The 144179-nt window shown below is 34.1% G+C and overlaps 1 protein-coding gene across 3 annotated transcripts; it reads right to left on the reverse strand.

The window, feature by feature from the left end:
* Positions 1-1916: 1916 nt before the first annotated feature.
* On the reverse strand, positions 1917-113961 carry DPY19L3 (dpy-19 like C-mannosyltransferase 3). 3 transcript variants are annotated; one of them, XM_051979754.1, is made up of 19 exons: positions 113507-113961; positions 99097-99238; positions 97205-97338; positions 82498-82588; positions 76485-76606; positions 72637-72782; positions 70104-70227; positions 69479-69613; positions 57207-57338; positions 53807-53908; positions 52947-53020; positions 52628-52786; positions 48816-48938; positions 48335-48446; positions 47844-47900; positions 44762-44844; positions 27411-27543; positions 24389-24547; positions 1917-2123 (listed from the first exon to the last, which is right to left on the reverse strand). In XM_051979754.1, the coding sequence occupies exons 2-19, from the start codon at positions 99197-99199 to the stop codon at positions 2112-2114; spliced, it is 2001 nt and encodes a 666-aa protein (XP_051835714.1). In that variant the 5' UTR covers positions 99200-99238; positions 113507-113961; the 3' UTR covers positions 1917-2111. The 3 variants fall into 3 exon arrangements, with proteins under 3 accessions (XP_051835714.1, XP_051835713.1, XP_051835711.1); XM_051979753.1 differs by lacking the exon at positions 1917-2123 and adding an exon at positions 20056-23317 and having other exon boundaries at positions 113529-113955; XM_051979751.1 differs by lacking the exon at positions 1917-2123 and adding an exon at positions 20056-23317 and having other exon boundaries at positions 113507-113955.
* Positions 113962-144179: the final 30218 nt, after the last annotated feature.

Consider the following 144179-nt stretch of genomic DNA (forward strand, 5'->3'; position numbering starts at 1 on the left):
GTGAAGACTTGTAGTTATACTATTTAATTAAATAGAAAATCAATTTTGTTTTGGTATCAATCATAGGATCATAGCCACGGGATCAATTATAAAACTGAAGCTGGAAGAGACCTCAGAGGCTTTTAGATACAATCACTTCACTTCATAACTGAGAAAACTGAGGTTCGGGGAACTTTAGTGATTTGCTCAAGATAATGTGGGTGAGGATATCAAGAGGTAGGATGTGAAATGAAGTCATCCATCTTGAGAGCTAAGGGGTTGTCCTAGGCACAGAGCCCTCAAGAAGTTCTCCTAGGATCATACACAGCCAGTGGATGTCAGAAGCAGGAAGTAAATTTGAGTTTTCTTCATTCCAAACCCCGCATTCTATACACTATATCATACTGCCTTGTTCAAACGTATATTAATGATGATGATGGTGATGATCCATGGTGCCAGAAGTAGAGAACTGAATTCAGTCAGGAAGACCGAGGTCCAAGTTATGCTTTCCATATACTGCCTGCATAATTGTGAGAAAGTCATTGACCCTCTCCATGTGACCCTGGTCATTTCCTAGGACTACAAGTTAAAAAACAGTTGCTGATGTGTCTTGGTAGAGGGAATTTCCTCATTATGAGCAATAAAGTCAAGGGTGTAGACAAAAAATAATTATCTAATTGAAATGAGCTGTTTGGAGTTGAGGGTTTTAATTTTGAGGGTTTTTTTTTAATGTAAAAAGACCAAATTGAAATGTGTTATTATGGGTTAAGAGAAAAATGGGACAGGGATCTATGTCTTCTCTGGCCTTTGCCAGCATTCCAACACTGACTTGGTTTGCGGTGATTTCTGACCATGGTTTAGACTGAATGCTAGCAAAAGCCACTTGACTTTGTGGAAAGAGAGCCAGCCTTGGAAGCCAGGAATCAAGTGTTGCTTCTGACACTTACGGTAGAATGGTCCTACTCAAGTCAATTAAACTCTCATTGTCCCAGGTGAATCTTGAAGATTCTGCCTTGAAGGGCAGATAGTGGTCTGCAATGAGAAAGGCAGTTCCTTATAGAAAGAAAATTACAGGTTTCAGATTTTTTAATAATAAAAAAAGATTGTATGTGGGTCTCTTAAATTTTTCATTTCTTAGTCTCCTCTGCTTCTCCATGTCATGTGTTGTCCTATTTCATTAATATGTCTTATCTAGGACTCAGATGGTTACTTTTTACAAGAACATGGCTATGCCTTTGAGACATTTCCTAACTTCTGTGTTGAAATATTCAATTGGATACAGAAATCTATCTGTATAAAAGGATGTGGGATCCATATAAAGGAAGTATAAAGGGATGGAGATAAGAGAAGGTAGATAGGAGTGCAGAGTTGGACTAAGAGAGAAGATTAAACAAGGGAAAATAACATGGAGGGAAATGCACAGTTAATTATCATAACTCTAATTATGAATAAGATGAACTCACCATAAAATAGAAACAGATCGACAGAAGAATGGATTTAAAACCAGAATCCTATAATATGTTGTTTATAAGAAACATATTTGAAGCACAGACATACAGAGAAAAGGAAAAGGGCTGGAGAAGAAGATATGCTTCATTTGAAGCAAAAAAAGAAGCAGGGATAATAATCATGATATCAGATAAAACAAAAGCAAAAATAGATTGAATGAAAAGAAATAAGGAAGGAAACTATATCTTACTGAAAAAACACCATAGACAAAATTATATCAATAAATAAACATACATGTACTAAATGATATAGCACCTATTTTTTTTTTTTTTACAATGGGTCACATCCATTTGCCAAATTTCATTGGGTCTTTTTTTTTTAAATAACTTTTTATTGATAGAACCCATGCCAGGGGAATTTTTTACAGCATTATCCCTTGCATTCACTTCTGTTCCGATTTTTCCCTCCCTCCCTCCCTCCACCCCCTCCCCTAGATGGCAATCAGTCCTTTATATGTTGAATAGGTTACAGTATGTCCAATTAAAGCTCTCTTTATCGAAGAGATCCACTTCCATCAGAATACCTCCTCAAACAGTGTCGTTGTTGAGGTATATAATGATCTCCTGGTTCTGCTCGTTTCACTTAGCATCAGTTCATGTAAGTCTCGCCAGTCCTCTCTGTATTCATCCTAGCACCTAATTTTTAAAAGAAAATAGTTGAGTGAGTTATAGGAGGAAGTAAAAAATAAAACTGTACTAATGGGGAATCTCAAATTTTCCCTCTCAGAATTAGATATATCCAACCAAAATATAAACAAGAAAGAAGTTACAGAAGTAAATTAAATTCTGGAAAAGTTAGATAAGATAGAGCTCTGGAGAAAATTGAATGGGAATAGAAAAGAATGTATCTTTTTCTCAGCAATACATGACACCTACACAAAAATGACCTTATATTAGGACATAAAAACCTAAAATTCAAATACAGAAAAGCAAAATTAGTAAATGAATCCTTTCCAGATTATAATGCAATAAAACTATATTCAATAATGGGCAAATATAGGTAAAAAAATTAATCAGAAGCTAAATATCTTAGCCTAAGAAATAAGTGGATCAAAGAACAAATCATAGAAACAATAATTTCATTAAGAAATTGACAAGAATGAGACAACATACCCAAATCTAAGGGGTTCAGCTGAAATGATATTTAATGGGAAAATTCAAGTTTCTAATTGCTTACATAAATAAAATAAAGAGATGATCAATGAATTGGACATGTTACTAAAAAAAAAAACCTAGAAAAAAGAACAAGTTAAAAAAAAAATCAAACAACAATTTAATGCCAAATTGAAAATCCTGAAAGTTAAAGACAAAATTAATAAAACTGAAAGTAAGAAAACCTTTGAATTAATAAATAAAATTAGAAACTATGAAAAAAATTAAATAGATAAATCATTAGTTAATTTGATTTTTTTAAAGGAAAGAAGAAAACCAAACAACTAGTATCAAAAATGAAAAGGATGAATTTACCACTAATGACAAGGAAATTAAAACAATTATTAAGAACTATTTTGCCCAATTATATGCCAATAAATTTGACAACCCTAATAAGATGGATTACTATCTGCAAAAATATAAATTACTCAGATAGCTGAGGAAGAAATAGAATACTTCAGCAATCCAATCTTAGGAAAATAAATTGAATAAGGCTTCAATGAACTCCTTAAGAAAAAAATCCTGGGGCCAGGATTCACAAGCAAATACTACCAAGCATTTAAAAGGCAATTAATCCTAATACTATATAAACTATCTGGAAAAATAGGCAAAAAAAAGTTCCACCAAATTCCTTTTATGACAGAAATATATTATTGATAATTAAATCAGGAAGAGACAAAATAAAGAAAATTATAGACCAATTTCTTTAATGAATATTGATGTAAAAATTTTAAATAAAATATTAGCAAGGAGATTACAGCAAGATGTTACAAAGATCTTATTCTAAGACCAGGTGGGATTTTCAATATTAGGAAAACTATCAACATAATTGACCATATCAATAACAAAACCAATAAGGAATCATATGATTATCTCAACAAATGCAGAAAAAGCCTTTGACAAAAATTCAATACTTATTAAAAACACTAGCGAGCATAAGAATAAATGGAGTTTACATTTAAAATGATAAGCGATATTTATCTAAACCATCAGTAAGCACTATCTGTAATAGGGATAAGCTAGAAGCTTTCCCATTACCATCAGGAATGAAGCAAGGATGTCCATTATCACTTCTATTATTTACACATCGTTACGAAAATGTTAACTATAGCAATAAGAGAAGAAAAAGAAATTGAAAGAATTAGAATAGGGAATGAAAAAACAAAAGTATCATTCTTTGGACATGACATGATGTTATGCTTAGAAAATCCTAGAGAATTTGCTAAAAAACTAGTGGAAATGATTAACAACTTTAGCAAAGTTAATCCACATAAATTATCAATATTTCTGTATATTATCAACAAAGTTCAATAGCAAAAGACAGAATCAAAAATATATTTAAAATAATTGTAGACAAAATGTTTGGGAGTATACCTGCCAAGACAAACCCAGGAACTATATGAACACAATTACACAACACTTTTCACACCAGTAAAGAGAGGTGTAGATAGACCATTGGAAAAATATTAATTGCTTGTGTGTAGGTTAAGTCAATATAATAAAATGACAGTTCTACCTAAATTAATCCATTTATTCAGTGCTATACCAACCAAACAAACAAAAGGTTTGAAAAATCATAAAAATATTCATTTGGAAGAAAAAAGATCTAAGACATCAAAGAAATTAGTGAAAACAATGTGAAATAAGGTAGCCTATTAGTACCAGATCTCATATTATAAAGTGGAAATCATCAAAATAATTTGGTACTGGCTAAGAAATAGTGTTGGATCAACTGAATAAATTGGGGGAATTCCTAGTACACATTTCATTATAGTGAATAAGCAGGGTAATTTAGCAATAATCAATCCAAAGACCAAGCTTTTAGAACAAAAATTCATGATTTCACAGAAAATGCTGGGAAAACTAGAAAAAAGTAGGTATAGAACAACATCTTATACCATATACCAAGATAAGGTCTAAATGGCTATGTGATTTATATATAAAGGATGATACCATAAGGAAATTAGAAGAGCATGGAATAATTTATCTGTCAACTCTATGGATAAAGGAAGGCTTTAGGACCAAACAAAATATAGAGAGGATTACAAAATCTAAAACATATAATTTTGATTATATAAAATCAAAAAGTGTTTGCACAAACAATACCAATGCAATCAAAATTAAAAGGAAAATAGAAAACTGGGGAGAAATCTTTGCAACAAATATTTCTGATAAAGACCTCACTTCTCAAATATAGAGAGAACAGACTCAGATTTATCAAAATACAAGTCATTTCCTAGTTGATAAACTGAACATTTTCAAAGTTCTCTTTCTCTCTCTCTTTCATACACATACACACATATATGAAGAAGTGCTCTAAATTACTTTTCATTAGAGAAATGAAAAATAAAACAACTCTTAAGGATCAATGTTTACCTAGCAAATTGGCTAATATTGCAAAAAAGGAAAATGATAAATGTTGACTGGAATGTGAGAAAACTGGGATGCTAATACACTGTTGGTGAAGTTGTGAATTGATCCAATCTTTGTGAAGGGCAATTGGAACTATGTCCAAAGGGTTTAAAAAAGCATGCATGCCCTTTGATCTAGCAATACTGCAGCTAGGTCTGTATCTATATGCCAAAGAGTTTTTTTTAAAGGGATAGACCTATTTATACAAAAATATTTATATCAGCCCCTTTTTTTTGGTGGCCAAGAATCGAAAGTTGAGGGAACACCCATTAATGGCTGAACAAATTGTGATGTATGATTGTAATTGAATATTATTGTGCTATATGAAATGACAAGTAGGATGATTTCAGAAAAAAACTAGAAAGACTTATGTGAACTGATGCAAAGTGAAGTGAGCAAAACTCAGAGAACACTGTACACAATAAGAGCAATATTGTATGATGAAAAATTGTGAATGACCTAGCTATTCTTAGCAATACAATGATCTAAGACATTCACTTCCAAAGGGTTCATGATGAGGCATGCTATCTGTCTCCAGAGAAAGAACTGAGGTTGTCTGAAAACAAACTGAAGTATGCTATTTTTTACTTTCTTTCTTTCTTTATTCTTTTTAAAATTTAAGTCTTTTTAAATAAAGTGACTAACATGGAAATATTTTATACGATTGCACATGTATAACCTATATTAGATTGCTTACTATCTCAGGGAGGGGGGAAGGGAGAGAGGTTGAAAGGCATAGAATTTGGAACTCAAAACTTAAAAAAAGTTAAAAAATTATTTTAACATATAATTGGGGAAAAATAAAATATTATTTTTTTAAAAAAAGAAACAATATATTTTTTCTCTCTAACAACCATATGGCACTCTCATGTAAGTGTTTTATATTACTTTCCTCTGTAGAGAATTCCTTCCTCTGCTAGGGTCTTAAACTCTTTTTAATCTCTTCTTCCTCAATCAGGTATTGAGAATGTGTCATTAGTGACAAGTTTCCAGTTATTTTCTCTATTTAAATTATCAGGGGTTTTAGAATAATCTAAATGATTTCCAGGAAACAGACAGCATCCAGGTGATTTCATCATTTCAATTAAAAACTAGTTTATATTTTCCTAAAAAATTATTTAATCATAGCGTCAAGTCAAGTCAACAAGCATTTATTTATTTAGTCCTTACTAGGTGCCAGGCAATGGATGAAGCCCTGGATATTCAAAGAAAGGCAAAAGCTAAATCCTTTCCCTCAAAGAGTTGATGCTCTAATGGGGGAGAGGGGTGATAAGCAAAGAGCCATGTTCATACAAGAGGTCTACAATGTAAATGGAAGATAATATCAAAGAGAAAGCACTGAGGGAGAAAGGTCTCTTAGAATGTGGGTTTGAGCGGGTTTGAATGTAGTTGAAAAAAGGAAGAGAGAAAAGGGAAAAAGGAAGGAAAAGAAGGGCAAGAAAGGGGAGAACATTCTAACCCTGGAAGATATGCAATAAAAAGGCACCAAGTGGGCAAATACAGGATCCTGTGTCAGAAACAGTGAGGGAACCATCCTAGCTAAATGCATGGAGGGGAATAAAGTGTAAGAAGATTGGACAAATAGGAAAGAGACAAGCTGTGAAGAGCTTGAAATACCAAACTATATATTTTATGTTTTATTCTGGAGGTCAAAGGGAACCACTAAAGTTTATTGAATAATGAACATATTTTGAATAATAACATGTTGAATAATAACATATATTGAATAATAAATAATAAACATTTTTGTCCTTTGTTAAGAGTTGTGAGAAATGACTTTAACAGACTTCTGGGGGTTCTAGAGTATTTTATTACATCCCAATGTTTGAGAAATTTAACATACTTTCTGCTTTTTTTACTTTCTGTTTAACCCACAGCTCCATTCCCATAGCAATATACAAAAATAATTTAATGGTATCTTGGCAAACAAGGATGAAGTAGTTATTTTAAAGCAATTGGTCAGCACACACACACACACACACACACATTCACACACATGCACACATTGATTACATAATATGAGAAATGAGCCTTTAATTCTCCAGGATTCAAATTTCATGTAGTGGAACACTCTGCCAGCCTGTAAGTGATCTCATAAAGGACATCAGGAAACAAGTAGGGTTACCTAAGGCACTCCAGTGTCCTTTGCCCTACTCCTTTTTCCAAATGAGTCAGAAATAGTTGTGGGGTTCACAGAAAGTATTGAAAGGGGGAAATTAATTGGATTCTCCCAATCATATTCCTATGCCCAGTGGCAATTGCCCTCTGAAGAATTGATATGATTACGTGACTGCCACCCTTAGGGAAGAAAGAAACAGGTCACCAGTCTATTAAAGGTTATCTTTTGTAGATAGTAGAGTTTTCTGGTGACTGGAGATGAAAAGGGGCACTCCATAGATCTATATATCTAGTTGGATCTCTACCAATTTAAGATGTGGTCAGAGATCTCAAATTATCTTGGGGAGAGGAGAGAAAGCAGCATCTCCCCAAATGGATACTGGTTGGAGATTCTGGGATTTCAGGAGTGTTGCAGAAGCAGCTGTTACTTTCTATCAACCACGTGGGTGGCACAGATGCCAGTGATCTGAGATCACCTAGTACAGGTTGGGGAAGAAGATACCAGAACCTTTGTTAGCCTTAGGTATTAACACCTTGGGGTGTACCATATGTTGATCGTTGTAGGATGTGAAGGAGGTGCAGAAGTGGCAATAAAAAAGCAGCTCACCCCAACCATACCCCAGCATCAAAGCTGGCTTATAAGCTTTTCCTTTTTATTAAAAAAAATCTGTGACAGGCAGAGATTGGTTGAATGAGATGCTGAGAATGGGATCAGAAAGACTCATCCTTCTTATCTCTGATTAGGAATCATAATATCTATTCTGTATGAGAACTAGGGTTCTCCAGAAAAAGGAAAAAAAAACCTTCACTTGAGCTAAGCTGGACATTATAACAATTTTGGAAACAGACAGATTTTCCTAATAGTTTAGTAATGTAAGGGAAAATGTTGTAATTGCAATGAATTATATAGGTAAACAGAAAAAGATTCTAAGGAGTTTTCTCTTTAAATTAGCTTTTCCATTGCCCAGGAGAATAATCTTGATATATGCTCTTTTCATGATAGAACAATAGAGTTTTGCTTTAGGAAGTTATAGCTCTCCTTTAACCTAGCAAGCAATGCCAATTCATTAACTAGGATTGCATTTGCAATTTTAAAAGTCCTAAACAACAGATTTATCCACCTATATATTATGATAAGGGACACAGAACTACAAAACTCCAATATCGTGAAATGCATTTTAGTTGTTAGTTTTGTTGGCCTTACCACAATTGTCATGAAAACCCTGTATGATAACTTTGGACCCGAGACCTAGGATAAAAAAAGAAAAGTAAGACATAGGAAAATGAAGGAAGGTACCTCTCACCACTAGGGTGGCTAGGTGGCCTAGTGGATAATGTGCTGAACCTGGAGCCAAGAAGGCTTTTCCAAAGACTAAATCTAGTCTCAGACACCTACTAGTTCTTTCACCCTCAGCAAGTCATTAACCCTATTTGTCTCAGTTTTCTTATCTATAAAATGATCTAGAGAAGAAAATTTTAGTATCTTTGCCAAGAAAACGCCCAAAAGAGTTAGATTGACAGGAATGATTGAATAAGAAAACTCCCTTGACTATGAATGGGGGAGAACTCTCAACCAAAGAATAAAAGTAATCAAAAGATAAAAACCAGTTTGATTACGTAGAATTTTAAAATTTTTGAATAAAAAGAAAAGATAATTGTTAATTGGGAAAAATCTTTGCATCAAATGTCTTTGAGAAGGGTCTGATATTCAAAAATATGTGTCCAAAGTCAGATTTGAACATGTGAAGACGAGTTTTCTTGACTTCAGGCATGGTATACAACTTCACATGGGCCTTCTCAATGTGGGAGATGGGGTGGGAAGGAAGGGGGAGAACTTGGAACTCAAAATTTAAAAAACAAATGTAAAATTATATAAAAACATTTTACATGTAATTGATGAAAACAAAATATTAAAACAGAAAAAAGGACAAATTTAAGCACCGGTCTGCCAGAGTTGTTGGTGATGACAACAATTTTATGTAGAATGTACATTATCTGATCCAATTGCTTGTTATTTACTTTTCTGTTCTTCTTTAATGGAATATTTTTTAAAGATTCATGTTTCATGTATGGTCTGCCATTGAGATTATCAATAGGAGGTCAAGCTGAGGTTCTGCACAATTGAGGACTCAAATAGCACACAGATCTTGAGAAGCAACAAGGAGTTTTGGAGTTAATGAGATCATAATCTACAAGCTGGCAAGGGTCATTTTAGTGCATGGGTACTAAGTAGTAAAGCTAGGATTTTAACCCAGGCTGAAACTTCAAGGTCATCCAGGCTGCTATTCACAAGGATGTTGATCATGTTTCTTACCTATCCCTTCTCCTTCCCAGGAAGGGAAATGGAAACATTTTAGGCTGCTTTCTATTTTTTTGGTGATTGCTCCTTACTACTTCTAAAAAAAATATTCTGAGATAAATTAGATTTGAGCAGTCCCCTTTCTTCTGTGTTCCATTATTCTATGCTCTCTATATCATATATCAAGTCATAACCTCACTTATCATCACTTCTCATCCCTTTTTCCCTAGATCCTTTAATTAGGGAGCTCTCCTGGAAGTACTTGCTACTTAACTTACAACCTATTAGAAGGCAAAGGAAACTTCTGAGGAAAAGAAATTCAGGGGATATATTACAGCTAGGCAATGCAATATGTGATATTTAGAATCTAAAAAATGAAATTAAGCTGAATTCAGATATGTTGCTGCTTACATTTGGTCATTGATCCCCTTTCTATAGGTTGTAAAAGTGGGAATCACTTAAATGAATGAAGCTAATCAAGTAGAGTTTTTAATTCAAAGTTAATCACTATTTCCTCCCTCCCTCCTTCCCCTCAGTCCTTGTGGTCCAGAAGCAGCAGGCAGGTGCTTCCAAAATTAAGCTACTTCTTCAGTGAACAAGGACTGCATAAAACAAAGCTGACAAAGAAATGATAGTCATGGGGATTTTTTTGAAATCATTATCACTACTTTGTGTTGATGACAGCAAATTCATTGCAATCCTTAACTTTTTCAGAAAGATGCAACATCTTAAAAATGTTTTATAAGTGCCTTTTGGTTTTAATTTAGTAACTGTAGAGGGCTGCAGGTAGTGGGGGAACTCTGGGTAAGGTTTAAGACCCTTCAGCCCAGAGGGAACCTGCTGACAATGTCTGGTTAGGCTCCCCATCTCCCTTAAGGGGTTTCGACCTTCCTGAGAGTTAGGGGGTGGTGATAGCCTGTGTTCTACTTGAAGCAAGGCATACTTACAGTAAGAGGAATTTACTTATCAATAGCAGGATGCTATAGTTAGCACTTGCACAGTGTGCTATGGTGCTGTGGTGATGTAATGGTTCTATAGTTGGCACATGCTCAGTGTGCTGTGGTGATGTAATGGTTCTATAGTTGGCACATGCTCAGTGTGCCCTGGTGATGTAATGGTTCTATAGTTGGCACATGCTCAGTGTGCCGTGGTGATGTAATGGTTCTATAGTTGGCACATGCTCAGTGTGCTGTAGTGATGTAATCGTACTGAGGTATTTAGGGGCTGAGAGGACTGGAAATATACAGACTCCATCTTTGACCAGCCTCATGGGTCTCCTGCCTTCTTCACTCCTCCACTAAGACCAAGGACTCGGGCTGGTCCTGAGATCCTCCAGAGAGCTAGTCCAGATGGTATATATTTGGCACTTCAGTGTGGGGGCTCTAGAAAGCACATTACAAGTAATTCCTGAAGAAGTTGTTCTCCAGACCCCTCCTCTATAATAAAGAGAAACCGTTAAGGAAAACTAACTAATAAAATGACCGACTGGATTGGCAGTCCATGGCACATGTTGCCTACAGTGTTCTCCCTGTCTACCAAGAAAAAGGAACTGATTTATTATGTTTTCTGGAAGTAGAGTTGGGTCATTGCAATTAATCTGAATTCACCATTCTGGTGGTGAATGGCTCAATAGATAGTGTTGGACTTGGAATCAAGAAGACCTGAATACAAATTCTGCCTCATTCACTTACTGGCTGTATTATCCTGAGAAAGTCACTTAATCTCTCTTAGTCTCAGCCATAAAATGGGGATAAAATAATAGCACCTACTGTTACTATTATTTTAATGTTGTTTTCTTTGACATTATGGTAGTCATTGTTTTTTTTTTAATTTCTTTTTTTTTTCTCAGAGACAGTGTGACACAGTGGTTTGAAGGGTAACCTGGGAATCCTATTTCTGGTACCATTGCATAACCAATGATGGGCTAAATCCCTAGTGCTTCAAAGCTTTTAAAGACTATCAATTAGTCTTAGTGCTTATTATTGTTAATAGTCTTAGTGCAACTGGCCAGTATGAGGAGTACTACATGCCAACAAAATCACAGATGCTTTAAGTATTAATAATAAAAGGACAGATTCTATTACTTCTACTTAAACTGAACAGCTCCTAAGAGTTGAAAAACAAAAAAAAGTGACTTTCACTTTATTCCAAATAATCAGACTGGCCTGGGAAAATGGTCCTCCTTCAAGGAAAAAGAATAAAACCATAAAATAGTCTTAGTCCCAGCCCCACTGGGTATAAAAATTATAGGGAATAAATCCACTCCAAAAGAATATCTGGCAAGACCATGTATATGAAGACAGGGATTTAGAATGATTGGCATTCAAACATGCAGGAAACAAAGGGCCTGAAATAAACTCATAGTGAGTTATTGTGCACTGCTTTGAGTACTGCAGTCAAATTTAGACTTCTTCCTGGAGAGTCTGGATAGACATTTTTTTAGGAAATAAAATAGTCTAGGGTGTTTGCAAATTATCTGCAGCCCAATACGGGTCAGAACAACACATGATGGCATGAGCAATATAAGGAAGCCATATTCCTTTGCTAAGATATAGTCTTTTTAGACACCTGAACAGGTGTCTAATTCCTGTATTAACATGGGCTCAAGTCCTAGGTTCTCTTATTTGCTAAGGTCAAAAATGAAGGTACAGATGGAATCTTGATGTGGAGAAGCAGTTCTCAAATTTTTTGGTGTCAGGATATCTTTATACTCAACTACTATTGAGGATCCAAAAATGTTTTTGTTTATGTGACTTATTTTTATTGATTTTTTTCCTACATTAATCAATAAACATTTTTTAAGTGCCTGCTATGTGCCAAGCATTGTGCTAAGTACTGGGGATACAAAAAGAGGTAAAAGTCCCTGCCTTCAACGAGTTTACAATATAATGGTGGAATAATATGAAAACAAATAAATATAAAACAAGCGATGTATAGGATAAATAACAAATAATTAATGGAGGAAAGGCATAGAATTAACAGGGATTGGGGAAGGCTTCCTGTAGAAGATGGGATTTGAAATTAAAATATGATGATGATGACAACGAAAATAATATTGGCCTTCTGGACCCAGTGAAAGAAGGCTATCAGGGATCCCTCTACCATATTTTGAGAGTTGCTAATGTGGAGATTCCTTAGTCGAGGATAATTTGAGGGCATGTCACCTCTTCATCTTTGTTGGCAAAATTATTGATCATCCAGTGTCATATACTTTCCTAGAGTGAAATGATGTGATGTGAAGCAAAGGGAAAACAAATTACAGAATCACTTCTATAGTTTATCATAATCACCAAAGAATACTATGACACTAAAAAAATCTTTCATGTTCATCGTCCACACAAATACATATGCTGTTAGATAATAAAAGAATCCTTTCTACTAAATGAAGAAAAGCTGTCCATAAAACTGTATAAAACCATAGGATGTTAGGGCTCCTAATCACAATCTTCTCTATTTATATTACACTATTTATCCTCAATGATCCCAGAATACTTTCCTATTCATAAATAGTGGCTGTGATATGAGGTCAGGTGTTGTGAAAAATCATTAAGAGTAATGAATGCTAACTGAACATAACTTATGTAAATAATCTTAATAGCAATAATAAGGCAGAGATAATTGTTTGCAGGTGTCATTTCCTTGGGAAAAAAAACACATCCACCTTTTTTTCTGATAGAAAATGCTAATAATGTCATTTAATTTATGTGCCTTAATTAGCACACTGCTGTTCTAATTACTGTGCTAGCCCAGAAATCATGATTCTTTACTCTTTTCCCTGTCTCAGGCAGACACACATGTACTCAGCTGTCTCTCATTTCTTTCTGAATACATAGGTGCATCTCAGCAGGGTTCAGTATTAGCCCAGGATGATAAGACCTGGTACTATTTCTTGAAATTCTACAATCACACATGGTTTCTTTCCTCCCTAGTGACAGAGTGAACTCTGTAAAAATTGTGTAAAATCGCAAAAACCCAGACTCCAAATGGTCTCACATCCTCTCAGCATGTGATAAGCAGTACCATTCAAGGGCAAATCAAACTCCTATTGATCTTTTAAGAAGTCACATTCTCAGGAAAAACTTCACATTCAATTGAGAAATCCTGGACTGATTATCAAACCTCCCCCCAGATTTATCCATAAAATAGGTCTTCTGGAAACCATTCTTTGCAGATTTTCTCCATTGAGAAAACAGGCTAGCTAAGGGAAAGCCTCTTACTGAAAAATAAAACCTCCTATTTTTGTCACAGATTTTGGGGTTAGCGAATTCTTTCTCTTCTGAACCTGCATCTCTCTGAGCAGAAGGAATCACATTCATTCACACACCTCATCATCACTAGTACAAATCCATATTAGATGAGGCCAGGGGAAATGGCTTTCATCTAATCTATGGTGCTTCTACTAATCCTGATTTACATAATTGGTAAAAAAAACTATTATCTAATAATAGCTAATATTTCTATAGTGTGTACTATGTACCAGCTACTGTGCTAAGGGTTTTATAATTATTATTTTATTTGATCCACTATCCTGGTGAATGGGGTGGGGGGGAGATTAGATATTATCCCTATTTAACAGATGAGGAAATTGAGGCTGAGGGAGATTAATTGACTCCCCTAGAGTCATGAGGTTAATATTTAAAAATATCTATCAAATTATTGCTGACTCTGGGTCCAATGCTTTTGTCTATCAATGCTTTGTCACCCACCTGCCCCAAATATATGTTACAAAATCCTACACATGAAAGTTCCTGAACTTTGTAACTTACAGGATGTGAAACTAAAAAAGAACTTTAGTCTCACATTCAATGCATGAATATCTCTTCTTTATGAATCTGCTTCTTCTTGACTGGTGGCTATATTCTCTGCTTAAATTTTCCTGAGATGTTAAACTTACCTGTTCAAAAGGCGACCTATTCTATAATTAGTCCAAATGTCACCACTGACTCAAATGTATATAGTATGCTAAGGATTAAAAGGCATTTCCCTCATGATTCCCATGAGGTAGATGATAAAAATAATTAACAATGTGTATGGCTTTAAGCTTCATGCAATGCTTTACATAGAGGAACTCATTTGATCCCTAAAATAATGTTGTAAAATAGGTACTGATATTCTGTCATCTCCATTTAGAGAAGCAAAGACTCAAAAGATCAAATGTTCAGCATTATGTAACTATGTCTAAGATAGGATTTGAATTCAGGTCTCCCTGAGTCCAAATCCAGTATTCTATCTACTACACAGCTGCCCAAGAAGCACAAAGCTATTTTATACACAAGGAAACTGAGGCTCATAAAGGGTAAATGATAGTCCATGGACACAAAACTAACAAGTTGAACCCAGGTTTTCTGATTTCAAATTCAGTGCTCTTCTCACTATATCATGATGTCTTTCTCCTAGAAAATTTTCCTGCATGTTGAGCCAAAATCTGTCTCACTGTAGTTAAATCACCTTAAATATCACTTGTCTAGGAAATATGTTTTTTGGTTCAAATCAAACTTCTAATTGCTCTTCACTATAAGGGAAAAGAACCAAGCTTTATATCTAAGATTTGATTCCTCTTTCATCAAATACCAGTTCCACAATGAACAAAAATAGAAATAACAAAGAAATTTTTTATCCAAATCAATAGCAAAATAGAAATCAAAGAAAACACACAGGAGAATATATACCAGACAGTGCAGAGTGAAGTTCTTCACAGCACCTACTTTTGTGTCTGGCACATGGTGGGAGCCACTTAATGTTTGTTTTTTCTCCATTCTCCTTGGGAGTAAGGTAACCCAGATAAATCAAGAGAGAATTCCAGATCTCAAGGGAAAGTTTCCTGAAGTCTTTAGTATAACAGCAAAGGATAGCAAAGAGATAAGGGCATGATAGAGAGCACCAGCTTCCTTTCTATAGGCTTCTTCCTAGACTCCTATTCTTCCCCTTAGTAATCTGAAGTGGGGTTTGGTGTTGTCCGTTCCTCAGAGCAGGAAACTGGAAGGACCTGAAGCATCTGCAGAACCCACAGGGACTTGAAGAGATTTGAAGGACCATACATATCCATAGTATACAGCAATCAATCAAAAGCAATAAATATGGCTAGTTAACAACATAAAACTAGCTGCAACAATAATAAAAAGTACAACCTAATTATAAGCAGTACTGCAAATATAAAATAATTAACAGACACTGCTGTGAACATAACAAATTAGCAAAACAAAAGACACTCAAACATACAGCGATTCACATGTACAGCAATAAACATATGCTATACAAGGCCTTTTCACAAGATAATATCTATTAATGTCACTTGGATACAGGCACAAGTGTTTCTTCAGACTTACCTGCAACATCATAATTTAATCTAGGGGTCTTGTTTAATAGTCCTAGTTCTTTTGTCACTGATTGGTGTCTCAGCTCCTATGCCAGAGTAATTGAAATGTGCTGACCATCAAGATCACTATACACTGTGTCTACATTTGGGCTAGCCTCAATGCCAGGATAGTTAACATGTTCTTGCTCTGTACATTGAGTTTATGCCCTAGGTATCTCTGCAGCAGTTTAAGGTAGGAAAGCAATTGCTTCTGAGTTTAATCCTCCTGTATTATGATAATAGTTTCCTTCACTGGGTGCATCACTTTCAATGCCCATATTTGAGACTGGAAGTTTTTGCTCCACTGCTGGACCGTCTCTTTGACCCAGCTTATTCCTAAGTAAATGTCTGTCATGGGCCAGAACTCTGAATTTGAAACAAGGATTCTTACAAGGTATTAACTAAGTGGAATTGATGAGACAATGGCTATCTAGTTTAGCATGTTGCTTGATAGTTCTCTAAATTCAGTGTGATTGATTTAATCTTACAACAAATAATGGTTTCCTAGTGATACAACGATTGGTTTATACTCAGTGTGGAGCATATAAGCCAAGCTCTGGAAGCCAAGGAGAGAGATTCATTTCCACCTTCAGTCAGGTTCCTGGTGGCTCTCCTGGGGGACTGAGAGAGCTCAGATCCAGAGCTAGGTAAGACAAGCGGACTAGAGGCTGAAGCACAAGCCCTTGGGCTCAGATTCTTTCATCCCAATCCATCAGATTCTTTTCAGCCCACCACCTTGGTGGCAGGTTCTCCTCCTTAGTTTCTCCACTGAAACCAAGACTACAGAAGATCTCTAAGAAAGCTAGCCCAGACCCCAGGAAAACAGAAAGAATTTGAAGGAGACAATAAAGGATTTGGACTTTAGCACTTGGCTACTCTTGTGATTACTGAACTGAAAACAAGGCTGCCCCCAAGACCACCAGAAAACCCAATTAAGAACATTACATTTTGGTGTCCGAACGTTGGACAAGTGACCCCAGAAAACTGAACTAAGAACTTTACAAATGTCTGACAGTTCTCTCCCACTGCTCATTAGAAAATCTTGCAAACTCTTCTATGGGCAATAGGTGATTGCAGTGAATAGCCCTGACCCGGCCTACTTCATTCTCGGGGGCTATTTTGTAAATAGACACGTTTTTAAGTCTCTCAATAACTTTGTATTAATTAGCTTTCCAGCAATCAGTTAATCTGTGAGTCCCTCACAGAGTTTCACAATAGAACTTAGTCTCCATGCTGTACTCTGCCATCATAACTTGTACACACACACACACACACACACACACACACACACAGTATATATGGAAACTAGTCTCAGAGGAAAGGCACTAGAAGCTAGGGACACAGGAGTGGGGAGTAGATTTAAGCTGGGACTTGAAGAAAGCCAGGAAAACTTGAAAAGAGGTAAAGGAGAGGGAAGAGCATTGCAGGCATTAGGGACTGCCAGTGCTGAGGCATTCAATCTTTAGGATAATTAGATGGTGCAGTATTTGGAATGAAGGCTCTGTATTCAGGAAGCCTGAGCTAAAATACAACCTCAAACTAGTCACATGATCCTAGGCAAATACGGAATGTTTTCCTCAGTTTCCCCAATTGTAATGTAACTGTAGATTGCTGGGAGAATCAAATGAGATAAAATTTGAATTAGAACAGTGTCTGGCATGCAGTAGGAGTCATATAAATCTTTTTCTCCTCCAATCCCAATCAGATGAGGAACAGCAAGTAGATTGGGGGAATTAGATGCTATGGAGAGGTCATAGTATAAGAGAACTGGAAAGATGTCATGGAGTCAGGGTGTGTCTGGCTTGGGAGGCGGACAGAGCATCCTATATTTGATCCTGGAGGTCATATGGAACCGTGAGAGCTCACTGAATTGTGAGGTGACAGTCACACCCACATTTTAGGAAGAGCATTTTGGTGGCTGAGTAGATGAAGCGAGGAAACGTTAGGAGAGAGGTGAGGAGGGCCCCCCTGGGGCAAACAGTAAGAAGGGCACATATGTGAGAAGTGAAGGTAAAAACAAGATTTGACAACAGATGGATTGTGTGGCGAGTGTGAATAAGGAATAGCGTGCGACTACAATTGTGACTGAATGGATGGTGATACCCTCAATAGTGATAAGAAAACTGGGAATGAAAAGTAGAGTCTTCAGATTCTTCCTCCATAAGCAATTAAGGATGGAGTAGAATAATCTATTTTAAAATGTAACTCTAATGGAAAGGGAGGTTAGCACGCAGTGTTGTCAGAAGCAAGCAAGAACTCAATGAATTCTAAAAGGTGGAAGGAGTAAGGAAAAAAACAATATAAGAAGGAAAGTTTGTTAATTATTGACTAGATGTTCCAGAGAGCATAGGGGGAACAGGTTAGCAGTGGAACATTAGTAGCCTAGGAATAAAAGCAAATGAATAGGTAGTTGGTAATAGGGAATGGGAATTGAATGCTGGCAACTGAGATTTCAGGATCACTGGGATGGGAAAACTCTGAGATACCACTACACACTTGTCAGATTGGCTAAGAGGACAGGAAAAAATAATGATTAATGTTGGAGGGGATGCGGGAAAACTGGGACACTGATGCATTGTTGGTGGAGTTGTGAACGAATCCAACCATTCTGGAGAGCAATCTGGAATTATGCCCCAAAAGTTATCCAACTGTGCATACCCTTTGATCCAGCAGTGCTACTACTGGGCTTATATCCCAAAGAGATACTAAAGAAGGGAAAGGGACCTGTATGTGTCAAAATGTTTATAGCAGCCCTGTTTGTAGTGGCTAGAAGCTGGAAAATGAATGGATGCCCAAATTGGAGAATGGCTGGGTAAATTGTGGTATATGAATGTTATGGAATATTATTGTTCTGTAAGGAATGACCAACAGGATGAATACAGAGAGGCTTGGAGAGACCTACATGGACTGATGCTAAGTGAGATGAGCAGAACCAGGAGATCATTATACACTTCGACAACGATATTGTATGAGGATGTATTCTGATGGAAGTGGATTTCTTTGACAAAAAGACCTAAATGAGTTTCAATTGATAAATGATGGGCAGAAGCAGCTACACCCAAAGAAAGAACACTGGGAAATGATTGTAAACTATTTGCATTTTTGTTTTTCTTCCCAGGTTATTTTTACCTTCTGAATCCAATTCTCCCTGTGCAACAAGAGAACTGTTCGGTTCTGCAAACATATATTGTATCTAGGATATACTGCAACATATTTAACATATATAGGACTGCTTGCCATTTAGGGGAGGGGGTAAAGGGAGGGAGGGGAAAAATCGGAACAGAAGCGAGTGCAAGGGATAATGTTGTAAAAAAATTACCCTGGCATGGATTCTGTCAATATAAAATTATTATTAAATAAAATAAAATAAAGAGAAAAAAAAGAAGTGGGAAGACACTAAACCATTAAAGAAAAAGCCAGGCAAATTATTAGTGATTGGAGAGGTCCTCTGAAGGATGTAGGTGATTTAGATCAACAGTCAAACTCAAATAGAAACATGAGCCACTAAACTGAAAATAAGGTTCCCTGTAAACATAATATTATAATTATTCGATAGAATTTTTGTTAATTATTTCCCAGTTATATTTTCAATCTGGTTTGAGTTGAAATCCACACACAACACAGGCTATGTATTTAACACTTTTGATTTAGACTTTTCAAAATCTTCCATGAGGTCTAACCTCATAGAAAGCTGTGATTTGGATTGATAAAGAGCAAGTGTGCAGAGAGATTGGAGACAAATGGCCAAGATCCAGGTAATCTCTTTTCTTCCACATGGTTCTAAGTCTGTAATTATTTGCTTGCTCTCTTTGGATATGTTAGTTAAATGTTCAACCCAAATGAGATAGTCAACACTGAACAAAATACTCCTTATGTAGTCTGACAAGGACAGAAGGACCTAATTCTGGACAACATACTTCAGTTAAGATAGGCTAAGATCACAGAAGCTTAAGTTGGCACAGAATTTATTATGCCACCATTAAGTTGCAAAAACTGGATTTCCCCTGAAAGAACTGAACTCCTTGAAGGCAAGTACAGTCATTTTTATCTGGATAATGTCACTAAAACAAACAACTACAAATTGAAGATTCAACCCTAGCTAGCAGGGATATTAATAGCATGAATAAAACCAAAAATATAAGTTAAAAAATTGATAAAGTGATCACTTCTCTCTAGCACAGGCTTATAGGTAGATTCCTTAGGCTTTGACCTTGAGAGAAATAAAAACCACATTTCATGTGTGATTTAAAAGACCTTTAATTTTAATATACAATCTTCACATGGTTCAGTATAACAAATTATAAAACAGTTTTCTATAAGATCTCACCCATAGGATGTTAAATCAGAAAGCCAATTATCACAGGAAAGTTAACAGGCTCCCCTCACAACAAAAAGTCTCCCTCTATGACCTGATAAATACTAATAATCCAGGTCTAATGGCTGTACTGAAAAAAGAATATCATAGAACGCATTTGTCAGAACTGATGATTTGGGAGTATCAAAACTTTATTCCATTAACTGTAAGGTTGAGACTAACCCCAAAATGGAATCTTTCCAAAATTAAGGTAAATTTTTTACCATAAATTACCTGAAATTTTTGTGTCTGATACTAGTTAGAATTTTGTTTTCTTTAGAAAAAGGAATAAAATAAAAATAAAACCCAAATTTCATGGGAAAATAATTGTGTCTTTTAAATTGTTTAGAACAATATTATGAATTAGCTCATATTTCTGATCATCTCTAGTTTTATATGACTACCATTCTAGTCCTGATAAAAAGACCTTAAATATACTCCAGTCCTTTAAAGAAAAGGACAATAAAAAACTATGATGAGCATTAGTTAATTAAGTTCTTTTGGCTACTAACTTTGGAGAGCCATCTTTTGGTGCACCAAGACCCACTGATCTGAAGATATTACTAGATTTTGAGACACTCTCCAAGTACTAATTGCTTCTTATATGATGTCTAGTAAGGTAAAAGTTAGAAAGACCAGAGACTCAGGGAACTGTAGCAGCTGGCTCCAGGGTGGTGTCCACGCTATTGATACAAATCTCAAGTCATGAGTTTCCTTGTTCTTTCCACTAGTCCAAGTTCCCTTCCTGAACATGCTACAGAGAGATTATAAAAGGGGCTCAACTCGAGCTCTGAAAATGTCCAAGTGATATCTGGGAGATCTATCTTTTAGGAAATTAAAAAATTCTACTGTACACGGTTCACAGTGTCTTGGAAAGAATAAGAATGTGTGGGCTCTGTCTGGCACATTTTTTTTTTCTTCTGGCACTTTATATTTTCCATGAAAATATTTCATCAACATGGAATGATTTGGCAACACTGTTACTGTTATATAAACTTAATAAAAAAGCATCTTGTGCCACTTATGTGACAATGAATAGCAGCAAAATGTCCATATAATTTTTCAGATGGTAAATCAACAAGCAAATTCTTAAAAGGAATAGATGAATACTTGTGGGATGTTCCAGGTTTTGTTCAAATATATGAAAAGAGGGCTGATGATTTAAAAATTGAACCCCACAATCTAACACAGTACCTTACATGTGCTTGATTTTCAATTATTGTAAGGCACTCAATGAAGAACTTACTGACCCATGCTGTCAGCTACAACAGGCATGCATCATTACTGGCTTAATTAAAGTTTTAATGCTGATTAAAATGTTTTATTATTGTATTATGTTAAACTGCAGTGGACTCCAACCTCATTAAGGGATATAGGAAAGAAGATTCAGGAGCTTTGAATGCACAATTTAATAGCCCAGCTACTGTCAAGTTTTGATTTAAATAAGTTTTGATAAAAGCTCACTATCCTTTTGTGTTCAACATGAAAGTGCAGAAAGATTCTAAATGCTGCTTAATGAATATTTACTGAATATAAAATTATTTGAACATGTGACATATCCATCTCAATCCCTTTGGTAATGTACCTTAGAACAACTACAAGGGGAAGGCATTTAAATCATTTGGCATTGGTGCATAGAGGACTGGTGAAAGTTAATCTCATCAGCCATCTTGATTTAATTAAATGTACAATATGTTTTTAGCAGCATCTTTTTAAATACTTTCATTAGAAATTAATTCTAACAGCAATCATTAGAAATTTCTTGAGCAGATATACATACTGCCAAAGGATGCTTACAAGTATTTCCGTACTGGGGTAGACTTAGAGGCACTTAATTACCTTTCAAAAAGGAAAAAAAAATAAAAGATAGAAGGTACCTCATTAAAGTTGGAGCTGACATAAGTCACACTTGGTATGAAAATGCAGTTTACTTAAAAATACCATAATAGTGACATAGTTAAGACAACATTTAAAAAGCAGATAGATACTAAGCTGTAAAAATACAAAAGCTAAAACCAGAACACAGGTTACTAAAGTTAGGAAACCTGGCAATTTTAAAACAAGTATAAAATGAAATAAAATAATATCAATGAAAGGAAAAAGATTAAAATAGTATAAATGTGCCTTAAAACAAAAACACCAAATAGTAATAAAACAAATACTAGTTGAATATCCTATTATGAAACAAAATAAGTCTTCCTACACACTTTCTGCCATTCCTAAGAACCCAAGATGCTTAACTGTAATACTCTTCTGTGCCTATTACTTTAAAAATTGTTTCAAATAAAAGATATCATGTTTTATTGAAGTGCTTACTGAAACACATATCAATGAAAAAGTATCAAATAAATACACAGAGCCATTGTAATTTTTGAATGTGAAGAGCATGGAAACTTGAAATGTCTGTAAAGTTTACCCCAAAATAGGATAACAGTAAACTTTGTTTTTAACTGCCACACCATCATTAGTGTATATATATATAATACTTCAATAGCATGAAATGATTAACTTGAAAGGATATTATTCACTAATTCTGTTACAAAGTCACTTGATTCAGTTCAATAAAATTCAAAATAAGTTTAAAAATATTTCCAATCCTAAGCAGATTCAGTATTCCCACCTGATTGGAAACAGCACAAACAACAAAGTTTCAGTCACTGTTAGAAACACGATGAACACCAGTGGATAAAGTTAAAAGAAAAAGAAAAAGACAGTTTATGTAAAATACCTTCAAAAATATCAACACACATGTAAACTTCTAGAGTACTTATTAACCTCACAGCATTAGACTACAGGTGAAATTCATTTACCAGGTACTCGTTTGTTGCTACAGAATGGGGCTACTCAAAATGGTGTGAAAAAGCTGCATGAGTCTCGTGAAGTCTCAAACCTGACTCATGAATAGGAATTTCATCATATTAGGCATTATTAGAATGAAATTTCACCTGGATCAGAATAAAGAATTACCAAAAGTTGTATTATTTGTGCCTAGACAGCTTGTAAACATGGAATGTTTTATTCTGAAACACTCTGGTAAAGTGTGCAGAGTATGAAGGCAAGTTTCTTTTGATTTCTTCACAGAAGCGAGGGTGCTTGGCAGGCTTTAAATCAGGATCATTCTCTCCTGGGCCATCCATTATCTAAGACCAAGATGAAAAATCATGTAAACTTAGAAAATATGCATATTCACGAGTGGCTATCAGGATATGTATGAGGAACAACTCAATTGAAAATGTTCTAATTCTAATTTTAGAGCTGGAAGATCATTAGAGATCATCCACCTCTCCCTCATTTTACATGTGGGAAAATTAAGGCTTAGACCTGTTAAAGGGACTTGCTAAGGTCACACTATCTGTAATAGAGGCAGGAATGTAACATAAGCCCAGATCACCTGATTCTTTTTCCAGTTCTTTCACTTGTACCATATTGTTTTTTCAAGAAAATAAGATTCCTCTCTTTAGCCCAATAAATATGTAAAGATGGCCATGATACATGATATGACTTATCAGAAAGAAAAAGCTACATTAAAAAAAGTAAATACTGATACAGCAATACAATCTGTTAAGTCCAGAGGTCTTTGGGTCATGGTTTACCAAGAACATCAATAAAGATTATTTCAGGTCATCTTAGCTCTGAGAAAAAGTATGAGTCTCAACTCCATTTCTTCCTTCATGACTCATTCATGCCATTCAACAAATATTTATGTAGTGCTTACCATATGCATGTCATGTGACTGTCTTTTACATCTAACCCCTATGATCTACTATCCCTCAGAAACAATAAATAATATGAGAAAGAAAGAAAGCTGGATAATTTTTCTTGTCTCTTATAGGACTCAAATCCTAAAAGGTAAGGAATGCCCTTCTTCTGATTATTTTTTCCAGGCCTAGCAGAGCACCAGCCACCCTTTCCTTGGAATTGGCCAGGAAGAGTCACTTTGCTGTTTCATAACTATAGACCAGAAAGTCATTTTTACCAAAATGTGGTATTAGTCACAAGAACTGAAAATACCTTAATAGGGCACTTCCATTGCCAGTCCTAGGAAAACAAATCAGTATGCATGTCCTAGTAATCAGTGGAACCTTACTAACTTACTTACATACATATGTAAAAATTAGTAACTAACCTGAAATCCTAAAAAGCCCATTGATTATTGTGACCTCTTATCCTCTCAAAGAATACTCTATGAAAAGAATGACTACTGTGCTTACATGTCCATTAGCTATGTCAAGTAAGTCTCGGAGACGGCAGCCTCTGCTATGCCTTCTTTCATAGCAAATGCTGTCTTCCAAGATGATGTAGTCTGTGCCAAAGGACTTCAGGAGGGAATAAACTTCCTCAGGAGATCTCTTTGCATATATCTGATAAACCTATCAAAATGAAAAGAAAATGGTGTAAGAATATAGTTATCAAATCAGTAGAAAAAAGTCATTTTTTTTAAGAATAATGCTAAAGAAAAGGAGGGAATTCTTAGTGATATACCTGTAACATATAACTATTCAAAAATGTAGTAAAAAGTTTCAATTAAATGCAATTCAATATTTATTAAATGCCTACTAAGTGTCCAGCAATATGATAGATGAATGAAACACAAAAACAAATTAGTTCCTGCCTTCAAAGAGCTTACTGTTAAGAGAAAACAACACTTATAAGTAAATATAAAACAAATGCAAAGTAATTTCAGAGGCCAGGAAGCACTGAGAATTGGAAGAATCAAGGAAGGTTCCCTATAGAAAGTATTCACTCCTATTCCCAAGGAAGAGATGATCTCTCTCTCTCTCTCTGTCTCTCTCATGTAAGGCCCATTCTTCTATCTTTACTTTTGATTTAATCTCTTCTTTCACATAAGCAGTTTAATAAATCAATAATTCTTTCTCTTGTTCATTTTCAAACTTTTCTATTTATTGATTTTCCCTGTCAACTAAAACACATGCAGATATACTCCATACTTCTAAAACCTTTCCTTGACCTTCATATCCTCACAATCTATTACATCTTCAATATAGCCCTTTCACTGCAAAGTTCTTAGAGGAAAAAAGTCTTGATATGTTCCCTCTATTTACTATACAATCTATACTAACTATACTATACTAACTTCTCAATCTTTTGTAGTCTATTTTTCCAACTTTACCTCCCTGGCTGATATTGTTTTCTCTTAATGGCCTTTTCTCAGCCCTTACTCTCTTTGCCCTCTCTAGGCAGCCTGTCATGCTGCTACACAGCTCTGCCTCTTGGATACTTTCCTCTCTTCATCAGTGACACTGCTTTCTCTCAGTTCTTCCCTATCTGTCGTGGATAACTGCTGACTCATTCTCAATTTCCTTTGATGGATTATTACTCCTCTCCTGTGCTCTTGGCACAGGTGTTCCTTGGAGCTCAGTCTTAGGCTCTTCTGCTGCTTTCTACATACTGTCTCTCAGAGATCTCATCAGTTCCTATGACTTTATGGATTATCTACAAGACAAATCTATACAGCTCAGGTTTGAATTTCTCTCCTGAATTCTAGTTGCAGAGTCCCATCTGCATGCTAGATATTTTCTTCCAAATGTTCCATGACATTTCAAACACAGCATATCTTTTTTCTCCTAAATTACCTCTCCTCTATACTTCCCAAATTCTCTTTGGGTATCACTATATATTCAGCTTTGTAAATCAAAAGTAGGGAACTCCTTCCTCTTTCTCACACTCTTTTGTAATCAATTGCAAAGCCATTTCAAATCTACCTCTCCACCTCTCATGGCTATCCCTTTCTCTCTACTCATAGAACCATCACCTGTAATATTCTCTCTAAAATGTAATATTCTCTGTTGAGGTTTTCTTGGGGTCTCTAGAAGCAGCCTCCATTTCAGTTCAGTAATCACTACATGAGTAGCCAGAGGTTAAATTCCAAATCCTTTATTGTCTCTTTCAAAGTCTTGTCTCCTTTCCTGGGGCCCGGTTAGCTTTCTTAGAGGCTTATCTCTCTCCTTGGTTCCGAGAGCTTGAGCTCTTGCCACCAGTCCTTTGTCTTTTCTGCCTCTTCCAGCTTCTTGAGGTCCTCTTGAATGTGTCTTGATTTCTGTGGGGGAGGCAGGAGGACCTCCACCACGGTCTCTGTCTTCCAGTTCTGATTCTGGCTGAGTTTGTCCGAGCTTATATGGTTTCTTATCAAAGGTGTGTAAATCTTGTAGAACTATAGTAAGTACTAAGTTCATGTACTGAACTAGAGAACTGTTAAGCACCATGCTAAATAACCATTGTCTCTATCAATTCCACTGACTTAGCACCTTGTTTCAAGTTCTGGCCCATAACAAACACCTTAATTCAAACTCTCATCACCTTATATGGACCAGAAAAGCATTCTAGTTGGTCTTCGCCTTTTCTAATCCAGTTTGTGCACAGCTGCTAAAATAATCTTAATGCACAGTCTTGACCATATCACATACCCAGCTCTCAAACACCTTTAGTGGCTTCTAACTGACTACAAAATACAAATTCTTAAGTCTACTAAGTCTACTAGTAGTAGTATAAGTCTACTAACTTATCTTAATACCAAACTTTCAGCAAGCACCAACAGTGAGAAGAGCCATTTATCCAAACATATGCTAATAGAGTCATTGTCTCACATTGACTAGGTAATTAGCCTTAAGTGCTTGTTTGTTTGATTCAAACATACCTTTTTAGAGTTTCAACCTTCTACATACTCTTATTTAAAACTATTCCCAGTCATCAATTCTTTGTTCCAGTGAAATTGATTTAACTTGCTCTATAACCTATAGTCCTGCTTTTACCTATATACACTGGCACAAATCACACTACTCAAATCTTGAATTATCTATTGCCTCATTTTTACTTCTTAGAATCCTCATCTTCTTTTGAAGAAGCTGCCTTCTCAGTCAAGTTTTCTTTGATTTCTCTTCTCTCCCCTTTTCAATATTCCTTGTTTCATACTTAGCTACATTTGTATAAATGCTGTATCCTTCCAATAGAATATAAGCTCTTTGGGGGCAGACTACTTTGTTTATGTCTTTTTATCCCTAACACAGTACATTACATATACAATATGACTAATCAGTGTTTACTGAAATAAAATTAATACAAGAATTTTAAAGGATGAATCCTCTGGATTAGTTTTTCTCCTCATTTTTAGCTCCTCTAAACTCCACATTATAGACATCCTGAATGAGATTCCATTTAACACCAAACATAAGAAAAAACAGAACAACCCTGGCAGGCCAGTTAGAGGACACTAACCTCTTTTGTTCTTTCTCTCAGTCCTTTATCTTCATAGTGTGGGTGATTGGTTAAGGTCCTTCCTGTGCACAGTTTGACTCCAGCTAACAACTGCATGCTTCCAGCAAATACAGCTTTCCTGGGAGTGTTTGATCTAAAAATGGTTTCCAAATTTGGGGGAAATTTTAAGTGTTAATTTAAGGAAAGACAATTTTAAAAATTCTTTCACCATTCTTCTGAATTCATTCAATAATGTTAACACATTTAAAATTAGGTAAGCCAAGACACAGTCTCACTATAGTGATTTCTGGTTGGAAGTTTACCAGAACAAACTACCAGGAAGTATCAAACTTAGGAATGTGTTCTGAGCTGCAAAAGACCTTAGAGATTTCCTAGTCCCATCCTTTCATTTTACAGATGAACACATTGATCCCAAAGACTAAATAGACAAACCATACAAGTAACAGCAGAGGTGGGATCCAAACCAGGGCTTCTGATCCCAAATCCAGAGGCCAGGCATTCCATGTTTTAACAAGTTATGAAGCATAACAAATTGTTTTTATAACATAGGCCCTGGTCTGGCACCAGACCAACCAAAGGGAATTCAAGAGAGATTCACTATTCCTTTGAATTGGGCTTCAGTGAAAAGATCCCTAGGGTAACACAGAATGCGATCTGTTGCTGAGAACAAATCTGTGTCCTGGAATGATGTCCAACATCAAGAGCAGATTCCCAGGGCTTTCACTGGTCTGAGGGCAAAATGATCATCAACATTTTGCTTGAAGTGCCTTTAATGACAGAATCTATAAAAACCACAGGAAGGAATAACCAACCCATCAGCAGAGATTGTATTATCATGATCAACGCCCCCCCCCAAAGAAATCCTCTTTGTCTTCTTTTCTATCTATTCCTAAGACATTTATTAGATACCGATTATCTCGAGATATTTGTTATGCTATGTGTTAGAAATAGTTTTTTTTTTTTTTAAAAGGCATAGTTCTCACTCTCAAAGAGCTAACATTCTAATGAGGAGCAGAAAAAGGAAATGTCTACATCTAACCTAAATTATTTTTATGGAAAACCTCACAAAAACTAAAACAGATAAACCACATATAAAATATATCATGTCCTCTTGGTTTAATTGAGGAATGACTAACCAAGTTGTAGTATATGGTTATGATGAAATACTAATGTACTATAAGAAATGATGACCTCATTGATTTTATAAAACCATGGGCAGATCTGCAAGAAATAATGATAAGCAAAACCAAGAGAACATGGTATATAGTAATAGCAAAATTGTTTTAAGATCACTTTTGAATAACTAAGCAATTCTTACTAGTATAAATACTGAAGTTAATAAAAAAGAACACATGAAGGAAGATCCAATTTGCAACCACAGAAAGAACTGTCAATAGGAGTAAATATAGAATGATTTTACACATATATAAATATTTGTGTTTAATGGTAGCTATCTATAGGAGCAGGGTGGGGGAGGGAAGAAAAAAAGAGGAAAAAAAGAAAGTTACATAACTTCATTATATATTTTAAAAATAGCACATTGTACATAACAGATTTGCAGTTTCATGTACAATCATATTTTTTAGCCTAGTTTGTTATAGTAATGCTTGTTTTGTTCGTAAATTAAAAATAAAATTTTAAAAATATCTATACACATGGTAAAGAATATACTAGGGCAAAGGAGAAATGAAGACAGAGAACTTTAAAGAAATTTGAGAAGAAAACATTTTCATTTGGAAGGAGGGCTCAGTATATGTTTCATAGAGGAAGCAATCAAGCCTTGTCTGTCTCTGTCTCTGTCTCTCTCTGTCTCTCTCTGTCTCTCTCTCAAAGGCACTCTCAATGATGGAAAAGGAAAATTAAAAAAAAAAAGGAAAGAAAGGACATACGCAAAAGCTACACTTTTCTTTTTATGGGGGACATGTCTTTCCAATGCTGCCTGGGTAAAAATGTAACTATGTGCTTCTTGGAAGATGTAAGATACATTGAAAACCTTTTTCTTTTCCTTTTTGAAGCCAGAGCAAAAATAATGTTAGAATCAAATCTACAACAATGGCTTCTCTGTCAAAGTATTTAACATTTGTAAAATGGGGAAAATAATGACACCAAGCTCACCAGATTGCTTTGAGGTAGGTGGTATAGTGAATAACAGCACAGAGCCTGGACCCAGGAAAACCTGAATTCAAATTGGACCTCAGATCCTCCCTAGCTGAGTGACTCTGGGGAAATGGCTGAACCTCACTACCTCTCAATTTGTTCATCTGTAAAATGGTAAATGCTGAAGGCTATGGGAGAATAGGGGCGTAGTGGCAGCAATCAGCTTCAGAAGATAAACAATAAATATGTCTCTCTACCTGAAAAAGACTTAAAGTTTGCTTGTCCAAGTGGGTATCCAAAAGATTATATAGCTTGGGAACTACTGTGAAGTAGTGCAATTTTTAAAATATATATTCTTGCTGTTTCTTGAAGAAATTGAACACAAATAAATGAAGTTCAAGTTAATGAACAAATTGTTCTCATATAATAGTTACATTTGAACAAATTTGAGTTTTGAAAACAAGCATTACAACAGAATTAATTATACAAAGAATTCACTTAATAAATATGTTATTGAGCAGAATTCATAAGAGGAAGTTCTGATCTTAAGTTTTAGGAGATTTAGTACCCAAATACACTAATTTCTAACATAAACAGGAGATTCAGTACCCAAATACTCTAATTTCTAAGATAAATTATATCACAGTCATCTCTCACAAAGACTTTCTTATTAAAAAGGTAGGGAAATATATGCAGAAAAGACAACATGGTTGATTTAGAGTCTCAAAAGACAGAGCATACTCCTTTACTAAAAAGATAAGGAAATTAAGGCCCAAAGAAGTTAACAACTTGGCCAAGTTTACAGGGAAGTCTCTTACCATTAAACCACACTGACTCCATATTCCAGCTTCCTTGTCAATGATGACTATATTGAACAGGAAGAACACCATCATGCAGCACAAGAAGGAGAGAACTATTTCCAAATAACATTACTTTGGCAAACTTCTTAAAGGTCACTTTTTTTTTTAAATGAAAGAAAAGGGAAAAAGATATTCTTCACATCTTTGGCTAGGGAGAGAATTCTTAGCCAAATAAAAGGACAAAAGTAATCATGAAAGACAAAAGAGACAATTTCAAGCATGAAAAATTCAGAGAAACATAAAAAGATTTATATGAACTGTTATGGAATAAAATAAGCAGAATAAAGAATATCAATATACATAATGATAATTTTTTTTAAAAAAGAAAACACACCAAAATGTAGCCAGCTTCCAAATAACTACAATAACTAGTCTTGTTTCCAGAGAATAGTTAGTGAAACATATCTCAGTCTTCATAGCAGTCAGTCAACAAGCACTTATTAAGCATTTACCATGTCCAAGTGTGGAGGTAACCTGTGAATTTGGAGTAAACATCTTCTCTCCAGAAAAAAAGTAACTTTAGAAGTCAAAGAAACAAAGCTACAAAGTGGTGTATAGAGACAGATTCTCAGTATGTATTTTATTCAATAACAGTATGAGTCTTAGTGATTTCTATCTTGAAGGAAGCCTCCACTATCTTAAGAGATATTCTGCCCTATCAGAATATTCTGATGAGATTAACTATAGAGAAAACCTCTTTCTAATGGTTAACAACTTTTCCTCAAAATCACCTGATATTCTATCCCTATGACTCAATATCCCAAATAAGAAAAGTGACTGAATAGTTACATATGTTCCTTTTGTCATGTGTAACATCAACCCTCAAGCTATATATATCTCCCTTGTTCATGGAGTTTCTATCTACCTTGCAATTGCCCAATGATGCTTAAACTTTTTAATCTCCTAATTTTGCCTTTTTGCCTTTTTTTTTTTATTAACTGCCAGTCAAAGGACTAACCTTTAGAAGAACTGCTCTATGATGGGATCCTCATCTGAGACAGGGCAGAAAGCCAAGGCAGTGAAAAAAGGCAGGAACTTGCCTGAATTCTCCCCACTACCCTTCTGAATATCTTTAAATGACATTAAGTAATTCCTGGAGCAGCACAATCTACAAAAAGATGGGATGAAATAATTTTCTAGCTAAAGACAACTTAGAAAGTCAGCAGGAAAGTGGGGGAGAGTGGAGCATTGTTCAGCCCAGGCCATGCTAGCATAGAACCACTCCCAGCAAACCTTGGGGAGAAAATGAATTAGCAGTGGCAGCAGTTGCTTCTGGAGTTCTCAGCTCACATACAGTAAGGGAGTTGAACAACTGGTCAGAAGGAGATTACAGGAGGCTTTTTGTTAGCACTGACGCAGATCTGTGTGGCTTTGCCCATACTTGGATCCAGGCTTGAGTCCTAGATGGCAGTCTCAGCATGATGAGGAGAGCTTGTGAACACAGTGGAGCAGTTTCATGAAAACAAAGAGTGCTTGTGGTCACTCATAAACCATAGCATAGTCCAGGAGAATAGTAAACGCTTCTCCTTAGATTGTACCATTTTGGAACAATTGAAAACTTCAGGTCTCTAGAAGTATCTCTGAAAGTAGCTGCATAAAAACCTTGAAGCTTGGGACAGTTCAGATTACATCCTGGAAAGAGAGTCCTATCTTAACAAAGAATTAAAAATAAGTAATGGGTTGGGAAAATGAGCAAACAAAAGGAAAAAAACTGACTACTGAAAGTTACTATAGTGTCAAGGAAGATCAAAACACAAAAGAAGATAATAATGTCAAAGTTCTTATATCCAAAACCTTCAAGAAAAATAGGAATTGGAAGGGCTCAAAAAAGATTTTGAAAACCAAGTAAGAGAGATTAAGGAAAAATTGGGAAGAGAAATAAGATTAATGCAAGAAAATCGGTGAACATGAGTCAATAGCTTGGTAAAGGAGACACACAAAAAATTGAAGCAAATAATGCCTTAAAAACCAGACTAGGCCAAATGATAAAAAGAAATACAAAAAGCTGATGAGGAGAAGAATGCCTTAAAAAGTAGAAGGGGCCAAATAGAAAAAGAGGCATAAAAGCTCACTGAAGAAAATAATTCCTTAAAAATTAAAGTTGAACAGATGGAAGTTAATGACTTTATGAAAGAATCAAAAAACAACCAAACAAAGCCAAATGAATGAAAAAAAAAAGACAATGTAGACTATCTTATTGGAAAATAACTGGCCTGGAAAACAGACCCAGAAGAAATAATTTTAAAATTACTGGACTACCTGAAAGTCATGATTAAAAAAAAAGAGCCTAGACATCATCTTTCAAGAAATTATCAAAAACAACTGCACCAATATTCTAGAACCAGAGGGTCAAAAAGAAATTGGGATAATCCCCTGATTACTTCTTGAGAGAGAGCCCCAAAATGAAAACTCCCTGGAATATTATAGCCAAATTCCAGAGCTCCCAGCCAGAAAGAAACAATTCAAGTATCATGAAGAATATATCATAAAGAAGTCATGAAGATTTAGCAGATTATACATAAAAGATATAGCTTGGAATATGATATTCTGGAAGGCAAAAGTATTAGAATTACAACCAAGAATCACCTACCCAGCAAAACTTAGTGTAATCCTTCAGGGGAAAATGGGTGGGTATTCAATGAAGTAGAGAACTTTCAAGCATTCTTGATGAAGAACTGAATAGAAATTTTGACTTTCTAACACAAAACTGAAGAGAAGCATAAAAAGGTAAACAGGAAAGAGAAATCACAAAGGACTTAAATAAGGTTAAACTGTTTACATTCCTCCATGTGAAGATGATACTTGTAACTCATAAAAATGTTTTCACTATTAGGGAAATTAGAGACAGAGGTCATAGGTCTGGGTTGAATATGAAAGAATGCTACCTAAAAATAAAATTAAGGGATAAAAGAGGAATATCCTAGAAGAAAGGGAAAGGAAATGATGGAATGGAATAAATTATCTTAAATAAAAGAGGCAAAAAAAAACCCTTTTACACTAGAGAGGAAGAAGAGAGAGATGAGAGGAAGTGAGTGAACTATCAGAATTAGCTCTTAACAGAATTAGCTCAAAGAGGGAATAACATACATACTCAATTGGAAATAGAAATCTATCTTACCCTACAGAAAAGGAAGGGAAGGGGATAAATAAAGGGGTAGAATAGAGTGATGATAGAAGGGAGAGCATACTGGTGGAGGGGACAGTCAGAAGCAAAACTATTGAGGAAAAAGAAGGTGAAAGGAGAGGGAGAATAGAATAAGTATGGAGAAATAGGATGGAAGAGAAAAGCAACAATAGCTGGGAAAAAATTTTGAAGCAAATTTCTCTGTTAAAAGTCTCATTTATCAAAATATAGAGAATTGAATCAAATTTATAAAAATAAAATCCATTTCCCAAATGATCAAAAAGTTTTCAGATGAAGTAATCAAAGGTATCTATAGTCATATGAAAAACTGTTTTAATTCACTTTTAAATGTAGAAATGTAAATTAGAGCAATTCTGAGATATTATTTCATACTTATTAGATTGGTTAATAGGACAGAAAAGGAAAATTACAAATGCTGGAGGGAGTGTGAGAAAACTGAGATAATCAATGCGCTGTTGCTGAAGTTGTGAACTGATTCATTCATTCTTTAGAACAATTTGGAACCATGTGCAAAAGGCTAAAAAATCATGTGTACCCTTTGCTGTAGCAATATTTTTGCTAGATCTCTCTCCCAAATGAGATAAAAAAGCAAAAATGAAAAGGACCTATATGTACAAAAATATTTATAGCAGCTTTTTTCTGGTGGCAAAGAATTGGAAACTGAGGGGATGCTCCTCAGTTGAGGAATGGCTGAATACACTGTGGTATGTGTTTATGATGGAATACTGTTGAATGATAAAAAATGATTTAAAAAATCCAGTTTTAGGTAATTTATTAGCTGTGTGATCCTGGCAAAGTCATTTAACCTCTGTTCATCTAAGCAGCCTCATCCATAAAATGGAGAAAATAATAGCACCTACTTATAAATGTTTAATGACTGATTGATCAACCTCCTACCTATAAATGTTTAATGACGACTGATCAACATCCCCGAGTCGTTATGAAGTTATGAGAAAAAAATTTGTAAACCCTTTTGCAATCCTTAAAGTGTTATCTAAATGCTAGCTATCATCTCAAGGAACTCACATTCTAACAGAAAGACCATCTATAAATAACTGCATACATACAATAGATATCTGGCATAAGTCAGGAGTTTCCACATATGGTTTCCACAGACAGACTTCAGGTCCTCCAAGAACGTGGATGGGGAAAAAGATCATCTTTTTTTCTAATAACCTTTAACTAAAATTTAGCATTTCTCTGAATTATTTAAAAACAATTCTATAAGCATTATTGGATTTAGAAAAGGAAATATAAATATGTGGGGGAAAAAAGAGTAGGAACCCCTGATATAAATGGAAGATGATATCAGACTAAAGGGACTAAAGTAAGGGGGAGTATAAAAAGAGGGACTTGGAAGAGCTGTACCTCCTGCAGAAGGTAAACAAGTAAAGTAAAGGTAAGAGATAACTGGTGTGAATTCTGTTGAGTGTCAATAATTTCACTAGCAGCAACAAACTTTTTTTTCTCTAGAAGCGATAGATCTGAGGAGCTCTACAAAAATATCAAACTACTTGACCACATAACAAAACTGCCCTGAAACCTTTGCTCTTCATTTAAAATAGAATTTGTATCAACCACCTTAATTAAATAAGCTCCCACCATCACTATAAATAAGCAGGCAGCCATGCTTAGTCAAGCATAGTACTCTAGATGTGAATGAAGCTATTATGATCCCTGCCCTCATGCAATCCTGTCAAAAGGATTTTTAACTATAGCCATCTACCTTCCTCGGCTCTTCTGCACTGGAAAATGGGGGAATAGAGATTATTACAAGTAATAACAATCCTCCACAGAGACAAAAAGAGCCAAAGCTCATAGCAGACTAGAAAAATGAATTCACAAAATAATGCTGTTTTTGGTTTCCCTTATTGTGCTAACTGGGAAGAGGGGAGATTAGGAGCAAGGTACACCCAGTAATGAGCATGAGCAGGTGCACTTGGCCTGGCTCTGTATATGTGAGAAGGAGCTTGCTTCTGGAAACGCACAGTAATGTAGAATGCAAAGGCCTGGCTCTCTACCTCAAAGAATGCACCAGTATTATCCATTTCCCAGTAGAAGAAAAGCTTTTTGGTCAAATTGCTGAACCAGAGCTGGGAATGCCTACAAAAGGCCATAATGGAGAAATTCACTCTTTTCTTCCTGCTGGTCAAGAGAAGTAAGGAACACAATGGAGTTATGAACAAATAGTGGAAGGGTGTCCTTCTTTTACCCTCCACCAGGCCAAGCAGTGAACATATGGCTTCCGATACAAGCCAGTGTCTAAAATAGGACCATTTCCTGTTTGTGCCTCTATTTTCTTGGTAAGGGATCTTGTGAAACTTCAAAACATCAGAGAAACAGAGGTTCATTCATAGTCTGTCCTAGCATTTACTAGTAGCCAGCCTTCATCACGATCTGAAGTGACTTGCTTGGTTCAGCCTAGCAGCAGAACAGAATCTTGCAATATGGGATTGATTTGTCAAGAGGCTTTTTTTTTTTTTAAAACCACATTCAGAAGTGAACTTGGGAGAGTAAATGCTTTGTAAGAACTGATTTAAGCTTAAGCCTCCTCTCCCTAGAGATTGAGGTGGCATAGAGTAGAGTGTGACTCCCATTCAGGGAAGGGGGTATTTTTGTACTTCTCTTCTTTTTATAGCTTCTTGATAAATATTCCTTTGTAAAAGTGAATTATGTTAAGTGGTTACAAATTATTTCGAGGAGAAGCAAATGGTAAATATTGAAATTGAAGTGCTAATTACTTGGTCAAATAATATTAGCAATACTAGTAAAAGATACAAACCATTTAATTGCAAATGTTATCTTAAAAGGAACTGAAATAACAGAAATCTTAAAAATTAATAATTGGCTGCTGATTGGGTCTCAAGTTGACAGCATTAAATTAAAACCCCACTGCTCCTCAAAGCTCTGAGAGATGGAGACACCCAACTTATGGCTGCAAGTGAGAACTGAGAGATAAATTCAAAACTGTACTACATGTGGAGCCTCATCCAATATAAAACCCCCCGAGTCCTTTCCAGTTGTGGGGACCCACTTGGGAGATTCTTTTCTCAGGCCTTTAATTTTTGGATTCCCTAATTTTGAGAATATACTAGAGAAAAATTATCATTTTTTCTTTGTTAGCCTATAATTGTACAACCAATTCATTCTAGTGTATTTCCTTTAAAAGTCAGACCAGTTCCTTCTAAGATGATTTTTTTGTAGCTAAATGTTTAAGAACTGATACTTGCTATAGCTGTATCTGCAAGACATGAGCATTTTGCTGACAATTATTTTCAGTTTTTCTTAAGCTTTTAAAGTCTTGGCCTGCTTGTCTAACTATGAACTCTATAAGGTCTGTTGGTCTAGAAATCCAGAGAAATCAATCCAGAATAATTTCTTTGGAAAGCCTCACATTTACTTGTTCAAGATTTCTCGATGCAGTTATTCCCAAACTGAGCCTGCTTGTTTTTTCTTTTGGGAGAATGTGGAATTCCATTTGGATTGTCTTTGCAGTGATGAGATCAGTTGGAGAATTTGGTGTGCCTTGTGTAAAAAGAGGACACTTAGAGGTTTTGTCTGAATCTCCAGCTGAGGTTTTCCTAGGAATCTTAGAATCCCTGTAGAGAAGTTCTGAAGGTTAAGGAAGGGGAGGAGAGGAGGTTTGCCCTTCCCTCACATCAGGTGACTTGTGAGTGCATGACTTTCTAAACAATGTCTGGAAGGTGACCATATTCTGTTTGCATCTTCTTTCTAACTATACAGGGTCTTATGAGACTTCAAGCAGTTGGAAAACAAAGATCCAGTGATGGAAATCTATCAGAGAGCAGCCCAGCCTAGTGGTCAAATCTATTTGACCAAAGTTATCATTGGATCAACCCAGTAGCCAGATAACTCTTTTTGCTTTGAGGGAATAAGTTATCCTGTGGCGATGCCATATTTGGAAATGAACTTGTTGGAGCCAGTGCTTTGTAGCTAACATGCTTCAAGTTTGAGACTCCTTTCCTCCCCAAGGTAGTAGACAAGCAAGTGAGTCCATAGTTTAAGGGAATGTCTTTGTACTTTTGTTCTTGCTATATCTTCTTAGTAAATATTCCTCTGTAAAAGTTAATTGATACTAATTGCTTATCAGTGATATCATGAGAGATGAAAACAAATGATCAAATAGCACTAATCCATGGATCAATGTGATATAGAAAAGATACTAAATATAATGAACAATCAATAGATACTGGAAATACATGAGGCTCAAACTGATAATAACAGAGGAAATCTCACTACTCTTCAAGGATATCCTCAGAACTCTGAGAGGAGATGTATCCATCTGCCCTCTGGAGAATTGACTTACTAATGTAAAAGATGAGATAAGGCCACCCAGAGTCTATATATGGGCTTCATTTACCTAAGAAGGCTTATTTTGAGATGGATGAATGAATTTTAAGGTACATATATTTCAAGATTCACTATTGAATTACATGTTTAAATTTCAAGTTAAATATTCTAAATCAGAAAGCCTGACTCAGCAAAATTCATTTATTTAAATTCTGTACTTTTATATAAACCAAATTTATATAACCTTTATATAAACAAATAATTGGCATAAAAACTAATGCAAGCAAAAATCAATAAATATTTGTTGAATGTTCCCTGTGTATTACACTGATTTGAAAGGGATATAAAGAAATGTAAGGCATTTTCTGTATCTTCAATTTACAATCTAAAAGGAGATGAGAAAACCAAATAAAGCTAAATAACTAAAAGCCAGAAAACATTGAGTGATGTATAATTCAGATTCAAGAAGTTCAGGAGGGGGAAAGTCATTATTAGATTGATTTTAGAATTTAGAAGTGGAAGAGGTCTTTGAGCAAAGATCATAATTTGGAGTCTGTGAACTTAGATGGGGGGAAAACTCCAAGACCAACCTGTAACTGAAAGTTAGCATTTCCTTAAATTATAAGGAGAGGCAACAGAGCATATTTCTGAAAATGGTTCCATATATTTCACTAGACTGCCAAAAGGATACAAAAGTTAAGAAACTGTTTTAGAGATTACTTAATCCAATGGAGATGAAACAAAAACCTAGCAAGGGTCTTATAGCCATTGTTCTGTGTTGATGAGAGATAGTTTATTAAGATTGCAGATTAGGAAGAGGAAACTATTTCATCTAGTGCACTCCCCTCATTTTAAAGATGAACAAACTAGAGTCCAGAGAGATAATTTGGCCAAGATCAAACCTATAGTTAATGTAGAACCAGTCTTACCAGGTTAATACTTCACATCCTTAATAATAGAATATCTAACTTTATGATGTCCTCCCTTTTCTATCATTTTCTACCTAAGGCAGATGCTTATTCTTAAACAAGAAGCATAGTTTATATTTATTTTAGGGTCTCCAAAGCAAATGTGAGATTTGAAATCAGAACTTCTGACCTCAAATCTAAAGCTCTTTTCACATGCCACACTGCTTCTTTTGTCCTGCTATGAACATTAGCCATAACTGGAAAGGCTGCATCACAGATAACTTGTTTCTAGTGCATCAATGCTACACATTGGACTTTGTAACCTCAGCTATATATAAATGTAAATTATTATGCTATATTCACTTTTATTAAGTATCCTGACAACAAAAATCTGGTAAAAATCTAAGAACTGTAACTTCCTCAAGGTTAATTATTAATAATACTGTTGCTTTATAAACCACTAAGCTCTGACAACTGCAGAAGTTGTGGTCTACCTTTGTCTTTCTCAGTTTATGAAACAATTATATTTGAAACCGAAGAATTCTGATCCTTCCCCTTTCCTCCCACCTGCTCTATTGCCATGATCTGTTGATTTCACCTTTGTATTCTGTCTCCTATGCATCCTCTTCTCTCTTCTGACACAGTCACCATACTAGTACAGGCCTTCATCTCCTCCTGCCTGGCCTGTTACAATAGTTGGTAGGTTGGTCTGACTACCACAATTCTCTCATCACTCCAGCCCATTCTCCCTTCAGGTGTCAGTGATCTTCGTAAGGCACAAATTTGAACATGTCACTACATCCCTCACCCCCACCCCCAACTTCAGATTCAGATGCTAGCACATACTAGGCCCTTAATAAATGTTTATTGACTGAGTTTCTTTAAGTATTTTAGTTTATCCTTAATGAAAAAAAAACCCATAGCCACTGGATTTTCTGTTATAAAATTATCAAACAAAGAAACAAATGCTTCTTAGAACTTAACTTTAAATTAGTATATGACAGGTAGAGTTCCTCTTTCATGAATATTTCCACCTGATAATGTCTCTTAACGGTTGTGGTCTGTATCTAAAACAGCTAATGTGTTTCAAACCACTGAATGACACTTCTCTATTATAGAAAAACGAAGCAATTTTTACAAATGTCTGAACAAATGATGTATAAAATGAAAGGATAATTTGTTTTTATAGCTTTCTGCCAAGCTCCATAGCAGGCTGCCCAACCTGCAAACAATTTATTCTGTAAGAAATGTCACTAAATAATGACAAGGACTCACAGGTCAAACTGATTTACATTATATAATTTAAATGTCATTCCAAACAGACCTGATGGCATTTTGAACAAATAATCTCATTTATTTTTGAAGCTCTAAGCCTCAACAAGTTAATTACTGTTGAACTAATGGGTAAACTGAGCATTATAATGTAACATATGAATATTTGCTTTATCTACATTTCAAGAATTTATAGAATTATGCAAATACTACAGAATGATTCATTAAAAATAGAGGTTTAAAGGCATTTAAGGTCTAAACTTAACCTGCTTCATATTTAAAACATGTAGTAATTCACTCTGCTCTGGTTAAACTGCTTAAGAAAACTTGGTGAATTTGTTTTTTAAATCCAAGGAAAAATTGTTGCATCTGTAAGTTTCATTTAAGGAAACAAAGTACTACTAAAGAAATTCTACCACAACCACAATGATAAAAGATCCAACTCTCTAAGCCCATTTTTCTTCATTGTACCATATCAGAAGAAATCCATAAAGCAAGAAAAGAAATGATGTGCTATTGAGAAGAGGTATAAAGTAGTGGATTGGATGGCAGATGTCTTTAATAAAAGGAAATTTACTTTTATATATACATAAAAGGAAAACTCTTTAAAAAACAAACAAACAATAATGCCTTGTACTTTAGTTGAAATTGATAGCCATAAGGAAATCACAGGTTTCAGTTGGTTTAGTGTTGGCATAGAAAAGATCTTATGAATGAATAAATGAAAAAGCATTTAAGACTGTACTATGCCAAGTGCTAGGCTAAAAAACTGCAGTTACAAACATAAAAGCAAAAAGTAATCTTTCCTTTTAAGGACTTTTACAATCTTCTCTTTCTTGGTGACCACTGGCTTTAATGATCACCTCTATGCTGATTCCTAGATCCCAATTCCTAATTTACATTTCAAACTGGATGTCCTAGAGACATCTCATGGACTCATCTATGTCCAAAACAAAACTTAGCTTTCTCTAAGTTAGCCCCCCTTCCTAAGATTACTCCTTCACTTCAATTTATGCTCCAGTTACCGAAGTTATTTTCCTTAAATTCAGATATGGCTATGTCACTTCCCAATTCAAATTCCAGAACTTCTGTTATCTTGAAGACTAAATATATACTTTACTGTTTAGTTTTTAATACTCTTCACAATCTAGCTTCAATGGATATTACTGACCTTCCTAATTTACCTAGTTAAATTTGGCCTTCTCTCTGCTCCTTACCCAGTGGTCACTTCTAGGTCTTTGCACTGGCTGTTTCCCATAGCTTGGATGCTCTTCCCTCTCCCTTTGCCTCACAGATGGACCTCAGGCACTACTGTCCACAGGAAACTTACGCTCCCCTTAACTGAGAGTATCCTTCCATTCAAATGAACTACTATTTAATCATATAAACTTTTCAGAAGGTCTCAAATATTCAATTTACTTGATAAAGTTCCTTTTATAGAAATGGACAGTCAATTACAAAGTATTAGCTTCTAAAAAATTCACTATTGATTCTTAGTCTATAGGAACTCTGCTTCTCCCTGCTTCATCCCCCCCAACTGTGACACAAATTTCTGACCTAAGAAAGAGATAAGCTTCCTTTTCACCACCTTAACAATGAGCTTTATGAGAAGAAGAATGCTCACGACTAAATAGTTTGTAAAAGTCAGTTTGTTTTTGATCCTAATAGGTATGAAACTCTTTCCATCAGCAAGGAAAAATGGTTAAGAAGAGAAAATTTAAGAAGTGGACTGCCTGAAAAAAATAATCCAAAAAACCAGTCAAGAAATCATAATGAAAACTGCCCCACTCACTGAGAGTGGATGGCTCTTCCCAAACTCTTCCTTCTACTGCTTTCCCCTCCCCCTACTTAAGGAGGGCATATAGGCTAACATCTCATTTTTTCCCAGGCTATACTATGAATTTTGTGTACCATGTCTCCCTCCTACTTTTAATCTTTTTTTTTTTTTTTAAATGAGCTGCTGGCCCCATTAGATTAGCTCCTTGAGGGCAAGGAGAAGATTTCTATTTGTGTATGTATTCCCACTTAAAAAGAGCTTAATTTATGCCTTTCAATATTTTTGAGTAAAAGACTATAAAGAACTGTGAAACACAAACATATATGTATGTAGAAATCTAGAAAGGCTAACTTCTATTAAGACCAGGAAAAGTATTCAAAAGGTTTTGAGGGAGCTAAATAAGAGAGATTCTGGGGGAGGAAAGGGAGGATTTACTGTTCTCAAAACTTTTAAGAGAGGAAAGAGAGTCAGTCAACAAGCATTTATTAAGTGCCTACTAAGTACCACTAATAAGATGATATTTACTTAGTTGTGTATGTTTTGATCTCTTTTAAAAGCTTTAAGATTGGGGGGAGTGCTATAAAAATTCTTTCATTTTTATCTCTATACCTCCCAGTTCCCAGTACAATGCCTTACTGATTAATGAAACAAAATTTAAATAATACTCTTAGAAAGTTACAACAACTCAATTCAATAAAAATTTATTAAAAATCTCTTGTGTACAAGGGATAGATACTGAGGTAGATATAAATATGTGGTCCTCAATCTCAAAGTTTACAGTCAATCAATCAACTTTGTAGTATAAGGATGTATAACATACACAAAAATATAATGCAAAACAATAAAAACTGTAAAAGAGATAAAAGGACTATGAAGGTTCATTTCTGACAGAAGACGGATCAAAAAAATTTAAATACAAAATTTTCTCTAGAACTTCTTATAGTTGATGCCACAGAAATCATGTTGCTAAGGAAAGAAACAAAGCATACACACTGGTAGTACTGTGGGCCATTTTTTCAGTTTTGAAAGCAAACAAAATCTTGCTACGGGCAAATATATAAAAAAAAAGAAAAGTAAAACTACTCCAATTTGATCTGGATGCTGGACTAGTGTTAATTTACTGATTTAAGCAAACACTCTTATGTTTAAATAGACCCTGTTTTGGTTACATTCATCATCACTTAAGCTTATTTTACAAACATGCCTGGCAGCTATTTTTCTTCAAATTGTAATTTAGACTTGGGAAATTTTAAAAGAAAATTGTCAAGGAGATTGTATTACAATGAGGGTTGGTGCATATGAAATCATATTTGTATTTTGCCAGAGTCATCCAACAAAATCCAAAAAGACTAAGGGCACCATTTAATGATAGTAACTTTAACAGAAGAGGAACTAAGTCAGAAAGACTAACACTAATGAAGTATAAATCTGAGGAAGAAACAGATTAGATTGTGTCTCTTTATGACCAGATCATTCTTGCCATTTTTCAAAGACAGATTATATTTTGAAAATCTTTGAATCTTTTCCAGTAGGGAAAGCATGAAAACAAAGGCTGCTGTATGCAAGTACTTGTAGGCTGAGATTGCCTGAGACAATCTGGGGTCCTGCCAGGATAAATTTTTAATGACTAAATAATTAATTCCTGAAAATGGGAGTTTTTAATGCAAATCCTGACAGCCTTTAAGTCTTCAGACCTACCAGGTGGTGGCGGTTATATAGCATTAATCTTTAGCAGCATAATTTTAGGAACAGAAAATACCCATCCCACCTTCAGATGCATGTGTCATAAATTTCCAGTTGCCTATAGTTAATGCAAAAGTAATTAGCTTTTCTTTATATGAATAATGCTCTTTCCCCATACACAATAAATACTGCAAGAAAAATTTACTCTGTAATTGTCTGCCATGATTTAAAATGAAATAAATAAATAAATAAAGACAAAGAACAGTTTAGCATTCTCAGCACTAGGAACATGTGAAAAATTATTCTCATTGCATCCAGTCAAATCCAGTCCAACATTGGGACCAAAGCCACATGTATATTTTATATATAAATCTATATAAAACTCCATCTATTGCACTCAAGAGACCTAAGCTATCAAACATTTACCATCTCTTAATACACAAGTGGTGCTAAATGGTACTGGTTAGTAAACATTAGTCATGAGAAAGTGTCAATATGGCTACTAAAATCCTAAGTGATGGAGACAACATGGCCAATGCTTTCAGAATATGTCACATAAGATTTGTAACATCTATTTACTTGTGAATAATTACACTGCTGCTTTTAGGTTATAAAGTAGGGAAATGTAGTATTACGGGGCATAAGAATGCTGCTCTGGATAGAAAGTTTATTTTTGCTGGTGGGATGTATGTTTTATCAACATAGCTTTGAAACACATGAACTTCATTTAGATGTGGGATAAACTGGAAGGAAAAATAATAATGATATAGTAAAACACTCCGAATGAGGTCCTTTATTCTTCCTCCTCACAAGTTTAAGATTGAATGATACGACCAAATCAACTAAAATCTGGTTCAAAATATTTGACTACTTAATTCTCTGTACAAAATAAAAATTATATCATTCACAAACCAAAGACAGTTCATGTGTTTATACTGTTATAAAATTAAAATGAAGTAAGAATTGAAGAAAATAATGGACAAGATACATCTGACAGAAATTTTTAAAATACAAGGAGGCTCTATGATGCAGCAGGTCTAATAAAAAATGGGAAGAGAACTGGATTAGCATCAACCATATAGTCTTACTTCTGTCACCTGTATGTCATTTATACTCTTTATTTTTCTAGAAATGAACATTTTCCAATGTAGGGTTATTCTTAGAGGGAATAATGAAAGATTTAATTTTTAATCTAAACAAAATCAAAACTGCATAGCATTTAGTCACAAGTGAAAGCAAATAAATTTAGATCCATAAAAAGCATTGTATGGAAATGAAAAACTTAAAAAACCTCTTACTTAATCCAGTTCATTAGCTCCACTGTGTCTGGGTCATAGAATTCTCTCAGTTCTGATAGCTCCGCCATCATTCCTGGCCAGAACTAAAATGAAAAATAAAACTTATTTCCCATGACCATCATCAATATTAAGTACACAAAATTATGTTTTTCAGGAAACTAAATTATTATTAGCAAAGTCAATATGTATGTGTGTATGTAATACATGTGTACACACAAATATACATATAATACATGCCCACATACTTGTATATAGTTGTTACTGAAGTCAAACTTTAAGGACTTTGAGCAGCAGATTAAGAGAAAATTTCTAGGATGTTTTGTTTTGGGGGGAGGGTAGGGGAATGGGAGAGAATGCCTAATTAAGTATTTAAAAAATCAAAGTTCTTACTATTTGTATAATTGTTTTACATATTATGCATTATATAGAATAATTTAAGTAGTATTAATATACTTTGATACCTTACAAAACAATGACTATTATTATATTACAACTGGCATTGATTATACAAGATTTTAAAAATAATTAGGGGGAAAAAAGTAGCACAAAATACTGCTAGGCAATAAGATTTAACTAGAAATATTAGATTTCAATTGTTCAATCAATTCTAGATTATTCAATATAGCAAATTAACTGACTATTCATACTCTTTGCCTTGTATACCACAAAATCATTGCTTGACTCATTATTATAGCCCATTCATTGCTCACCAAGTAAGGGAAAAAGAGAAACCAAAGGGGATGAAATTCATGTCAGCTGTGAGCATTTCTGGTTATTGGTGTCTTGAGAAAACAAGTTAAAATTTCTGCCTACAACGAAACCTTTGTATTATTTATGGTTTTCAATGATTTATAGCCCCAATCTTTAGGGCAATTTTTCTTTCTTAGTAGACCAGTTCACTGTCTTTCATTTTATTTTTCAACATTGTTCAGTTTTTGTTTTTACACGAGTCATTTCCTGATATGTCTTCCTGCAAAACTTCCATTGTAACAGAGAAAAACAGTCAAGCAAAACTAACTGACACAGAGTTTACTTTAGCAAGTGTATTTCATATCCATAATCTCCCACCTTTCTGAGAGGAGACAGAATGTCAATTAAGAACCTGTTGAGTGTTGCAGCCCAAAGTATGTGAGATCTCCAGTTGCCTGCCTTCCCCTGACCCACAACCAATATCTATCTTCCATGGGCACTAAATAAACTTGTTTTCATCAGCATAAAAATGTAAATAAAAAATGAGTTTATGATCCATTGCTTTTTAAAAAAGGTAATGCTCACTTCTTCAGCTAAGTTAGATTGCACATCAGAGACAGGATTCTCCTTTGATTCAAGCCTTGCTGCTACAACTACAAGCAGCACATGTTCAGTGTGATTTGTTTAATAGCTTTAAATAAAGTTTGGACTTGTCAGTTAAAAAAAATACCATAGAATGAGCCATGATTGGGTTTATCATCCTTGCACAGGGTCATGCTATTCTCTCATTCTAACTTTGTTATATGTGCTTCAGGAAGCAATGGCCATACTGCATTTTTCAACAGTTTATAAGCCCCTTGCTACCATCCATTGAGATCCAATATTAGCTAGGTAATATTAGTTATCATATTGGTTTGAATATAGGCTATTCTTTTAATACAGGATTTTTAAAAAAAGACATAACATCAAGGCATCATAGCAAATTAAAAGGAATCTAGGAAAGTGCAGACATCTGGGTGATAAACAAAGAAGGTACTGGAGGCTTTTTGAAGTGAAGAAGGCAGGTCACTGTCTTTTCTTTCCCTTTCAGTTTCAAACCTGAAAACCCCACCTACTCCTGGACCCACCCCACCTGTCCTCCCTACCTCCCTCCGTTTTCTGCTCTGTTACACTTCTACTTTTGTCCTTGCCTTTGTAGCTATGAGTAGTATCTATCTACAAATGGCAAGGGCAGCCTAGATAAGTAGTGGGCCAGTGTACAAAGCTGGGGAAGGAGATTTTCAATAACCCTTGCCTCCCCTCCATCCCACTCCTGATTCCTAAGAATCTTCTATATCCCAGGGATACAGTAGATGGAAAGAGAGCGGAAGGACTTCCCAGTGAAATCCCTGAGCAGCATGCAAGCGGGAGGGATCTTTTATCTTGTAGTGCTAGCAGGAGGGATGGCTGTCAGGGAAGCTGTTCTTAATGCAAAAGCCAGGAAATTTAAAACTATGTCTGTGATAGTAATTGCAAGATTATGGGCCATATTCAAGTTTCATACAAGCCAGAGTTGGGGGAAAATGTGTAGCCTATATTAAGCCTAATGCAGTATAATTAGTTTGGTCATTTCAAGTTTTGTTGAGGAAAGGGTACCTGATCCTGACTTCCTCTCTTTTAAGGGACATTACAGAAAAAATTAATCAAGTCATAGAACACTTCATCTAGATGAAATCACTTTAAAGGTTCAAAACTAGTGAAAAAAGAATCAGTTTGAAAAGATGTGAAGCAAAAACAATCTAAAATAAACTAAGTCAAAGGCAAATATTACCTTATTTAGTACTTTTAAAATTTCTTGCAAAATTGTTAGTTGCTGGAGGGGACATACAATTTGTGCAGTTTAAAATCTGGATCAGATCGTTCAATAATTTGAATCTCACTATTATATTAGTGGATTGGTGAACTTGCTGATTATACTGAAGACTTAGGAATCAAATCATTAGAGTTTAAGGATTTTTATGATTTCTATTTGTGAGATGGATGATAAAAATCTGTTATTTAAGTAGGATTTTTGAAAAAATAATTTTTTTGCTAAATTCAAATCAATAAAAAGAGTATGATTATATTCTAAGACTCTGCTTTAGGCAAATTCAACAATATTGAAAACTCAACTATAAATATCCAATTCCAAGTAATTCCTACTGCTCTATACTGAGATATTAAAATTTGTTTTGGAAGTGAAAGACAAGTTTTCATATTTTTTTTCCTATTACAGCCAAGAGTTAAAAACACTTTTTTGGACTACTGAGTCTGACTTTATGAAAAATAAACCAAAAATAGGGACTAAGTCAAAATCACAAATTATAGGCTCTAATTAAATGAGCTAACATCAGCACACGAAAACTTGACTTACCTTATAGCAAAGATAGATGAGTATTAAAACTGGCATCGAATATTTCATCATTTTCATCTACATGAAAAAGGCATTAATTAATTTACCAGTATTTTTTAGCATTTTTCTTTCAGGTGCTAACTTGTAGATATTTATTTTCTATAAAATGGAAAAACAACTTAATAGAATCCATTATTGACAATCAGGAGAACTAATGACATCTAAGGGTCCAATTCAAAGCACCTATTAGTGAAGGTATTTGTAACTTCTATCATATTGCCACCTAGTGAATTTATAAGGAAGAACAAATTAAAGCTCTGCTTGTAGACATATTACCATCTAAGTCTTTATTAAAAGTTTTCCTCAATATAAAACTTGAAACTTCCTGCTTTTTTATTTTCATATTTAAGTAGCTTGATGTTTGACAGTCTTTTAAAGAGTGTTTTTTTAAAATGGGGTATAAAGGAAATAGGTAAGATATGTAAACAATGAAATAAAAGCATAACACTGACCCTTTTTGGTGTGTAGAGATGGACCAATTTTAAAAGTAATTCCCAAATGTCACTACTGCATAAGCCGAATGATGCAAACACACACATATGTGATGTCCAAAGATATTTCATTCTGTAAGGTTAAAATACACACACTTTATCAGGTATAAGTTGAATTTAAATAATTTCTGTAAATTAGGTACTTTTATAAAATATGAACCTGACAGCTTTCTTATGCTCTCAAATAAGTGTCAAAAGTAAACTGTAAAAACAATGAGATATTTTTCTGGCATAAGTTTTGCAAGTTACTATAAAAATCATAAATGAATTCTCTTTCAAGATAAACTTGTCACAGGACTATCTATCTCTTTTATTGAGAGGGGGAAATCAATGGGGAAAATCATGAGTTTTGTTATCACTATTGGAATGAGGATCAGTTTCTACACATGTAGCTAAAATTACATCGAAAAGTGGAAAAAATGGAAAAAATAAAGGCAAATACCTCATGGTACTAAAAGCCAGACATCCAAACAAAATAGAGTGCATCAAGTTATAAGCTGTTCCAGGCTTCAATATAATTGTGCATCTTCCCTTATTGTGCAAGTATTGCACATTAGTAGAATCACTAAAAAAAATACAGAGCTACAATCAGAAATAGAACTGATTTTAGTTTAGTAAAATATTTTTCGTAAGACTTATTCATATATATTTAGAAATATGCTAAATTTCTTGGAATCAAATTCACCAGGCAGAACTAATAAACTTAAGAATTTCTGTTTAATTTGATAAAATGATATATTAACAGCCAGTATATTTGCCATATACACAGTTCATTTCCATTTTAGATCTTAATTTTAAATTGTATATAACTATTTTACAAATGTATACAATCTCTAAGAAGTTCTGATTCAAGATAAGAGAGCAAAAATAACATTTAAAAAAATCTTTAAATCTGGAGAGCAGCTTATATCCTTTAAAGAATAGAGAAATATTTTTAAAAAATGACAATATAAGATATCAGTTTTAGATGAAAATAGATATATCTTTAAGTCACAAGTTTCTCTAATGCAGTAGAAATTTTTTTGTGAATATATCATCCCCATACAGCTAATTATGCCAATACAGATATTAAAATGACATTTTCCCCCTCTATGAACCTTTTCAGCTCTTTCTAGTTAGAAAATTAAAAATGTCTTTCAAGGTAATTTTCACTTTTCTGAAGTGATTTTCTTTTCCTTGAAATATTGTAAATAAAATTTTGATTTCAAAGTTGATACAAGAAGATTATTTTTGATAGGTGAAAAGTATTGCCTTTCTTTTTTTTTTTTTGAAGATAGCATTGGTACAGTGAAAATAATTTTTTGGCTTGGAAATAAAGAGGAATTAGGTTCAAATTTCAGGCTTTCTTATGGGCAAGATGCTTCACACTTTTGAGCCTGTTTACTCATTTATAAAATGAAGGGGTTTTGAACTAGATGGCCTCAAAGGACCCTTCCAGTCCCAAATCTACAATCCTGTAATCCTATTCCCTTAAGTATTCACATACTGTAAAAGTCTTCAGATCATAATTTTTATAGTTCCATAAGAATAAGGCATGCTTGAGGAATGACTAAACAAACTGTGGTACATGAATGCTACTGAATAAGATGGTGATATAAAAAATTATGTGAATGAAGATACATGAAAAGGCTTTATGAACTGATGCAGAGGAAAAGTGAGCAAAACTATGAAAACATATATGCATGTTGTCTACAATAATGTAAATGGAAAGAATTATACAACAAAAAGTCAAAAGTAAAAGTAATAAAATTATAAAGTTCAAGCAAGATTAGAATAATGAGAGATCCAATCTTCCCTTCATGGACATGGGAGGCCCACAAGTGCTATTGAAGATTTTTCAGTGTATTTATCAATTATGCTGGTGTTTTTTGTTCTCTGGGAGAAGGAGGAATACTTAGAGTAATTATGGTGATGTGAAAAGCAGAAAATATAAAAATAAAAAAACCCCAATAAAGCATGATATGCTTTCTATTTGTTTCTAGGATTACAGTTTGTAAAACTGATAAAGTAAAATTTATAGGTAAAAAAAGTTAACATCAAAAGTTAATATAATTTGTAAGCTCTTTACTAGAAATAGTTTAAAATAACTTAGTTAACATATACTAGAATGGTGTAATTAAAAAAAATTCTTTTTTTCATTTTAGTATAGCACTTTTCATTTCACAGAGTTCCTAGGTAGTAGAGATTTTTAAAATGATATTGATGCTCACAGAGTTAATTAGTTTCCAAATTGGGAAGACTTCCCACAGTCTAGAGGACATGATTGGTACTTTTATTTAATAGCTCTGAGCCTGCTCGCTATATTACCTTAAGTAGCTAAAAAAAAAAATTTTTTTTCAACTTGTTATTTAATGGCTACAAAAGGCTCCAACCTCTATTTCCAGCCTACTTTTCCCTTTCATATACTTTCTATTCAACTAAAATGACCCATGAGTACAAAGTCCCCCAAATTCAGCATTTCTGGTGTGAGTGCTTGAACTCCTTTCTGGTTTCTACCTCTTTGAATTCTTAACTTCCTTCAAGCTCAGATAAACATATGACCACCTACTGTAATTTTTTCTTTACATATTTAGTTACTAATGTTTTCTTTTTTATTGAATTATCCTGTATAAAGGTAAAATTCTACAGGTTTTATTTCATAGAGAGTAAGCTCTTTGAGAGCAGGGATGGTGATGATTTTTTCTTTATATTCCCTGTGCCTTGCATAAAGTAGAAGCTTAATAAATGTTTGCTGAATTTCAGAATTCAGTTAAGTAGTGATTAGTATATTGATAGCATCTGAGGTACACTAAATAATATTGAACCACAAATCATGTAACAATTTTGTCTACTTTCAAGAATCTAAATCAAACCTTACATTAAGTACAAAAAAGAACACTACTGAGAGATAATAAAATTGTTTATGGTTATAGAAATACTTTGTCAGTTCAATCTTATTTCATTCTTAAAAATCACAAATTGCTACTCAAAATAACTAGTCTTTGGTTATTTTAATATCTTTTACTCAACACAACACTCTGGTGACTGAATCATAGTTCACTAGTACTTAATTGACACAGTAACTACATATAAAAAAAATTTCCTTTGGAACATAATTATGTGTTCACCAACTATAATAGTTTTGTTTGCTAACAATTAATTCTTTTTCATCGCATGAAAGACTATAAAAGCAAAACAAATTTTATTAAAATTTCCATCCTATTTCCATTGCATTCTATTAAAGTTGATAGCACTTCTTAAGTACCAGAAATTATGCTAGGTATTGAAGATGCAAGAAAAAAATGCAAGATAGATCTTATTATCAATACAATCAAAAATACTATCAATGATACTATCAATATTACTATCAATTAAATCTAAAAGGGAAGAAGAGCATACAAAACATACATAATGAGGGTTAGTGTAAGTGCAAAGGACAGATCCAGATGAAATGTTTAGAAATCTTTTTCCTATTGATAGATTGGTGAACATGCTAAGAAAATTTGACAACGCTTAATTGCTTACTAAATATTAAAAATTGTTATTTTTTTCAGGTTCAAGAATCTTAAAATGAGGTACTGAAAAAAAGAAAAAAACATTCTTCATTTTCTATGAATAACTTACAATTGATTTTTTTTCTTTCTTAATCATTATTAAAGCTTTTTATTTTCAAAACATATACATGGATAATTTTCAACATTTACCCTTGGAAAATCTTGTGTTCCAAATTTTTTTCTCCTTCCTTTCCCACCTTCCTTCTCCCCCAGATTGCAAGCGATCCAATATATGTTAAACATGTGCAATTCTTATATTAAATTAAACATCTGCAATTCCACCATTATCATGATACACAATAAAAGTCAAATCAAAAAGGGAAAAAAGGAGACAGAAAATAAAATGAAGCAAACAATAACAACAAAAAGAATGAAAATACTATGTTGTGATTCACATTCCCACAGTCTTCTGTCTGGATGCAGATGACTCTCCATCATAAGACTACTGAAACTGGTCTTGCAATTGATTTTTTAAGGCCAAAGTAAAAAAAGCAATGAATCCTGATAACATACAAAATAAAAAATCCCAAATCAACATTATTTTATAGGTAAGACAGAAGACCGTACCTTCCCCTAGGTAAGAGGGAAGTTTGTATATGTCCACATATATAAACTACATCTGATTTTTTTGTTGTTTTCATGTCAGCTAAGTTTAAAAAAATAAATAGATGTATATATACACCATAGGAAATAAATGCAATATTTCTAAACTAGATGGTACCTGAGGTTCCGAAGAGCAACGACAATAGCCACTATCACCATAATGGAGAGAACAAACATGTACACATAAAAAAGTAAAGTATGTGACAGTCTTTCAAGCGTATTAAAGGGTAGGAGACCAAAAGCTTCTTCACATAGATACAGATTGGCATCAAAATCCCTAAAGAAATGGAAAGTAGACTATTAAATTCAATGCAACATAAATAATTTAAACATGTTTCTTCAAGCCATCCAATAATAGCAGACATTTACTGTGACTTAACTTTAAACTTTACTGATTTAATATATTTTTTTAAAAAGAAATATAATTTTTATCCTACCTTGTTGCTCCAAATCCAAATTTTGCCTTCAGAAATTTAAATATGTGTTCATCTGATTTTAGATTAAGAAATTGCTATTGAAAAAAACAAAAGTTGCTATTACTGTCTTGATATTTACCTACAGGGAGCATGAATTATTATTCATTAATGTTTTAATATTAGTATTATTAATATTCATTAATGCTTTTTAAAATATTAGTTATAATACAAAAAATAAGCTTAGGCATCTGAATACTGATGAGTTTTCACATACAAGAATGTCCAAAGGACAATAATGTGATCTAAAATTGAAATCTTTCAATAAGCATTATCAATATCATACATATTCTTGGCCTACAACTTGCTTATAGCTATAACTGTAAAGTCATACAGATTAAGATAATTCAAGTCATGCCATCTAAGTTCTAAGGAGTTGAGTATTTCTACATCATTACAGAATGGTTATGAACAAACTGTACCTGGAATTTGGAATAATTTCATCTGTAAGAGAGGGGACTCTGTTTTTATAAATGAAAAAAGATAACTACAAGTCAGAGTTTTAAATTTGATTGTGATTAATTACTTTTGGGGAATCTTCAATTTGTGCCTAGAAAGGGCAATCATTCAGAAGTGACAATATGAGATAAAAAAGGGGGACTCAAATAGAGCAGGATAGAAGTTAGTGATCAACTATAAAGAAAAATAATGTGTCACTTTGGAAATTCTAGAAATGGAACCATAAAATTACAGGTTTAAGTTTAAAGTATATCAACAATATCTAATATATCATTTAACAAAATACTTTATAGCACTTATGAGGTTTTTTTTTAAAGAATCTTTTTTCAAGTGCTTATTAAAGTAAAAGTGATGTACCAACCTACCTTAATAAGGCTATTGAGAAAAATGGTCAAACATAGCACCAGGACTAAGTGGAACAAAAGTTTCCAGAGCCTATTAAAGAAGCTTCCAGTTTTCAGATTTTTCTAGAAATTAAAAGATTACACTTCAATTACTTTATATTTACTTACAATGATATTACTTGTCTTCCAGAAAGATTGTTAATGGATTCATTTGACTTTACTCAGCCTCCTCTTCCTTCTGATAACAGGAAGAGATACCTCCCAGAGCTTTCCTTTCTAGAGGGCATAAATGGGACTCTTAGATCACTCCACTCCATCTACTGCCCTACCTGGTTTCAACTCCATAGAACAAGACACCCCTAGACCAGGCACCCCCGATATTCCTTCCCTTTTCCCCTTCTCCTTACTGTTTTCCCACTTTATTTTGTATGTTGTTTCCTCTTTAGATTGTAAGCTTTTTGAAGGCAGTGACTGGCTTTCTATTTATTGTATCCTCAGTGCTTAGCACAGCACCTGTCATGTCACAGGCACTTAATAAATGTTTATTGGAGTAGATTATTTGATGCACAGGTAAAATATGAGCCAAAATTATCTCAATGAAACTATCCTATATCTATTTATCTATCTACCTATAGATATATGAAAATTATATGCACATATCCTATATATATATATATATATATATATTTTCTAAGTAGACAGTTAAAAGATATATATATATATATATATATATATATATATATCTTTAACTGTCTACTTAGAAAATGCCTCATTTTTTATACCCTTTTTTCAGCTTTTATTTTTCAACAGGGCAATTGCTATAACATGAGTATAAAAATTTACTTACAATATGCTGTGGAAATCATGCCCTTTATTACTTACGAAAGCTGCTTTTGTATTCTCAAATATGCTAATAAAGTGATCAATACCATATATTATCTTACATGTCACATCTGATAAAGTTCAAAGAATATCAATTATAATTAAAGTTGATTACTATTGTTACTTAATAATTAGCCATTGTAACATAGGATTTTTTTTTTTGTTGCAATTTGAATGGTATTTTATCAATAGTAAGTACTATAATCCAGATTAAAAAATAAAGTAGATTCTTTTTCTTCCAAAAACAGAAAATGAATCTCTACTTAGATAATGGGAATCAAAGGTGAAAGACATTAGCTTCAACATAAAGAAAAACAGGATCTACCCAATTAAATCAAAACTTATGAACAGTAATTAGGTATTAGTCAATGCCTGCTCTTCTTAACTTGAGGGATAAAAAGATTATTTGTTCACTTTGAGATGAATCTGAAATTCTTTTTTTTTTAAAATTCTAACTTCCCAAATTAATATGAATTTATTATAAATATGTAATCTCCACCTTAGAGGTAGAGAATAGAGAAAGGTAAGTAGTATAAAATCAAATGATATAGTTATACAATTCCAAAAAAAGCTCTAAATTCATAATTTCCATAAAGGAACAAAGTTCCTTTAAAAGCTGATGATCTATTAATATTATAGAGGCAATGGAAATATTTTTTAAAATTTATTTTCTTATCTTTAAGTCAGTACTTTTTAGCTATGGTCAATGAAATATAAGTTTCAATGAGATATCTCTAGGACTTCCTTTTTAACAAAAAGTGGTCCTGGCTCTGTTCTAAAACTTGTTAAGATTCCAGGTTATTGGTGGAGGAGAGGGAACAGAGAAAAGTCTCTTGAAACCAATGTCTGAATGGCTTATGTCAAAGAAACACAAACAGTAATTTTTAATGTTTTGTCATGGGAATTTAATCATATATAGTTCTCCCATATTCTGTGCAAAAATGATTAGGGCAGAAGGATAAATTTGGTTTAAAAATTATGTATGTAGTTATTTGCATCCAAGGGAAAAAGACAGCATGCAGCAAGTACCAGGGAAGTCAGACCATCTCCACCCATTATTATCTTGATTTACAGTCTCCCCCTCAGATGCTGCTGACCTAGAGTCTTAAACACAAGAGCCATTATAATAGCAGAGCCCCCTAAACCACCAAACATTTTTCCTACCTATCCCTTGAAGCCATTCCAAAGGGAGAAATTGTTGTGGAGAAGCAACTCCTCTCCCTCACCAGTCAGTAAGTCACACTTCATTAAGTACCTACCACATGTCAAAGACTGGATAAAACGAAACATAAAGAAAAGTCTGTTCTGGAGAAACTCACAGTCTGATGGGAAAGATGACCTGCCACAAACCACATACAAGCCAGATAGACACAAAATAAATAAGGAATAATCATCAAAGGGAAGAGACTAAGATTAAGGAGGTTAAGAAGGTTTCCCTGAATTAAGTGGGATTATAGCTGAGACTTGAAGGAAGCCAGAGACGGCAAGAGGTTGAGTGTTAAGCATGGCAGACAGCCAGAGAAAAGCCTGGAGTAGGGAGATGGAGCTTGAGTGGGTCAGTGTCACTGCATCAGGGTATATGGAGGAGTGTTTTGAGTAAGAAGACTGGAAATGCAGCAAGGGGCTAGATTAAGGCCGGTTTTATAAGCAAAACAGAGGAACTCCATTTTATTCTGGAGTTGATGGGAGAAGCAGTCAGATATACACTGTAGGAAGATCAATTTGACAGCCAATTGGAGGACAGAGGGGATGAGGAGGGACTTAAGGCAGACTCAATGCTGGGCTATTCTAACTGTCCAGATCTAAGGTGATGGGGCCCAGAGTGCTGGCAGTACCCAAGGAGAGAAGGGGGAGTACATAATGGTAGGGAGGTAAAATTGGCATGGCCCGACAATGGGTTAGCTAAGGGGTGAGCCTACCTGCTCACTGTACTGTACTGTGGCAGCCTTAAGAGGAAGAGGACTGACATTGAAGAGACAGAGGGAGGCCGAATTCCGTTTTTTAGCATGCTGAGGTTAAGGCTCTATAGGACCCACAAGTGTGAAATATCTAGCAGATGGCTGGAGAAGTAAGACTGGGTAGTCACAAGGTGTTAGCTTTGGATAAGTCTATCTGAGAATGATAACTGAACCCACAGGAGTGGATGAAATCCCCTAATGAAGCAGTATATATAGAGAGGAGAAGCTTGTCTAAGTCTAAAACAGAACCCTGTGGAACACCTCTAATTAGTGTTTACATCTTAGTTGAAGATCCTTGGTAATGTTGGAAACAGAAAATCAAGATATGGTTTTATGGTAGACATGACATTTAAAAAGAATTAATACCTACTGAGCTACTGTGTACTTGTTCACTTGACTTCTAGCTGAAACTTCCCCCAAGAGTTCTCTTCCCATTAGAATCAGAACTCCCTGAGAGTCAGGACTTGTTTGCTATTTATATTCCCAGCACTTAGTACAATACTTTGCACATAGTAAGTACTTAATAAATGGAATTTATTCACCTAAAAATACATTTACAATAAAAACAAAAAGATGCATACCTGAAATGTTCTTGCTATTAACACTGAGAAATTAAAACTTATAAGCAAAGATCCAAGGATCATGGAATTAAAGAACTGAAGGACACAGACCAAGAGTAAGCTTGTCACCTGGATAACATATAGCCATGTAACCTGCCAAGTCAAAAATGGTAATGATAAGTTAGATAAATATATTTTACTAAGAGTTCACCACATAAAATGATTATAAAATCACACAGAAGGCATTTGGAAATAGTCTATACAAAAGACAGGCACTTACATTTTTTAATCAACAAGCAACCTAGTACAGAATCTTAAGGGCTAAAAGTAATCTCAGAAGTCATCTATCCCAATGCTTTATTTGAATCAGAAATCCCCAGCATAATATCCTTGATTAAAGGCTTTTAGTAATGAGAAATTCACTAGCTCATAAGATAAATCATTCCATATATGTATGATAATATTTGATTGGAAATTCTTTCTTAAATTGAAACTGAAATCTGCCTTCATGTAACTTCTATCTAATTAGTTCTTATTCTGTTCTCTGGAATTATAATTCATGACTGCTCATCAAATATGTGAAGCTATGTGATCATATCTCTCTCAATCTTTTCTTTTCTAAGATAAACATTTCTATTTCTTTCACTTCATTTGGGGCCAAGAGACTTTAAGTCATTTAAAGCAACTAGTTACTTAAGTTCCATCTACTATGGGCTGTGTAGTGACTTCATCTCAAAGACCATGTTCATCTGCATTTCACCAGAATGGAAACATGCTTACATAAAAAAATTTTAAAGTGAGGTTTGCAATCATACTGAAAGGTACATAGCATTAAATTTTATCCCACATCCATTCTCAAGTGAATACAATTTGTCTTTATAATAATGGACTGTGCACACAATACTACCTTTTATTTTTAAGGATTGAAAGTTGCTTTCAATTGTGAGTCTAGAGTTTTAAAAAATTCATACCAGTTCTTATTAATACAAATGAGTGTTATCTGCCAAAATAGGCTCTTGGAAAATTATTCAAGCCTTTGTTTAAGTTTTTTTTAAAACTTCTTTTTCAGAAATGCTTTCAGAAGGAATCTATCAACCACATGAGAAAATCAGTTTCATTACTTTATAATGAGGGATCAATTGCTCAATACCACAGCAACATATATTCCCTTCGTCTTCCATTTTCTCCTTGTTTCACATGCTCTGCTCCCTCTTTTCCACTTTTTTTTTTTTGAGACAATAATCTGAGGAACCAAAATTAAGAGCTATAGACTCAGACAAAACACAAGGAAGCCAACTAACTCAACATTCCTAATGTTTCCAGTAAACTGATCACATCAGGGCTGGACTTTATTCAAATCACTTTAAAAACACCTGAATTTTTCTACACAAGTAATCTTTTTTCTGGTGTGCTGGTCAAAAGATTTGGGTTTTTAGGTTTTATAAGTGTTTTCTTTGGATGAAAAATTTAGGAAAAAGTAAAAAATTTGAAAAACTACTCTTTATAATTATATTGGGATCTGTATTTTGGGTTCCTTATTCTATGCTAATATGTAAGACTATTTTTCAAATACTGATATGATTAGAGAGTAAGGGTCATATTTTTTATGTGATTATATATGATGTGGCCACCCTGAAAGTAGTCAAAAGTTCACTGATGGTTGTAACAGAAATGACTTCTTGTACTTCCCCCATTACTACTTCTAATTTATACCTATTCTTACACTAATTAATGTTTCTGGCATAACCTTAAGTAAGCATTCAGAAAATATTCATGTATTATCAGCTGGGAATTAGAAGGCTTTAATGAAAAAATCTCAAAGGAAAATATAATAAAGTCTCAAATTTTATCTTTATAAATGTTTTATGTTTTTATTTTAGTGAAATAGTGATGGCCATTGTTCCATAACAAACTTAAATCTCCAGAGTATGAAACTTAACTTGCTTGTCTAATAATAATCTGGCCAATTCTGCTTCTCCCCCTTATACTCTTAGTTCCTTCTTCGTACATATATGCTGTACCTGCCTAAAGGTGGCTCCTAGATTGTCAAGATAACATTCATATACTCCTAAGATAAAACAAATAGTTATTGTGTTTTGACAGTTTATCTGACAGATGTATCACTGTAACAGACAGGTTACATTGGCTCTGATATTTTTTCTAGTGACATTTTCCTAATCTTTAATACAGAGTCTTCAAAAATATATAAACATATAATGCATCATTTACAAAAATATAATTAAAGGTAAGCTCAAAAGTTTATTTTTTATAAAAATGTATGGAGAAACTAGCAAAGAAATTGGTCACAGATAACCAAATAACAATCAAATAACTTTCTCCCCAGAGATAATCTGTATTACAGGTATTAATAAAATTAAAGAAACTTTATGATGTATAATTTTAAAATTTGTAAGCTAATTTATGCTAATGTAAGTTAATATATGAATAAAATATTTATAAAATATAGACCAAGTAATTTAGTGCTGTGGCTTTTAAATATAATGATCTGATATCATTGGAAAAAAATCATGGAAAAAAATGCTGAGTATAAATAAATAAAAGTCTTGTTTAATTGGAAATTGTTTTAATTGGGAAAGCACTGTAACAAATCAAACTTACCCATCTTTCAGAAGCCAGCTCAAATGTTGAGCTTTCATATTCACCCCTCCCTACCCCCACCCCCAACCCATATGCACACATGCATGCACTCATATGTATATATAAGTATCTATCTATATATTTATACACACATATATATTCACATATATTTCCAAGTTATATGTAAAAGTAATTTGTAGCATTCATTTTAAAAATTATGAGTGTTAAATTCATTCAAAAATTAAACCCATTTTCTTTGAAATATTAAGCAGATATAGAATATATGTGTAGTCATGCAAAACATATTTCATATTAGCCATGATGCAAAAGAAAACACAGACCAAAACCACAAGAAATATAAAGTTTAAAATGTACAATTCTTTCTACATTCACTCCTCCATCAGTTCTTTCTCTGGAGATGTATAGCATTTTTTATAACAAGTTCTTTAGAATTATCTAGCATTATTATATGGCTCAGACTAGCTAAGTCATTCACAATTGATCATTATACATCAATATTGCTGTTACTGTAAAACAGTATTTTTTAAAACTTCTGTTCACTTCTTTTTACATCAGTTCATATAAGTCTTTATAGATTTTTCTGAAACCCTCCTGATTGTCATTTCTTACAGCACATTATATTTCATCACAATTATATACAACTTGTTCAGCCATTCCCTAATTGATGGGCATCCACTCAATTTCCAATTCTTTGTCATCACTTAAAAGAGCTGCTAAAAATACTTTTGCTTATATAGGTTCTTTACATTTGAACTCTTTGGGATACAGTCCTAATATTGGTGTTGCTGGATCAAAGGTATGCAGTTTTATAGCCTTTTGGTATATTTTCAAAATTTCTCTCCAGAGTGGTTGAATCAGTTCAAAACTTCACCAGTAGTGCATTAGTGTCCTAATTTTGCCATAAACCCACTAATATTTGTCATTTCTCTTTTCTGTCATATAAGCCAATCTGACAGGGGTGAGGTGGTACTTCAAAGTTGTTTTAATTTATATTTACACTGTAAATCAATAATGATTTACAGCATTTTTTTGTTGGAATCCTTACTAACTGTAAGTTGATCTAATTAGAGTTGATCTAATCTTACAAGAAGATGTTTTGGGCAGAACCTGAAACAAGGTACTAAGTAGAACTAATTAATACAAGGCTTGTGTTCACACCTTTACTCATTGGAGTTCAATGAGTTCACACCTCTCTTGAAGCTCTTTGGGAGCATAAATAGAGCTTCAATGGGCCAGTCAAGGAAGTTCTTCAGAGTGAAGAAGCTACAAGTCGAGATTTCAGAGATTCATTCCATCTCTGTGCTGATTGGAGGCAGAAGAAAGCAGAGGTAGAGGCTGAAGGACCAGACCTTTGGATTTGGCGACATTCGGAGGGAGCTCTTGGAACCAAGCAGAGAGATAGGCCTCTAAGCTAACCGGGCTATATTGGAGATAATAAAAGATCTGAACTTTTATCACCTGGCGGTGTTTTGAGAAGAAGAAGCTCACCACATTTTGACGCCCGAACAGGAACCGATTCAGATCCATCTGAACTAGATCACCACATTTTGGCACCCAACGTGGGGCCGACAGAATCCTGATTCCAGGGAAGGCACCCAGAGAGAACTTTTATAATATTTTAAAGAAGAACAAGAACCCAACATTTGAAACCCCAACATTTTGGCACCCTGAACGTGGGACTGACAGACCCCTCAGTGGATTTCAGTGGAAAAGCTCCGATCCTGATTCAAGTGGAAAAGCCTCTGATCCTCATCCAGTGGAAAAGACTCTTCAACCCAGAAATTAGGGTGAGTGCAACAAAGAAATTTTGTTAGAAGAGTTAAAGTAGAATTTCAGCTAAGATGGGACAGATATTTAGAAAACAGCCTGTTTCTGTTCAAGGAAAATGTTTAGAGAGCATTGTCAAAGTTATGGAAAGCCAAGGTTTAAGTATAAGTTTACAGCAGATCACTGAACTTTTACAAACTGTAAAGGACATATGTCCTTGTTTCTCTCTTGATAAGGAATTAGATCTAAATGAATGGAAATTGGTTGGAGAGGATCTTTGTCAATTCTATGATAAAAATGGGCCTAACTCAATAATTAATACATATAATGTAATACAATTGGCTATAAGAAGTTATGTAAGTGATAGAATGATGAAAAGGAAAGTACAGGAGGAAGACATGCCAACTTTACTAGGTGAAAAGGAGGACTAATCAGATGAGAATGGAGTTAATTACAATTCTGAGTATGATACTTCACAGCAGGAGGAATTAGGTGATTCCACATCTCATGACCCTCCCCCCGCAATTAACCCTTCATGGGTGGAACAAGGGGGAGGGAGAGAGACAGAAACACAGTCAGCTTCTCCTGTAAAGCAGAATTTGACAAGATTAGAAAAAGCATTAATTAAAGCAAAAAATGAAGGAGAAGATATATCTGATTTTATAAATGCATATCCTGTGATTGAAGAGCTCAACTCCTCAGGTCAAAAAGAGAGAAAATACACTCCTTTTAATTTGGGAAAAATTAAAGATTTGAAAAAGGGTTGCACTCTTTATGGGGCTACATCATCTTATGTGAAGATGTTACTAGATAATTTGTCTTATGAAATCCTAACCCCGAATGACTGGAAATCCATAGTGAAAACTTGTCTAGAACCGGGACAAAATTTATTGTGGCTTTCGGAGTTTCATGAATTATGTAGGGTTCAAGCCCAACGCAATAGGCAAACAGGAGCTGTTGTACAAATCACTTTTGACCAACTAGCTGGTGAAGGTCAGTATGCAGAGAGTTCAGAACAGATTTATTATCCCATAACAGTGTATGAGCAAATTTCTAAGGCTGCAATAAAAGCTTGGAATTCTCTCCCTGGACAGAAAGATGGAAATAATGCTTTCACAAAAATAGAGCAAGGTCCCAATGAACCTTTTGCAGATTTTGTGGGATGTTTACAAACAGCTGTAATAAGAACCATTGGAGACAATGCAGCAACAGAAATAATGACTAAACATTTGGCTAAGGAAAATGCCAATGAGGTTTGCAGAAGAATTATATGGGGACCAGACAAAGATGCTCCTTTAGAGCAAATCATAAGACGCTGTGCCACAGTGGGCACAAATGCTTATTATGCCCAGACTATGATGAACATGGAAAGACAAGGTCCTTCTTGGCAGAGGAATTCTAGAGAAACTCGTCGATGTTTTCAGTGCAGAAAAATTGGACATTTGAGAGCTCATTGTAGATATGGAGATAGAGTGAGAAGACAGGGTGAGAGAAAACCCAAAACCCCATGTCTAAAATGTAACGGAGGCTTTCACTGGGCCTCTAAATGTATATTGACCCAGAGGAATGAGAGGCAGGGCCCAGCTCTAAAGTATCAATCAAAGGACAGGTGGGGCATGATAGCAGCTGAGGTTACACCCAGAGAGACTTTAGAAATTCAGAACTCTGATGTCATCAACCAACAGAAAAGCAATCAGGATTACAGTTGGGAAGAATACAGGCCTTTTAAGACAACAAGACAATATCCAATGCAAACAACTCCAATGTAATTACCAGATGATGAGGAGAAATCCCAAACTTGGTAAATAGAAGGGAATTAGATTGACTGCTTGGGGAAGAGGATCTGCTTATATTTCCACAGATGGAGAAAGAATCAAATGGCTGACAAGGAGACTGTTAAAAAAGACTTTTAAAATCTTCAGGAATCATTGGATTTCCTGACACAAGAGGAAACTGTTTTAGTTCTTGAAAAACCAGCAAGAATCATTGGGTACCCTGAGATGAAAAATTGTTGATGAGACCTTTTGCAGTACTTCAGAGCTTACAGGAATTATTAGATTCCTGGCACATGAACTAATGGACAATGGATTGCTTATGGACTATTTCTAGGACTTATGGACATGTGTAAATCTTCAGGTTGATTCATGTTGTTATATTACTACTAGCCTGTGTTATATTGCTATGTGCTTATGTAAATTATGTATAATGCCTCCCATATTGATGGTTTTATGTATACCATGTATATCGGTTACAAAGTTCTGGCCCATATTGATGGATTTATGTGTACCCCTTCAGAAACCCACTAATCTGATTAGATTTCCTATTTCCTTTGGTGTTTTCATCTAACAAAAGAAAGGGGGAGATGTTGGAATCCTTACTAACTTCTAACTAATTAGAGTTGATCTAATCTTACAAGAAGATGTTTTGGGCAGAACCTGAAACAAGGTACTAAGTAGAACTAATTAATACAAGGCTTGTGTTCACACCTTTATTCATTGGAGTTCAATGAGTTCACACCTCCCTTGAAGCTCTTTGGGAGCATAAATAGAGCTTCAATGGGCCAGTCAAGGAAGTTCTTCAGAGTGAAGAAGCTACAAGTCGAGATTTCAGAGATTCATTCCATCTCTGTGCTGGTTGGAGGCAGAAGAAAGCAGAGGCAGAGGCTGAAGGACCAGACCTTTGGATTTGGCGACATTCGGAGGGAGCTCTTGGAACCAAGCAGAGAGATAGGCCTCTAAGCTAACCGGGCTATATTGGAGATAATAAAAGATCTGAACTTTTATCACCTGGCGGTGTTTTGAGAAGAAGAAGCTCACCACATTTTGGCGCCCGAACAGGAACCGATTCAGATCCATCTGAACTAGATCACCACATTTTGGCGCCCAACGTGGGGCCGACAGAATCCTGATTCCAGGGAAGGCACCCAGAGAGAACTTTTATAATATTTTAAAGAAGAACAAGAACCCAACATTTGAAACCCCAACATTTTTTAAAATGACCATAGATTCGATTCTGGAAATTGCCTGTTCATATCATTTGACCATTTGTCAAATGGGGAATGAGTAGTATTCTTATAGCTTTTATTTCATTCTCTATATATTTAAGAAATGAAGTCAGAGAAAGTTGCTATAAATTTTTTTGGGGAAGTTTTCTATTTTTCTTCTAATCTTGTTTACATTGTATCTGCTTGTACAAATACTTTTTAATTTAATATAATCAAAATCATGCATTTTAATTTCTGTAATGCTCTCTATCTGGTGTTTAGTCATAAACATTTCCCTTATTTACAGATCTGACTGGCAAGTAAGATATTCCATGCTTCCTTAATTTGCTTGTGGTATCACACTTCATGTTAAAATTATGTACCCATTTTGATCTCGCCTTGGCACATGTTAAGCATTAATCTATACCTTGTTTCTATCAGTGTTTTCAGTTTTCCTAGAAATTTTTGTCAAATAATGAGTTTTCATTCCAAAAGCTTAAATCTTTAGGTTTGTTAAACATTAGATGACTATGGTCACTTACTACACTGTTTTGTATATCTACTCTATTCCACTGATCTACCATTTTATTTATTAGCCTTTACCAGACTGTTTTGATGATTACTACTTTGTAGTAGTTTGAGATCTTTCTTTGTGGTGTTTTTCTTCTTTAGAATAATATAACGGTTCTTTCTGAGCAGGTTTCTTGGGAAGGTTTTCTGGAGGTAGTCTTAGTTTCAGTTAAAAGTAATAATCACCCAAACGCAGCCAGGTGATAAAAGTTCAAAGTTTTTTATTGTGTCCTTTAATATAGCCTGGTTAGTTTTCTTAGAGGCCCATCTTTCTGCTTGGTTCCAAGAGCTCTTGCAGTTGTCCTTTGCCTCTGCTTTCTTCAGCCTCCAGCCAGCACCAAGGTAAAAGTTGTAATGAATCTTTCTTGCCTCCGAGAGAGGGCTTCTGGCTGAACTCACTTGAAGCTCCCCTCTTCTAATTCAGCTGAACTTCCTTGACTGGCTCACTGAAGCTCTATTTATGCTCCTTCTCTGAGAGAGTGGGATTATGGGTTTCCTCCCAGAGTGCTCTCTGGCCCTATGAGCATCTTGCTTATATGAGCTCTCTAAAGGTGTGAACACAAGCATTGTTTTTATCAGTTCTACTTAGTACCTTGTTTCTTCTGGCCCATAACATCTTCTTGTAAGATCAGATCAATCATACTGAACCATGCTAAATTAGATAATTATTGTCTCTATCAACTTTAATGACTTAACAGTTTGTAAAGATTCCAACATCCCTTCACATTTTTTTATATATTTCCTTTGCTATTCTCCATGACTTCTTTGTCCTGACGAATTGGGTTCCAAATTTTCTTAGCTTTATGAGATATATTTTGATAGTTTGATTGTTATGGCACTAAAAAAGTAAATTAATTTAGGGAGAATTGTCATTTTTGTTATATTGGCTCAGCCTGCCCATAAGCAATTATTTTTCCAATTGTTTAGATTTGGCTTTAGTTGTGTGAAGTGTTTTGTAATTGTGTTTACATAGTTCCCAGATTTGTCTTCGCAAGTAGATTCCCAAACATTTTATGTTGCTTCAAATGAAATTTCTCTTTATATCTCTTCCTGCTGGATTTTGTTGGTACCATATAAAAATGCTGATTATTTATGTAGATTTATGTTAAAACCTGAAATTTTACTGAAGTTGTTAATTATTTCAACTAGTTTTTTAGTTGATTGATTCTCTAGGATTCTCTAAGTGTACCATGATATCATCTATAAGGAATAATACTTCTCCCCCGCCCATTACTTATTCTAATTCCTTTAATTTTTTTTTTCACTAATTGCTATAAGCTAGCATTTCTATAATAGTAATAATGGGCATCCTTCACTTCTAACCTTTTGGAGCTTAAGATAGATACTACTTACCATTTTTAAGGAAAGCTCCATTTATTCCTGTGATTTCCAGTGGTTTTTAATAGGAATAAATGTATTTTATCAAAATTCTTTTCTGCCTCTATCAAGAGAACTGAGTAATTTTTGTTAATTTTATATTGATATGACTAATTATGCTTATAGTTTTCCTAATACTGAACCAGCCCCACATTCCTGGTATCAATCCCATCTGGGCACAGAATATAATCTTTGTGATATATTGCTATTATTCTTGGTAACATTTTATTTAACATTTTTTTTGCATTTGTTTTCTTTAGGGAATTGGTCTAGTTTTCTTTCTGTTTTTGCTTTTCCTGGTTTAGTTATCACCACCATATTTGTGTCACAAAAAGAATCTTGTACAACTCTTCTTTTGTGTATTTTCCCAAACAGTTTACATAATATTGGAATTAATGTTTTTTTTTAAACGTGTGAGGAGTAGTTAGGTGATTCCATGGATAAAACACTAGACCTAGAGTCAAGAGAACTCAAGTTAAAATCTAGCCTTAGATACTTAGTAGTTGTGTGATCATGGCAAGTCACTTAATCCCAACTGCCTCCTTAAAAAAAAGTTTGATATCACTTACTTCTGAATTTATCTGGCCCTAAAAATGTTTTACTTAGGAAGCTCATTAATAGCCTAATTTCTTTTTCTCACATAGTGTTATTTAAGTATTCTCTTACTTCTTTAAAACTAGGATATTTGTATTTTCGTAAATAATCACCCATTACACTTAGACTGTTAAGTTTGTAGACTACTAACTGCTCTAATAATAATAATAAAGTTCTTATTATCTTTCTATGTAAGAATATAAACAGTTCAACCTTATTCTCTTATAATTTCTTTTTTCTGTTTGCCTTTTTTAAAGCTTCTACAAGTCAATTTTGTATTCAGTTCTGGTAAGGCATGTTTTGAAAGGTCTCTATTTTATTAAATATTCCTCCCTCTCCCCAAAGGATTATACTCAGTTTTGCTGGCTAGGTGATTCTTGATTGCAACACTAGCTCTTTTGTCATCCAAAATACCATATTCCAAGTATTTTGATGTTTTGATATAACAGCTACTAAGTCTTCTGTTAATCCTGACTGTTGTTCCATGATATCTGAATTCTCTCTGGCTGCTTGCAATATGTTCTTGATCTGCAAGCTCTGGAATTTGGCTATAATTCTGGAATTTTTCATTTTGGGATTTCTTTCAGGATGTGAGGAGTTTTTTGGTTTCTTTTTTGCCTATCAGGGCAATTTCTTGAAATATAATATCCAGGTTCTTTTTTTTTTTTAAATCATGGTTTTCAGGTAGTCCAATAATTCTTAAATTATCTCTTCTCATCCTTATTTCAAGGTAATTTTTTTTTATCAATGAGATACTTCACATTAGATCCTCAATTTAATTTTTACAATAAGGTATTTCTCATTTTCTCTATTTTCAACCTTGAGATTTTGTTTCATAGTTTCTTAATGTCTCATAGAGCCACTAGCTTCCACTTGCCCAATTCTAATTTTTAAGGAATTACTTTCTTCAGTGAGCTCTGGTACCTCCCTCTTCCATTAGGCCAATTTTTTTTTTAAGGAATTGTCAAATCTGACTACTCTGCTGAGAGAGACCTTTCTCACAGCCTCCTAAATTGTCTTGAACTGGAGAATTTTTTGTTGATTCAGCCACTCCAGAATTCAATTTGAGGGATTACTTTAAAATTGTTTGGAGGGAAATTGGGAAGAATTCAGATGAGTTGCCAACTTTATTTTATTAGGCTCTGCACCTCTCATGAAACCTTCCTTTCTTCTGAATACTTGACAGCACTTAGTATATTCTTCCTTGGTGATTAATTATCTTTTAATATTTTCATTGCTTCACCCAACTACTTGGTAAGATCTTTGAAAGCAGGTATTATATCGCTATATAACATACTAAGGACACAGTGCATGCATGCACATGATACACACTAAACATATTTTGGTAACTTTATTTTTTCTGAAATAGTACTCTAATTTGTTAAACTTGTACATGTTATATGAAATTATGCCCACATTACATTTTTAATCAATAAATGTGATGAATACCTGTTCTTTAAAAATTAAATTGTTTAGACATATATTTATTATCAGTGCTAAAAGTATTGCTTAAGTTTAAACTTAACTTCTATTATGAAATTATGAATTTAAAAATTATTTGTGCTCATTGATTTCCTTTACTAGAATTCTAGCTGTAATAAGACTATCTTATTCATCTTTGTATTCCTAACAAGTATCTAGCAGAATCTTGTATAAAGTAAGACTTCAGTAAACCCTAGCTAAATAACTGGGATGCTATTCAGTGTCCCACTGAAAATATGTATTTACACACATTTATAAAGCAGCTTTGAGTTTTACAAAGCACTTTCCCCACAACAACTTTGTGAGATAGGTAGTATGAAGTATTATTATCCTCATTTAATAGGTGAGAAATAAATGTGGAAAGGATGGCTAAGGTCTTACCCTAAGGTCACACAGTAAACGGCAGAGCTGGGACTCAAGTATCTTTTCATTCTATAATTTCACAGTCTGTGGTAAATGACAGCAATATAGGTTGAGAGACAGATTAAAGGCTTTCAGAGTCTTTAGTGTGTGGCTTTAGTTAATTGCAGTTTTACAAAACACACTAACATCCCTAAAATAAAATACAAAATATTGCTAAGATGGTTCTCTTTTACTTTTAAATTTGAATTATTTTTTTAAAAGGACTAAAATTGACTTCAATATATTTATAAGTACAATTGTATGTTCTAACTCAAAATATGCAGAATGAAGGTAAAACGAGAATCAAATAAAATTCTGTGAAATATCATTTGTATCCTGTGAATAGTTGAAAATAATCAACTTTATTCACAAGAATGATATTTGACTGATTTAAATTATTATTACTAAGCATTGAAGTAGCTAGTTTAATTCTTAGATACTGAATATTGAATAAATAAAACTTTTAATGAACATTTACTAAGAAAAATGCGAAGTTTACCTTTGTTGTAGGAAGCATATTCAGACAGTCCAGTATGAATAAAACTAATGATTGCATCAGCATCATAAACTGATTAAACTGCCATGTCAGACTAAAGAGAAAAGTAGATATGAACACTGCAAGAAGAGTCAGCTTCTAAAAAAAGAAAAATTTTAAGATTATTTACATGCCTCTAGTGACAAAAGCTTTTATACATAGATTTCTTTTGGAAACAAATCAATGTCTCTCTAAACTACATAAAAGAAATTTTATTCAAATTTAAATATATATAAATGAATAAATTTGAATATCATTCAAAATTTATTTGACAGCTATAAATAAAACTATAAATGAAAACTCCTCTAAACTTCTTAATGTGATACTCCACAATGAAACACTCTTATATAGTATGTCTACTGGGAAAAATCTGAAGAGCAATAAATGGATAGATTTGGAGGAGTTTTACACAAAACTTATAGGTTTATTAATACTGATCAAGAATAGATTATGTACATTGTTTCTGAAAATGTATATAAAAATTTGTTTTTCCACTAGAGAAAAAGAACTCAAATGAGGAAGACCTAAATTAACACATGATTTAAACAAAATTGGATAACTTCTAAAAAAAATGATATTAAGAACTTACTTCACAAAGAGGCTGTAAGTGTGGTTTCAGCAAATATGTAATTGCTGCTATCTGAACTGCAAAAAATGGCAGGGCCCAGTTCTCTCTCAAAGGAATGGTGAATTCTACTCTTGTGGTATCTATTCTGTACAAAACAGAAATTTCCAGAAACAGTAGTAAAAGATGGAATTACTGAAAGCATCACACAATTCCTCATAAACATACCATTGTATAATTAATTCTGTGCCCAGTTCATAATGTAATGCCCAGTTCTGTAATGCTTGTCCAAGATATGTGTATAAAAAATTTTACTCAATAGACTGTTCATCAAACTCATACTTCAATTCACTCAATAAGAATTCTTTATCCACTTATGTTTTTTTTTCCCTATGTATATTGTCAGATCAATCCTTTTTTGTTATGGTTTGGTTTTTTGTTATTTGTTTTTTGCAGAGGCAATTGGGGTTAAGTGACTTGCCCAGGGTCATATAGTTAGGAAATATCAAGTAGACCAATCCTTTCTGAGTGGCCCGAGGAAACCTTGTAGCATTTTGAGACAATGTTATCAACAAAATGTCAATAGTAATCAGGAGCATCTGGAGGATGTGACTACATGGAATCCCTGCTCCCCTTGGGATTCCTTTATGGCATTACGACAATGCTTACCTTTGGTAAGCATTCATCATCCTCTTTTATCCCTTGCTTGATACTGAAAATCAGAAGATCCCTGAATTGGATGTCTCTGTAGTTGCATCTATCAAGAAATCTTTCATAAGTTATCATTAATAAAATTTAAATAGTTACTCTTTATATCAACTAAAAATAATTTCATTGTTAAAAAACATTATTCCTGATATAGCTAGAGTTCCTATTATAAAAGCACTACTATATTCATATTAAATTATGGTGCTTTAGATCTAGCAGTATTTCAATTCATTTGAAAAACAACTAAATATATAGAATTTTGCAAATAGATACTATTTTGTAAGATTATAGTTTTCAAAGTTTAATCTAACATATTGTTTCTATGTAATGAATTATGCTTTAAAAATTATTTCAATTCAATTAAAAAAAAGTTTATTTATTGCATACTGTATGCTTTTTAAAAAATTTAACCTCAAAAGAATTCCATAAGGTAGGAAAGCTGATACATACTATGTGCTTAACAAATACTAGACTGACGTGGTAAGCATCTGAGGCATGATTTATAATCCTGATAGTACTCAAAAATCTCTTTCATAAGATGATGCTTCATATCTTTGAAAATAATTGACATCCTACAAGTCATCTTTTTTCAGTCTAAATATCAGCTTACAGAACCTGATTTAAAGCTATTATATTCACTTCATAGTTGAACAAACTAAAGTATAGAAAAGGTAGACGGCTTGTCTAAGATCACATGGGAAGTTGATGACAAATTTGAAATTAAAATTTGCCTCTACTTACTCTTAATCAATGGGCTCATTTGTATGTGCCATGTATCATGCTAAGATATAAAGATAAAAACTAAATAAATCCTACCCTCATGAAACTTAGGAGAAACAAATAAGTACAGTTTGTATAGTATATATAAAATAAAAGTAATTTAGAAAGAGGGTACTTGTAGCTGGGGCCTCAGGAAAGGTAGAAAGTGGTGCCTGAGCTAAGTTATGCAGAAAAGAAGGAATTCTAAGAGATGGGGGATGAGAAAGGAATGAATTTTAGGAATGGAGCACAGCCTGTTTAAAATCATAGATATAGGAGATTATAAGTGGAGAATAATTCCTGCTAGAATGACACTTGGGCTGAGCCACAGAATATGGGAGGGGAATCAATGTATAAAAAAGAAGGTGTTCAAGCAAAATTGTAAAAGACCAAAGAATTTTCTATTTGATCCCAGAAGTAGGGAACTACTGAAGTTTATTGAGTATGGAAGTGACAGTAGGAGATTTTCTAGAATCACTTAATAGATTTAGCAAAATAGGAGATTTCTTAGAATCACTTTTCTATCTATGTGGAGAACTGATGGGAAAGAGGAAAGACAAAGCAGGGAAACCAATTAGGAAGTTACTGTAGTTATCCTGGCAGGATGTGAAGACGACCTGAAATAAGATGGAAATAATTTGTATCCAAAGTGGATTTTTTTTTTATTTTACTAAACCAGAAAATAAATATTCTGAAGGAAAAATAAAACCCTCATCAGAAAAATACAGAATAAGCCATTATTTGTTGAAGAGAAAATAGTACACTTTTGTTTATAAATAATAATAGCTAACAATTATACAGCACTTTAAGATTTATAATGGGTTTTACAGTTTTAAAACTCAGAACTCCTCTAAAGTAGAAACTACAAGTATTATAGTACCTTCATTTTGGAAGTCAGGAAAGTGAGATTCAAAATTTGCCCAGGGTCACAGAGTAAATAAGTGTTTGAGGCAGTATTTGAACCCAGTTTTCTTTACTCCAAGTCTAACACTCTGTCTACCATATTATGCTGTTAAATATAATCTTATTCTTACCATCCAAAAAAGGAAATATGTATATATATATAGAGAGAAATATCAATCCAACTCACCTATTTATAACATACCAGAAAGCTGCTAAGAGCCCTGACAACCATGTTCCACTAAGAAGCCAGCTGGTTACGTAAAGAGCTGTGACATACATTGCTTGGAGTCCAAATAAAGTGTAGATATAAAAATAAACAGGCTCTAAATATGTCTGTAAGACATAAGTATAGCATCAAAAGTTTTTGTTAACTCTTATCATCATTAATGTATTAAATAAATAGTAAATAATAGATTTTTAGGTCAGGAAACCAATACTAACTCCAAAGTATTCTTTTCCCCCCAGCCCCATTATGTATAATTTATTAAGCATATATTAAATTTAGCACCTTAGAAAAAAGTGGAAATATGGATGGGAAAAAACATTTGCCTAATCTTCCTTAATTATATTTTCCCTTTGTTGATTGTCTCCAGTTTATTGTATCTAAATCTTGTTTATACATAGACATAATTTTTTATACATAAATCTATGCACATAACATGATTTTTTTTGCCTGTTGTTTCTTTCACTGGTCAGTGAACTTCTTGAGAACAGTTTCTGATACATACTATGTGCTTAACAAATACTAGACTGAACGTGGCAAGCATCTGAGTCATGATTTATAATCCTGATACTATTCAAAAATCTCTTTCATAAGAAAATGCTTCATATCTTTGAAAATAACTGACATCCTCCAAGTCATCTTTTTTCAGTTTAAATATCAGCTTACAGGACCTGATTTAGAGCTGGAAGGGACCTCAGAGATTACCTAGTTCAGAGATTCTTAAAATTCATGGTCATGGACTAATTTATTTATTCTTCTTTTCTTTTAAAAAATTTTTATTTAGTATTTCATTTTGCCCCAATTACATGTGAAAACAAAATTTCACATTTGTTTAAAAACTTTGCGCTCTAAATTCTCTCCCTTCTTCTCTCCCCAAACTCCCTTGTTGAGAAGGCAAGCAATTTGATATAAATTATACATGTGTAGTCATGCAAAATATTTCCATATAAGTCATGTTGTAAAAGAAAACATAGACCAAAAAAAGCAAAAACTAAAACAAAAAAACTCTCAAGAAAAATAATGACAAAAAATATGTTTCAATTTGTATTCAGACACCATCAATTTTTTCTCTGGAGATGGATAGCATTTTGTATCCTAAGTCCTTCAGAGTTGTCTTGGATCACTGTATTTCTGAGAATGACTAAGTCATTCACAAATGATCATCGTATAATATTGGTATTACTTTGTACATAGTACTTTTCATCTTGCACCAGCTCATGTAAATCTTTCCAGGTTTTTCTGAGAGCATCCTGCTTTATCATTTCTTACAGCACAATAATATTCCTTCATAATCATATACTATGAAAAGATAGGTATTCCCTCAATTTCCAATTCATTGTCATTAGAAATGAGCTACTATAAATGTTTTTATACATAACAGTCTTTTTCCTTTTTATTTCTTATCTCTTTTGGGACATAGATCTAGTAGTGCTACTGCTTTGGGCATAGTTCCAAATTGTTCTAAAGAATGGATAATCAATTCCTGAGTCCACCAACAATGCACTGATTGTCCATTTTCCCCACATCCCCGCCATCATTTGTAATTTTCCTTTTCTGTCTTTTTAGCCAATTTAATAGGAATGAGATAGTACCTCAGAATTATTTTAATTTGCATTTCTCTGATCAACAGTGAGTTAGAACATTTTTTCATATGGTTATAAATAATGTATAAATGTATAGAATCTTTTTTATTATTTTGGTCATGATTTTCAGGTAGCTTAATAATTGTTATATTAGCTCACCTAGATCTATTTTCCAGGTCAGTTGTTCTTTCAATGAGATATTTCATATTTTCTCGTATTTTTTCATTCTTTTAGTTTTGTTTTTTGTTTGTTTGTTTGTTTTGGTTTCTCATAAAGTTACTAGCTTTCATTTGCTCAATTCTAATTTTTAAGGAATTATTTTCTTTAGTGAGATTTTGTACTTCCTTTTCTATTTGGCCAATTCTAGTTTTTAGGAAGATTTTTTTCCTCAGTGCATTTCTGTGCTTCTTCCATTTGGCTATTTCTGCTTTTTAAGGCATTCTCTTATTGGCTTTTTGTATTTCTTTTATCATTTGTTTAATTTATTTTTTAGGGTGTTATTTGTTTCTGTATTTTTTTTTTGTCTCTTCTCCAAGCTGTTGACTTATTTTTCATAATTTTCTTGCATTAATCTCATTTCTCTTCCCAATTTTTCCTCCACCTCTCTTAACTGATTTTCAAAATCTTTTTGAGCTTTTCCATGGTCTGGGACCAATTCCTATTTTTCTTGGCTTTGGATACAGGAACTTCTGACTTTGCTATCTTCTTAGTGTCTGTTTTGATGTTCTTTGTCACCAGAGTAGTTTTCTATGGTCACAATGTTTTTCTGTTGTTTTCTTATGTTCCTAACCTAGTTCTTGGCTTTTATCTATTTGTTAAAGTAGGGCTCTGCTTCCAGGATGGAGGATGGCCTATCCCAAGCTTCAGAGGATTTGTCAGCTATTTTCAGAAATACTTCTACGGACCTAAAAGTTTTCAAATCTTCCAAAGTGGGACAGTCTAAGAAGAGGTGTGTTTATTACATTCTGGTCTGTGAGTGATCCCAAGCATTCTTTTCTTCCATGGAACTGTGAGGAGTGTCTCTGCTTTACTGTGGCCATAGGCTCTGGTATCCTAGTGTTCCTCCTCACCTTCCTCATCCAGGACTGCAATCCAGATCCAAGTTTGAGCTAATGCCTCAGTGTTCTGCCTCAGTGAAAGCAAAAAGACTCCTGTAATCTTCTTCTGACCAGCTCATCACCCCCACTACCATCTGTGGGTTGAGACCTGGAAGCAAGTGCTGCCATTGCTGATTCAGTTTCTCCAAGGCCTGCTCCGGGTTTGCCAGGACTGGGTTTGTGCCGGCACAGCCTGTGCTGGACTATATTCCACTTTCATCCAGGTGTGACAAACCTTTTTCTGTTGACTTTCTAAGCTGTCTTTGGCTGAAAGGTTATTTCACCTCAAGGGTTCTGCGACTCCAGGAATTGTTTTATGACAATATTTAATGATATTCAGATATTTAAAGATATTGAAGAGAGCTCAGGCAAGTTCCTGCTTTTCCCGCCCCCCTCCATCTTGTTTCTATCCTCTACACAGTGTTGTGAGCCTACTTTTTTGCTTTGTATTCAAGAAAGTGCTAGCAATGCTTCCTCCTCCCAAAAAAAGGGCAAAGAACAATCCAATGAGTTTCTCTGCATTATTCTGCAATCCAAATAATTTTGCCTGAACTTAGCCCATTCTCCTGAGAGTAGCACATTACTGTTGGGTTTTTTTTTTAATGACTTCTTTTTTTTTCTGCAAGGCAAATGGAATTTAAGTGATTTGCCCAGGATCACATAGTCAGGATGTTATGTGTCTGTGGCCGGATTTGAACTCAGGTTCTCCTGATTTCAATGCTCTATCAATTGTGCCATCTAGTTGCCCCATCACTGTTGTTTCAAAAAGAAATTGTCTCTAATCTTATAAATTAAGATTCCTGAGTTCTGATATTGATATAAATGGGAGTTGCTTTCCCTTTGAAGTAAATAAGAAACACTAACTTTTAAAGTGAATATCCTTTAAACTATATATTTATATTATTGCAAGCTTTATATTTTTATATGTGTAAATATTAAAATGCATTATAACACATTAACAAAAGCAAAGACCATAATGCAAGTTTAAAAATGTGTATTTTAAAAGCAAATTTGTAGATATATGATACAGATCTGAAGAACCAAAATAGAAGCAGCTACAATTCAAAACAGCAAATTGTCACTTTCATGTGGTGATATTAATTAAATTACACAAAAGAAACCCAAAGTATACCTGTATAGGTAGAACTCGATATAAAATGCTGAGAAAAACCTCCTGGTAAATATTCATTCGTTCAAGGATGTTAATTGTTCTCATTGATTCAGTTTTATTATCATATATCAATCCATGGAAACCTAAAATTAATATTTAAAAATTAATATTTTAATTGTAATCATTCTTTAAAATATTATAGATTTAGATAGCATGATTTTCCAAAATTATATCAAGAAACTCTTTGTTATTAAATCATTTACTTTTATGCATACCAAGTAGAAATAGACTGGTATAATAGAAAGAACACTAGATTATGAATAAAATCTGGGTTTCAGTCACTTCTGCTGGTTATTAGACATGTAACCTGAAAATATAGATTAATATTACTTAATCTTTCTAAGTCTTTAGTTTTCTCATCTATTTAAAAAAAAACCATACAAGGATAGTTTGTCTCATGGTTTGTTATGAAGATCAAATGAGATAATTGTGAAAGTGCTATGAAAACTGTCAAGTCCTATGCAAATATGAAAGATTTATTAGGTTAATATTTAGGCACTGAAGCCTCTGAAAATATAGAATGGATTCTTGCAACTACAATTGAGGGGATTTATACAATGGTATGGTAAATAGGATATAGATTCCCCAGGACATTCTTCTTCCTTACTCAATGAGTTCAGGTTCAGAGCCAGGCTTAGAATATTTCTTTCCTATCCATTTCTTGACCTAAGGGACATCAGGGATGCTGATATTCCCACAAATAAGTCAGGTTCTCAATCTTTTCCATTCCTATGACCTCCTGATCTATTCCAATTAAACCAAAATTAGAAATGGCCATATCCTTGACCTTGCTTTCATCCACAAGAATTTCATTTCCATATTACAGAACTCTGAAATTCCTTTACTTAATTTCGTCTTTCTTTATATCTTATGACTTTCAAAATCTGTACTTCATTTTCATCATGATCTTCACTACCAACAATTCTCAGTTTTTTCCTATGCTGTCAACTCTGTACTGGCTATACTTTCCTCTCCCATTTTGGGAATCTGTTGGTAAACCCATTCTATACCAACTCTCACACTTACCCAATCCACTGCTAAATTTTGTCATTTCTACTTTTACAATATTTCTCTTACATAATCCCTTCTTACTCATACAGCCACAACACCTCTTGTCTAGTCTACTACAAGACTTCATTCAGATGTCAGTGATTTTTTTCTAAAACACACATCTGACCAAGTCACTCCCTTGCTCAATGAGCTACAGTGGATCTTTATCACATCCAGGATCAAATATAATGCCTTGTGATTGGCATTAAAAGCTCTCCTTACGAAAGTCACAGTGGAACATTATTGATACAGATGTGAATCAAGAAGACCATTTTGGAAAACAATTTGGAATTTCAAATAAAATAAGTGTTGCACCCTTTGACTCAGAAATTCCACTATTAGGCTTATCCCAAGCCTAGGGGCTACTAGGTCTCCAAGGGACCACTAATAAGAAGAAAGTCCCCACATGCAGCGAATATTTATATAGCAGCCCTTTTTTTTGATAGAAAAGAACTGAAAACAACATTGTCTATCAACTGGGAAACAGCTATAAAAGTGGTACATGAATGGAATTGATTGTTACTGTACTGTAAGAAATAACAAACATAATAATTATAGAGAAACTTGTAAAGATTTACACGAACTGATGCTGAGTTAAGTAAGCAGAGACAAAAAAGAATATATATAATGATTATCCTATAAATGGAAAGAACAATCATAAACACACAAAAATCAAACGTGAATGATGCAAAATTATCAAGAACAAGTATGGCTCCAAAGAAGAGATATGAGAAGATACTACTCCTATTCCATCCCTGTGCCAAGGTGAGAGCTCCACAATAATTTTGGTAAGTATTCATCTCCTTGTTTTTTGTTTCACTTAATACTGGTACCAGGGAAATTGTCTCTGCTCTCAAGGAACTGACATATTATCATAGAAATAAAAGCCATATGGGCTTCCCATGGGCATCTCAAATATATTCCATGACCATCTCAAATTAAGTATGCTGAAAATGCCACTCATCATTTTCTCCCCAAAGCCATCTCTGTTCCTAGCTTAGCTATTACCTTTAAGGATATCAGCATTCTTCCAGTCAGGTAAGAATGCAATATTAAAGTTAACCTATATCTTTCCTGTCTCTCCCCTCCCACAACAATTACCATATCTTGTCAGTTCTACATATGTAACATCTTTCCTATTCCCGTACAATTTCCATCTGCATTCTCACTATGACCACCCTAGTCAAGCCCTTAGCATCTTTCACTTAGCCCATTACGCTACCCATCTAAGCAGTTCTTTCTTCTTCTCTTCTCTCCCCTTTCTAATTTATCCCCTAACAGTCTTCAAATTAATATTCCTAAAATATAGGTCTGGCCACAACTCTACCCTCTTCAAGAAACTTCAGAGGCTTCCTTTTGTCTCTGGGATAAAAGAGAAACTCCTTTATTTAGCATTTTAAAGTCCTTTTACAATCTATTCTTCATCTATCTTTCTTGACTTGTTTTACACTACTTTCCCCCATATAATTTCTACTCCAGATAAATAAGCCTATTTGCTGTTCTTCAGTGAAGAATCCTCTCTCCACATTTTCTTAATGGAAGCCTTCACTCCCTTCGAGATTCAAGAACCATCTCCTTCAAGAAGCTTTTCCTGATTTTTCTATTTCATCTGTCTACTTCTCTCCTATTGCCCTAATGAACTTATGTTACAGAGTTTGCATTTTGGGGCAGCCAGAAGGCACAGTGCATAGAGCACTGAATCTGGAGATCCAACCTCAGACTGCTGCTAGCTGTGTAATCCTGGTTAAGCCATTTAACTTCTATTTCCCTCAATTTCCTTATCTGCAAAATGAAGATAAAACAGTACTTACCTCACAAGGTTGTTGTGAGGTTCAAGTGAATTAATATTTTTAAAGAAAACAGTTCTCTTTAAATATTATATATAATATATATATATATATAAGGAGATATATAAATATTAACTTGTATTGCTGTTGTATTTACTTATTTGTGTACATGCTGTTTGTCCTTGTAAAACGTAAGCCACCTCCTTTAAGAGACCCTTTCTGATTCCTTGAATAGAATGTATGCTTTTTGAGGGTAGAAACCATTTCATTTTTCTCTCTGCATCCCCCATGCTTAGCACAATGTCTGCCTAAGACATACTTAATGTATTCTGTTGAATGGAGAAATAAAGAAGGTACATGACAAGAGTTCTATGGTATATCCGTTCAGAGTGAGAAGGACATGGATGATAACCCAGCAAGGGAAACTTCAAAGTATGGTCCTGCATGTAAAAAGAGAACCACTACAGAATAGTGTCACAAAAAAAGTGAGGTGGATGAAGTGTCCAGAGGGAGATGGTGGTCAACAATGTCAAACACTGACTTCACACAGGTTAAAAAGGATGAGGACTCAGAAATGTCCCCTGGATTTAGCAACAAACAACTCAATGATAACTCCAGAGAGAGCAGTTTCAATCAATTGTTGACAGGGGTTGGGAGTAGGAAGGAAGGAATTAGAGATGAAAAAACCTGAAACAAGAAGTGTAGGGTTTTTTTTTCCTAGAAATTTAGCAGTTAAACAGAAGATATAGGAGTCAGTGTATAAAGAGTTTGAAAATTAGGGAGAGAGGATTATTATAGGGGCAGGTTCCTAGAAGAAACATAAGAGCAAAGAGATAAATAAGGGGTTGGAGTTGATAAGGAGGGTCACTTCATCTTCCATGACTATGTTCAAGGCACTTAGTTAAAAAACTTAGTAGTACTTGCTCTTAAGGTAATTACATTCATATTTATAGAGGAAATCTTAATGGTAATTCAGTATTCAGGTAGTATATACAATTTAAGTCAAATTCAAATTTAATAAATATTTACTGTGTATAATATAATTGTTGGTCCTAAGATAAAGATCTCATATTTATCATGCCACCAAGTAAGATTATATAGGAGCTAAGAAATTTAAGTGTCTTGGTATCCTCTGTTTCTTTTTCTGTTGTCTGCAAAAGCATTAGTGACTATAATACACTACTATAATTTTTTTCTTTGTTATTGCTTACCACAGCCATGACTTTAAAACCCATGAACTGTTGAGAAGCTTTTCCATATTAAACTGGAAGCTTCTCTGTATAACTGCTGGTCCTTAGACAGTGAGTATTATCTATTGCCAGTTTCATAATCAAAGCCTCAGAGAACATCTACATTACTCTGAGCAAATATATATGTATACAGTGGGAGAAAATCTTTTGGTTGACTTCAGTATGATATAAAAGTATAACTGACTTGTGCATGGGCAACAGAGGGAATAAAAAAGATAGCAGAAGGGTGATTTCAAAAGGTAAGAGAAATAAAGGAATATATATATATATATATATATATATATATATATATATATATATATATATATGTCTATATAAAGATATATACATACATTCGTGATTAAAGAATATTTTTAGAACAGATAAAATTGACTACATATGATCAAGTGGGCCATAATGTATTTATCTAAGCATTTTCTTAATAATAGCAGAATAATGAAATGTTACTATTATAACTTCTATTTTGTTCTATTTTCCCATGCTAGTTGCTTTAAACTGAATATTTTTATATTTCCCTTGAGTGAATGTTCTTTAAGCAGACCAGTATGAGAATTAAGAAGCAGAACAGGCCTACCAGCCAACATAAATGTGCAAGGAATCCTAAGAGACGAGAGATGGTACATGCCAGGCAAGACAAGCTATTGGTGCTAGCTCCATAGCCAATACTACTCAGGCTCCAATGGATATAGCAAAGGCTCCTGAAACCAGAAAGGCTGGGAATAGTGTTTTCCCCAGACAACCAGCCCTGTCTCTAGCTTGGCAATTCCTATGGAAAAGAGACCTATTTTCCTTACTACCTCCATCACTAGACACTGATGAGCAGATAAACCCAAGAAATCTAAGAATGAGAGTCCTACCTCCTCCCCAACTCCCATCCTATCAACCCCCCAAACAAGCCTGACAGAAACGAAGTCTGGCATTGCTTCTGCAGGTACTGAAATCTTATCCTTCACCTCCCATATCCACTATGCCCCCATTGCCTTCAGCAATTACAGCTACTGGAGATCCAAAAAAGAAAGTTATTGACGACAAAGCCTTTAGTAGTCAGAAGGCTCAAAATCAGAAACAGATATGATTTTATTAACAGAAATAATATTTTAAAAGATGCATTACCATCTGTTTTGCACTACCCTCTAAGAACCACGGGATATTTTTCCATTTGACTTAAATGTCCTATATGTGTCATCCCACATCATTAAATTGTGAGTTCTTTAACAGTAGGTCCTGTCTCTGCTTTTAAATTTGTTTATTCAGTGCTGTGTATAAAAGGCATTTAATAAATGCTTTTTAATTCAACTCTTCATTCAAAATCCAGAAAATTCAAAAAGAATAGTTGTGTATGTGTGTATTTAAGGGATGTAAATGCAAATGTATAACAAAATATTTTAAAAGCAGTGTTTAAATGATCACAATAAAGACTTCTTTCAGGACCAAGGCAGCTGTATAAATTTGTAGTAGTGATTTGTTTTATTTTTGATTTTTTTTTAAGGGGAAGAGGGTGTCTAGCCTTATGATTTCATCAATGTAAGGAAATTTCAGGTGAGAAAATTCCTTTTATTAATATAGAAGAACCACTGTTGTGCAATTTATTTAGCCAAATAGTTGCCCAAGTCATTAAAGTTAAATGATCTGCCCTGCATCACACAATTAGTAAATCCGAGGGCCTAACTTGAAGACAGTCCTGTTATCCTGATCCAAGGCTGGCTTTCTGATTACTATAGCACTCTCCTTATGAATCTGGAACAGTCTTTAAAATAACTTCCATCTACTTCTCAAATAGTAACCATAACTTCATTTTAAAAGTACAATATTGATTAAAATATTATCTTCAAATGAGTAAAATAACCCCACAGAATAATAGGGAAAACTTTCTATTAATTTAATTACCTTTTGAGATAGTTGGAGCCTGTAGCATTTGTTTGTAATAAGAGTAATATAATCCACATTCTGTTCGGAATGATATTTCTCGCTCTACTTCCTGGGGAAAAAAAAGAGATTTTGTTGTGTGTGTGTGTGTAATTTTATTATATTTCAGCAATTGTTATAGTAGCAATGAAGGGAGAAAAAACTCTGAAATCAGAATCTCAGGAAATTAGTCAAGTAGTTTACATGTGAGTTTATCCAAAGGATTAAAAAAAAAAGGTTCTACACAGAAAAAGAAATCAAATTTAAATTTAAAAAACTTACATATTCCCACATAATATTAGAATCATGACAATTATAGGTAGCCCAAAAATAAACTTTAAAAAAAGTAATATTGATCCCACACTAATAATGCAAATGAGCAATTTTCTTTTCATTCTAAAAATATAAAGTATTGTCACTAAAGGAAGGACTTTTACATATGAATTTTACTTTGACAAGTGTCACCAAAGTAGAAAATATTAATGGAAGAAAATGAATAAAAAATGTTAAGCTAAATTTAAATAATTTATTCCATCCCAGAAGAATTGAAAATTTAAAATAATCTTGTTATAGTCACATTTAGTTATATAACACTGTATAATACTGAATTAAACTGATAAAAACAGTCAGGGATGATGGTGGTTATAGAAGAGTGGCATACTCCAAAGAATATTGAGTTTGGGATCACAGACCCAAGTTTAAAAGTCAATTCAATCAAACTGTGTGATCTTAAGAAAATCATAATCTCTCTCTGGGTCTTAATTTTCTCATTATGTAAAGAAAGGGATTAATCTACATTAAATGAAGCATCCTATACAGATCAAAAATCTATGATTTTATAAAGTTCCTAGGATATATATATATATATGTGTGTGTGTGTGTGTGTGTGTGTATTGCATACATATATTGTGTGTATATATGAACACACACACATATATATCTACACATATGTTTACAATTAAAATAAAATTAGAATTCACATCAATATTGAATCTTTCATTTGGTAGGTCAGAAAATTCTATCCTGCAGTATGTAAATCTTTACATGGGACTTCTTTTCGTAGAAATATAACTTTTTCAGAAGAATATTATTATATAAATTTTAGGCATAAGTTCACATAGTGGGAAATGGTTTGGTATGTGTTAAGTCAGATGGGCTGTAAGATCCTTTCTGACTTAAATTCTGTAAATATTTTATCAATTGTAGTATTAATATTTTACAACTAAAGACTCCCAGTTTTAACATTCAGTATAAGTAACTATTCTTCATTCTTAAGACTACTTTCCCTAAAAGATTATGTTTTTAGTTGAGCTTATTTTTTTCACCTTCCAACTATTTCTCAGATAAAAATAATACAAATTCCATTTAAAAAAGCAGTCCACTAGGCTTTATTTTTGATGTGGTGATTATGTATGACACAATTCTTCTAATTTTCTAGAGCACTGATCCTCTCTAAATTCAATATAATAGTACCAAAGAAATTCTTTAATTAATCTACATCTAGTAGTAAGGTATTTACATTCTTAGTAAGACATAGTCATAAGTTGCCCAAAGTGAAGAACCACTGTTTTTCAGTAATTAATTTTGGTAATATACTTTAATAGCTCACAATATGTTGTCTTCATTTTGACGCAAGTTTCTCAAAGGCCTCATTTCTCAAACAGAGGAAACTGAATCAAATTTATAAAAAATAAGAGCCATGCCCCAATTGATAAATAATCAAAAGATAAGATCTGTGTCCAAAGAGCTATAAATTCATGCATATCCTTTGATCTATAAAGATCACTAGTAGGCATGAATACCAAAAGTGATCCATACCCTGTCTCCCCCCCAAAAAATAAAAAGAAAGAAAAATGACCTATATATGCAAAAAAATATTTGTAGCAACTCCCTTGCCAGGACAAAAAAAAAAAACACAAACCCTGGAAATTGAGGTGATATCCATCAATTGGGGAATGGTCAATAAACTGTGGTATGTGATTGTGATGGAATATAGTTGTTCAATGAAAAATGATGAACAGGGAAAAAAGAAAACAAAACAACCAGAAATCCTTTATGAATTCAAGCAAAATGAAATGTACTGTATAAAAAGTAATAGCAATGTTCTGGGATGATCAATTGTAACTGACTTTGCTATTCTCATAGTTTAATCATCCACGACTACTCTGAAGAAGGAAATGATTGTGTCTGAATGCAGATTGAAGCTCGCTCATTCTTTCTCTCTCTCTCTCTCTCTCTCTCTCTCTCTCTCTCTCTCACACACACACACACACACACACACACACACACACACACCCCTTAATTTTTCTTGAGGGTTTTTATTTTCATTAGGGTGGGAAATCTATATTTTCTTAACATACTTCATATATGGTTTCTTAATTATGGGTGGGGATAAGGGAGAAAATCTAGAACTCAAAATTTAAAAAAACAAATATTAAAAAACTACTTTGAATGTACATGGGGAAAAATAGTAAATAAATTAATAAAATGCAATATGTTGACTTTTTTACTGAGAGCTAAACAAGTTTTTAATGTTCTCTAATAAAGCAATCTGAGTTTGAAAAAAGTTCCAACCATTCTCATAAAACTAATTTCATTCCCATATAGCTTTGTTTATAAAAAAGGACAATACAAAAAGCATTAAAAGACATGATTTTTCAAGCATAGGTAATGGTCATTTTGGTTAAAATGATGGTTTTTTTCCCCTAGCAGTGATCAAACATTTAGCTTTTATTTTCATTCATACTGATATATTCAATCTTACTCTTCCAAGAAATTGTTTATTTACTCATCATAATATTAAAACAAAGTATCATTACTTTTATTTTAAATCTAAATTCCTTAAACTCTACTCATTAAGTATAAGCTATGCTGTAAAATGAACAAATAGGAATGAAAAAATAATGTTTGTTTTCTGGTTTCTATGTTTTATGGCCATTTATAGGTTCATCTGAATTTCTGAATTGAGACATTTAAGATCATCTAGTCTAGTATAGTTAGTTTTACACAATCTGGAGGCATAAGCATCAAACCTTCTTACTGTTTGGCGAAAGGGGAAGGAGAAAAATCTTCATAACAATGCAATGTGTCTTAGGAGTAGAGCTGACCTGGCTGAAGGTAACTAGGCATCTCCAAAACCATTGAAATTAGTCATTATATCATCCATATGCTTGAACTTAATTTCAAATGTATTTTGTAAAAATTTTTTAAAATCCATAAACAATTTACAAACCTACTTTAATATAATTTCCACATCTATATAATGTAAAGTATTTAAAAATGCTTTCCCTATCATAAATTGGTGAGGTAAATAGTTTGCATATTAAATGTCTTAATTTATATGTGAGTATAAAAAGGTCTGAAAGATTAAGTAACTTGCTCATAATTAAATTTCTGGCATAAAATGGCATCTGAGAGTACAGAGTTCTTTTCACTATATCATACTGCCTTTCAATATGAGGAAGAAAGAAAAAATTGTGACTCATTGTGACACAACCTTTTTAATACCCCCTCAAAGTATAAAAACAGAAGGGGACCTAATTAGCAAAAATGCATTCAAACATGATTAATTTGTAATCTTGGCACCAGCTGTATAGAACCAAATGCTGTACTTTATTAGACAGACACTTGCAAGTTTTACATCTGCTTCAAGCTAAGAGAACATCTGCTTTATTCATTCAAATGCTTTTCCAGTTTTACAGCAATTTATACTTTGCCTGGTATACCATGCCAACAAAAACCGTACCAATAGAGGTTACCATCGAAAGACTGAAAATGAACAGCTACTACACGTTTTAATTTGCATTTTTTCCACAGAGAATGTAATGTTTTTGAGAGAATGAAAATTCTTCTCCTGAAGATAATAGTAGAAAAGAATGGGAAAATCAAAAAAGTAGAAGGAAGAAATTAGAGAAAAAAAGACAATTTAACAGGTGTTTTGTGTAGCAACTACATGACAAAACTAAAGGGAAAACAGGTTTAAATGAGATTTTACTTTTAATGATCTAGTTTCTCTACTAACATGAAAGTAGTCAACTAACAGAAATGTAAGTCTTTTTAGAAGGGTTACTTTTGTTTGTTGAAATAAGTCTTAAATTATAAACTTCATATAAGTACTTTCTACTTTGACAGAATTTCAAAGAAAAAAGAAAAAAAAAGTTCCCTGAAAGCCTGAGAAAGGTACAAAGGGGAATGGCTCAAGAATCACAAGCCATATTATTCAAGATCTAATGCTTATTGCACTAGGAGGGTGTCACTTTCTGTAAGGGTCAGGTTATTGGGTTTCAAGGCCCTTTCCAGCACTAGTATTAGAGGATTCTTTTTTCAATTCTTTCCTTGCTCTCTTCTTTATTCTTTTTCTTCTATTTCTTAAAATCCACTTTACAACCAGATTAGCAAATAACCTTGGTCATAGCAATTTCATTTACACAGCTGTTGAGAAAGGATCCTATAAGGGAATATCACCAGCAAACATTCAATGCACATACATGTTTTCTTGGCTGGTTAAATTTATGGCCATCTGTTAGAATGGCGTAATTTCTATTCTAAAGTTGACAAGACCTTTGGCATAGAACATAAGCTAACAAGATGAGGATTTTTAAGGACTGTGACAACACTTTTGGGTAATTCTTTTTCAACTGGGAAAATCTGAAACAATCAGCAGTCTTATTACTATAGTTTCTATCATTAATTGTGTTTATTCAGATCATATTTATTAATAGACTATCTTCCTGCCTTTTATTTTTCAGGATTGTCCAATGGGAGAAAAAATGCATAATCTGTAAATCTTAATAGAAAAGTAAATTAGGAATGAAAATGTTAACATGGAAGAGTCATGTATGGGGAATAAATGATATTTTAACCAACCCTGATATATAGCCTTATTACTGCCCATAACCGCTTGTAACCACCTGAGAATGCATTTACTCTAAATCATTAACATTTACATTTCTTAAGTACCTACTATGTGCAAGGGACTGTATTAGGTACTGATTTTACAGAGCATCATGAAACAGACTCTTCTTTGGGGTCTAACCATTCCAGCTATGAAGAAAGACTGTTTACAAGGCAACATGGGAAAAATTACAATTGCCAGAAAAATTTGGAAAAGACTGCACTTAGTCATAACATGACTATAACTAGACAGGTAAGTAATTCTGTTATCTCAATGATCATTTGAGTTGCATATCTATTGAAATATTGAGAATCTATTGAGAAATAATAAATCATCCTTGAAAATTTAAAATTATCTCTAAATTTCCTAATTGATAAATCAGAATTAAAAGAATTAAATGTGGCAGCTTTGTCACTAACTATCCCATGCTAAATAACAAACTGAGTGAGAACCATTGCCCTATCTAAAATGGTACACCAGAATAAGTTTGCTAAATTTTTGTATTCTGAAGTTATATGTTAAGCAGTTTCTATAATTTTTGTGATTAATATACATTGATCACTAACTGAGATCCAAGAATAAGCTTTCTATTTATCATTACTGTATATAACAACAATGATTATTTCCATGACAGATCAGATGAAAATGGGATGTGCCCTCTGTTGTAGTCAAATCACAATGATAAAATGACCCATAATGTAGTATTAATTATTATTAAGCACAGCTAGCTATCGTTCTGTTGGGGTGCCTATAAAGGAAAAATAGGTTAGTATATTTTATAAATACAAAAATTTTCTCCTAGGCATTTTAGTGATATGATCTTGAGCGACTTTCTCTACTTGAACTCTTCTGTATATAAAGAGAATGTTAGAGTCATTTAAATATATGACTTGTAACTTAAAATTTTATGTATATACAAAGCACATAACAGTTAACCACTCATTTTGATTAAACACTGATTCATAATTGTTCTCTTATTTTTCTTGTATTAAAGAATAAATTTAAACATTTTATATGTAAAGTAATAAAAATTATAAAACTGTTAAATAAAAAGAACTAAGAAAAATGAACTATGGGGTGTAGCTTTTAAATACTCTGGGTTTTTTTTTTTTACTCTTCCCAAACCAACATGTCATTTTTGATTTAAAATTACTATACATTTTTCCATTTTTTCAGTTGAGAAGAAATATTAGTTTATCAAGTTACAAATGATATATACATATATACATGTAATATTATATTTTTGTTACATTTCCCTACCTCCAAAGTATACAAAATAATCCAGATACACATGACAGCTTTTTCTTGATTTTAAATCAACACTTTCTTCATTTTTCATGTTACTCTGCTTCAATTATAATTTTTCAACTACAAATATCTAAAAATGAACATTTTTAAATATTTCAGACGTATTGAGCAACTTACTAGCTAACTGTATTATGCACAATTTTTTTTTTACCATCTGGATAATTATAGCTTAACCAAATGAACAAAAATATTTCAGGCAAGAAATTATTCGAGTAATTTGGGGAAAATAAACTACCTATCAGAATTTTTTAAAATGTCAAAAAAAAAAAAACCACCCAAATTTGCTCTTCTTATAGTACTGCAAAAATTCTAAGAAATATAGAAATGGGTGAAAATGATGAAAGCATGTGCCTTAAGCAGAGACAGGGTGGATGAAATAAAAGCAGAATGACACAGGCAACCGGTACCTTTGTTTAGATGGTATTAATCTATTACAAGAGACGGTATTTAATTAATCTAAGAAAAGAGAGGTCTTTATTTTGGCAGAGAGAAAGTATAGTGGATAATCAATTGTGATGATGATATCAAAAATAAGAAAAGAAAGAAAAGCATGTCAGAAGACAAAGAAGAGAGAAGACAAGTTCAGAAGAGAAACAGACAAGGAGGTCAGCATGGGTAGTATTAAGTTAAATTTAATACTACTTTAAAAACAAGCCATTTATAGTAGAAATTTAAGATTTCACATAAAATTCTATTTTTTCTGTTCATTATACATGAAAACATTTATATTTATTGATGTTGATGTTTATAATTTAAAAAGAAAATTTAAAAATATGTCATAACATTGCCTATCTATCTTTGCAAGTTCAGAGAAGCCTGGGCATAATGTCAGGCTTGGATGATGTGTTGGTTAGTATTCCTGAACTGTTTTTTCCCCTTCTTTATTATCTGTTTTCAGAGATGGTTTTTGGGAAGAGAGAGAACAGAAATTTTGGGAAATTTAGGTGATATAAAAAACAAAAGACAGTAATAAAATTTTTTAAAAAATTAATTCAATTTCTACAACAACAATAAAAAAGGAAGACTAGCAACAAGCAGAAAACTGGAACAGAGCCCTTCTATCAGGGAAACTCAAATGGGGAGAGACTGCTTCCAAAAAAAAAAATCAGAGGCTAAGTTTTGCTTCAAAAAGGGAATTACTTCAGGCTGTTCCAGAAACCCAACAAAGAAGATCAAAAGCATTTTAGAATCTTATAACTTTTTGCACACGAGATAAAAATAAAGCAATTTGAAAGACTTATCAATTCAACCATGCTAATGGTAGGAAATATAACCTTAGAGACTTTCTTATTGGGGGCAAAAATAAAGTTGACAAAAGATTTGTCGTTCTTTTTTTTTTTTTTAATGACATAAACCTCTGGGATTATAGTTAAATCTATAAAGAAATCCAGGAGAAAAATTCTGAAACTTAACCAGTTTCTTCTCACATTGCCCATAAGGCAAAGATTTTTCTTATTTAAAAGTAAAAATATAATCCTGACTTTTTTTTTTGGGGGTGGGAAGCAAAGGAGGAAAATCAAAGGGATGGAGAGGCCACTAAAGGAGACAAAGATAACTGAAGTTGGTTAATACCATTCTAGAGTGGAGAATAAGGCATGCCTTTCTTTAAGGTAATCAGACTAAGTTATGTGACTCACAAAATGGTTTCAAAGAGTTTCCAAATAAAAACTAACAAAATATATTTTGAGCAAATTGAAGCATCCTTGGCATAAAAATACGGTTCTCCCAAACTGTCTACTTTGCAAGGAATGATCATTTAGGATACATAAACTCTGGTATGCTGATTAAAATCTCAGTTTCATTGACTTAGTATCCTTGCACAAGGCTTTGGGATCTAAATGATAAAATAGAATGTTGCTATTCAGTAAAGTAAATTTCCTTTTAACATAAATCAAGAAGCAGATAAATGAGTTATAAAGCCAATATACCTAAAAACTGAATAGCTCAAAGTTGAAAAAAAAGATATTTACTCAAATATAGTAATTGCTATTTGAAAGTAAGCATTTCCCCCCTTTATGATTACCTTTGGATAATTTAGAAATAGAGTTGAAAAAATGTTCTGCTTTTACTGGATTTAAATGTTGTAATACAATATCTAAGTACCTAATATGTATACAATACTATACTAATTGCTAATTGAATTACAAAATTATATAAGATATAAACAGATATAAAGTTTGTATAGCTAACTCAACTAAAAATCTACAGACAATTGGTAGATAAGACAACCAAACAAAAATAATTTCAATATACATTAAATTTAAAAATGTATCAGCTACAAAATAAAGTCTATGTGAGATCCAAGGGTGTAGATCATTACAATTGAATGAGTCAAAGCATACAGGAGGCAAACATCATTTGAGTTTGTTTTGACAAAGAGGTAGGAATTCAATTTTTCCAGGCTCATTTGAAAGCCTAGATAAATGCAAGGAGGTATGAAATTCCTAAACAAGTGCAGGGGATAGAAAGCTGGCTAGTTGGGCAGAATATATATGTGAAATATATAAAGGGGAGACAAAATAAGCCTGCAAATGTGGGAGAAGACCAGAAAGTAGAGGGTCTTGGATGACAAGTACAAACTTGAATTTCACTCAATAGGTAACCTCTGAAGATTCGAGAAGTGTGTTATGACTACACCTATGTATAAGAAAGAAATTCTAGCAACTATATGGAAATAGGCCAGAGAAAGAAAGTGAAGATGAGAAAAATCCTTAGGAGGCTAATACATTACATGTGAACAATAAGGAGGCCTTGTACTAAGATGGTGATAGTGTGAATTGAGAAAAGAGGGTGAATTTAAAAAATCCTGTGGTCTGGTAATTAATAATATATGTGATATATAGGGCGGTTAGGTAGTACAGTGGATAGAGCACCAGCCCTGAAGTCAGGAGGACCTGAGTTCAAATCTGGCCTCAGACACTTAACACTTCCTAGCTGTGTGACCCTGGGCAAGTCACTTAACCCCAATTGCCTCAGTAAAACAATAACAACAACAACAACAACAATATATGCAATATAAAGAAGGGGTGTTCTGGGCGGGGTCTGACTCAAGTCAGTTCCCAACAAGGACTGTTTTAGTCCTGTTTTAGAACAAAGTCAGACACTCATTGTTCATTGAAAGGTTAACAGAGATTTAGCCACAGAAGGAAAAGGATAGTTAATAGGGCTGAGCATCAGGGAACCCTTTAAGTTGATTCAGCTGAGTGAAGGTCTCATCATAACCTCCCACTTTGTTTCCTCGTATCTACTGTAAACCCAAGTCATGAGGCAGGGACAAGAGTCATCTAGAGTGCTCCAGACTAATATTCTCAGGGAACATCTCAATGCTTTTAAAGAAAAAACTAGCCTAATCTACATGGAGTAAATGTTAAGTTTTTATACCTACATGAAAAGGGAAGAGTCAAGACAATCTCAAGATTTCAAATGTGTGGAACTTGAATGAATGGTGGCACCCCAGACAGAAATAGTCAAGTCATGAGAAGGAAGGGCTTAGTGATTATCGTGGTAAACCTCAACTCTGGATTACTCTCACTTCCAGCTTCCTTCACTCCTCCTCACATGCTGCTGAACAGAGAAACCATGCTTTCTGAAATCTACTGTAAATTATGTCACCTAACTTCAATTGGACCCTCATTATAGCAAGGCAATCCATTTACTTCCAAGCTGATTCACTATTCCATTCTCCAGAGATTAGTTCAAATCCTTTCTTTTCATCTCAAACTTCCCCTTCCAATTTTCTCAGATAAAGGCCCTTACCCTATACTTGAGCAAAAAGATGTTGTTTGGCAAGAACTCCCATTTTTACTTTCTCAAAACTTTAATAATCACTCCTGACTTCTCCTTCCCCTGTCTCTGATTATGAAGTGATTTTTCTCCTCATTGAAGGACAACCTTTTTCTGCATGTCCTGGATTCCACTTCCTTTTGTCTTCTTAGGCAGACTGCTTCCCTCAATCGCTACCCAACTTCCTAGTCCTTCTCCCTTACCTTTTTCTTTCCCATCTCGATTATTTCCCAGCTATACATAAACATGTCCATGTCTCTCATATCTGATCTCCTATTGGACTCTAAGAAGCAGCAGCCCTCTTTGTTTCACACACATAGACATACACACACACGCACGCGTGCGTGCATAAATATATTGTCTCCCCTAACTAGAATGTGAGAGTCTTCAAAGTGGGTACTGGATCGATTTTCTATTTGTAGCTCTAGAGCTTGGTAAAAAGTAAGTATTTAATAAATACTTTTCCATTCTATTCTTTAAAAACCTTTACTAGACTTTAAGATGCTCTCAGGCTATTATCCAAAAGTTCTCCTCCATTTCACTGCCAAATTCCTAGAAAAAGTTCTCTACAAGTAGTACTTCCATTTTCTCTTCTCAAACTCTTTTCTGAATCCTTTGCAATCTGGCTTCTAACTTCATCAGTCAACTCAAAGTAAAGTACTATTCCCAAAGGGATCAGTAATCTCTAATGGTATTTACCAAAATATTATATGCTCTCATTATACAACCTGACATATCTAACACTACTGACCATCCTCTCTTTCTAGAGAACTCTTTCTTATCAGCGGGGTTGTTTTTGTTTTTTGGTGACATTATTCTCCTGGTTCTTCTGACACCTATTCTTTTCAGTTTCCTTTGCTGGCTCACCATCTATTTCACAATCCCTAATTGTGAATGTTACCTAAGGCTTTTTCTAGAGCTCTCTTATCTCTCTACATCCTCATACTTGGTAACCTCATCAGTCTTGTCATAGGTTTAATCATTATTTTCTGCAAATGACTTGCAGATCTTTATATCCAGCTTTTGTCTCTCTCTTGAAATTCTGTCCTGCATCACCAACTGCTTATTGAATATTCCAATCACTATTGCATTTTTCTTGCAATAGTTTTTTGTACATATCCTACATATACATATTATATTTATGTGTATGTATGTATGTGTGTGCGTATATATATATATACATATATATGTATGTTGCATTTTTGATTTTGTACCCCAAGTGCCTACCACATAGGTACTTAATAAATGCTTGATTAATTCAATTCTGGATATGGTAAGTTTAGGATGACAGTAAGATAAAAAAATTGAGATTTTTAGATATAAGAGTTAAATGCATAGAAGTTGTGGTGGAAGCCATGTCAGTAAATAAAATTATCACAGAGGAGGGTGTAGAGAAGGAAAAAAAGGCAAAGAACAGCCACATTTAAAAGAGTCATTAGAGACAGAGCAGAAACAGCTAGGGGTAAAAGAATGAGAAGTGCCTAGTGTCCTTGAAGCTAAGGGAGAGGTGTGTTTCTAGTAGGAGTATGTAATCAGTGCCAAAATGTGCAAAGAGGTAAAAGAAAATAAAAAAAAAAGATAAAAACCCATGCATCTGGCAAAAAGATTTATTAAGGAAACAGAAGGAAAAATTATAGAAGCTAAGATGAGAGTAGAAAGAGTTAAAATGTAGTAGGAATCAGAAATAATATTTTTTTTCAAGCTTAGCAATGAAGAAAGGAAAAAGATGAGACAGTAGCTAGAAAGATCAAAGGTGTTTTATGGAATTGAGACTATCTCAGCGTACTTACAGATACATAAGAAGTCAACAGCAAAGAAGTTGAATACCAGAACAAGGATTAAACATACAATTTGAAGGACTGGCTTTAATGAGCAGAGAAGATACATTTTCATCAACTAATGAGGGAGAGGACAGAAAGGATGCTAATGCTGAGAGGCTTTCAAGAAAGGAAAAGGGGAGTTAAGGAAGTTCACATTTTATTCTCAAGAACATAGGCAGCTAGGTCATACATTGTATTATGAGAAGTGTGGTATGGTTGGTGACAAGGAAAAGAAGAAAAGTTTTGGAGAGGTCATTATGTAGAAGAAGATAAGGAATCAATAAAAATAGCTAAGAAGTTTTATATTTATATGTATATACATGTACACATATATATGTACATATATTAACATATACATATTAAAAAATATGCATGCCAAGCCATTTGCACCCAAAGAGAAGAATGTGGGAATTGATTATGGATCACAACACAGTATATTTTCAATTTTGTTGTTGTTGTTTGTTTACATCTTGTTTTCTTTTTCATTTTTTCCCTTTTCTATCTTATTTTTCTTGTGCAGTGAAATTGTAGAAATATGCACATATTTATTAATACACTGGATTACTTGCCCTCTAGGGAAGGGGGTGGGGAAAAGGGAGGGAAAAAATTTGGAATACAAGGTTTTGCAAGGTTGAATGTTGATAATTATCTATGCATATGTCTTGAAAATAAAAAGCTTTAATTAAAAAAAGGAAAGAAAAGATAAAATAATAAAAATATGCATGGCAGTTCTTGTGGTAGCCAAGAATTAGAAAAAAATTAATTCTAGTCAACTGGGAAATGATTAAATAAATTGTGGTATATAAATGTAATGGAATGACAAATAAAATAAATACAGAGAGACATAGGAAGAATTAAGTGAATTGATGCAAAGTGAAGTAACCAGAACTCAGAAAAAATACAAACTGATATAATATAATTAGAAAGAAGCACTGCAAAATAATAAATTAAAGTTGCAGATTAAAAAGAATGGCTTCAAAAGAGGAAAAAATACCTCTTCTGGCTCCTTTACACAAGAGGGTCAACAGGCTACATACATTATCAGATTTTTTTTTATTGCAGTGACTGGTTTTGCTAATTAGAAAAAAACTTATTGTATGAGCTGGATTTCTGAAAGGACAAAGAAAAGAATATGGAGGGAAATTTAGGCAATGTAAGAATATAAAAGATATTAGTAAAATATATTTCAAAAAAAAGGCAAAAATTAGGGGCAAGAGATTTTGGGATTATAAATAGTGAAATATGATGTTGGTGGTAAACATGGAGGTAAGCAAAATTGGAGTTTGTGAGATGGATTAGAATAGGGATGGATCAAGGGACAAACAGCCATGATGAGAATAAAGAGTAGGTTTATCAGGGAACAAATGACAGCAGACTGTAGACAGAAATGTGGTAAAGTTTTAAGAGAATTGTAAGAGGTCTGATGCAGCCAATGTTGGAATATGGTTGAAATGAGTAGGAAAAGTGAATGTTGAAATTGAGACAGTAGAGGAATTCTGTGCTCAGTCCCTCAAGAATAATGGCAGGGAATGGGATAAAGAAGAAAACCATGATTCCAGGAATTAATGTCATTGAAAAAATTAAGATAATAATCTAAATATGGATAAACTATGATGGAGAGAGGGTAGTAGAAGCAAAGACATCAAAAAGATAAAAGTCACTTAGAAATAAAAAATGAACAGAAAGTGGAAGGAATGGAGATGTTCTCAACAGACATGTTATCTCCTCAGGGGGAAAAAATGTTTTTGATCAAAATGAACAACTGAATGAAAAGATCAAGGACACAAAGGAATTTATTGACTCAAACACAAGCATTCTGAAGGACACAATAGAATGGGTGAGGCAAGGAGCAAACTGGGCTGGAGCGGAATAGGGGCGATTAAAAACAGGATAAAGGTTTTGGTGGGGATAGTATGGGTATGCTATTTGAACCTGAAGTGGCGAGACCTAAAAGGAATCTGAAAGCCAATACAATCAGAGGTAGTTTATTATAACAAGATTTCTTAGATTTGAAATCAGAAAAAGCAGATTTAAATTCAGTCATTTTCAGTTATGTCTGACTCTTTGTGACCCCATTTTTGGAATTTCCTTGGCAAAGAAACTGGAAGGATTTGTCATTTCCTCCTCCAGCTCATTTTACAGGTGAGAAACTAAGGCAAACATGGCTAAGTGCTTATCCAAGGTCACACTATACGTGTCTAAGATGAGATTTGAATTTAGGAAGGTAAGTATATCTAACTCCAGATCCAGCACTCTATCCACTGTGTTATCGATGTATCTATCTTCCTATCTATCTGACTTTGTTATCCTTAGACAATTCACTTAACCTCTCTTAGTCTTGGACTAACTGATCCTTTAAAATGCCTTTTTGCTCCAAATATACAAAGAATGATCCATAAAAACTATTCTGACAGAGGACTTGCAGTAAATCTTTCCCCAGACTTAAGAGATAAATTTTAGCATTTTGCTAAATTTACCTTCTAGAGCATCTATTTCCAGAGGATAATGTGGTTTCCTTCCAGGTTTGCTGTGGCACTTCAACGAAGTGAAAAACAGTTCTCCATACTCAACACCTCCAGGATGTGAATGAAAGAACAAAGAGCTGCTAAACAAGGTCCAGGATACAGAAGGTCTTTGTCCCAGATATCCTACAGCTCTCAGATTAAGAGAAGATTTAGACTGCTAAACTACAAGCAGGGAAGAACAAAAATCTTAACAGATTTTAGCTTCCTTGAAATATTCCTTTGATTTATGCCTTCTTATTTCATGGATTTATTAAGAATAGACATCTTGCAAGAATTATGCAATAGATATTCAGAATTTTTCAATCTTTCTTATATTTTCTGAGAAAATAATTGTTCAATAATTAATTGAAACATCTTACCTTAATGTTAGAAAACCATAAATCATTTTCATGTAAAGTGGCAAGGTAGACAGAAGTAAGAAATCCAATGCAAATGCCAAGAGTTCCACCAATTGTTAAGGATAGAATTTTCCATAATCCTTTCCCACTGTAAACTTTTTTTTTTTTACAAAAAAGAAAAAAAGTCAGTTAAAATTCATCATTTTACTACTGAGCACAGTGGTATATGTCAAGTTTTTGAAGTTTTTTCATAGCAATTTGATTGAGGCTTATATTGCATTTAAAAAAATTATAAATGTTATAGCTGCACAGAATAAGTAATCTATTAGCTAATGAAAAATATTAAGATTACAATAAGTTAAGAAGAATATATTCATTATTTGTGTGAATGCATTAGAATCCAAATCACAAAACTTTTTGAGTTGGAAGAGACTTTAGTAGCCAGGTACCCAGTGCAATCTATACATGAAACTAATCCCCACTATAATTTATGACCAATAAGTGGTTGTTCAGCTTCTGTATGAAGAATTCCAAGGATCTGGACCCTAGAACTTTTGGAGGCACTCCATTCCAATTTTGGGAATTTTAATTGTTAACTAAGTTTTTCCCAATATCAAACCTACTGAGGCTGTTTTGCAATTTATACTCATTATTCCCTTTTCAACAATACTACTCCTCTTCCACTATGCTCAAAAAATTTTGGAAGGATAAATGATAAAAAAAAGAATCAATTACATTCATTATTTGGCAAAAATTTTGTGTATGTTCTTCAGAATATAAGACTGGTAGATATGTAACCAAAACAATTATGGGAGTGTTAAGAACATCTGTCAATCTTGGTGAAAACATGATAACAACACAAATCTACATTTAAAGTTCTGCTTTAAAATTTTTTCATACTATTTATTACATTGAATACAGGGTGAATGTTAGATTTATTATTTTTGTTCAGTCGTGTACAACTCTCCATGACTTCATCTAGTATTTTCTTGGCAAGGGTTTGCCAACTTCTTCTCCAGCTAACTTGACAGATAAGGAAACTGAGGCATACAAGACTAAAGGCTTTCCCAGGATCACACAGTTAGTAAGTATGAGGCCAGATTAGAACTCAAACAAATAAGTCTTACTAATAGCAGGCCTGGTACTTTATCTACTACATCATCTAGCTTACCATATTTTAGATTACAAAATCTTTTAACTTTTAAACAACCAATTATATCTTTTTCTCCAAACAAAACCACAATTCAAATATTTTTGGTAAATTTCTATACTAGAAGGAAATACTGAGCAAATCTACTCCAATAATGACTCCACATTTCAAATTGCAGATTACCTCCTTGTGATTGCAGAGTAGAAGAATTAGAGATAGGATGAGCAATAGATTAAAAAGGACTGGACAAAAATAAGAGAATAATGTTATAGAGTAGTTAAGGCTAAAGGAATCATGAATTCTGAAGTTCTATTCTGTATACATTTAATGCCTGACCATGAGGAACTTCTCTATACTTCACTTACCTCAGTTACATAAACTGTATATAGCACTGACTTTCCTCTTAGTACATTAGATTTAATGTTCAACACAAATATTTTTAAATATTAAATATTAGAGAAATCAATAAGAGCAATATTTTAAAAGGTTTTAATGAACAAAGTGAATCTTCAAATATAATTCAACTTTAATTGAATGTAATGTCACAACTGAATTAATGAAGTGATTTGTTGACTTAATCATTCATATGAATAAATGGAATATCACATTGTATAAACTACGTATTGGTGAATAACATTAAATCTTTTAAGTCTTACAAAAAAGAAAGACATCACACAATGCAGTATGAAAATTTTAAATGATTGTATGCTCAAAGTACAATTAAAGGCTTACATTTTAATATGAGTTTGTTGAAATTACCTACCAGTTAACAATTGTCTTTCCAGTTCTTCCTCTTCCTCCTGTGATGCATTATCCTCATAAACTTCTGCAACTTTTATTTCTTTCCTTTGCCTGATAGTTGTCATGATGTAAGACTTTCATGCATTTTTTCTTCAAACCAATCTCTACACAAATAATACAGTAATAAATGATCCAGTCCATGTAAGCAAAATTACTATCGAACAGTATAACTATAAATTTAAACCCTTTTAAAAACTATAAGAGACATACAACTTTGAAAACTTATAAATAGGTGGGGGAAAGGGAAGGAAAAAAACTTGGACACAAGGTTTTTCAAGGGTGAATATTGAAAATTATCCATGCATATGTTTTGAAAATAAAAAGCTTTAATAAAAAAAGAAAACTCTGATCAATACAACAACCAGTCATGATTCCAGGGGATCAATTACTGGCCATCTACTGCCAAAGAGGCAATGGATTAAAGATTCAGAAAAATACATACGTTTTTGGACATAATCAATATAGGAATTTGTTTTGCTTTACTATGTATGTTTGCTTTATTTTTGTCTATTTTTTCTTTATTTTCAAATGGGGAGACAGGAGAAGGAAGAGAGAATGAAAGCTTGTTAAATGAAAAAATAAAAATGTACCAGAAACAAATGTAGCCTTAAATTAAGTCAAAGTAGGTAGCCACTAAACATTGGCATAAGTTGAGAGTGCCTTGACATTACACGTCAAAACTATCTTTTTCATCAGTCTGTCAAAGTGACATTTTTTCTCCAATTTGTACTCAAATTTCTACCACTTAAGTTGTGAGGGGAGGAGATGGAAAGGAAAGAAATTGGTGGTACACTAGTTATTTCCTTCAGAATTTTCCCCAAGGCCAATCCTAATCAAAAATCACAAAATTTCAAGAATTAAAAAGGACCACTCAAGCCATCTAGTCCAATCCATACTTTGGTCAGAATTCCTTCTAAATATACCAGGCAGTCTGTCTAGTTCCTGCCCAATACCACAAATTAAGAAGAACCCCTGCTGGGAGGTATCCCTTTTCATTTCAGGATAGCTCTCATTGTTAGGAAGTCTTTTACTACAGCAAACTTAAATCTATGTTTGCAACTCCTATCCAGAGCTCTTATACCCCCAACTTCTCTCCTCTTTCCCCAACTAAACATTTCTAGTTCCTTCAACTGATTCTCAAACTCCAAGACCTCTCAAGGAACTAGCTATCTTCTAAACATTGTAGGTCAGCCATTTCCTTCCTAAACTATAGACTAGAACAACACAAACTCAAGATTATTTACAAGCTGTCTCATTAGAAGGAAGTCCTTAAGGGCAAAGGAGTTTTTCTTTGTATCTCTAGTTCTTGGCACTGGTACCTAGTCTGGTAAGCACTTAAATGCTTATTTACTATCATTTCCTGTTTCTAGACCCAATGCCTCTCACTATGCAAAACTTTATTGACAGTTATTTTATGCTGTTGATTCACATTGAGTTTTATAGTTCACTAAACTGCCTAAGATCTTTGTGAGAATCGCTGTCCAGCCACACCTTATTCATTTTAAACTTGTAAAGTTGATTTATGGACCCAATTTTCTCCCTAGATTCAATCAATTCTAACTTTTCACGATCTTTTAAAATCATTCAATGTGTTAGCTATCCTCAAAGTTTTGTCCATGCTAAAAATTTAATAAATAAGCGTTATATTTGTACTTTTATCTATCTCATTAATTTTTTAGAGTTTACCTTCACTGGGCTAACCATTCCACTGGATGCCCTTGTCAGCCCATTAATGACTTTTTGAGTTTAGCCATTTAACCAGCTCATTTCACTTTGAGTATACTTGCTTGCTGCCTTGTCATTTTTCACTCATCTCCTATTCTTAGTGACTCTATTTGAGTTTTCTTGGCAAAAATACAGGAATAGTATGTCATTTCTTTCTCTGGTTTATTTGATAGATGAGGAATCTGAGGCAAATAGGGTTAAGTGACTTGCCCAAGGTCACACAGCTAATGAATATCTGAGACCAATTTTGAACTCAGGAAGAGTATTCCCCACTCCAGGCCCAGTATGCCATTCACCTAGCTGCCCTGCCTTATTTCTCTTTCCATCTTGTCCACACAAAAAAACTATGAAACCTCATCACGTTTTGCTAAACTCTTAAGTAAACCATATCTATAGCACATATGTCCAGTCTACCAGTCTAGTAACTGTGTCATAGAAAGAAACAATCTCATATTATCTAAACTTGAAGCTGTGTTGGTTCTTGGGGATCTTTGCTTCCTTTTCTAAATGTTCACTACATTAGAATTTTTCCAGAAGTCAAAATCAAACTTATTGACTCAAAGTTTTCTAAATATACTCTCTTGCCTTCTTTGAAAATCAACAATTCCTTCTCCAATTCTGTAGTCTTTTTCTTATTATATCTGATTTTTCAAAAACTGCAAAATGATTTAGCAACCACATTTTAGTTCTTTCAATCTGAGGATGTAGTTCATCTGAAATTAGTGACCTGAATTCATTAAAAGCTAAGTGCTTCTTTTACTATTTCCCTACTTATCTAGACTATCAATTCCCTATTGGTCACATTTTTCTAGACTTTTCTGGTCCAGAAGTTATTATTCTTGGCAGAGAAAACAGAAATAGAGTAAGAGTTTAACTCCTATTTTTGTTCTTCATTGCTGGCTATCAACACATCAGTACTAGTTCTTCTTTGATCCTTCTCTTGTCCCCAAGATAGCTTACAAAAAGTCTTTAAAAATCTTTTTTTTTCGTTGTTTTGGCCTTAGCTCTCCATACTGGTCTCAGTTCACTTTGTTAGTACTCATCACAATAATCTTATAGGACTATGCTGTAGCTTTGTATTTAGTTCCTACTATTCACCCTTGTTTTCATCTTCTCTACATTTATTCTATAATTCTAAGTGGGTTGATGAATTCCCAGATAGCCAAAGAGACATTAGTTTTCCTTTTGAATAAAGTTATTTTTCTCCGTGCCTTTGGAAATTCTTTCCTGAAAATTTCTTATCCCTCTTGAGCCAACTCCCTTGTAGATTTTTAGTACATAGGATCTTACCTATTCTTTTTTTGAACTCTTTGAAATTTCTTCTTCCAAAGTATAAGCTGCATGTCAGACTACCACTGCTTTGTCTTCTACTAACTCACAAATACTGCAATGGAATGAATGGTCACTTCCCTTCAAAGTTCCCATCATTTCCACACTAGCAAATAGTTTCTCATTATTAGTAAGCTTCAGATCCAAAATTTTCCCTTGTTGGCTTTCACTTTTTGGAAGATTAACCATTAAGGCAAATAAAGAAATAATTTGGGGTAAAGATAAAGTTTCAGCAGAAACCAGGATCATTGAATTCCCACATCATTACTATATAAGGGTTACTCTATTTCCCAAGGTCCAACTTCATTTTTTCTTTCTTTTTAGGTAGTCTATGGAACACTCTAATGACAATATCATTTCTTTTTTCTGTTTTCATCCATGCTTGTTCCCATTCTATTTCTTAATTTTCTCATATCAGTATATGTTAATATGAAATCACACTTTTGCCACTACTTTCTTTGACCCAGGGGCAGAGCCAAAATGGTAGACTGTAAACAGGCCTTTAAGCTCTTCCTGGTTTCCCTCAGATCAACACCAGATCAAACCTCTGAACTGGTTTTGGAGGGACAGAATACACAAATCTTTGGAGGGTAACTAATTTCTAGCATAAGATATTTTGGAAGAACTTCAGAAAATGCCTGTTTCAATTGACAGCTCACAGGGACCCAGGACAATTCCAAGTTGGGGGAAATCTACCGGGAGGCTCTTAGTCAAAATACAACATTGGCCACTCTGTCCTAGTTCAGAAGCCAATGGATCAATAGACTAGCTGTGAGACATCACACAATTACAAAAGGCACTGAGCCCCCAAATCCCAGAATAACAAGGGACTTGGCCACACCTACTCAGCACAGGAAGGTAGGAAGTCAGCAGCACTGGCCCCAGGGCACCATGATGCCGCTGTCCCCGGTAGAGGAAGCTTGGTACAATCTCCCCTTTGCCCTAAGAGAGATCCCAACCTTTAAAAATGAACAAAAACTATCAAACTGTGCATACCCTTTGATCCAGCAGTGTTTCTACTGGGCTTATACCCCAAAGAGATACTAAAGAAAGGAAAGGGATCTGTATGTGCCAAATGTTTGTGGCAGCCCTGTTTGTAGTGGCTAGAAGCTGGAAAATGAATGGATGTCCATCAATTGGAGAATGGTTGAGTAAATTGTGGTATATGAACGTTATGGAATATTGTTGCTCTGTAAGAAATGACCAGCAGGATGAATACAGAGAGGACCGGCGAGACTTACATGAAGTGATGCTAAGTAATTGAGAAGAACCAGGAGATCATTATATACCTCAACAATGATTCTGTTTGAGGATGTATTCTGATGGAAGTGGATCTCTTCAATAAAGAGAGCTAATTCAGTTTCAATTGATCAAGGATAGACAGAAGCAGCTCCACCCAAAGAAAGAACACTGGGAAGTGAATATAAACTGCTTGCATTTTTGTTTTTCTTCCCGGGTTATTTTCACCTTCTGAATTCAATTCTCCCTGTGCAACAAGAAAACTGTTCAGTTCGGCACACATATATTGTATCTAGGATATACTGTAACCTATTTAACATGTAAAGGACTGCTTGCCATCTGGGGGAGGAGGTGGAGGGAGGGAGGGGAAAAATCGAAACAGAAGTGAGTACAAGGGATAATGCTGTAAAAAAATTACCTTGGCATGGGTTCTGTCAATAAAAAGTTATTAAAACAAAAAAAAAAAAAAGGAATTTTCCAAGAAAAAAATAAAAAAAATAAAAAATAAAAATAAAAATGAACAAAAAAGCAAAAAGGGCTCTGATTATAGATAACTTTTATGGAGAACAAGAAGAACAGATCTCAAACCCTGAGGAACTAAAGGCAAATCATCTCCAGATGAAGCCTCAAAAGGTAATATGCTGGTCTTCATCTCACAAGACTCTCTTGGAAAAATGAAAAAAGGATCTTAAAAGAGTGTTAGAAGAAAAATGGGGAAAGGAAATGAGAACTTTGCAGGAGAGTTTGGAAAAAGAAACAAATTATCTGATGAAAACTCCTTTAAAAATAGACTTAGCAAAATGGAAAAAACATATAACTTCTTACAAAATAGATTTGATGAATGGGAAAATAAACCAATTCACTGAAAAACAGAATTTGTGAAACAAACAAACAAAAAAAAAATCAATGAATGAAACAACTAATTTAAAAGTCCAAATGGCCAACTGTAAAAAAGGAAATAAAAAACCTAACTGAAAAAAATAATTTACTAAAAATTAGAATTGGACAAATGGAAGTGAATGACTCAATGAGACATCAAGAATCAGTCAAACAAAACTAAAAATATGAAAAAAATCGAAGAAAATGTGAAATACCTCATTGGAAAAAACAACTGACCTGGAAAATAGATCCAGAAGAGACAATCTAAAAATTACAGGATTACCTGAAACTCATGATGAAAAAAAAAAAAAATTCTAAACAATACTCTTCAGGAAATCATCAAGGAAAACTACCCTGATGTCCTAGAATCAGAAAGTAAAATAGCTATTGAAAAAATCTACCAATCACCTTTGAAAGAAATCCCAAAATGAAAACTTCAAGAAACATTGTAGCTAAATTTCAGAATTATCAGATCAAGGAGAAAATATTACAAGCAGCCAAAAAGAAACAATTCAAATATGGAGAAGCCCAATCATGATTACCCAGGACTTAGCAGCTTCTACTTTAAAAGGCATGGAATCTGATATTCTGAAAGACAAAGGAACTTGTATTGCAGCCAAGAATCAACTACCCCACGAAATTAAACATTATCTTTCAGGGGAAAAAATGGACATTCAATGAAACAGGTGAATTTCATTTATTTCTGATGAAAAGATCAGAGCTGAACAGAAAATCAGATCTTTAAATATAGAACTCAAGAGAAGGATAAAAATGTAAAAAGAAAAGAAAAACTTAAAAAAAAGTTTAATCCTTATAAGGAAAGATGATAGATTTAACTCTTGAGAACTGTATCTCTGTTATAGGTATACTTAGAGAGTATAGGTATAATTTGATGATATAAAAAAGAAATGAGAGGAAAGGGGATTGTGCTTGAAGAAGAGGAAAAAGGAGATAAACTGAGATAAATTATATCTCAAAAAGAGGCAAAAACCCTCCTAATACAACTGAGGGAAAGAAGAGAGCAGGGGTAGCGACCCTGATCTCAGATCAAGCCAAAGCAAAAAGAGATAAGGAAGGGTATTTTTTTCTGAAGGGTATCATAGATAATGAAGTAATATTAATACTAAACATATATATATATATACATAGATAATGAAGTAATATTAATACTAAACATATATATGTATGTATGTATGTATATGTATATATATATATATACCAAATAGCATAGCATTCAAATTCCTAGAGAAGTTAAGATTGCGACAAGAAGCATTAGACAGCAAAACTATACTAGTGAGGGATTTCAATATTGCTCTCTGAGAACTAGATAAACTGAATCACAAAATAAATTTAAAAGAATTTAAGGAGATAAATAGAATTTTGGAAAAGTTAGGTATGATAGACCTTTGGAGAAAACTGAACAGAGGCAGAAAGAAATATTCTTAATGGTACATGGAACCTATACAAAAATTGACCATGTATTAGGGCATAAAAACCTCAAAATCAAATGCAGAAAGACAAAAATAGAATATTCATCTTTTTTAGATCATGATAGAATAAAATTACATATAATGAAGGGTCAAGGAAAAATAGATTAAAAAATAAATTGGAAACCAAATAATCTATTCCTAAAGAATGAGTGGATGAAACAACAAATCAAAGACACATTCAATAATTTCATCCAAGAGAATGACAATAATGAAACAATCTATTTTCTTCAATACTTTAATATACAATTTGTAAGAAAATGGCTTTTTACTTTCACTCTTTTTATTGTTTGCATTTTGTTTTCTTTCTCATTTTTCCTTTTTGATTTGATTTTTTTTTATGCAGCAAAATAATTGTATAAATATGTATGCATATATTGGATTTAACATATATTTTAAAATGTTTAACATATATTAAATTACTTGTTATCTAGGGGAGGGAAGGTGGGGAAATTTGGAAAAAAAAGGTTTTGCAAGGATCAATGTTGAAAAATTATCCATGCATATGTTTTGAAAATAAAAAGCTTTACCTTTGTACAAATAAAACTAATGCAAACAAGATTAGAAGGGAAGCAACAAACTGGGAAAACATCTTCACAGTTAAAGGTTCTGATAAAGGTCTCATTTCCAAAATATATAGAGAACTGACTCAAATTTATAAGAAATCAAGCCATTCTCCAATTGATAAATGGTCAAAGGATATGAACAGACAATTTTCAGAGGATGAAATTGAAACTATTACCACTCATATGAAAGAGTGTTCCAAATCATTATTGATCAAAGAAATGCAAATTAAGACAACTCTGAGACACCACTACACACCTGTCAGATTGGCTAAGATGACAGGAAAAAATAATGATGAATGTTGGAGGGGATGCGGGAAAACTGGGACACTAATGCACTGTTGGTGGAGTTGTGAACGAATCCAACCATTCTGGAGAGCAATCTGGAATTATGCCCAAAAAGTTATCAAAGTATGCATACCCTTTGATCCAGCAGTGTTTCTATTGGGCTTATATCCCAAAGAAATACTAAAGAAGGGAAAGGGACCTGTATGTGCCAAAATGTTTGTAGCAGCCCTGTTTGTAGTGGCTAGAAACTGGAAAATGAATGGATGCCCTTCAATTGGAGAATGGCTGGGTAAATTGTGGTATATGAATGTTATGGAATATTATTGTTCTGTAAGAAATGACCAGCAGGATGAATACAGAGAGGACTGCGAGACTTACATGAACTGATGCTAAGTGAAATGAGCAGAACCAGGAGATCATTATACACTTCGACAACGATGTTGTATGAGGACATATTTTGATGGAAGTGGATTTCTTTGACAAAGAGACCTGAGTTTCAATTGATAAATGATGGACAGAAGCAGCTACACCCAAAGAAAGAACACTGGGAAACGAATGTGAACTATCTGCATTTTTGTTTTTCTTCCCGGGTTATTTTTACCTTCTGAATCCAATTCTCCCTATGCAACAAGAGAACTGTTCGGTTCTGTAAACATATATTGTATCTAGGATATATTGCAACATATCTAACATATATAAAACTGCTTGCCATCTAGGGGAGGGGGTGGAGGGAGGGAGGGGAAAAATCGGAAGAGAAACGAGTCCAAGGGATAATGTTGTAAAAAAATTACCCTGGCATGGATTCTGTCAATATAAAGTAATTATTAAATAAAAATTAAAAAAAAAAACAAAGAAAATAAAAAGCTTTAATAAAAAAAAATTCTTCCTGGAAAAAAAAGAAAATGGTTTTAAGTGAGTCTTCTAAAATACTAGTTTTTCTACATTAAATCCATGATAACTTGGATATCAGCATCCCCTGAATGCCATCTATCTAAAAGAACTCAAACTGCTTACCTTTGTTATTGGGTATTAATAAGCTGGTTTCTCAAACATTAAACATTCCCAAATTTAAAATGAAAGCTAAAATGGAATATTTTAATCTTGAAAATTTTACATTTCCAGTTATTATTATTGATAATAAACTCTCATTAGTCTCTTCTATATGTAATTAGACAGGTCTTCTCATTGTGAAACAAGTATGCTTTGCTAAATTCTGCTTCTATACCTACATACAGATTGTCCTGCTGACCCAGAATGTCTACCCCTCTCCCAATCTAGATCTTCCCCATCCTTCAAGCCTCAAGTCATTTATGAAATCTCTGATATCAAAAGCTGGAAATTATTTCCACCCCATCTCCCTTCTACTTATCATATCTCTGACACATGTTATAGTCATCTGCATGCCTTTTTGTAGTGGCAAGGAACTGCAAACTGAGTGGATACCCATCAGTTGAAGAATAGCTGAGTAAGTTATGGTATGTGCATGTTATATTATTCTATAAGAAACAACCAGCAGGATGATTTCAGAAAGACCTGGAGAGACATGAATTGTGAAGTGAAAAGAACCAAGAGAACACTGTACACAGCAACAAGCAAATCATACTGATGGATATGGGTTTTTTTTCCCCCCTGAGGCAACTGGGGTTAAGTGACTTGCCTAGGATCACACAGACAGGAAGTGTTAAGGGTCTGAGGCCAAATTTGAACTCAGAGCCTCCTGACTTCAAGGCTAGTACTTTACCCACTGTGCCACCTAGCTGCCCCTTGACGTGGTTCTTTTCAACAACAAGATGATTCAGGCTAGTTCCAATGGTCTTGTTATGGAGAGAGCCATTGCATCCAAAGAGAGGATTGTGGGGACTGAGTGCAGTTCACAACATAATATTTTCACTTTTTTATTGTTGTTATTTGCTTGCATTTTGTTTTCTTTCTCATTTTTTTCTTTTTTAATCTGATTTTTCTTGTGCAACAAGATAATTGTAGAAATATGTATAGAAGAATTGCACATGTTTAATTTATATTGGATTACTTGCCATCTAGGGGAGGGGATGATAAAGAGAAAGGAGGGAGAAAAAAATTTAGAACACAAGGTTTTATAAAGGAGAATGCTGAAAACTATCTTGAAAATAAAAAGCTTTATAAAAATAATAATCTGCATACCTGTCATTTCTGCAAGTGAACTCCAAGTTCCTTGAGAGAAGGGACTACTTTATTCAACTTTGTATTCTTCTCCATCCCCTCAATGGCTAACATAGTATTATGTTCATAGCAAGTATTAATATCTATTGAATTGAAATAATGGAGAGTGCTAGAGCTGGAAGTCAGGAAAACGGTTTTAAATGCTACTTCTGATTTTTATTAGCTGAGTTACTCTCAAAGCATGTCACAACCTCTCACCTTCAATTTTCTTATCTATAAAATGGGGATTCTAAACCTATACCTACTTCATAAAGTTATTGTGAGATCAAATGAAATAAAATACTTGGTAAACTTTAAAATGCTTTATATCAATTATTATGATTGTTCCATGATTCATTCATATAAATATCTGCTGATAAATAGCTGGAATTTGAAAAAATGTGTGTGTGTATATATATATATATATATATATATATATATATATATATATATATAAATTTATGAATATGTAAATGTCTTCACAAATTCCAGCCGTGTGTGTGTGTGTGTGTGTGTGTGTGTGTGTACACTGAGCACTCAGTATCCTAAAGCATTCCGAAAGATACATGGGTGTTTAAAAAATTCTCCCCAAATAGATCATACATATTTTTTGAGGACAAAATTGTGTTTCCTGGAGTACCTAGCACAATGTTGAACATATAGAAAACACTTGACAAAATATATTCTGATTAGTATTTCAGAATAATAATATTTTATCAGATATTGCTCTTTCACATTGCTATTTAAGATACAGAAGAAACAGCAGAGACCATCTGAGGTTAAATTTTTTTTTTCCTTCTACAAGATGCTTTGAAAATTATTATCCAGCTTTTCTTTTCCTGAAGATAATCAGTATGGAAGTATCTAATCTCACAAAATGACCCCATTCTACTTTTGAATAACTTTAATTGCTAGAAAGTTTTTTTAAAAATTTCATTAAGCATAAATTTGCCAATACACTTAAATCTGCCTTTTAGACCAAATGCATTTATTCTCTCTTCCAAGTGAGGGTCCTTCAAATATTTGAAAGTAGCTATTAGGTCCCCACTAAATATTCTCTTCTCCAAGTTAAATATTCCAAGTTCTTTCACCTAATGTTCATATGACTTGATCTTCATGTCCTTTACCATTATCTGGTTGCCTTCTTATAAACATTGTCTGGCTTATCAATGTCCTTCCTAAAATGTGGCATTCAGAATGTAATACACTATTCTAGATGTGTTAGACTAGATCAGAGTACAGAACAGCAGGACTATCACCTCCCTAATCCAGAGTAAAGAACATCTGGGCTTCTCTTAATGCAGCCTATGCTTTTTTAAACTGTCATACTGTTTACTCACAATGAATTTTTAATCCACAAAAAATCCCAAATCTTTTTCAAATATATTATGCTTACCTATGCCTTTCTCATATTATACTTTAAAATCCAATATGATTTTATATTTATCACTATTAAATGTAACCATTAAATATGACTGTTCTATTAAAAAATCACACTAAAAGATTGGCCCTAAAAGTTATCATATACTTCCATTATTCACAGCTCTATAGAAATCATTATTTTCCAAAATCACCAATGATCTTCATATTGCTAAGTCTAAAGGCTATTTCTTTAGTTCATTCTTCCAGATCTCTTACAGGATATTCTTATTTACCCCTTCCCTGAGACTCACTTTATTTCTTAGAATTCTCTCCGATATTTTCCCTACTTCTTTAATCACTCTTTTCACGGCTCCTTTGATTATTCTATGGCATTACACAGTCAGTGCAACAGAACTATAGTCCTGCTCCAAAATCCTAAATGTGGGTACTAAGGATTCTAGCCTCATCATTCTTTCCTTGGCTCTATGATATTTCATTTTAACTTGCCTACTGGAAAGGATTTTAGTGAGAACTTCTATGCAGAAGCAGATTGGATGTTGACTTAAATTTGAATTCATTATCTTCCTCCCAAAACTTGTCTTTTCCTCTAACTTCCCTATTTTTTTCCATGGTCCTACCATTTCTTCAAATTCCTAAGACATGAAGTCTCAGATTTATCAATGACTCATGCTTCTCTTTTGCTGTCAGTTTCCCCTTGTAAAAGGGAGTTGCCTTAGATTACTTCTAAGGTTTCTTCCAACTCCAAAAACATAATCCTAATCAGCTGTTAAACTCTTTGCAATCCTCTTATCTCGAAGTTCCCTCTTTTTTCCCACTTCTACTATTACAATTCTAGTTCAGGGCCTCTTTACCTCCTACCTAGATTACCATATAGTTTCCAAATTGTTCTCCTTAACCCATCCATCCAACCACAGTATTGATGCCAGAGTATTTTTCATTTGCAAAGCAAAAAAAAACAAAACAAAACAAAACAAAAAAACACATTATTCTCCTATTCAAATACCTTCAGGGATTCCCATTCCTTGGCAATAAAATACAACTCCTAAATTCAATTTTTAAACTCTCTGTAATTTGGCAACAATCTACATTTTCAGTATTATTGTAGATACCTACTATTCACATACTCTGTTCCATCCATGAACTATTTGCCATTTCCTAATCTTGGATGACATCTATACCTTTGAGCATTATGTGCCACCTGCACATCTTTAACTGTTCAAGTTTTTTCCTTTTTTCAAGTCCCAGTTCAGGTGCTGCCTTCACTGTTTTCCCTCATTACTCTAGGTTCAATGGATCTCTCATTTCTCAAATCACTGATACTACTTACTTTGGACCTCTCTTATACACTTTACACTATAACAGGTGTAAGAGTTATGTGTCTTGGCCTTGTTCTACCCTATTAGATATATACGCTCCTTTGGGTAAGAGGCCAGATGTTATGTCTCAATTTTGTACATGTGTTATTTAAATAATAACAAAAACTACTATAATCATCATGTACATATGTAAGGTATATTAATTTGAATTAAAAAGTTATAATGGTCAAGGGTCACTACAATAGGCAATTCTGGTCCCTGCTTGTGATTCTAAGACATCAAGTTATCAAGTTATTGTAACTGGAAAAAGCAGAGAAGACCCTAAATTTTCTAAAATTATTGCCTTGAAATATCTTATTCCACTGCACCAGATAGCTACTTAATACTTTAGAATAGTGGAATAATGAGCTTAATTTTATCCATAATTTAATAAGAATATCCTATTAATAGAGTTAAAAGGTGAATTCATCCCACAAAGTGAACTCATACAATTTTGAAGTAATTTACTCTGTATAAATGTACTCATACCTAGAGTCAACTATTACACATGTTAATCCTGCAAGTAAGTATATCAATCTTACATGAAAATTACCAATCCAATAGACTTTCTATTCTAGGAAAGGTAAAGAACTAACACTAACAATATATAAAATATTAAAGAACAGAATAAAACAATCATCAGATAAACTCAATATAAGACAAAAAGCTCTTTTGTCAAACAAAAAGTAATAAAATTAAGGGGAGGCAAAATAGCTGCAAAAATTCTTAAAGATTTTTAAAAAACCTATCCATTTGAATACATCATATTCCCGCCCCCCCACCATTTGATTGAGTTGATTAAACACACAGTGCACTCACATATAGGGAGGGTATCCCAAAAGTCTTAGTGCAATTCTCAGCTTTAAAGTGCACTAAGACTTTTGGGACACTACATCTTTTACACCTGTATAACTCCCTTCTATATATCCAATTAAATACACAATTTGGTTATATACAAGCGTGTGCAAAATTTTTTATTAATGTAGCATTTAAAATCACAAACATCAAATTCATGCTATTCTAAGGCAACCCCACCTCCAACCACTCCCAGTTGTAGAATAATATTTTTTCTTCTGCAAAGTAAATGAGTGCTACTATGTAAAAACGATACTTTATATACTTTACATATTTATTTCCTCTATATAGCAAATATCTACAACGTTGGTATGTGAGAGTTGTGTCCAAAGATACCTACTACTTTGGGGCAACAATCTCAAGTCCAGATTCTGACAATGTCCCCCCTCCCATACATACACTCATCCACTTCCCCCGCCCCCCCCCCACGCGATATAAAAGACACCTGCTACTCTGAGGCAACAATCTCAAGCCCCAATCCTAACAACACTCCGCCCCCAGCACCACCACCTCAACACACACTCTAAGACGCCAGCTACACTCTAGGGCAAGAATCCCAACCCCAAATCCTAACAACGCTCTCCGCCCCCCAGCAGCACCACTACCATTCCAAAACACACAAGACACCTGCTACATACTCTGTGGGGAAAGAAGGAGACAATCCCAGGGCCAAGTCCTGACATGATTCACCCCCCTCAACACACACACACACACACACACACACACACACACACACACACACACACACACACTCTCTCTCACACTCACTCTGTAAGATATTTACTATACTCTTGGGCAACAAGCTCAAGCCCAAATCTTGACATTTCCTCCCAAACCCTCACGAAATCTCCGGCAAAACGCTACTAGTAAAAGCTAGTTTTGTAGCAATAGCGGTTAAATGGTCACCTCCAGGCCCACTCCCCCCGCTGCGGGCTGTTTGCACAACGGGGGGGAGGGGGAGCAAGGGCCACTAGGGCGGGAGGGGGACAACAACGCGCGGCGTGCCTGCAAGAACAAAACACACAGACACAAAATGTGCGTGGCTTCATGACCCTCCCCGCCCTTCTCCCGAAACACAACACAACACTCACCCAGCCCGGACACGCAAGTCACCTTTTCGCAGTCGGTGGGAAGCTTCAGTCCTGGGTAGCGGCAGGAGTTGGCGACGGGTCTTCTCGGACTTGGCTGGTCCCAGCTCCGGGCTCGGTGGTGCCAGGGGGGCGGGGAGGGAAGGGGCAGGAAAGGGAACGCTCACACACACACACACACACACACACACACACACACGAGGCTACACAAGCCCGGCGAGACGCCCGCAAAGAAGCGGTGTCGGGGGAGAGAGGAGCCTACTCACACTTCCACATTCACCCTTCGCACACCCTCCTCACGCCCCTCACACCACGCACCCCACTAACGCCTCCAGTTCCCTCCGCCACGGCAGATGGCTTAGAGTCACCCAGAAGGGAAGGGGCGGAGGATTAGGGAGGAGGAACCGGAGGAGGAAGGGGAGGGAGAAGGGGAGAATGAGGCAGCTATGTGCAACACGGTGGAGAACAGGGGGGTCGAGGTTGGGGGGGAGACTGGGTGGGAGGGTGCGAGGACAGTGAGGGAGAAGAGAGGCGGCAATGAATGAAGAGGCGACCAATCACAGGGGTGGGCGGGAGGGGGCGTTGCCTCTGCAGCAGCTGTGGCAGTGATGATAGGGCTGCAGCACTGCTATTCATCTCCTGGAGCCCCGCCCCCAGCTCGCGCAGCCCCAGTCGCGAGCCTCGGCTCTGGGGCCTGGGGAGGAAGCTGCTGGCCCTTTTTCTTCCCAGTCCTGGGACGGTCCTTTTGCTTTCCCGAGGTCTTGATAGTTGCTGCTGTACCCTTTTCGAGTGAGGGCCCGGATAGGGGTATCGGCCTCAGAGAGGGGAGTGGGAGTGGGGGTATCTGGAGGGAGGCCGCGGGGGGGAAGCTAGCTTGACTTCGCTGCGGACATGAACTGATGGAGGCCCCCGGGAGCCGGGCCTCTCACCCCCACCCCTCCCTCTTTTCTGGTGCGGAACAAACGGGCCCAAGTTTTCAAGCTCTGCTTACATGCCATCACTTATCCGAGGCCTCTCCTGATCCTTGCCTAGGCTTGGCACTTCACCCCCCAGCCAAATCACTTAGTATTTACTTGGTGTATATCTACCTGCGTTTCTGTAGTTGTGCTCTCTAATTTGGATGTGAATTCCAGGGAATGGGGGTGGTTTCTGCTTTGTTCTCTCTCGCACATAGTAGGAGCTTAATAAGCGTCTGATCTTCGGAATTGTGCTGAGTGGTGATTCTTGGGTCAGAAAATCTAAAATTTCATTCAATCATTATTTATTATTAGGTCCAGGGACGGGCAAAGAATTTTAAGTTAAGACTTTCTTTGCCCAGTTCTCTCGTGAGTGGTTCTCTCTTAGAAAGTAGGCTTTTATATCTCTGGGTATTCTAATGTCTGTGGGAAGATAGGAGTCCTAGGGTCTGTACCTCCTCCTGTACATTTTAACACGATTGCCAAAATATCTGAGGAACAGTTCTGACAGTGTGTCATCCTCCTGCTCCAAAACAAGCAGGATCCTTCTGTTCACTATTTCCTAACAGATGAAGTACAAATTCATTAGTTTGGTATTCCACGATTTGTACAATTTGATCCCTTTCTAGCCTTATTTCAGATTACTTTCTTCACTCACAGACCTTCAAGTCTCAGAATCAATCCCCTTGGATTACAACCTGGGTCCAAATCCTTTCCCTACCTATGACTACTCCTGTGACCTTATTCAAATTGTGTCTTTGCACCTATTCCCTAAGCCTCAGTTTCCTCATCTGTTAAAAAGAGGGCATTGAGCCACTAAAGTTCCTTTTAGCCCTATATTTATGATCCTATAAATGACTCTCCTGTCTTGGCTCAAGCTTCTCCTATACCTGGAATACACAGTTTCAGACCATCTAGTTGGTACAGTGTGAAAAGTTATGGATTTGGAATTAGAGGAATGAGTTTAAAATTCTGTCTGTCACTTATTACCTATTACCTATGTGACTTTGGGAAAGGTCATTTTTTCCTTCTGAAGCTTCAGTTTTTTACACTGTAAAATATAGGAATTAGTTTAAAAAATAATACAAGACCCTTCTCAATTTTGAAATCCTATGATCCTCATATTTAAGGTATTGTTCAACTGATTTCCCCTGTATCATTTTTATGTGAAGGTAAATTTTACAATCTTTGAATTTTTTTCCATGTATATTCTTCAGGCCTAGCATAGCATCTTCTGCTATTGAATCCCATGAATTTATTGGTATTGTTTTAATAAGGCAGAATTATGTCTAATTTATCTCTGTAGCCCTTCTCCCTCAAGCACAATGCCTTTTACATAGGGGTTAATAAATGTCTTTGTACGAATAAAAGAGAATTCTTTGAAAGTCAAAACTTACTTAGAATTTGTTCCAGCAAATGTGAAATGAAAATAGGCCTCTGATGTGAATTGGAAAAAATAAAGTGTGCAATAAATCATAAATGATAACACGAGTACTTGTTCTTCATCTTTTTATTTCTCAAATTGAAACTCTACAAACTGATGTCATTTTCATTATTCTCAGTAATATAAATTTAAAATGCTTATCTGAAGTAAAAATTTTTAAAGGATTGTATTAAGAAAAAATAAAAATTTAATCAGGAGTCAAAGTGTCTCAACTAAAGTCAAAAACAATGCCAAATCTGAAAAAAAAAAATAGAATGCCTGAAGAATCTTAATACCTTGAGAAAAATTGAATAAAATATATTTAGATTGCTGTAAATATTTAAAGTTCATAACAATTCTCTGTGTTTAAATCTCATATAAATTTTTTATTTAAGAAATCTCAATTCGAATGTTCTGGATAATTTCCAGTTTCCTAATAGTAAAGGTAAAGGTAGAAAAACTATAAAAATCAAATGCAATACTAAAATCTACAGCAATTTGAAGTCCATTTTGAGTACAGAGTCCACAATAAACACTGAAAATTTGACTTTTTATCATAGTATTTTAAAATAAGAATGTTCATTGTAACATGAGTTTTCAAGAAAAAGTTAAATTCAGGAAAAAAGGAAAGAAAGTGCATAATATATCTGAGAAATATTTTCATCTAAAATAGTTTGAGTAGGCAATTTTAAAATGCTGGTTGAATGCAGTTAGGTGTCGTAGTGGGTACAGCACCAGCCCTGAAGTCAGGAGGACTTGAGTTCAAGTCGGGCCTCAGACACTTAACACTTCCTAGCTGTGTGACCCTGGGCAAATTACTTAACCTAATTGCCTTAGCAAAAACTTTTCAGGCTTATTACACATTCTTCTTTTTTATAAGTTCCATGTTTCAACTCATGAGTCTACTTGCTGCTATATATTTCATCTTTCTATTTTTTTCCCAGGTTTCCCCTGCCTGAAGTTAACCTTTTAGAATCCATAATTTCTTTTAAAGGTCATCTAAAACACAGCCTTCTACTGGGAGCCTTTCTTGACCACTCCTTAATTTTAGCATGCTCTTCCCCACTTTATGTACATTTTCTATTTAATATTCTACATATTTTTTTCATCCCAGTAAAATATAAACTTATTGAGGACTGGGACTTTTGTTTTTATCATTTAATCATTTATCATTTCTCTTGGACCTAGGACAGTGCCTGGCACATAGTGACAATAACTATTTATTCAATGAAGTAAGAAATATAGGTGACTCATATGACATGAGACTAGAAAGTCGAGAAAATATGGCTGAGATGAACTGAGAGTCTTAAAGAAAAGCCTTCCTAATGTTTAGTCTGATTCTTATTACATCCTTCCCTCAACACTTGAACAACCTTAATTGGGCATTTTATTTTATTTTATTTTTTGTATACAATTGTGAAGTGAAAATTTTGTGGCATATTAATATAAAAGCACAATTATCCCAGTATAATTAAATATTTTGTTTATTAGGATGGGCCATTGATTTCAGATCTTTGAATATTTACCCCTTCCAGAGATCATCTTATCTCTGCTCTCTTTTATTACCAAACTTCAAGAAAAAGCTGTTGATACTCAGTGCCTTTGGTTTTTCATCCTCAATATGTCCTCAATGCCTTGCAATGATTTTATCTCATCTATGATGTTTATACCAACAAATATAATGCCAGCTTTTATCCACTGTCATGTTTTTCTTTCCCTCTAGCATGCTATAATGGATAAAATGCAGGATTTACTGTCAATAAGATCTGCATACAAATCCTGCCTCTGACACTCTATAGCTAGATGACCATGGTTAAATTTCCTTAACTTCTCTGAGTTTCACTTTCCTAATCTACAAAATAGGGGTAATAACTATACTCTCCAGTGTTGTTAATGAGGCTCAAAGTAAAGTGTTTAAAGTGCTTTGCAAGTTTTAAATCACTTAAGTTAATATTATTTTGTTGATGTGGGTATTGCCTCCAGTAATGTAGATTTCAACCCAATACTGCCTCTTGTCTTGTGACACTTGAGTCCATATTTTATAAGCCTAAGTTGGTCTAGGATTTAACCATATCCTTTTATTTCCCTGCATCATCCTTTCCAGTGCTCTGAGTGCCACCCCTTACCAGATCAATCTCCTACTGACACCTTCTTTCTGCTTACCAGACATCCCTAGACCATAACTACTCCTACCTTTGTGGTGTAAAGCCTCTCAATACATCAAAGGGCACAATATTACCACTGCCATGAGGTTGCATCTTCTTTTTAAAAATTTTTTTAATAATTTAACTTTTTATAATTATTTTTATAATTTTATAATATAATTATAATTACAGAACCCATGCCAGGGTAATTTTTTACAACATTATCCCTTGCATTCACTTCTGTTCCAACTTTTCCCTTCCCTCCCTCCACCCCCTCCCCCAGATGGCAAGCAGCCTTTTCAGGTTAAATATGTCACAGTATATCCTAGATACAATATATGTGTGCAGAACCGAACAGTTCTCTTGTTGTACAGGAAGAATTGGATTCAGAAAATAAAAATAACCTGGGAAGAAAAACAAAAATAGGCTTTTCTAACTAAGATACTTTTATTTCTTCTTGAGAGAACTTAGATATGTTTTATCTTACTCCTAGCCAAAGAGCTCATTTACTCTTATATTTATTTGTCTTTTCTAATTTTGGATAACTTCCCTGATTTCTGTTTATTGTACTTTGATAAAGAAATTTACTCTTACTGATGGCCATTTGTGTAACTAGACATTTAGTGAAAGTGAGCTAGTATTGTCACCTAATTCTTGAGTGATTACATTCTAGAGTATGGTTAGTTGTTGTCTGATACAGTTACAATTGGAATATGTATAACATGAATAGATATTAGATCTGGGATCTGCCCAGGGAGACTTTGATTTCCATCTTTTTGAAGGGCAAGAGGAAAACTATGTCAATACTGCTAGTAGTTTAGCAGGGGAGGGGTAGGCAGATTGTATGTAGATCTACTGTATCTGGTTTGTCTCTCCTATCTACAAGATGCCTCCCTACCCACCACTCCTCAAATATGTCAATTAGAAGTAAGCTATTAAAAGCTTTTTACTGACTTGGCCTTTCCACAAATATTTCATGAAGGATTTATCCAACAAACTGTAAATTCCTCTATATCTCATGTTGTTGTATTGGTTCATGTGGTTCATGTGGGATTGTCCACTGGTATACGCTATACTTCCTTTTCTAATCATACATCTCTGATATCTTTTATTCCATGTTTCTAGAATTGCTATTTTTTAGCAATACGTATTCTTACTCACCGTAATATCTCTCCCTTGCTTGTTGAGTTACTTATAACTTTAATTTTTTGGAAACTGTGTTATTTCATGACTCATGACCATAAAACAATGAAGTATATTGATATTAAGAAGACAGACCCTTGTTTCAGAGAAGTTTGGTGATCAATAAAAGCATGGCATAATATATGAAAAGTTTAATCTCCTCCTATACTATGCTATATAGAGAATCCCTTTATTCCTTTGGACTCTGTGCTGGATACCCTCTATAACACAAAAGGTAAAAAATGCCCTGTTTTATGCAGCACATCAGGAACTGTATTTATAGTCCAAATATGGTGCTTCACTTTCTTTGGTGGAGAAAATAGTCTGTTTAAAAAATTTTGATAGATCCTTTTCATTTTCTAATTATTTCTTTTCTCCTTCCAACTTCAACATTAAATATTTAAATGTTGTCTTTGTTTCTAATTCTTTCCCCAGCCCCATTCACTCAATAAATCATTCTCATCTTTTTGCCTGTTTTTATCTATACTTTTCTGTTCTATTTCAATATATTTCATTATATTTCTGATTGTGTGCATGAATGACTGGCAAGGCATTGAATTAAAGTGGATTGAAATCATAACATATCATGAGCCAAATATGCTGATTCATTGATCTGGGTATATTTACATACTTCAAGACCCTATGTAACCTAGCTATTTGAACAGAAAATCTCTGGTTAGCCCTCTTAATCTGGTTCCTCTAAACTAATTTATTTTTATTCCCTGAAAAATTGGAACATATGCAACAGGTATTGGACAAATCTGGAAGGAGCAGATTTGCCCAGTTAACAGATGTTAATAGGTATTGCCTGGCTCAGGATTTTTAGATTTATTTGTGGGAAGAGATGTAGAAATTTCAGCCAGAAATATCAGCATTACTGCATTGAATTCAGGCATTTATTGTGGCTATTATTACTAATCTAGTGTTGAGTATTAGCCTTTATTAATACTTATAAAATGATTTTGCTAAAATATTCTATTTCTACTAATAAATAATGATGAGATAACACAAAGGATTAATTATGACACAGGGAGCTCTTTAAAATGGTTTCATGGTTTTGAACAGGTTTCAAGCCTGAAAATTATTATCACTGAAACTATCTAGATAACTGTTGGGTGATTTCTATAAATTGAATCAGCAATCTTAGCACAGTAGAAAGGTTTAGCAATCCTATTTTCAGAAATAAACAGTATTCTTTGGTGACCTTTATGAATTCACAAGAGATCAGGAAATAGAGGTGGATATACCTTTTTCTATATATGGGAAGATTTAACTTGTTGATGGAAGGGTGGTTAGCATTTTCAATCAATAAACTATTACATAAGCTACAGCATGCACAGACTGTCTCTGTTGTTCTCTCAGGCTATTAGCCAACTTCTGGGATGGTCATGAACTTGGGTATGGAAGAGTCTTCAAGAGACAATAGAACATGCATAGCCAGTCATTAACTGGTTTCAGTCTCCTAACCTATGGTAAATACAAACCTATTTGATTGACTGCAATTGTGGAATTGAAAGTAGAGGCACTTTCTCAAAAATCTTTGCTTCATGCAATTTCTTCCACATCTAAACTATTTTATTAACAACATATAAGTAGAGATAATGCTGAAAGAGGAGAGGCCTTGGGTCTCATCATTTCTTCTTTTCTGTTTTGGATAAAGGAAATTAACCTGGAAGTGCAAGAAATCTTGAGATCAAGCCTCCAGACATTGCAACATCCAAGTGTTATAGCTGGCCCAGCATTTACATCCTAAATAGTACCATCTTCCAAGACTCAATACAGCAATATTTGAGATGAAGACTGGTATTCTGCTTTCTTTCATGCTATGAATTGGTGAGACCAATACTAGCTAGAAATTATTCTAAGTCTGAGCCAGTTTGCCCAGAGATCATAATGGTATAAGGGAAAAGGTGCTCCTCAAGTGTTAGGGGGAAATGTTTATAATGGTGTTGAATATCTTTGAGGTATATATATATACCTTTAAATATAAAAGATAAATGAACAGGAGTATTAATCACTAACATTTAAGAGTGGGAAAGGGAGGAACAGAGCCCATGGAGACTCATAATGATGGCATTAGAAAAGACACTGGAAAACCCTCAGTGTACCCTTAAAAACCTTGAAGGGAAGATGAAGCAGCCTGGTTTTGGGATTGTAAATAATAGTAGCCTGTGAATGGGCAACTAAAGCACATGAATGGTGTAGGCAAGTTTACATCTGATTTGGAACTGCCTTTTCTGTTTTGCTTTGTTTTTTCTTTCTTGAGTATAGATAACTGAATGGGCCCCCTTAATAAAAGGACATTTCTATAGTTAGAGTTATCCTTGTCAGTTCAAGAGTGCCTAAGATCTTAAATCCTTTAAGCAGAGCCAATGGACAGTATGAGGAATATTTTGTATTCTTTCTTGTAAAATTTGGTTCTTGGAGTATGTGCTTTGATATGATTGAAGAAATAGTCCAATCTCTGACCTGGTTGCCCAAAGGTATGACCCTAGATAGGAATTTTTTGAACTGGGCAGAGCCAAGGTGAGATGTGAAATGCTAATTCAATCCTACTAACTGATATTTAAGTCTTAGCCTTCCAGGTATAATTATGCTACTTCTTTTTGAGTTTTCTTTCAATGTGAGTTTGTGAATCTGTAGTATTTAGAATTTCTTTTTTGTATGCAGGAAATATCTGATTTAGAAGGTATTTTGAGTATATTTCTTCTCCTCTGCTTTTGAGGAGACTTGTAGATAGAATATAAACTAAAGGTAATCTTCCCCAGGGCTCTGAGGATTATTGTTTATCCTTCTTTCTTGAAGAGGACCAAAGATGTCAGGAAAGTGATGTCTTGACTTGCAAGTGAATTGGATTTCAGTGAGGTAGCATTGTGTAAAGTCATTAGCTTCACTTCCTCCTTCAGAATCATCTTATTCCAGTAGCAAGACATAAATCAGGATGATATGGACATGAAGATGCCGTAGGAGAGGCATTTTTAAGCTAAGGTTTTTCCCTAGTCTCAGTTTGTCTGAGGCAGTATCTATTCAGTGATTATAGGCTAGATAAAAAATGAGGCAGAAAATATCCTGGTTTGCCTACTCAAAAACAAACAAATAAATAAACAAAAATCTGAAAGGGGAAGATCCTCAGGGTTTCAGGCCAGAATTTTATTTAGGGCTCATGCTGAGTCATCAAAACTCAATCTATAACCAAGTGAAGCTTGGGCTGGGACTTAATTATCGACCAATCAGTGAGAGCCAGAGTGAGTCTGGTTAGAGACAGTCACATAGCTCCATTTGAATCCCAATGGGTTTTATCAAAACCTGGGTTTTCAAAGGTCTATTTCAAGAAATCATAAATGAAACTACATGGGACAAAAGTTTTCAAAACTCTCATTTTCAAAAAACTCACGCCCCCCAAAAGATAGAATAATAAACAATGAAGAAAAAAATTATACCCCAGACCCCAAGGTATCTTGAGAAGTTTAAGGAATCAAAATTTCTATTCCTTTGGACAGAGCACCTACATAGGATGTAAACCAAAGCTAGAAATCCCAAGACTTTAGGGATGTAAAGGATGTAAAGAGGCAGAAATTCAAGAATCTGACCCTTTTCATGAATAGTTCAAACAGAGCACAATTTCTACATGGCATTGGTTCCACCAAATTCACATCTATATGTAGTATGACTGTTACCAAACTATCCCAGGATTGACACTATCCCAAACCTGTGAGGATGAGTCCAGTCTTGAGAGAGATAGAGAAGTACCTCATATTCTCTGGGCCCAGAATTGGTTCAGTTGTTTATTATGTACAAACATACATGCTTATTATGTATATACATACATAAATATTGTTTCTCCTATTAGAATGTAAGCTCCCTGAGGGCAAAGGCTGTTTCCTTTTTATGTTCATACCCCCAACACTTAATACTATCTCATAATAATGAGTTAAATGCTAGTAATAGTCTAGCAATAAATAAGTGAATATTTTTTGAATATTTTCTTTGGATAGGATATTAAATAAAAGTATTTTATTTTCCAAATACACATAAAGATAGTTTTCAAAATCATTTTTGTAAATCTTTCTTATATAGGTTAAGTGTCAGAGAACTATCCTTTTAAATATATTTCAATATTTGTCATGTTGTGTAAGAAAAGTCAAACAAAAGGGGGGGAAAAAGCTATAAGAAAGAAACAAAAAAGTGAAAATAGTATGCTTTGATCCATATTCACTCTCCATAGTTCTCTCTTTGGATTCAGTTAGCATTTTTCATCTCAAGTCCATTGGAACTATCTAGAATGACTGCATTGTTGAGAAGAGCAAAGTCCATTAGAATTGACCATCACATAATCTTGTTGTTACTGTGTACCATGTTTTCCTGGCTCTGCTCACTTCTCTCAGCATCAGTTCATGTAGGTCTTTCCAGGATTTTCTGAAATCTTATTTTCAGAAATAAGAAATTACTCATCATTTCTTATAGAACAATAATATTCCATTAACTTCATATATCATAACTTATTTATCCATTCCAAAGTTAATGGGCATTCACTCAATTTCCAATTCCTTGCCACTACATAAAGAACTGCTAAAAAATCCTTTTTGCACGCATGAGTCCTTTCCCTTTTTTAATGAATCCTTTAGGATACAGATCCAGTAGTGAGAGTGCTGGATCAAAAGTTATGCGCAATTTGATAGGCCTTTGGGCATAGTTCCAAATTCTTCTCCAAAATGGTTAGATCATTTTAGAACTCCATCAACAATTCATTAGTATTCCAGTTTTCCCATATTCCTTCTAACATTTATGTTGTTTTTTTGTCATCTTAGCAAATCTGATAGGTATGAGGTGGTAGCTCAGAGTTGTCTTAATTTGCATTTTTCTACTCAATAGTGATTTAGAGCATTTTTTCATATGACTAGAAATGGCTTTAATTTCTTCATCTGAGAATTGTCTGTTTATATGCTTTGATCATTTATCAATTGAGGAATGACATATCCTTATAAATTTGAGTCAATTCTCTATCTATTTTAGAAATGGAGCCTTTATTAGAAACACTCATAAAATTTCCCCCCCAGCATTCTGCTTCCCTTTTAATTCAAGTAATTTTTATAAAAAATTAAATAATGTAGGTAATATTTATTCAAAGGGGTATCTGGTTACTTTCTCTCTCTGGACCTTAGTTTCCTCAACTATAAATTGAGGAAATTGATTTTGAAGGCCTTTTCAAACTTTCATTGCCTAGGTGGTAGAAGAGAACTGTTACCCCCAAAATAGTGTTTTGAAGTATAGCTTGCTATATAAGCTAAGTCAACTGAGAAGCAGCTATGTAGTAGGATATTGAATATTGCACTTGGAGACAGAAGACTGAGATTTGAATTCATACAGTCATACCGTATTGGAAGAATGTATCACTTCTCTTATGCTCTGTTTCTTCATCTGTAAAGTGAGGGTATTGAACTAAATGAACCAGCCTTGTGTGGGAAATGACATTAAAAGTGAACTTGAAGGAAGCAGATAATGGATACAAAAGAGAGTAAGAAGGGAAAGAATTCCAGGTATGTTGGACAGTATTGAAAAGGGATCAAAGTAGGTGAAAATAACCAGGTTGGACAGAGAATGGAAGAACCTTTAGAGTTCATCTAGTTTGATATGTTAATTTTGTAGATGAGAAAAGTTTCATTGAGATGAATGGTATTACAAAGTACAGGGGTTTGGACTCCAAAAATATACTGGGGTCCTGAGCCAGTGTTGCAGGTTGTTTCAAAGGAATTTGTAGATTTAGTCCATCTCCAAATCAAGAGGAGAAGATTTTATTATTATGCCATTGACTGTCCTGCTAAGTTCCAAAAGGTAATAAGACATTAAGGAGGAGGAAAGACTTAAAGAACTTGCTGTCAAAAAGGCTTCAGCCAGTCTATATTTTGCAATGAACTTGCAAAATACATGGCAGACTAAATTTCTAAAAAGGAATTTAGCTAGGGATTGCAGTACCAGTAGTCTTTTGTAAGGAAGAACCTGGAGGTTGACATCTGGATCTTTTGATGGGATACAGTAATTGTAGAGTTTGTCAATGAAAGGAATTGAACAAGGAATTCATCCTTGCCTAGGAGGTGATTTTTAGCAACAGAAAGGAAGATCCTGCACTTGGCTCTTGGCTTTGAATTTCCGGAGAATTAGTTGAAGGGAAGGTAGCCCTTGTGGGGTGTCTCCTAGTGACCAGATGCAACTCAGTAGTTATATATGTGAACACACAAGTCCTTAATAAGTGGCTGTACTCTAGGGGAAGAGTACTGGCCTTGGAGAAAAGAGACCCTGTTTGGACTCTGGAATTTTTGAGTTATTTGCCCTATAGCTCATCTGTAAAATGGGGGTTTAGACTTAATCTGAAGCTATCTTGTTTCAACAACTGCAGGTTAAACATGAACTAGAAAAATAACTCTCTGAGGTCTTCAAGCTAAGGAGAATGGAAGTCTTGTCATCTTAAAAAAAGCAAAAATTTTTACATTCCCTTGGACAGATGTAAATTTTTTTTTTTTTTTTTTTTAACTGATCAATAAAACCTTCCAAACTCTTGGTGTTTCCAGCTATATTTCTTTCTTTAAGACCATTCCTTAAACTCATATCACTCTGGTTCTCTCTGATTGGGCCAACAAATCTCAGAACCAGTCTCCAGTTGGTCATAACTTGGCCCTATTAACTCACAGTGTTTCTGTTTTAGTGAGAAATCCTAAGACTTTTCTCCCCTCAGGTTGGATTATTTTTCTTTTGGACTACCAGGTAAAAGAGGACATTCTTTGCCTCAATTATTATCTTGCTTTAAAAGTCAAACCAAAACCTGTTAAAGATCTTAGTTTAAAAGGCACAGTGCATCCAGAGCCATGTCTGGTAGTCCTGATCTATATCTTCTCATTGGGCCCAGATAATCTGGAGGAGAAAGTCAGGCTGGTGACTTTACACAGTCCTTCACTTAAGTCCAGTTTATTTACATGCCATGTCATCACCCTCCTGATGTCATGGTCTTCTTGGAGAACGAAGGACAAACAGCAACCAGAATGATTCTAAGTATACTGATGTCAATATGTATATCATTTAAAATTTTTTTTCCTGAGGCAATTGGGGTTAAGTGACTTGCTCAGGGTCATATAGCCAGCAAGTGTGAAGTGTCTGAAGTCAGATTTGAACTCATGTCCTCCTGACTTCAGGGGTGGTACTCTATCCACTGCCCTACCTAGCTGTCCCTATGTATATCATTTTGACAGCAACTAGCACAAAACCAAAAAAAAAAGTTTTAATAACTGGAAGCTAGGTGGCTCAGTGGATAGTAACTCTGGGCCTGAAGTCAAAGGTGGCCTCAGAGGCTATCTTTGTGATTCTGCATGAGTCACTCAACCAATGTTTGTCTCACTTTCATCAATTGGGAGTGACGATAGCACTTATGTCCGAGTTGTTATGAGAATCAAATGAGATAATACTTGTAGAATGATTAGCACAAAGCCTAATACATAGTAAGTGATACATAAATGCTTATTCCTTTTATTTTCTCTCCCCATTTTTGTTTTAACTTCTCTACACTTCATTTATGTCTGTTGAGTGTCTTAAAGTAAAGGGAAAGAAGGAATTTATGACAAATGAAAAATCTACTTATTGGACCACTCAATTCAATTCCTCAAACATATCTCAAACTCTTACTATACTTGAGAGGAATTTAGTATAATGGGAAGAATACTAGATTTATCATCAAAAGATCCTTGAGTTTGAATTTTGCTCTGCCTCTGATTAGCCATGTTGCAGGAGGGGGAGGGGAGGGGGGGAATCTGAACCTTAGCCCAAATTTGCAAAGTGGGAATGGTAATACTTATTTATAGTATCCATCTTATACAATTGTGACACTCAAATGAGATAATACATGCAAAGCAATTTGCAACCATTAAGGGCTTTATATCAGTTGACTATATAATCTAGGTCACCATCTGGGCCAGCTAAGTGTATACACTGAATAGAATATCAAGTCTGGAATCAGGAAGACTTTTACTGAGTTCAAAGCTGGCCTCAGTTGAATACAGTTGTATGACCTTGATCAAGTCACTTAACCCTTTTGGCCTCAGTTCCTCATCTATAAAATGAAGTGGAAAAGGAAATGGCAAACTACTTCAGTATCTTTTCCAAGAAAACTCCAAAAAGGTTCATCAAGAGTTAGACAAGACTGAAAAATGCCTAACAACAATATATCATCATATAAAAGTTTTAAAAAAAATTACCTTCACATCTATAAGACAGAAGTATTTCTAGGCAACATTTTGTCTGAAAAAGATCTGGGAGTTTTAGTGGAGTACAAAGTAAATTTAAATAAAAAGCGATTGAAAAAAATTAATGCAGTTTCAAATTGTATTCAGATAGCTGTAATATTTAGGAATAGAAAATAAAAGTTCTGCTTTCCTTCATTTGGGTCAGATCAAATCTGGAGTATTATGTTTGTTTTTGGGTGCTAATTTTTTTTCTTTTTTTAAAGGAATTTGATAAACTGGAGAGTATTTAGAATAGAAAGTTAGATTGATGAAGGGCCTAGAAATCAAGCCATATGAAGATCTGTTGAAGGAATTGCAGATGTTTTGCCTCAAGAAGAAAAAGACTTTGGGGGAAAATAGCTGTTTACAAATATTTGAATGACTGTCAGGAAGAAGAGAGATTATACTTGTTCTACTTAGTTCCAGAGGGAAGAATTCTAAAGACGACTAAAGTAAAGAAAACAATTAAAGATAGCCCCAAATGGAAAGAGTTGCTTTAAGAAATAGTGGATCCCTACTTACTAAATTCAAATGGCTGACAATTATCAGATGTATTGGAGAAGAGTTTATTCTGTGTGATCTCTAATATCCCTCCTGACTATGAAATTATGTGATTCTGTGATCATATTTAATGCTTTAAGAAATACACATATGGAAAATTAAATAATGTAAAGATCACAATAATTAGTTATCAAAACTTCTTTCTCTGACATGTATCAATTTTTCTATTGACAAATGTAGAGTTTACAGATAGTCTAGGCTGGGAGAGACCATCACAGGATCACAAAAGATACTAGTCACAGGATTTATAAAATCAGATTTATAGCCAGAAGGGACCTTAGAGATCATTTAGTTAATTATAATCACCCACGGAGGTGGAAATTGAAGCTTTTGAGGTATAGTGTCCATTTCTATTTGATGGTAAAAGGGAAAAGTGGAATCAAGATGGAAGAGTGGCAGGAAGAAGCCATAGTCTAACTACTTCAATATAATTCCTACACAAATATCTAGAAAAAACATTTGGTTGATCAAGAAATGTAAGAATCATCAAAGAAGGAGTCCTACCAAATTGCTTTATTGACACAAATGTGGTGCTGTTGCCTAAACCAGGAAAAGCAAAAACAAGAAGGAAAACTATAAATGAATTTCTCTGATGAATATTTACTCAAAAGTTTTAAATAAAATACTCCCAAAGAGATTACAGCAATATGTTCACAAAACTATACATTATAACCAAGTGGTGTTTATACCATTAATCTTGGATTGCTTCAATATAAGGAAAATTATCAGCAAAATTAACCATATCAGTGATAAAAACAAGAAAAATCATATTATGCAAAAAAGCTTTTAACAAAACATAACACTCATTCCTATTCCTACTTTCTAATGTAGAGTACTAAGTAGAACTTTATTTAAAATGATAAGTATATTTATCTAAAACCATCAGTCAGCATTATCTGACTGTGAACAAACCAGGAGTTTTCCCAATAAGATCAAGGGTGAAGCAAGGTTGCCCATTATCACTACTATTATTCAATATTGTACTAGAAATGTTAATTATAGTAATAAGAGAAGAAAAAGGAATTGAAGGAATTATAATAGGCAATGAGGAGATAAAACTATAACTCTTTTTGGATGATATGATTGTATATTTAGAGAATTCTAGACAATCAACTAAAAACTAATTGAAGTAATAACTTCAGTAAAATTTCAGAATATAAAACAAATCCAAATAAATCACTAGCATTTTTACACATTATCAACAATGTTCAACAGAAAGATGTTGAGAAAATTCCACTTAACATAACTGTAGACAATATACAGTACTTGGAAGTCTACCTGCCAAGAAACAGTATGAACATAATTACAAGATATTTTTCACATCTAAATTAATATCTTTATTCAGTGCCATACCAATCAAATTACCAAAAAAATTATTTCTTAGTGCTAGAAAAAAATCCAACAAAATTAATTTGTGAGAACAAAAGGTCAAGAATATCAACGGAATCGATGAAAAAAATGTGAAAGAAGGTGGCTTAGCCAAATTTCAAACTGTATTTCAAAGAGTAATCAAAACAATTTGGTACTGACTAAGAAATAGAATGGTAGATCAGTGGAATAGATTAAGTACATAATATATAGTAAGAAATAACCAATATAATCTGGTGTGTGATAAACTCAAAGATCCAAACTTTTAGGATAAGAACTCACTATTTGAGAAAAACTTGGAGTGGGGGAATCAGAATAAAAGGGAAAAAAAATCACACACACAAAAAAAAACAAATATCACCAACAATAAGAAGGTGAAAATAACATACTTTGAACCACATTCAGTTTTTATAGTTTTTTCTCTGCCATTGCAGAGATTGCACATTGATTATCACATAATTTTTCTGTTATTGTGTACTGTCACCATCAGTTCATGCAAGTCTTTCCAGATTTTTCTGAAATCAGTCTGCTCATCATTTCTTATAGAACAATAATATTCCATAATATTCATTTACCTTAACTTATTCACCTATTCCTCAACTGATGGTCACCACTCATTTTCCATCTCTTTGCTATCAAAAAAAGAACTACTACAAACATTTTTGCACATGTGACTCCTTTTCCTTCTTTTATGATCCCTTTGGAATATAGACCCAGTAGTGAGACTACTGAATTAAAGGGTATGCACAGTTTTATAGCCCAAAGGGCTATAAATTCTAAATTGCTCTCCAAAATAGCTGGATCCATTCATAACTTCACCAACTGTGCCTATTGTACAAATTACTAACCTAATCTAAGTTTTTTATTCATTGACATACCAAATGAACTACTAAAGGATTATTTTATAAAACTAGAAAAAATAATAAAATTCATCTGGGGAAACAAAAGGTCAACAATATCAAAGAATTAATTAGAAAAAAAAAAGTGGGAAGGAAGGAGGGCCTAGCAATATCAAATTTCAAACTGTATAACAAAACCATAATCATCAAACCCAATTTGCTACTGAGCAAGAAATAGAATCACTGAACACTGGACCAAATTATTTTCACAATAGACAGAAGCAAAAAAGTAGTCTAGTGTTTGATAAACCCAAAGATTTTGGGTTTGGGGTCAAGAATTTGATAAAACCATTAAAAATTGAAAAAATAAACCAGTAAAAATTAAGTATATATCAATAACTCATATTACATCCCAAAAGAATCAAATGAGTATCTGGTTTAGGAATGAAGGATAACATCATAAATAAATGAATAAAGAAAAAATGACTTGTCAGGTCTGCAGATAGAGTAAGAGATTATGACCAAACAAGAGACAGAGAGGCTTACAGGAAGGAAAATGGAAAGTTTTTGATCATATAAAATTTTAAAGTTTTTACACCTACAAAATCTATTTAGTTAAAATTAGAAGAGAAGCAAGTAATTAGGGGGTGGAGTGAGTAGGAAGAATCTTTGCATCAAGTTTCACTGAAAAGGATTAAGTACCATATCATATCATAAACTTTTATAGAGCACTTGCTATGTACCAGGTACCTTGTGCTAATTTCCAGGTATACAAATAAAAAAAAAGAGACAACCCTTATCGTCAAGGAGATTACAATCTAATGGAGGAAGACACATAAAAGAAAACTGAAAAAGGATGTGAGAGTGCCAGAGAGTACGAGGAAAAGGAATATGACAAAGATGATGGTGAATCAAACAGATTAACTTGTAGCAAATTAGGAGATAGTTGGATTTTTGAGCCATCTATAATTGGAAGCTATGGGAGAAGTTTTTTTGTTTCACTCTTTAGTTCTACAATTAGAGAAAGAAGGAGCAGAAGGTATTGATAAGGTGTAAGTAGCATAGCTAAAGCAATTTTCCTGATGATGAATAGTTTGGTAATATGTTTATCCTAGACAACCCAAGATGAAGATGATGATGGAGTTAAAACCAAGAAGAGCTGCTGATTGCAAAATTAGAGACAGCTGGAATTTTGAGCCATCTATAAATGAGGGCTAGTGGCAAAGTTAATTGATTCAAATTTATAAGAATAAGAGAAGTTCTTGGGGTCTACCAGATAAATTGTTAAAGAATATGAATAAGCAGTTTTCAGATAAACAAATCTAAGATATCAACAACCACATGAAAAAAATGCTCTGAATCACTAATAACTAGAGAAATTAAAATTAAAGAAACTTTAAGGTACCACATATACCCATCAGATTGGATAGACAAAAAGGAAAAATGACAAATGCTAGAAGGGCTAGTAGAACATTACCTGTTGTTGAACTGTGAACTAGTCAAGCAATGCAATTTGGAAATAATCCCCAAAGCAATTAAACTGTAGGTAATGCAGAAACCAAATTGTCACTCTTTACAGATGACTTGATGGTATACTTAGAGAATCCTAGAGAATCAACTAAAAAAATACTAGAAACAATTCACAACTTTAGCAAAGATGAAGTATACAAAATAAATCCACACAAATTGTTAGCATTTTTACATATCAACAAAATTCAGTAGCAAGAGTAACAAAGAGAAATTCCATTTAAAATAATTGTAGATAATATAAAATATTGGAGAGAAAACCTGCCACAGCAAAGTCAGGAACTGTATGAACACAATTACAAAAAATATTTCTATACAAATAAAGTGAGATCTAGTCAATTGGAAAAATATCAAATGCTCATGGGTAAGCTGAGAGAATATAATAAAATGATAATACTACATGAATAATCTACTTATAAACAGTGGTCATGAAAACTATTTGGTATTGGCTAAGAAAAAGTAGTCAATCAGTGTCAATGACTATAGTAATATAATGTTTGACAAACCCAAAGAGCTCAACTTTTGGGATAAGAACTCACTATTTGACAAAAAATTGTTGGGAAAATTGGAAATTAGTTTGGCGGAAATTAGGCATCAACCCATACCTAACACTTTATACCAGGATAAGGTCAAAATGTGTTTGTGATTTAGACATAAAGTATGATATTATAAGCAAATTAAAAGAACAAAGGATAGTTTACCTTTTAGATATGTGGAGAAGGAAGGAATTTATGGCCAAAGAACTGGAATATATTATTGAACACAAAATAGAAAATTTTGATTATATTAATGTACAAACAAAACCAGTGCAGACAAGAATTAGAAGGGAAGTAATAAATTGGGAAAATTTTTTACATTCAAGGGTTCTAATAAAGACTTCATTTCTAAAATATATAGGGAATTCACTCAAATTTATAAGAATCCAAGCCATTTTCCTATTGATAAATGGTCAAAATGATGTAATTTGTGTCCCCTTTAATCTTTGGGGGAGGCCCTGATGTAAACTGTGTCCCCTTTGGGGGGAAGGATGCTCCTGACTCTCTGACCTCCGGGCCTCTGGATGGGGCACACCCTTCCCAGACAACTCCTAAGATAAGTATTCTTATTCAATTTTGAATTGAATTGAATTGAAAATCAATCTCTCAAATGCAAATTAAGACAACTCTGAGATACCACTACATACCTCTCAGATTGGCTAAGATGACAGGAAAAAATAATGATGAATGTTGAAAGGGATGGGGGAAAACTGGGGCACTGATACATTGTTGGTGGAACTGTGAATGAATCCAACCATTTTGGAGAGCAATTTGGAACTATGTTCAAAAAGTTATCAAAGTGTTTATATCCTTTGATCCAGCAGTGTTACACAGGGCTTACATCCCAAAAAGATCTTAAAGAAGGGAAAGGGACCTGTATGTGCACGAATGTTTGTGGCAACCCTTTTTGTAGTGGCCAGAAACTGGAAATTGAATGGATGCCCATCATTTGGAGAATGGCTGGGTAAATTGTGGTATATGAATATTATGGAATATTATTGCTCTGTAAGAAATGACCAGCAGGATGAATGCAGAGAGGCCTGGCGAGACTTACATGAACTGATGCTAAGTGAAATGAGCAGGACCAGGAGATCATTATATACCTCAACAATGATATTGCATGAGGATGTATTCTGATGGAAGTGGATTTCTTTGACAAAAGTGGATCTAATTCAGTTCCAATTGATCAATGATAGACAGAAGCAGCTACACCCAAAAAGGAACACTGGGAAATGAATATAAACTGTTTGCATTTTTGTTTTTCTTCCCGGGTTATTTTTACCTTCTGAATCCAATTCTCCCTGTGCAACAAGAGAACTGTTCGGTTCTGCACACATATATTGTATCTAGAATATACTATAACATAATTTAACATGTATAAGACTACTTGCCATTAGATGAGGGAGTGGAAGGAGGGAAGGGAAAAGTTGGAACAGAAGTGAGAGCAAGGGATAATGTTGTAAAAAATTACCCAAACATATGTTCTGTCAATAAAAAAGTTATAATTAAAAAAAGGAAAAAAAAAGAAAAAAAAAAGAAACTAGTCCTTTCAGATTGATTTATTCCTTTTGATTCCCAGCCCCTCCAGCTGATGCATCATCAATCCAGGAAGCTAGGACCTTTGATTCACAAATCCTGGTCAAAAGCACCCCTTTAAATTCCAATAGGAGATCCGAGCTCTCCCAGCCCCCATTGGATCTGAGCCAACTTGGGCTGTCCCAGTCCCCATTCTAATGATCTGCTTGGGTTTCCCAACCCCCCACCAAACAAATCAAGCCCTCACTGAAATCCAGTGAGGAGCCAACTTGGGACTCCACCCACAGACTCCTTTAGCTAAATCTCTTATTATAAAAGAGCCAAGCTGGAGTCCTCTCTTTGCAGAGGGTCAAAACATGCCAGCTATGCTATGCTTGGCATCCCAAGGACCCTCTGTGCACTGGAACCCTGTTTCTGGTGCCCTATTATTTCTACCTTCACCTGTTTCCTTAACCAGACTTTAACCTTACTTCCAAACCCCATAATAAACCTCTTTTATCAATCTAGGTTTTCGAGTCTATAAATTCCTTTACAGGGGACTCTCGCTCCTAGTCATCATTTAACTCCATATCCTTGTGCTGAATCCAAGCTCTATTTGACTCCCTGTATCCCGAACCTGCCACTAGACCTCAATTAAACCCTAATTTCATTTAGGTACCCCATATCTAGACCTTATCAGTATTATGATCCAATTCTGATCTACGTGGCTCTCTTCAATAATGAGATGATCCAAATCAGTTTCAGTTTGTTCAGTAGTGAAGAGAACCAGCTACACCCAGCAAAAGAACTATGGGAAATGAATGTGTACCACAACATAGCATTTCTACTCTTTCTTTATTGTCTGTTTGCATTTTTGTTTTCCTTCTCAGGTTATTTTCACCTTCTTTCTAAATCAGATTTTTCTTGTGCAGCAAGAAAACTGTATAAACATGTATACATATATTGTATTTAATATATACTTCAGCATATATTTAGAGGGGTGGAGGGAAGGAGAGGAAAAGTTGGAACAGAAAGTTTTACAAAGATCATAAAAAAAGAAAGAAAAAAGAGAAAAAGGAATAAAAAGAAAAAAGACAGAAAATATGTCTCTCAGATTCAGATTAAAGAAATCCCAGACCTCAGAAAACTAATAAAAGATGATTCTAAACTCCAAAGCTTTGCTAAATGCCCTTCTGGATTTAGCCCACTGATGAAGATATTTTTTTCTCAGTGTAAACCCATCTTTGCTAAATTCTTAATCAGGAGTTTGCCCGTTAAGAAACCTGTCTTCTTAGCATACTGCTTTCTCAGCATAAATAAACCCATTCTTTGCCACAAACCTTGTGCCTGTATTTTTTGGGGTTTGCGAATTCTTTCGCAAAACCAGTCACCGGCCAAGAGAATCCCATTGCTGTTAGGGGATCTCTTACCCTCAATTCTCTCACCTCAACAAAAGGATATGAGCAGACAATTTTTAGATGAAGAAATTGAAACCATTTATAGTCATATGGAAAGGTACTCTAAATCACTATTGATCAGAGAATGCAAATTAAGACAACTCTGAGATACTACTATACACTTCTCAAATTGGCTAAGATGACAGGAAAATACAATGAAGAATATTGGAGGGGATGTGGGAAAACAGGGACACTAATACATTGTTGGTGGAGTTGTGAACAGATCCAACCATTCTGGAGAGCAATTTGTAACTATGCCCAAAGGGCTATCAAACTGTGCATAATTTTTAATCCTTTGGTTTCTCTTGGGCTTATATCCTAAAGTAATCATAAAGGAGGGAAAGGGACCCAGATGTGCAAAAATGTTTGTGGCAGCTCCTTTTGTAGTGGCTAGAAACTGGAAACTGAGTGGATGCCCATCAGTTGGAGAATGGCTGAATAAGTTGTGGTATATGAATGTTATGGAATATTATTGTTCTGTAAGAAAAAATCAGCAGGATGATTTCAGATTTACATGAACTTACATCACTGCTGATGGATGTGGCTCTTTTCAACAATGAGATGATTCAGGTCAATTCCAATGATCTTGTGATGAAGAGAGCCATCTATAACCAGAGGGAGGACTGTGGGAACTGAAAGTGGATCACTTGTGCAGCATGATAATTGTAGAAATATGTATAGAAGAATAACACATGTTTAACATATATTGGATTACTTGCCATTTGGGGAGGGCGGGGAAAGGGAGCAAAAATTTGGATTGCAAGATTTTGCAAAGTTCAGTGTGGAAAAATTATCCATGCATAGTAGCACTAGAAAATAAGATCAATTGAGGCATGGCAAAACAATTTATGGTATGTGAATGAAATGGAGTAATATATACTATGAGAAAAAGAAGAAAAAGAAAGTCTCAGAGAGGTCTGGGAAGATTTGCATGAATTGATGTGGGGCAAACTGAAAAGTAACAGTATAAAGCTCTGAAAGGCTTACCAACTCTCCTCAACATAATGACCTACCACCATGAGTCTAAAAGACTTATGTTGAAACATGCTACTCAACTTCATGATAAAGAGATGATGGACTTAGAGTTTAGAATGCAATCTTTTTTTGGATGGCCAAGGATTGTTTTGTGATTAATTATATTTTAAGTGGTTTCATTTTTCTTGCTTTATTAATGGAGAGGTAGGAGAGAGAAAATGAAGTCCTGAAAATAAAATTGACTTTTTTTAAAAAAAGGAAATCTATTTAGGAAGGATTCTGTGATTCTCCTCATCCCATCCCAAGAAATGGAATTCTTTGAATGAGGATTCTTTACCTCAGAGTTTTCTTTCTCAGGGGTATTTAGAGATGCAATTAGTGAATGTTTCTTAAGTGTTTGAGAAAATCAGCTGAAAGGTGCTATGTAAATGCAAATTATTTGTGTAGGCACTGACTTGGTGTCTTCTTTAAATCTGAAAAACAAATGTAAATCATCTTGGCATTAAGATATATGTGATAAATCTAGGATTAGCTCCCAAAGACTATACAATTCAGTTCTTACATTGCATGATAATTTTTGCAATGATTTTTTTTTGATGTACAAAAATCTAGTCAGTTGTCTTATAATTACAAAACCACTTATCTTTTACTTAGACTATTCCTGTTAGAAGGACTTTTTTTTTAAAGTGTTAGAATAATTTACTTATTATTATTTTTATTTTCCCTAGTTACACGTAAAAACTTTTTTATTATACATGTACAGTCATTTTTTTACATATTTCCATTTGTATCATGTGGGGAGAGAAAAAGCAGAATGATGAGGTTAGTGAACCAAATGATGTGGTTAGTGGCGGTGCAAAGAGTTGTGGGAACCCCTCTTTGGTCAGCGCAGGTCCAATGTGAAAGAATTCCTGAACCCGAAATATTAGACTGGCAAAAAGAAGTTTATTGTTGGCACTACAGCCAGCTTTTTCTAGGAAGACTGACTTCCGAGTGACAAAATCCTAGCAGAGAGATAAAGATCCTAGCAGAGAAATTCTGACAGAAAGATAACAAAAGGTTTATCATTGAGAAGAGAATGTCTCTTCACAGCAGGCATGAATCCTGATAGGGAACTAGGATATGGGGTGTGAGATGTGAGTCTATGGTGAGTTTCTGACATTATTTTCCAGTATTCCCAGCATTTTTATTAAATAGCGAGTTCTTATTTGAGAAGATACATTCTTTGGGGTTATCAAAGAGTAGATTGCTACAGTCATTGATTATTGCATTATGTGTATCTAACCTATTTCAATGATATACCACTCTATTTCTTAGCCAGAACCAGGATAGTTTTACTGCTTTATAATAGAGTTTTAGGTCTGGTATTGCTAAGTCATCGTTCATTGCATTTTTTTTTCATTAATTCCCTTGATACTTTTGATCTTTTCTTTTTCCAGATGAGTTTAGTTATTATTTTTTCTAGCTCTATAAAATAAATTTTTGGCAGTTTGATTGGTATGGCACTGAATAAGTAGACTAATTCGGGTAAGATTTGCATTTTTATTATATTAGCTCAGCCTACTCATAAGCAATTGATATTTTTCTAATTATTCTAGATTTGACTTTATTTGTGTGAAAGGTATTTTATAATTGTTTTATGTAGTTCCTGGATTTGTCTTGGTAGATAAATACCCAAATATTTTATTTTGTCTATAGTTATTTTAAGTGGAATTTCTCTTTCTACCTCTTGCTGCTGGGCTTTGTTGTTAACATGTAGAAATGCTGATAATTTGTGTGGGTTTATTTTATATTCTGCAACTTTGCTAAAGTTGTTGTTTTTTGAATAGTTTTTTGGTTGATTCGCTAGGATTCTATAAGTTTACCATCATATCATCTTCAAAGAATGATGGTTTTATTTCCTCATTGCCTACTGTAATTCAGGAAGGAAGATTTAAAAAAGTTAATGCAAAGAAATAATTTAATTTTTCTCTTTCCTCTTTTGCCACCTTTCACTAACAGACAAGGCCTGGAACTAGATTTTGATAATCTTGTCCCCAACCTGAAAGGAAAGAGGCAAGAGCACAATATTGACACAAAGGGGAAAATTACATTTTCGTGAGATGTTATGACTTTTGGGGAGTCATATCAATCAAATAGTATCTATGTGAATTGAGTGTCTTTCTTTAACTGTTCTGTTTTGGGACTGTATATTCCACCCTGTTCCCTGTAAAACTAAAAGATTTATTATAGTAGCAAAGCATTAATAAAATTTTACTGTTGTAAAAATCACTAACTAATTTTTCTATGATGGCTCATTGACTTTTTTATTTATTTTCTACCATGATACATTTTAGAAAATTAAGAGGATATCATTATGATATAAAACTTTGTTAAAGTCAGTTCTAATAGCAGATTATGTTCTTGGGAATGGTGATGTAAGTCAATTAAATACAGTCAGTTCTGCTATAACTGGATATATGTATTCTCCAAGCACTGATATGCAGAATTGAGCAATAAAAACCACAAGGCTTTTGACCTGGAGCCTGATTCTTATAGGTTTGGTTGGCAAAGTCTGAACAAGTCGGGCAAGTGAAAACACCGAGAGGGATGGAAGAGTGGACCAACCTTCCTCTACTTATAAATCCCACTACTTCAAGAAGACATACAGAAATTGTGGCAATTTACCTTATAAAATACCTGAAGGTTTCTTTAGGAATTTGGCATCAGAAAAATTGCAACTTCTGAGTTGTTATGAAGGAGTAGAGTTTTCTGCATTCTTCCTATTTTTCAATAAAGAAATCGGCAGAGGCAAATTCAAAATGTGAATTGTGTTCAAAATGTTCCCTATTAAAATCAATTGAACTGGTCCAAATTTGAGATTTACACTTGTATTTCAATTCAATTGGTAAATGTTTATATGAAATGCCAAGGAGAAGAAATCTGATTTTTCTCTTAGAAATAATATTATCAGAGAGAAGTTAAACTCTTCTTTAAAGATCATAAGTTGGATATCTCTTCAACTTTTAATTGAAATGAGTTTTCAACTCTAGCTGCAACTATGCCATAGTAAGGGGTTGAAAGGAAATATAAATCAAGTAAATAGGGCAATATAGTGTATATCCTGGCTCAGGCTCAGTTTCTATATCCCATTCTGAACTCCCCCAGAATGGGTCTAAATGTTTAGGGCCTATTTAAAGGGCTCAGATTCTCTCTCTCCCCTCATTAGGCTTTCACTTAAAGTTTACTTTAGGAAAATATCAATAAATTCCATTTGGAGTTTTTTTGACAAAGATAATGGAGTAGTTTGTAAGTTTTTTCCTCCAGTTCATTTTAAAGATGAGGAAACTGAGGCAAATGGGGTTAAATGACTTGCCTAGGGTTACACAGTAATAAATGTCTGAGGCCAGATTTGAACTCATGAAGATAAATCTTACTGAATCTAGGCCCAGTGCTCTATCTATTGAATCACTATTATACCACATTTTCCCTAAATGTGGTATAAGGGAAAGAGGATGTGATTCTTCAACTTAATCCTGCCATTGCCCAGCTCAGTTGATGTAGACATACAATATAATCACACTCTTGAAGTTTTAATGTGTTTAATGTGTTAACAAGGCATAATACCCCGTGATCTATTTATGAGGTCCAAACACCTGTCTGATTGAATTAAGAAAGGAACAGTGCTACTGGCTGAGTAAACAAATTACCTACATCCCTGGAGTCTTTAAATAAACAGCTAAACCCTGTTAGTAGTCAGTGAACATTCATTAAGCCCCTTCTAAATAAAAAAAAAAGTTTAAAAAATAGTGCTTGCTTTCAGTGAGGTCACAGTTTAAGGGGGAATAAACATGAAAACAACTACAGGTAAGATATATGTAGAATAATTTGGATATAGTATTTTATTTTCAAAGATCAGTCTTCTCTCTCCCATTTCTGTGCTCTTCCACCCCTATTAAGAAAGTAAGAAAAACAAAACTCTGGTTACAAGCATAACAAAATTTTTCATTGAGCATATTGAAAAAAAACCCAGCCTCAATCTGCACTCTGAGTCTATTATCTCTCTGAGATGGGCACCATGTTTCATCATAAATCCTTAGGATTTGTGGTTTGTTGTTGAGTTGATCAGAATTCCCAAGTGTCCTTGTTTCCTTCTTATCTTGCGTGTTTCATTCCTTCTTTTCTTTCTTCTATTTTTTCCTTTCTCTTTCCATCTCTCTCTCTCTCTCTCTCTCTCTCTCTCTCTCTCTCTCTCTCTCTCTTCTCTCTCTCTCTCTCTCTCTCTCTCTCTCTCTCTCTGTCTCTCTCTCTCTCTCTCTCTCTCTCTCTCTCTCTCTCTCTCTCTCTTTCTGTCTCTCTCTCTCTCTGTTTAAATATTTTATTTTAACCAGCCAAGATATCCTCTCTCACCTTTCTCCTTTAACACCTTTTCCCACATTTTAAGCAATCAGAACAATTCAAAACAGTGCAAACATATATAATCGATCAAAATAAACTTCCACTTTGCCCATGTCTTTTAAAAATATTTATCTAATTTTGTATTCACCTCTCTATCTGAACACAAGTAGCATGGTATATATTTAGTTCTCTGAAATCCTACTTGGTCTTTACACTGATAAAAATCTGGCACATTTATATACTTTATACAAAAAAGTATTTCATCATATTTATGGACTATAACTTGATAATCCATTCCCCAATTTATGGGCATCTTAAAAAAATTTCTATTTTTTGCTATACCATAATTATATTTTTCTCCATTCTCACTATTTATTTTGCTCAAAAATAACTCTTCCCTCTTTTCCTCTTTCCCTCCTGGTCTCATTTTTTAAAAATAACTTTTTATTGACAGAACCCATGCCAGGGTAATTTTTTTTTTTACAACATTATCCCTTGCATTCACTTCTGTTCCGATTTTTCCCCTCCCTCCCTCCACCCCTCCCCCAGATGGCAAGCAGTCCTTTACATGTTGAATAGGTTACAGTATATCCTAGATACAATATATGTGTGCAGAACCGAACAGTTTTCTTGTTGCACAGGGAGAATTGGATTCAGAAGGTATAAATAACCCGGAGAGAAAAACAAAAATGCAAGCAGTTTATATTCATTTCCCAGTGTTCTTTCTCTGGGTGTAGCTGCTTCTGTCCATCTTTGATCAATTAAAGCTCTCTTTATCGAAGAGATCCACTTCCATCAGAATACATCCTCAAAGAGTATCGTTGTCGAAGTGTATAATGATCTCCTGGTTCTGCTCATTTCACTTAGCATCAGTTCATGTAAGTCTCGCCAGTCCTCTCTGTATTCATCCTGCTGGTCATTCCTTACAGAACAATAATATTCCATAACATTCATATACCACAATTTACCCAGCCATTCTCCAATTGATGGGCATCCACTCATTTTCCAGCTTCTAGCCACTGCAAACAGGGCTGCCACAAACACTTTGGCACATATAGGTCCCTTTCCCTTCTTTAGTATCTCTTTGGGGTATAAGCCCAGTAGAAACACTGCTGGATCAAAGGGTATGCACAGTTTGATAACTTTTTGAGCATAATTCCAGATTGCTCTCCAGAATGGCTGGATGTGTTCACAATTCCACCAACAATGTTTTCCCACATCCCCTCAAACATTCCGCATTATCTTTCCCTGTCACTCTAGCCAATCTGACAGGTGTGTAGTGGTATCTCAAAATTGTCTTAATTTGCATTTCTCTGATTAATAATAATTTGGAGCATATTTTCATATGTTTATAAATAGTTTCAATTTCTTCATCTGAGAATTGTCTGTTCATATCCTTTGACCATTTATCAATTGAAGAATGGTTTGATTTCTTATAAATTAGAGTCAATTCTCTATATATTTTGGAAATGAGCTGGCCTCATTGTTGAAAGAATTAGATTTCTATACTCAATTTATGTATTATTTTTCTTCCTGTTCAGTTGAGAGAGTGAGGTTCAGATGTTACCCACTCTCCTTTCCTCATCCATTCTCCTTATTTATATAGATGTATATTTGTGCAACTTAATTATGTGATATAATTTTCCTGATTTTCTTTTCCTTTACTCTAACCTGCCTCCAATATATTTCTCTTTCCCTCTCTTTCTGTTCTTTTCTTAAGATCATCAGGACCTAAGAGAACCACTTCCAGGCCTTGTCTAATTGGACTCCTATGAACCATGATGATGACAGGATTCAGAGGGGACTCATCTATCATGTCTCCATATTTAAATATAAGTACTTTATCTTTGTTTATCTTTCTATGTTTTTATTAATTCAAAGTTTCTGTACAGCTCTGATCTTTTTATCAGAAATATTTAGAAGTCCTCTATTTCATTAAAAATACATTTCCCTCTTGTAGCATTATAGTCAGTTTTGTTGGGTGAATTATTTCTTACTAAAAGCTCATGTTCTTTGCCCTCTGCCATATTATATTCCAAATAATACACTCCTTTATAGTAATGGCTGTCAAATTGTTAATAATATCATGTATGATTCTGACTGCAGCTCTTTGGTATTTGAATTCTTTCTTTTTGGCTTCTTGCTGTCAGAATTTTTTACTTTGATCTAGAAGCTCTAGATTTGGGATATGAAGTTCCTGAAAATCTTTACTTGGGGTTTATTTCAGAAAGTCATTGTAGATTCTTTTTTTGGCTACTTTGTCTTCTGGTTCTAAGAAATGGAGACAGTTTTCTTTTAAGATTTCTTGAAATAGGATATATAGGCTCTTTTTTTGGTTATGGTACTCAGATAGTCCAATGATTTTTAAATTCTTTTAATTTCAATTTTTTTCTAGGTTAATTTTTAAATTTGCTTTGAGGGGACACCTTACAATCTCTTCTTTTGTTTCCTTCTAATTATTTTTTACTTTGTTTTTAGTATGTCTCAAGGAATCATTAGCTTTCTGATTTTCATGAGTAAGGTTTTGTACCTCTTGTTCCAAACAATTCCTTTTCTAATACATTCTTCCATAACTTTGATAAAACTGTTATGGGATGCTCCACAAATTACAGAAAAAAATACATGATACAACACAAAAATAAGTCTTTGATAAATATGCTTTGGTCTCACAATTGAAATTTCTTGGTAAAATGTCCATCACCCTCCAACTCTATTCCAGAAAGTTGGCACCAGAAAAACCAGGGGGAAAAACAGCTTAAAATTTGAAACTTCATTTTGTTGAGGTTTTTTTAGGCGCATACTCTTTTTTTTTCCTTACTAGACTTGAAATAGAATTTTTCAACACCTTTTGTAGTTGGAAATATTGCTTCAAATAAAGAACGAGAGTGCTGACATAAATAAAGAAAGCAAGATGTAGATTGACAAAGTTATTTTCAGAAAAATGCAGCTACATTATTTTTGAAAAATGCATACTAAAATTAATAAAAATGACAAGTAGAAAAAATCATTAGACTAAAAAGCAAGAGGATTGTAGGTGTAATATTCATTGTAACAACAGTGAGTATTTAAATAGATTTTATCAAATGTTAAAGAAAAAATCTTTAGTGTTTTATTTTGAGACTAATCAACTAGTTTACAACTGTCACTGCTTATTCAAGATATTTAAGATGATCATATGTCTATGAATAACTGGTAATTTTATTAACTTTATCAAGCACATTTATTTATTTATTTTATTATAGCTTTTTATATGCAAAACATATGCATGGGTAATTCCTCAATATTGACCTTTGCAAAAACCTCTATTTTATCAAGCACATATTTGACTTAATTGCTAGTTAAGTGATTGAGTTATGATACTGAGATAGGATAATTACCTATCTCAGTGTTATTTTCTCTTTCTAATAAAGAAGAAATCTAAGAATTGATACAATAAAATAATTGGTCAGATCATTAATAGATTACTATTATTTCCTGGATTATTATGCCAAATACATTGCATTTACTGGATATTTTCTTGTTGAAGAATAAATAGTGATATATTTTTGG

The sequence above is a fragment of the Antechinus flavipes genome, chromosome 2 (genome assembly GCF_016432865.1).
Source record: "Antechinus flavipes isolate AdamAnt ecotype Samford, QLD, Australia chromosome 2, AdamAnt_v2, whole genome shotgun sequence".
In the NCBI taxonomy this organism is placed as follows: domain Eukaryota; kingdom Metazoa; phylum Chordata; class Mammalia; order Dasyuromorphia; family Dasyuridae; genus Antechinus; species Antechinus flavipes.

Bases quoted from the DNA above. Each gene is read 5' to 3' on its own strand.
- DPY19L3 (XM_051979753.1), bottom strand. From the start codon at position 99,199: ATGACAACTATCAGGCAAAGGAAAGAAATAAAAGTTGCAGAAGTTTAT. The intron at 82,589-97,204 runs GTAAGATGTTTC...TTTTTTCCCCAG, and splicing joins TATGGTTTTCTAACATTAAG to GAAGTAGAGCGAGAAATATC. The intron at 23,318-24,388 runs GTAAGCACAGTA...TCTTGGTCTTAG, and splicing joins TTGACATAGCTAATGGACAT to ATAATGGATGGCCCAGGAGA.